Here is a 144179-nt window from a genome sequence, read left to right as displayed (position 1 = left end):
ACATAACTGCAGTTCCCCTCTCACTATGGCACTGCAGTCCCCATCCCCACACTCTCTTGTTGACTCACTCCCTCCAGCCCTGTGGTGGATGTCTTCTAAAGTGGGTCCAATTACCCTCACACAGCAGACCTATGCACACCTTGCTAACACCACATTCCCAGCCCTGTGTTCTCCTGTAGACTTGCTTCTTCCAATTCCAACATGCCCTCAACCAGACCCCATCCAAAGAGCTGCCAAAAGCCTAGGAGTGCGCAAGCAACCCTAACAGGCCAGGAGGACTCTAAAGTAACACCTTCCCTGGAGAGAGGGAAGATATCATACATCTCAGTCTGAATGAAGTCTCAGCAATAGGCTGAGGGAAGAATCTGGTCTGACTGCAGTCCCCACCCACCAATGAAAGTCTCTCAGGGGACAACAGAGGGAGAGTGCCCTGGAGTTCCATGCTTCTGCACCTCTGACAAATGTTTAGTTTGACCCATCTCAAGCCCAAGATGGCCACCGACTGGCCCACTAATAACACAGGGACTAAATCTTGCCCACATAAAGCAAAGAAAGCCTTTGCAGGTGACTGAAGGAGAAAGCAGCCTAGCCACAACAGTAGGGTGTATGCAACACACATAGGAGACACCATTAAAGCACCAGGCTGTAATCAAAGGGGACATTGCACTGTAGGACACTACAGGAACTCTTCTTCATAAGGCCACGACTTTTAAGAGCAGGAGATGTAGCTGACTTTCCTAACACATAGAAACAGACACAGAGAGTTAAAATGAGGAGACATAGGAATATGTCTCGAATGAAAGGACATGACAAAAATCATAGCAAGAGAGCTAAACAAAATAGAGATAAGAAATATACCTAATAGAAAATTGAAAGTAATGGTTATAAAGATATTCATTGGAATTGAGAAAAGAGTGGAGGACATCTGTGAGACCCTCAATAAAGAGATACAAAACATAAAAAAGAAGTAATCAGACATGGACACAATAAATGAAATTAAAAATACATTAGGTTGAAAAAATAGTAGACTAGAGGAAGCAGAAGAATGAATCAGTCATCTGGAAGATAGAATAATGAAAAGTAATCAAGTTGAAAAGAGAGAGAGGAAAAACCAATACAAAATAAAAATAGACTTTGGGAACTCAGCGACACCATCAAGTATAATAACAGTCACATTATAGAGACCCCAGAAGGAGAAGAGAGAAAAAATGGAACAGAAAGTTTATTTGAAAAAATAATAGCTGAAAACTTCTTGAACCTGGGGAAGGAAATAGAAATCCAGATCCAGGAAGAACAGTGTCCCCAACAGAATCAACCCAAAGAGGTCCACACCAAGACACATAATAATTAAAATGGCAAAAAGTAATCATAAAGAGAGAATTTGAAAAGCAGAAAGAGAAAGAAAACAGTCACATAAAAGGAAAACCCTATCTGGCTATCAACTGATTTTTCAGCAGACTTTGCAGGCCAGAAAGGAATGGCATGACATAGGCAGCATGCCGAAAGAAAAAAAAAATTGCAACCAAGACTATTCTATCCAGCAAGGCTATTCTTCAGAGCATAAGGAGAGATACAGTTTCTTAGAGAAACACAGATTAAAAGAATTCATCACCACTAAACCAGTCCTACAGGAAATGTTAAAGGGGACTCTGAGTGGAAAAGAAAGACCATAAGTAGGAGTAAGGAAAGTAGGAAGCACAAAAGCAGCAAAACTAAGTATATCTATAAAACTCAGTCAAGGAGGGGTGCCTGGGTGGCTTGGTCAGTTAAGTGTCCAACTCTTGATTTTACCACAGATCATTATCTCATGGTTTTGGGATCAAGCCCCATGTTGGGCTCTCCGTGACAGCGTGGAGCCTGCTTGAGATTCTCGTTCCCTCTTTCTCTGTTCCTCCCCCACTTACTCTTTCTCTTTCTCTCCCTCAAATAAATAAACTTTAAAAAAATCAGTCAAGGGATCACAAAACAAAAGGATGTAAAGTATGACATCATATATCTAAAACATGGAGGAGAGAAAAGTAAAGAATGGGTTCAAACTTAAGTGACCATCAACTTAATATAGACTGATGTATACATAAAATGTTATATATAAACTGAATGGTAACCACAAATCAAACCAATAAGTATAATACCTATCAATAATTACTTTGAATGTAGTGGACTAAATGCCTGAATTAGAAGACCTAGGGTGACAGAATGGATAAAAAAGCAAGACTCATCTATATGTTGCCTACAAGACACCATATCAGACCTAAAGACACATGCAGATTGAGAGTGAAGGGATTAGAAAAGCATTTATCAGAGGAGGAGCCAAGATGGCGGAACAGCATGGAAGCTTTTTGTGTGTCTCATGTCCATGAAATACAGCCAGACCAACACTAAACCATCCTACACACCTAGAAAACTGATTGGAGGATTAACACAACAATCTGCACAATCTGAACCACAGAATTCAACAGGTATGTGGCATGGAGAGCTGAACTTGGGGAGCAAGAAGCCACGAAAGGTAGGGAACCGCTTTTGAGGGAGGAGAGGACAGAGACTGGGAGGTGGGAAGAATATGGGGAAATCACCCCTCCCCAAAAGCAGCTGGAGAGAAAGTGGAAAATTGGAAACAGCTGCAGGGACTAAACTAAAAGGGGAGAAAGGAGAAAGGAGAGGGTTTAAATTCCATTAAGACTGTAAACAAGGGGAGTGCAAAAGCTGCAACTCTGCAGCTCGATACCTGGTGGTGCTCTGGTGGGAAGGGCGAATCCCCAGGAACAGAGTGGGGTCTGGGAGGTTCTCAGGCCACAAGGGGAAAAGTGGTTCCACTGCTGGAAGGACATTTGGTAGAAGCCACCTGGTCCCAGCAGACCCCAGAAGGCAGCCACATTCTCTGGTGCTGGGGCAAGGTCGTTAAGGGTGAAGCCTGGTGCCAGATGTGTGTTGTGATTTTCCATAATCCCGGAGACACTGCTGCTACACTGTCTCACGAACTTTTTTGGGACAGGCTGGCACCTGGCTGCAGTCTCGGGGTACCGGCAACAACAGGGTCCAGTGGGAGTACCTGGATACAGCTGATATTTGGCCATTGCTCATTCGGCCATTGCTCAGTGAGACCCTCCCACAGAGGGGCAGATGGAGTCAAAGCCACAGTCCTTTGGAAGTAAGGGGATAGGGAAAACAGCCACATCTGAGACAAAACTTGGGAGAGAGGTACTGCCTGGGGCCTGGTCACGGAGAGTGAAGAAGCGGGAGTAGATGAGAGCTGAAGACGGAGAACAGGTGCATGATTGCTGATCCGGGAGAACAGACTGGGTGGCTGGGTGGTGCCATTTTCACCGCTCCAGTGCATGTGCATACGCACCTATAAATCCTGCAACAATCCACCCCAGTAGGCTAGCAGCGCCATCTAGTGGAGAGCGGAGCGGTTACACTGGCCCCAACTGGGCCAACATTGCTCTTCAGGAACACAAGTCTCACTGCTGGCTTGGTTTATGGACTATAGAGAGCTACATAGACTGACTTCTAGGGGAAAATGAAACAATTTCAGTCCTACTTCAATCTGTTGGTAGGTTCATCTGTTCAATATTTTTTTTCTTTTTCCTTTTTCTCTTTTACAATTCTTTTCTTTTTCTTGAATACAGAAAGATAACTCATTTTTATTTTCAATTTTTATTAAAAATACCTTTCTTGAATTTTTATTACTATATTTTTTACTTTTCTGTAAATTTTTTCAAATTCTACTTTACTTCCATCATTTTATTTTAGTCTACTTCAGTGTACTCACCTTTTCAAATTTTCAAACAATTTCTTTTCCTTTATTTTTCTTTTTTCCTCTTTTTCATTTCTTTTCTTTTTCTTGAATGCAGAAAGAGAAAAAGGTCATTTCTACTTTCAATTTCTATTAAAAATATTTTTATTTAATTTTTATTACTATATTTTTTGCTGTTATGTAATTTTTTTTCAAATTCTATTCTACTTCCATCATTTTATTTTATTTTATTTTATTTATTTTTTTTTTTTAATTTTTTTTTTCAACGTTTATTTATTTTTGGGACAGAGAGAGACAGAGCATGAATGGAGGAGGGGCAGAGAGAGAGGGAGACACAGAATCGGAAACAGGCTCCAGGCTCCGAGCCATCAGCCCAGAGCCCGACGCGGGGCTCGAACTCACGGACCGCGAGATCGTGACCTGGCTGAAGTCGGACGCTTAACCGACTGCGCCACCCAGGCGCCCCCATCATTTTATTTTAGTCTACTACAGTGTATTCACTTTTTCAAATTTTCAAACGATTTTTTTCTTTTTTTCTTTTCTTTTTTCTTTTTTCTCTTTTTAGTTTTTTCCCTTTATTCTTAAATACAGAAAATGAAAAAAATTAATTTATTTTTAATTACTATTAAAATATTTTTCTTTAATTTTTTCTACTATATTCTTTACTTTTATGTATATTTTTTCAAATTCTATTTTACCCCCATCATCTTATTTTAGTCTACTTCAGTGTATTCATTTTTTCAAATTTTCAAATGATTTCCTTTTTTTTTCTCTCCCCCCCGCCTTTTTTTTCCTCTAATCTGTCAAACCACTTTCAACACCCAGACCAAAACACACCTAGGATCTAGCATCATCTATTTGATTTTTTATGTGTGTGTGTGTGTTTAATTTTTAATTTTAATATGTTTCTTAATTTTAATTTTTTTTAAATTTCAATTTTTCTACCTCATTAATTCCTTTTCTCCCTTCAAAATGACAAAACAAAGGAATTCACCCCAAAAGGAAGAGCACGAAGAAATGTCAGCCAGAGACTTAACCAGCACAGATACAAGCAAGATGTCTGAACCAGAATTTAGAATCACGATAATAAGAATACTAGCTGGAGTCGAAAACAGATTAGAATCCCTTTCGGCAGAAATAAAAGAAGTAAAAAATAACCAGAATGAAATTAAAAATGCTATAACTGAGCTGCAATCATGGATGGATGCAGCGGCAGCAAGGATGGACGAGGCAGAACAGAGAATCAGCAATATAGAGGACAAACTTATAGAGAATAACAAAGCAGAAAAAAAGAGGGAGATGAAGGCAAAAGAGCACAATTTAAGAATTAGAGAAATCAGTGACTCATTAAAAAGGAACAACATCAGAATCATAGGGGTCCCAGAAGAGGAAGAGAGAGAAAAACAGGTAGAAGGGTTATGTGAGAAAATCATAGCAGAAAATTTTCCTAACCTGGGGAAAGACACAGACATCAAAATCCAGGAAGCACAGAGGACCCCCATTAGATTCAACAAAAACCTACCATCAACAAGGCATATCATAGTCAAATTCACAAAATAATCAGGCAAGGAGAGAATCATGAAAGTAGCAAGGGAAAAAAAGTCCGTAACTTACAAGGGAAGACAGATCAGGTTTGCAGCAGACCTATCCACAGATACTTGGCAGGCCAGAAGGGAGTGGCAGGATATATTCAGTGTGCTGAATCAGAAAAATATGCAACCAAGAATTCTTTATCCAGCAAGGCTGTCATTCAAAATAGAAGGAGAGATAAAAAGTTTCCCAGAGAAACAAAAATTAAAAGAGTTTGTGACCACTACACCAGTCCTGCAAGAAATATTAAGGGGAACTTTCTGAGGGCAGAAATGATTTTATATACATATATATATATATATATATATATATATATATATATATATATACCAAAAGCAACAAAAGATTAGAAAGGACCAGAGAACATCACCAGAAACTCCAACTCTACAAGCATCATAATGGCAAAAATTCATATCTTTCAGTACTCACTCTAAACGTCAATGGACTCAATGCTCCAATCAAAAGACATAGGGTAACAGAATGGATAAAATAACAAGTCCATCTATATACTGCTTACAAGAGACCCACTTTAGACCTAAAGACACCTTCAGATTGAAAGTAAGGGGATGGAGAACCATCTATCATGCTAATGGTCAACAAAAGAAAGCCAGAGTATCCATACTTATATCAGACAATCTAGACTTTAAAATAAAGACTGTATCAAGGGATGCAGAAAGGCATTATATCATAATCAAGGGGTCTATGGACCAAGAAGACCTAACAATTGTAAACATTTATGTGCCAAATGTGGAGCACCCAAATATATAAATCAATTAATCACGAACATAAAGAAACTCATCGATAGTAATACCTTAATAGTAGGAGACCTCAACACCCCACTCACAACAATGGACAGATCATCTAATCAAAACATCAACAAGGAAACAATGGCTTTGAATGACACATTGGACCAGATGGACTTAACAGATACATTCAGAACATCTCATCCTAAAGCAGAATATACATTCTTCTCCAGTGCACATGGAATGTTCTCCAGAATAGACCATATACAGGGACACAAATCAGCCCTAGGTAAGTACAAAAAGATCGAGATCATACCGTGCATATTTTGAGACCAAAACACTATGAAACTCTACATCAACCACAAGAAAAAATTTGGAAATGTAACCAATACTTGGGGACTCAATAACATCCTACTAAGGAATTAATGGGCTAACCAAGTAGTTAAAGAGGAAATCAAAAAATATATGGAAGTCAATCAAGATGATAGGACCACAACCCAAAACCTCTGGGATGCAGCAAAGGCGGTCATAAGAGGAAAGTATATAGCAATCCAGGCCTTCCTAAAGAAGGAAGAAAGTTCTTAGATACACGACCTAACCTTACACCATAAGGAGCTGGAAAAAGAAAAGGAAATAAAACCCAAAACCAGCAGAAGACAGGAAATAATAAAGATTAGAGCAGAAATTAATGCTATCGAAACAAACAAAAAAAAAACCCAAAACCAAAAACCAAAAAACAAAACAAAAAACACTAGAACAGATCAATGAAACCAGAAGCCGATTCTTTGAAAGAATGAACAAAATTGATAAACCACTAGCCAGTTTGATCAAGAAGAAAAAGGAAAGGACACAAATAAATAAAATCAAGAATAAAAGAGGAGAGATCACAACCAACACAACAGAAATAAAAACAATAATAAGAGAATATTATGAGCAATTATATGCCAATAAAATGGGCAATCTGGAAGAAATGGACAAATTTCTAGAAACATATACACGACCAAAACCAAAACAGGAAGTTTAGAAAATTTGAACAGACCCATAACCAGTAAGGAAATAGAATTAGTAATCAAAAATCTGCCAAAAAACAAGAGTCCAGGGTCAGATGGCTTTCCAGGAGAATTCTACCAAACATTTAAGGAAGAGTTAACACCCATTCTTTTGAAACTGTTCCAAAAAATAGAAATGGAAGGAAAACTTCCAATTTTTTTCTATGAAGCCAAAATTACCTTGATTCCAAAACCAGAGACCCCAGTAAAAAGGAGAACCATAGACCAATTTCCCTGATGAACATGGATGCAAAAATCCTCAAAAAGATATTAGCCAACCGGATCTAACAATACGTTAAAAAAATTATTCACCACGACCAAGTGGGATTTATACCTGGGATGCAGGGCTGGTTCAATATCTGCAAAACATTTAACATGATTCATCACATCAATAAAAGAAAGGATAAGAACCATATGATCCTCTCAATAGATGCAGAGAAAGCATTTGACAAAATACAGCAACGTTTCTTGATAAAAACCTCAAGAAAGTAGGGATAGAAGGAGCATAACTCGAGATCATAAAAGCCATATATGAACTACCCGATGCTAATATCATCCTCAATGGGGAACAACTGAGAGCTTTCCCCCTAAGGTCAGGAACAAGACAGGGATGTCCACTCTCACCACTGTTATTCAACATAGTATTGGAAGTCTTAGCCTCTGCAATCAGACAACACAAAGAAATAAAAGGCATCCAAATTGTCCAGGAATAGGTCAAACTTTTACTCTTCGCAGATGACATGATACTCTATATGGAAAACCAAAAAGATTCCATCAAAAAACTGCTAGAACTGATCCATGAATTCAGCAAAGTTGCAGGATATAAAATCAATGCACAGAAATCGGTTGCATTCCTATATACCAACAATGAAGCGACAGAAAGAGAAATCAAGGAATCGATCCCATTTACAGTTGCACCAAAAGCCATAAAATACCTAGGAATATATCTAACCAAAGAGGTGAAAAATCTATACACTGAAAACTATAGAAAGCTTATGAAAGAAATTGAAGAAGACACAAAGAAATGGAAAAAGATTCCATGCTCCTGGATAGGAAGAACAAATATTGTTAAAATGTCGATACTACCCAAAGCAATCTACATACTCAATGCAATCCCTATCAAAGTAACACCAGCATTCTTCACAGAGCTAGAACAAATAATCCTAAAATTTGTATGGAATCAGAAATGACCCCGAATAGCCAAAGCGATCTTGAAAAAGAAAACTGAAGCAGGAGGCATCACAATCCCAGACTTCAAGCTATACTATAAAGTTGTAATCATCAAGACAGTATGGTACTGGCACAAGAACAGACATTCAGATCCATGGAACAGAATAGAGAGCCCACAAATGAACCCACAAACGTATGGCCAACTAGTCTTGACAAAGCAGGAAAGAATATCCAATGACATAAAGACAGTCTCTTCAGCAAGTGGTGCTGGGAAAACTGGACAGCAACATGCAGAAGAATGAACCTGGACCACTTTGTTACACCATACACAAAAATAAACTCAAAATGGATGAAAGACCTAAATGTAAGACAGGAAGCCATTAAAATCCTTGAGGAAAAAGCAGGCAAAAACCTCTTTGATATTGCTTGCAGCAACTTCATACTCAACACGTCTCCAGAGGTGAGGGAAAGAAAACCAAAAATGAACTACTGGGAACTTATCAAAATAAAAAGCTTCTGCACAGCAAAGGAACAATCAGCAAAACTAAAAGGCAACCGACAGAATGGGAGAAGATATTTGCAAATGACATATCAGATAAAGGGTTAGTATCCAAAATCAATAAAGAACTTATCAAACTCAACACCCAAAAAACAAAGAATCCAGTGAAGAAATGGGGAAAAGACATGAATAGACACTTCTTCAAGGAAGACATCCAGATGGCCAACCGACACATGAAAAAATGCTCAACATCACTCATCATCAGGGAAATACAAATCAAAACCACAATGAGATACTACCTTATACCTGTCAGAATGGCTAACATTAATAACCCAGGCAACAACAGACATTGGCAAGGATGTGGAGAAAGAGGATCTCTTTTGCATTGTTGGTGGCAATGCAAGCTGGTGCAGCCACTCTGGAAAACAGTATGGAGGTTCCTCAAAAAGCTAAAAATACAACTACCCTACGACCCAGCAATTGCACTACTAGGCATTTATCCACAGGATACAGGTATGCTGTTTCGAAGGGACACATGCATCCCCATGTTTATAGTAGCACTATCAACAATAGCCAAAGTATGGCAAGAGCCCAAATGTCCATCGATGGATGGATATATATATATATATATATATATATATATATATATACACACACATACATACATACACAATGGAGTATTACTCAGCAATCAAAAAGAATGAAATCCTGCCATTTGCAACTATGTGGATGAAACTATAGGGTATTATGCTAAGTGAAATTAGTCAGTGAGAAAAAGACAAAAATCATATGACTTCACTCATATGAGGACTTTAAGAGACAAAACAGATGAACATAAGGGAGGGGAAACAAAAATGATATAAAAACAGGGAGGAGTACAAAACAGAGGAGACTCCTAAATATGGAGAATAAACTGAGGGTTACTGGAGGGGTTGTGGGAGGGGGGTATGGGCTAAATGGGTAAGGGGCATTAATGAATCTACTCCTAAAATCATTGTTTCACTATATGCTAATTAATTTGGATATAAATTTTAAAAAATAAAAAAGAAAATTAAAAAAAAAGTATTTATCATGCAAATGGAAGTGAAAAGAAAGCTGAAGTAGCAATACTTACATCTGACAAAATGGACATTAAAACAAAGACTGACACAAGACACAAGAACACTACATAACCAGAGGGGAACAATCCAGAAATAAGATATAACAATTATAAATATTTATGTACCCAAAATGGAAGTACCCAAACACAAAAAGCAGCTATTTAACACACATAAAGGAAATAATTGATAATAATACAATAATATTAGGGGACTTTGATACGCACTTAAATCAATGGACAGACAACCCAAACATAACTGCAACAATGAAATAGAAATACCAACAGCATTTTTTTACAGAACTAGAAGAAATAGTACTAAAATTTGTATGTAACCATAAAAAACCCTGAATAGCCAAAGCAATCTTGAAAAAGAACAAAACTGGAGGTATCATAATTTCAGATTTCAAGATATGCTATAAAGCTGTAGTAATCAAAACAGTATGGTACTGGCACAAAAAAGACACTTAGATCAACAGAATAGAGAGCCCAGAAATAAACCCACATTTATATGATCAATTAATTCATGACAAAGGGAAAGAACATGCAAAGGGAAAAAGACAATCTCTTCAACAAACAAATGGAGCCTGTTTCCCTGGTGTTGGGAAAACTGGACAGCAACATACAAAATAGTGAAACTGAATCACTTTTTTACACCATACACAAAAATAAACTCATATGGATTAAAGACCTAAATGTGAGAACTGAAACCATAAAATCCTAAAAGAGAGCACAGGCAATAATTTTTCTGATATTGGTCATAGCAACATTTTTCTAGATATGTCTCTCAAGGCAAGGTAAACAAAAGCAAAAATAAACTATTGGGACTACATCAAAACATAAAGCTTCTGTACAGCAAAGGAAACAACAAATTATTCTAATAGACAACATACTGAGTGAGAGAAGATATTTATAAATGACATATATGATAAAGGATTAGTATCCAAAATATATAAAGAACTTATACAACTGAACACACAAAAAAACAAATAATCCAATTAAAAAATGGGCAGAAGACATGAATAGACATTTCTCCAAAGAAGACATCCACATGGTCAACAGACACATGAAAAGATGCTCAATATCACTCATCATCAGGGAAATTCAAATCAAAGCCACAATGAGATATCACCTCATACCTGTCAGAATGGCTAATATCAATAACACAAGAAACAACAGGTATTGGCGAGGATGTGGAGATTGTGTACTGTTGATATGAATGCATACTGGTACAGCCACTTTGGAAAATAGTATGAAAGTCCCTAAAAAATTTGAAAATAAAACAATATGATCCAGCAGTTCCACTTCTGGGTATGTATCTGAAGAAAACAAAACCACTAACTACTTCAAAAAGATACAGGTACTCCTGTTTTTTTATAGAATTATTTATAATACCCATAACATAGAAGCTGTCCAAATGTCTGATTGTTACTAGAGGAGGTGGGTAGAGGATGGGTGAAATAGGTGAAGGGAATTAAAAGTACACTAATTTTGATGAGCACTGAGTAATGTAAAGAATTGTTGTATTGCAATATTATACACATGAAACTAAGATAATACTGTATATTAAATATACTGGAATTTAAAAATAATAAAAAAGAATGACTTGGCATTTGAGTTTTTTCCCTCCTGCCTTGCTTAGAATTCAATTGTCAGCTCAAGCAATAAATATAGAAATTGAAAAAAAAAAAGGCAACCTACTGAATGAAAGAAAATATTTGTAAATCATATATCTGAGAAGGGGTTAATATGCAAAATATGTAAATAATTCATACAACTGGGGGCACCTGGGTAGCTCAGTCAATGGAGCATACAACTCCTGACTTTGGCTCAGATCATGATGATACCAGGGTCATGGGGTTGAGCCCTGCCTCGGGCTTCACACTGACTATGGAACATGCTTAAGATTATTTCTCTCTTTCCCTCTTTCCTTTGTCCCTCTCCCCTCTTGTGCACTCTCTCTCTCTCTCTCAAAACAAAAAACAAAAAACAAAAAAAACAAAACTCATACAATTCAATAGCAAAGGAATCAAATAATCCAAGTAACAAATGGGCAGAGTATACGAATAAACATTTTTCCAAAGAAGATATACAGATGGCTAATAGGCACATGAAAATGTGCTCAATGATACTAATCATCAGGACAATGTAAATCAAAACCACAATGACTTAACTCCACACCTGTTAGAATGGCTATTGTTATAAATATAAGAAATAGTAGGTCTTGACAGGGATGTTGCATAGGGAAACATTGTGCACCATTGGGGAAGTGTTAATTGGTGAAGCCACTATTGAAAACAATATAGAGTTCCACAAAAAATTAAAAATAGAGCCACCATATGATCAGCAATTCCACTTCTGGATGTTTATTTGAAGAAAAAAAAAAAATCACCACTTCAAAAAGATACAGGAACTCCCATGTCCACTGCCACATTATTTACAGTAGCCCAGATATAGAAGCAACCAAAATATCCACTGGTGAATAAATGGGTAAAGAGAAAGTGCTACATATATATAATATAAAGCCATAAAAAAGAAAGAATCTTTCCATTTGCACAATATGGATAGACCTTGAGGGCATTATGTTAAGTGAAATAAATCAGAGAAAAAAAAATACCGTATGTTCTCACTTGTATGTGGAATCAAACTGCCACCCACTCCCATACATACATACATACATACATACATACATACATAAATAGAACTCATAGATAGAACAGACTGGTGTTGCTGGAGACAGGAGTAGCGTGAGGCAGAATGGCCAAGAGAATCAAAAGGTACAAATTTTTAGTTATAAAATCACGGGGATGTAACATACAACATGGTGTAGTTAATAATACTGTTGACTGTATTTGAAAGTTGCTACAAGAGTAGATCTTAAAAGTCCTTCACGAGAAAAAATTTGTAACTCTGTGTGGTGATGGATATAAACCAGACTTATTGTGGTGATCACTTAACAAGTACAAATACAAATATTGAATCATTTTGTTGTGTATCTGAAACTACTGTAATGTTATAGGTTAGTTTTATCTTAAAAAAAAAAAAAAAAAAAACCCAGAGAGAATTAACGTGCTGTCTGGTTTGAGCTGCTTCACATTAGGGCTTCTTTATTATCACAATTTAGCCCATACTCTAATTCACGCCATTCATTTGTATGAATTATTTTTCAAATTATTGTAAAAGTTTTACTTATAAGTATTAGAAAAATACATTGTTCTCTACTCTTTGTTGCAAATTCATTTTGAGGCTATATATTTGTATTCCATTATGATTCTTTTATTTCGGGAACAGAATATATTATATTTAAAAAGGAAAAAAATATAAAAATGAGGCCACCTCTTTGGAAAGAAGAAAAATCTAGTAAGAACAAGGCACAAATTTATAACTTAGTTGTTTGTTTTGCCACTCTTAATTGCATCTACGTCCATCCTGCTTTCCTTTCTTCAGGGTTTAGGTAATTTATTAACCCTGACTTTTATCTTATTTCTTTTTCTCTCTTAGAAAAGCTTGATCAGGAATGATTCTTCTTTGGTCATCCTAGAAACATGCCTAAGTCTCAGCCTATCTAAAAATTGCCCTTCAGCTGCATGTCCCTTTTGAGCATTGTCCACTTCTCATATCAAAACATCCTCAAAGAGTCAGTCTTCACTTCCTTGCATTTGCATTCACTCCTTAATACCAGGTGTCTTCTGACCACAATTCACTGATGGTGCAGTTGCTAAGGTCACTTGTGACTTCCAGTTTCCAATGCCAGTGAAAATATTTTAATCCCGATTTGATTATACTACTTCACTGCAATGGAAATTGTGGATTAGCACTTTTTCTGAAAATTGCCTGTACTGTTTCTACTTATACCCATAATCTTTCTTTGACCACTTTGCCAGCTTGTCTTCCTCTGGGGACCCTAACATGGTGGTGAGTCGCAGGAATTGGCCAAGAATCACGGCTTTTCTCATTGCACTCACTCTTCCTGGGTGATTTCATCCATCCTCATATATATTTTTTGAAATAGGTAAAAGATGGTTTAAAAATTTATATCTAATGTCTTTTAAATTAAAATATCCAAACCTCTATGTGGCACATTCCTAGTGCCTTATGATGATATTTGCATATTACTTTAAAATACTATGTCATGGATACTCTGAAAGCCTAAACATACCGAATATTTTAGAGATCATCAGACTTTCATAAACAGAGCATATGAGTTTAATGAGCCCTATAAACTGTAAACTTTGGGATGGTGCTCTAAATTTAATCTCTAAAGTGTCTCAGGTAGTACAGATTCTTTGACACCACATATTAAAAAAAATAATAATTAGCTAAAACCTATCTCTGGAATGGTACTTCTCTTGCCTCAGGTGAAGCTTTTTATGAAAAGTATTTTTGGAGCAACAAAAAAGACAGAGCTGACACTTCATTATTCTTAAAGAACAGGTTGCATGACTGTGCTGTGCTGGTTTGCTCCTTAGTGGTAGATTGTGTTTTTCATGGAAGACTAAATGACCTCTAATGTGACCTTGTCACTCTCCCGTCTGGTTATAGGAGTTTGTTTCTTCACCCCCTTCAATATGGATAGGCCCAGTGGCAGCACTGGTGGCAGACTATGGCGGAAATGACTGTCAGTTATGAATACAGCCCTTAGTTGCTCTTCTTTTAGACTTCATGGTGTGGGAAGCCCACACCACATAAAGAGGATATGCACAGATGTTCTGGTCCTGGCTGAGCTCCCACCCAAAGCCAGCATTAAAACCAGCCCTGTGAAGAGCCATCTTGGATGTTCAATCTATCTGTCTCCAGAAACCCAGAAGACATGACTCCTGAGAGACTGGAAGAAAAAACCACCCAATTGAGATCATTCATACCTCAGAACAATGAGAGATTAATAGTAAAATTGTTTTTCAGCCCACTAAGTTTTAGAGACATTATGAGAATTGAGAGACTAAGATTAACGTCTATGTTTACATCAGAATTTGGTCTGAGACTTGTTTTCTTTATAAACTTGTGTTGAAGTAGTGGGGAAACTTAGCCCTTATCCACCTACCTCCAACTATTGTTGGCTATTGAGATATAACAAAAAGAACCGAAGTGTTACATGTGACCAAATAGACTTGGGGAGATAAGGCATTTTCATCAGTGCTAACAGAGCAAGAATTTCAAGGCTCAGAACCTAATTAGGCCTGTGCAATATAATTTGTGGAATAGCAGAATTATAGCTTCAAATGTTACCTTGAGTTATGGGGTGCTGACATGGCTGGGAGTAAAAACGTCAGTAAGCCCAGAGATCTAGAATTCTTCTGTTCTTATGCACAAAGTGTCCATATAGACTAAGACACTGCATTTACATTGCATCTCCTCGAGTTAAAAAGGAGACATTGAGGAATTGTATCAGCCATTTCAATCTTTACTTTTGCATTGCTTATTGGCTCCTTTAAGAGCAAGCCAAAGCAAAAGCAGTCTTGAATGTGTCCAAGTCAATATTCTCATTCATCCTTAAACTTTGCCCAGGTGGCCTAGTATAATATCTCCCCCTGAACACACCACAGGCATCTCAAACACATTGTATTCCAAACTGAGCATATCACATTTCCTCCTAAACCTACTGCCATTACTATCTTCTCTGTCTCAGTAGATATTAATCTCCATCCACCTGTTCACCCGATTTCTCCTTCTACCACCCTTGTGACATCCAAACAGTATCTGAGAATGGCTAATATAACTTTCTTAAGTTTTTAGGAATCTCTTCCTAATGTTTCAAGGTTGTGGTCTCAATCATGTCTCATTTAGATCTGATTTATCTCCCTGCCTCCACTATTGTCTACTTCAAACACTCCCTCTACTCAGCTAGCAGAGAAAGCTATCCATGATGTAAATCTGACCGTGTCATTTCTTTGTCAAATCTGTTATCCTGATAGCAGCATGGCCTCCTTACTCTCCCCTCTTGCTTCATTTCCCACCACTGCACTCAGAACACTAAAATCATCCTTTTGACACTGCCCTCTCACAAAACAGCAATATGTATCTTACTTACACATCACATACCAAACTCTTTCTTGCCTCAGTGCCTTTGCTTGTTCTGTTCTCTGCTCAACATACCTTGTCTCCATGGCTTTCTCCACCATCTTTGTTTTCATCCTGGTTAATTTCTCCTTATTCTTTAGAACAGTATCACCTGAAAAAGTCCTAATGCCTAGGCAATACCCCAGACCAATTACAATAGAATTTATGTGATGGCTCCCAGGAATGTATATTTTTAAAAGTTCCCCAGGTAATTTCTGTGGCAGCTAAGGCTGAGAAAAATGCTTTAGAGTCAGGATGCTTCTGTTTTCCCCAGATTGAAATGCTCTTTTACGATCTCATAATGTTCTGTAACATCTCTATTATTGCACATTTCACAATGCATTATAATGAGCTGTTTACAAGTTTGTCTCCCTAAAGAATATGAGCTCCTTTAGGGTAGGGACTGTATTTTTTTTCAGGTTTATATTTTCAGTATTTAGCTTAATGGCTGGTAGGTACTAAACAATCCATCACTCTTTATGAACGAATGAATGAGAAAGCAACTAATGTTAACAAACATTTTCAGAATAATATTCATATTAAAGGGAAAATCTCATCCTATTTTATTCCAGTACTCTCCATTTTTTTTTTCTTTTTGTTAAATCTCAAAGCACATAGGCATGACTAGGGTTAGAGTTCATAAAATTTGCTTTATAATTTGGAATGAAGGTATTCAGAAACCAATGCAAACACAGCAGATTTTGGGTCCCTTCAAAGAGGTCACTGACAAGCCCAAGAATACACAAGCTAGTTAGGTGGCAGTGAGGTAAAGTTTCTTCAAAGACAGAAATACAAAAGGGAAACGTTTAAGGTTTACTCAAGAAACTTGTAAGAAAAAAATCCCTTTTCTCCTACTTACTGTAGTTTGATGAGAAACTTCAGTAAGTTGGCTAGATATAATAGACCATAAACGTGTACTTTTGAGAATTGAAAACAATGTAAAGAAGACAATAGCAATTTAGAAAATAAAATTAATTAAAACCAGAATGACAAATATATCGATCTGAAAAAACACATTCTGAGGCCATTACAATTCACTAACCCATATCTGAGCATCTGCATTTCAAGTTTCTGTGAACTTGAACAAGAAAGTCCCTGATACCAAGAAACTTAGCCTAGTAATAATGGTAATGGGAAGAATAGCATATATAGCTATTTTGAGCATCTACTATGTGATAGGTTTTGTCCAAAGATCTTTATTCATATATGGCATCTAAGCTATGGTTAACTAATTATTTTCACTCTTTTAGATGAAGAAACTAAGGCTCAGGGAGATTAAGTCATTTGCCCAAGTTTGGTAGAACTAAATTTCTATTTTTGTTATTATTGTTGTTCTAACCCATTCTGCCTTCCTAATAGGTATATTAAAATGTACATCAGTGATAAGAATTAGAAAGTGATTTGTGCTTTAAGGAAACAGCTACAAGAATATATAGTGTCAAGTTTTACCTCTCACTGTGGGGCAGGGGTTGGGGGCCAAGGAGGGGATAAAAGTAGACACCAAGGGGAAGATATCTGCTTCACCTCCTACATGAGGAGTAGAATTTTGTTGTTGTTTAGTAACTGTACTCAAGTTTTTTTTTGTTTCTTTTGTAGTTTTATTATGAAATATATTTGAATTTACAGAAGAGTTACAAAGATAGTACAGAAAGTTCCCCGGTACACTTTACTCAATTTTCTGCCATGTTAACATCTTACAAATCCTTGAAACAATGATCAAAACTAGTAAGTTAATTGTCGTAGACTCTGGGTCTGGAGTTCTCTCTTGTCCAGCAAGAGAGCAGGACATAGGATTAAAATGGGAGAGAGGCTAATGTCCAGGAAGAGACAAGAGCCACAAATAAGTGTCCCTGTTCTGTTTTTATTAAGATCAGAAGTCTTACAAACATGATGGGCATGCACAAAGAGACAATGAAACCATGAACATTAACTCATGGGTGTGGGGAAAAGGAGTTTTGAAGATATGCTGTGTTAGGGGTTTGGGTTAATACAAAACAAAATCCTGACTGGAAGGAAGGTTGTTTACAACAGACATGAGGCTCCACATCTGTTTACCTAAACTGGCCCTGGGGACAAGAAAGACAGAGCATGCTTCCTCAGGGTCAACAAGGCACCTTTCTTTTGCTAATTAGCTCCACTCTGGGCAACTTTGCCCTGCTGCTGTCTAAAGTCCTGTTTTCCTGTTTTTGTCCTTCCTTCTTGTGAAAGCAACTTTCTGCTATTGTACTAAGTTGGGGGGTGTTTCTGCCCTGAATATCTAATCTTGTTTACCTCATTTTGATGTTTTTATCCTGAAGCTTTTCTATTCCTGTACATTTGTCCTATACAGGGGGTCTTTGCTGTTTACCTAATCTTGTTTACCCAAACTTGTGTGTGTTCATCCTGTGGCTTTCTAATTCTTTATGCCTTGTTAACCCATGGGTGCAAGCTTAGGGAATTCCTAAGCTTATTCCCCACAGTTAATACTGATACAATACTAATTACTAAACTACATACTTTATTCAGATTTTTCCCACTAATGTCCTCTTTCTGTTCCAGGCTCCAAGGAATAGAATTGTATCCGGAGAAGATGGAAGAGGAAAATATTCCAGGAAAAGAGAAGTCCCAGGAATAATGAAAACTAAGGGTACTTCTTCTAAGATGATCAGTAACATTTATTAAATCTAAATGACTATACTAGGAAGTGGAGAATTCCCCATTGCTGTTTTTCTTCCTGTCCATCAGCTTTGCCTGGCTGAACCTAAAGTGATAAATAAAGAGGAAAATAATTTGTGTTATTCCCTTGCTGCTCTGTTGTATTTTCCTTTTGCATCACCAGTAATAGAAAATTAGGCTGTGCACATTTCAGTGCTAATGCACTCTCAATGGCTTTTCTGTCTCGGTCTGACAGTTCTGGCTTCATCACAACATACCACAGATCTGAGAAAAATATGCCAGTCTATGCTGTGTTTCCCCAAATAACTTTTTCATTTTGCAGAGTAGAAAGAACCTACTCTACAAAAAAGGATAAACAAAGCTATTTAGTTCATCGTGGGTCTTCTAAAAGGCTTTCAAAAACAGGCATATTAAAAAAACAACTACAAGCTCCATAGAACAGTAATATCCTGGACATAAATTTAAAGAGTATGTCTCCATTGAAAACAACTATGACAGAAACAGTCACCTAAGTTTCTGGGAATATATGCATGATAGGACCTTTTAACTTTGCCAAGTTCTAGGTGAAGAACCAAAAAAGTACTTTCTCAGAGAAATAGCAAATATGTCTCCACATTGACTTCCTTTTTTCTTAATGGATTTGATGTATTTCAGCCATGTTTACCTATTTTTCCATCTCGCCCTGTAGATGGATCATTGATTTATATAATGAATCAAGAAAATTTTATTTTTTAAATAAAAGGGTACTGTCAACTTCCCTTCTTTGACTTTAAAATGTGTGATATACCTGACATGATCCAATGCAGAGGCAGGGCTGTAAGCTAGATGTGTCCACGTTATCATGGATAATGATTCAAGGTCACCAGACATCCCTACTTTCCATTCTTGGTGAAATTGCAAACTGGGACATTTTTAGTGACATTACTCATAACCACACTATGGTTGTTTAAATTGGAAGGAATGATAATGAGAGTAATTTGTGGGTAATTAAGCCTCTCTTTTCCACCTGTCAGTTATGCAAACTACAAGGACATGAACAGCATAGTCATGTATTGCTTCAATTAAAAATTTCATGAAGACTGAATAATGTGGGTAGTCCATTAGAATGTTAAAGAGGAAAGAGTTGAAATCTGTTATGCTTTCAAAAAGAGTTTTATTGAGATATAATTTACATATCATAGAATTCACCCTTTTTAAGTACATAATCCAATGAATATTAGTATGTTTATGGTATTATACAATCATATTCCAGAACCTAAATTTGGAACATTTCCATCACTCTAAAAAAACACTTTGTGCTCATTTAGTGACTCCATTTTGCCACCTTCAGCCTTTAGCAAACTACCAGTTTACTTTCTCTCTATATTTGCCTTTCTAGGACATTTTATATATATAGAATCATACATATTGATATTCTTGTGTGTCTGGCTTCTATTGCTGAGTGTTTTTTGAGTTTCATGCCTGTTGTAGCACACATCAAAACTTTGTTTCTTTTTATTTCTGAATAGTTTTCCATTCTATGAGTTACAGGATTTTGTTTATCTATTCACCAACTTGATGGATATCTGAGCTCTTTCCACTTTTTCTCTATTGTACATCATGCTGTTATGAATATTTATGTACACGTTTTTTTGTGTGGACATGTTTTTATTTCTTTTGGGTAGGCATCTAAGTGTGGATTTGCTAGGTTAGTTAAATGGCAAGTCTAACTTTTTGAGGAACCTATCAAGCTGTTTTCCAAAGTGGCTACCTCGTTTTACATTCTTAGTAGCAATGTGTGAGGATTTTAGTTTCTGTACATCTCTGGCAACACTTCTTGTTGTTTGGGTTTTTTGTTTTTTGTTTTTGTTTTTAATTTTTTAATGTTTTTATTTATTTTTGAGACAGAGAGAGACAGAGCATGAGCATGGGAGGAGCAGAGAGAGGGTGACACAGAATCCAAAGCAGGCTCCAGGCTCTGAGCTGTCAGCACAGAGCCCGACGCGGGGCTCGAACTCATGGACTGTGAGATCATGACCTGAGCTGAAGTCAGACGTTCAACCAGCTGAGCTACCCAGGCGCCCCTGTTTGGGTTTTTTGTATACTTATCCTATTGGGTGAGAAATGGTATCTCATTATAGTTTTGATATTCACTTCCCTAATGAGTAATCATGTTGAGCATCCTCTCATGTTCCTATTGGCTTATCAGGTATAGCTTCTTTGGCTCTGTGTCTATTCAAACCCTTTTTTTATTTTACAGTTGGGTTATTTGCTTATTCCACCTTCCTGTCTCCTTCTGGAGGAAAGCCCTATTTCAAATTTTAGGGCCATTATTTCTTTGCATCTAAAAAATTGTTTTCATAATGCATTGGACTTAAAAAAATTGTTTTATTAGGTAATCCTAAACAAAACATTGTTTGGCTTCTTCTTAAGTCTTAAAAAATGGATTTATATTGTGTATAGTCTTCATGAATAGAAACTTGAATATTCTCATAATTCGATTTTCATGTTGGGTAAAACCAATTGTTTTCCCAACAGTGGTACTAGAATAGTTAACACAGAAAATTATTCTTAAGTGAAAAAAATAGTATGAATGAGAACATGCAGCAGCTGATTCTTGTTTCTAGAAGATTTAACTGAGTTATTATAAGTGAGGTATAAGAGTGACAAAAAGATGCCCCCAGAATTTATGAACATCAACTATTGCACTAATTCTAATTGTTATTAGAATGTAGAGCTAGTTGCTTCTAAATTGTCCTATCCTCCTGGGAACTTTTGAGCTTGTGAGACTAATTTTTTCTAGTTTTCTTGTCTCTTTTTTTTCTCGGAATCTGATCATTGCATCTTTCATTTCTCTCACTGCTTTCAACATGCTGTTTCTTATCTAACAGATTTAAAAAACAGATAATCTAGATTTAGATTCAATATTTAGGCTCTGATTAAGAGCCTGGGGGATTCCTTTGAAGATGAGTTAAGAAGCTTTAGTGCATGGATTATGTGAAATATTTTCATTGCTGAGGTCTCTTTTTGTTTCCTTCTTTGTTCTTAGCTCTTTTTTTGACAGATTTCAGAGTATAGGTTTGAAGTTGAATTTGGTTTTGAATTCTTGCACTGCCATTTTATTGGCCATGAACAAATAACTCTATTTTCTTTATTCTCTAAATGGGGATAGGAATGTGTTTATCATAGCATGACACAAAATAAGAGGGTATCACTGTATGACATAAAAAGATATTTCTCAACACCTAGTATAAGCATCAGTAAATTTGTGGATAGTATCATTTTATAATATTAAAGAAGCTTATCAACAATATCAAACCCTCAAATTGTTCTTTGGTGACATTGGAGAGTAGGAAAAATAAATACAGTGTAGACAAGAAAGACTGTACTTCATAGATAAGATATGTAATGCTTGTTAGGACAAGAGAGGGAAGAATTGAGAACAACTATTAGATGGTGGGAGGTGGTGGTGGTAGGAATGGTGATAGGGAAGAAGTATTTCAGGAAAGCCAGATCAGGAAAACTCCCACTTCCTGGTGAGGACAAGTTGATCAGAAGGACTGTACCATCAAGAAGGTCCAGGAAGGGGGTTTAAGCATTACCTAGCTCAGAAATATCAAATTTTATCACCTTACCAAGATTATCTTTTACTACTTTCTGCCCCCCCCCCCCAGACTCCACTGAGTAAATCTGTTCACCAAGAGATCTGATGTGCTAGTGAATTAACTAATTCGTGTCGGTGAACAGAGTTTAGAGAGAAGAAGGATTTTTTTCCCTTTTCTCCTCTCCAGAGAATGAAGAAGGGGTGGGGTGGGGACTCAGAGACTACTCAGAGACTACGGAAAGCATGTGGACTCTTCTCTAGGTCTCATCTTGGCTAGGGTCCATGGCTCCACCTGAGATTTATTCAGAGAAGCCATTCTTCCTCCTTTTGTACTGAATCTGGCTTAGCCTAGGTACAGTAAAATCTACAGGGCATATGAGCTTGTCAGCAATTCAAGGATCTGTAGCACTGGAATGTCAAGGAGATAACCTCATGGGCTTGGCAGGCATCCTTAGAAGGTGTCTGCAACCAGGGTGGTGGTTTTTGCAATTACAGATGGATTTGCAGACCACAGACACCATACAGTTGACAGGAAGACAAGAATCTCACTCGCTCGTGGGCATTTGGGTAACTCCCCAGGTATTCTCAGAAGTAACTATGGGAGAGATGGTTAAGGAGGTAGCTGATAGCTATACGGATGAGGGTGATGAATCAGATAATTTTTGGCTTAAATGATAATGTAAAATCATTTAATTCCCCAGGGAGATGAAGTTCCAAGATTTTTGAGTCATTTAAATAATAATTCACAAATTAAAACAAAAATAACCAAATGTATTAATCTAGGACAAAATTATTTTAATTATATATTTTTTACTAAAAATTATATAATTATAATTAAAGTCTTTAGAATTGTAATGTATTAGTTAGCATATGCATTGTCATTCAGGCATAGGCCCCTGTATTTCATAGATCTTTTAATAACATTCTAGAATCTCTAGGGGTCTAAGGACTTTAAATTGGGAATGGTGATATAGGTCATCTCTTTCTATTCAGATGGATAAATGAGGAAGTGATAAAGCTCATATTAGAACTAAAGTTTCTTTTTCTAAGTTAGTGTTTTTTTTTTTTTTTTTTTTTAGTCTTGCACTTTGTTTTTTCTAATCCTTTTTTTAGAAGTTTATTTATTTTGGGAAAAAAAAGAGAGCATACATGAGGGAGGGGCAATGAGAGAGAGAGAGAGAGAGAGGGAGAGAGAGGAATCCCAAGCAAGCTCTGCACTGTCAGCACAGATCCTGACTTAGGCCTCTATCTCATAAATTGTGAGACCATGACCTGAGCCAAAACCAAGAGTCCAACACTCAACTGACTGAGCCACCCAGGTACCCCCTCTTCTAATATTTTAATACCCATAACCCATAGCCATATGTTTCAAGTAAGTAACTCAGCAAATGTATAGAGCAATTAGTGAATTGTACAACAGTCAGATATGTAGGTAGCCCATTTCATTCATCTCAGATGAGTATTTTGTTGCTGTGGATGGATCTAGGGGAGGGAGAGATGTGTCGGCTTATGGCAGAATGTCACCAAGATTAGTAATTGGGTAAAGCAAAAATCCAAGATTTACTTACTTAGTACTACTTAAGAAGCCAAGTACAGATCTTGGGAGAACAAAGAACCAACACGGTGTTGGAGCAGAGAGAGTAGAACCTATAGTAACTAGGCTAGAGAGAATATTTACAGGTTCAGTTGGTTGAGGGAGAGTGGAGTGGAACTGGCATCTGGGTCTACCAGTCTCAGAGGCTGGTCATCCAGGCCATTCCAGCAGAGGGCAGTCACAGCTTGGTTTTTCTCAGGCAGTTCCTGGTTTCATTCCTTGGCTTTTACTGCCAACTCTGAGCGAACTCTGGAGTCCTAGCTCATGATGGAGGATAGCTTCCCTTGTCTATAGAGAGGGAAAAAGATTCTTATTGAGGTCTCAAATTCCAGAGAGGACCTGGGTGGAAATGCAGCTACACTGTCTTGTGCAGGGCATAGAACTGAGAGTCAATCCATATAGATTTTCTTTTTGCTTGTCTGCTTCGAGTTTGATCAGCTCTCTATTGGGAATATGTCCATTCAGAATACAGTATGTTTTGGACAAAGGCCTGACCAAAGGTATGATTGCTTAACTAAAAGTTTCTTGCAATGGAGAAAAATACAGAGATGTTTGAAGGTGGAAATTTTAAGGAATTTAACAGATTTAAGAAATGTATGGGGTGGGGGGGAACCTACCTATTTACAAAAACACCCAGAAGGCATTTATTTAAATAACTATTTTGCTTATTATTCTTGATAATGAAGGGTAGCAGAAAATGCTATTTCAAAACATGTCACTTTTAGTATATTGGTTATTTTGAGCTGTAGACACTTGAAAAATAACAAATGCAGGGAAAGGCAGTCTCTGCACTCCCCTTATTTGCCTGAAGACAGATCCTCTAAAAGGAACTCGATTATCATACATCACCTCCCCAGGAGTCTCATCACATGAGAGGAGGCTAGAAGTCCATACCATTCCCAAACCAACTTTCTCACAAACTATCAGATCTCCCATCTGTTCTTCTAAGGGATCATTCATATTTCCTGTAAGTTATTTATATACTCTCCCCTAAAAAGTCTACTTCTCCCTTTTTCTTTTCTTATTAAGATGATATAAGCCTGAATTTTAGGTCACTTCAGAGAGTTACTCATTTTTTCCTGGGTTTCTCTCATGTACACATGAGGTAGATGTGTTAATAACTTTCTGTTTTTTTCTTGTTGATCTACTGCTAAAGGAGTCTCAGCTAAGAATTCAGAAACATAGAGGGAATATTATGTTTCCTTCCCTACAATAATTTATTTAAGTCTACACTCTACAACTTTGTTAATTAACTTTGTATTTAAAATAAGAAAATGAAATGTTACACTATTCTTAGCACTAACTGGGTTTTAGGTCATTATGAAGCATAAAATGTTTCAATTACTTCCTTTTTTTTTAAATTTGAATTTAGGATTCAGTGTGTATTTTAGCCAAATTATTCAATCTCCTTTTTCTGATTCTAAAGGGAAATTAATTCAAGAGACTCATCTCCCAATAAACTGCCAATCAGTTTATCATCAAGTCTTAACTATTGCATCTTATTCTTGCCATACTTACATGATGTATATAAAGTTACTAGTTACTGATTTTGCAACAGAGTAGAATAACTCTTTGGTTCCAAGTTGTAATATATCTCAAGGGTTCTACATCCAGTTACAATGTGTGTTCTCCAAACCACCAAGCAACAGGGATTCCAGCTGGGTGTTCTGTAACTCAACTCAATTCTGACACTATCCACCTGCAGATAGCATCAGATCCCACAGGTTTAGGGGCTCAGCCCTACAAGACTGCTCCCCCACCTTTCAGGCACCAATTGCAAGTCCAGGTTGCCACCTGTGCTTCTGACCAAGTGACTGTACATCAGAGGTTCCAAATACCCTCTCCTTGGATTTGATTAATTTAGTAGAGTGGCTCACAGAAACATTTTACTTACTATGCCAGTTTATTATAAAAAGATACAATTCAGGAACAACCAGATGCTAGAGATATATGGGGAAAAGAAAGGGGAAAGGGTGGAGAGATTTCATTCCTTTCCCAAGTGTACATCTCTCCTTAGAACTTCATGTGTTCACCAACCAGAAAGCTCTCTGAAGGGTCCTTTTGGGTTTTTATGAAGGCTTCATTACTTAGGGATGATTGATTAAATCATTGGCCATTGATTGATACAAATTCCAGACCCCCTTCCTTCTTGAGTGGTCAGGGAGTTGGTCTGAAAATTTCAACCCCCTAATTACATGATTGGTTCCCCTGGTAACCAGTCCCTACCCTAAACTGTTGAGTCCAAAAGTCCTTATTAACATAATAAAAGACACCCTACAGCTCTCATCACTTAGGAAATATTTGAGGGTTTTAGGAGCTCTGTGTCAGAAATAGGATGAGGGAAAAATACAGTTGACCCTTGTATAACACTGGGGGTTAGGGGTGTCCATCCCCTGCACAGTTAAAAATCTGCATACAACTTTTGACTCCCCAGAAAATTAACTACCAATGACCTACTATTGGCTAGAAGGTTTACTGATAATATAAACAGTCAATTGACATATATTTTGCATGTTATATGTATCATATACTGTATTCTTACAATAAAGTAGGCTGGAGAAAAGAAAATGCTATTAAAATTCATAAAAGAAAATACATTTACAGTACTGTATTTATTGGAAAAAAAAATCCATGTATAAGTGGATCCAAGCAGCTCAAACCCATGTTGTTTAAGGCTCAACTGTATATATTCCTTATTATAAATCATAATACCACAATAACCCAGTTAGAAATTTGAGTCCACAATCTGTGTCCTAACTCTGGCAATTCCTAACATTAACTTTGGTTTAAAGATTCCCATTGATGGATTTATTTGTCAGAAACAAGTTCATATACCTCCAGCTGGATATAAATATACAGTTTCTATTTTTTTTTTTTTTTAGAGGAAACATTTTGTTCATTCTTGTAAGAGGATGAATATGATTAAATTTCCTACCCTTGAGTAGGGGAGAAAGGCCATTATACTTCTAGGGACTGGGTCCTCCTTACCTTGGAGGTAGTGTGTGGCAGATTACAGATTATATTCAATCTGAGGCTTTTCTTACAAGGTGATTAACACTCATCTCAATGGGGTTTATGCTCCCTCCCCTTGAATCCAGGCAGGGCTATGATTACCTTGACTAATGGAATATCTCAGAAGGGATGCTATGCGATTTCTAATGCTAAGTTATAAAAAGGATGCAGTTTCTTTCTCTCTCTCCTGGAGGAATATAGGAGTTGTATGCTCAGGTATAGATGGTTGAGAGAGGAGTGGTATTGATAGCTAAAAATTCCAACACTTTGAGGTACCAATTTATACTGTAGGTATCGTATGGGCTCAAAGAAATTTGATATTAATCCTATTCATATTATGAGGGCAAAAACTCTCTGAAATCTACAGGTTAGTCAAATAGTGAAAGGAGGAGGTTTGCTTCTCCCTGTCCCTTTTAAGTTAAACTGAGAGAGTTTTCACTTAGAAGACTTTCCAATATTCCAAGAGTGGAAGTAGAGACTGAGAAAAAAAAAAAAAAAAAAAAAAAAAACAGGCCACAATAACCTTATCTTTCTCAGGGACTAAAACATTTGATACACAGGAGATAAGCTTCATGAGAGAGAATTGCCCAACCATTGACCATTTAGTTCAAGGTCAGAAAACAACTGTGATGTCTCCTAAGAATTTGAAAGGACATGCTAGAGAGGTTTTGATTAACGGCATACTTTTTTATTTATTCCTGTTGCTTCTTGGAAATTCATTTTGAGGGTTATTGACAGGCAAGACACAGAAAATGAGGAGTCCTGTCATCTGAACAGGCTGCTAACATGCACTGGTGTCTTTTATTACATGAGTACAGTCATTAAATTGCTTATGCCTTAAGTCGTCACGTACCAAATTCCTGATGGCTATATGTGGATAGGATGTATACTGAGGAGGTCCTCAATATATTGTAATTCCTAGGGGGAATACTGAGCACCTTGGTGTATATTATATTAGAGAACCCTAAAGCTGAGCACAATGAGAAGTAAACATTTCTGTTTCACACTAATTTTGTGCTGACCCACATGGCTTCTCTGCTCAAGAACATCATGTGATTCATTGTTTTTGTATTAATAACACTGAACACTGGTAATTTTGTAGTTTTGTAATCCTGCACTGACATCTGGCATTCTTTGTTATGCTTATGTTCCAGTGATTACAAACATAATAGGTGAGAGTGAAAGAAAACAATAGGCCCCACATATTTTACACAGTATATATATTATACTATTTTTCTTCTCAGCGTTCACACAATGATTTTTTGTGGTACTATCACTTGAAACTATTATGGCTCACCAATTAGTGTACATTAAAATTTACTAATATGGTGATATTGTATATCTAGTGACAAATAATTTGTGACATGTTAAAACAAGATACTCTAAGTACACAGTAGTGCAAATATACATTCTCACATTCTATACACTGTGTTTTCCTAATTCCATTTTTTATCTTCTTGACAGAATTCTATAAACAAGGGTCAGCAGTTCATCTTCTGAGCTCCTATAGTAACTGATAATTGCTTGTGTGTGTGTGTGTGTGTGTGTGTGTGTGTGTGTGTGTGTGTTTTGATACTGCTGTGTTTTATGGTTTACATATCTGGGAACCTCTGAAAGGTAAGGTCTATGGATCATTCATGTTTCTAACACCTACATGTCACATATGTGCTTGGTACAGATGCTTAATTTAGGTCTACCAAATGAAAGCATGGTTCTTTAGATGTCATTATGTTTAAATCTATTTACAGGCAGAGTTGGTATGCCCTGTAAAGTTCTCAGAAATAGATATACACTGTTTCTACTTTTACAAAATTGAGAATTTATCTGCCAGGTCATCTGTGTCTATGCTTATTTCTTCAGTATTTCTATTATTTTTCTCAGAGAGGAAGTATTAATACATTGTCGGTGGCTTCCTTTCCTTATTTATCCACAAACATGTTGACAGTTCCTGTTTTATTACAATGTAACTCCTTGGAAGATAAATCTAAAACCTTATTGAAATTAAATGATATCATGTGTAAATTCATAATTACTTTAAATATCTCAGTCCATACATTTGGCCATTAGTATGAGGATTAGTGTCTTTAGATGAGCATTTCACCTTAAGGGGGGAAAATGTTATACCAAGCTTTGGTTCTTTCATAAAGGAAGCTATAATTAAAAATGTATACCTTCCAATAATTTTATTAATTATCTTAAAACATGCTCAAGGCTTATTCATATATTTCATAGTTACATTTAGAAAGTTCAAAAAATGTAATAATTATTTATTAAAATACTTTTGAGGGTAGAAAACAATCTCATTTCTACAAATAACTTTTAGGAAGGTGGGTCCAATATGGTGGTATAGAAAGACGGAACTCACCTCCTCCCACAGACACTGAATCTACACCTGCATATACAGCAAATTTTCCTAAAAAAGAACCGAAGGCTGATTCAACAACTTCTGCACAACAAACAACAGAGGGCCCACATAGAAAGGAGGAGAAATGGAGTAATGACTGGAACCCCAACCCTAATGCTATGACCTGTGGCAGGGAGGAATATCACTGGGGGTCTACACACATACTTGTTTTCCCTAAGGAACACTGAAAACACAGCAGCCTAAAGGGCAACTAGATTATAAGTGAAGGAAATCCATTTATTAACCCTACAGTGTCTGCCAAATGGATGGAGAACTGTTGGAATTCTCTCTGGGTTTTGTTCAGTATCATTTTTATATTCTCCCTCCACCATGATAGCACACATGTCCTGGTCTGCCCTGCCCAAGCCCCCTTCAGCTCCAGTCCTCTTTCCAGGTCACCCCTGGAGTTGCCTTGGGACACTTCCAGTCCACACCTGCTCTGGACCCAGTTGTCTTACTAAGGCAGTGGTGATAGGTTCTAGGACCCCTCCAGACCACATCTTCTTTGACTCCAGCCACTTTGCCAGGGCAGCCCCAGTACAGCATGCCTGGGGGCCCCCTGACCTGTGCCCATTCCAGCTCCAGTTGGCTTGCCAAAGCTGCCAGACACATGCAGGCTACACAAGGCTGCTCCTTCAAGACTGGGAGAAGTAGCTGTTCTGCCTAATTCATGGAAACAAACACAGGAAGTCAACACAATGAGGAGACAAAGAATATGTGCCATGTGAAAGAATAAGATAAAATCCCAGAAAAAACACCATAATGAAATGGAGATAAGTGATTTACTTATCAGAGTAATAGTCATAAAGATGCTCACTGAACTTGGGAGAATAGGGGAGGAATATAGTGAGAACTTCAACAAAGGGATATAAAATATTACAAAGAACCACTCAGAGCTGAAGAATACAATAAATGAAAAGAAAAATACACTAGAGGGAATCAACAGCACATTAGAGGAATAAAAGAATAAATCCATGATCTGGAGACAGAACAGTAAAAATCACCCAATTAGAACAGCAATGAGAAAAATAATTAATAAAGTGAAGATAGTTTAAAGGACCTCTAGAACAACATTAAGTGCACTAAAATTCTCATTTAGAGGTCCCCAAAGGAGACTAGAGAGAGAAAGAAGAAAAAAACTTATTTGAACAAGTAATAGGCTGAAAACTTCCCTAAGTTGGAGAAGGAAACAGACATCCAGGTCCAGGAAGCACTGAGAGTCCCAAACAAGGTGAATCTAAAGAGATCTACATGGAGACATTTAAAATATTAAATGTCACAATTAAAATAACAAAGTGAAAGAGAGAATCTTAAAGGCAGCAAGGGAAAAATAAATAATCATATATAAGGGAAACTCTATAAAACTATCAGCTATTTTTTTCAACAGAAACTTTGCAGGCCAGAAGAGAGGGACATGATATATTTAAAGTAATGAAAGGGAGAAACTTACAACAAAGAATACTGTACTCAACAAAATTATCATTCAGAATTGGAGAGATAAAGGATTTCCCAGACAAGCAAAAGCTAAAGGAGTTTATCACCATTAAATCAGCTCTATAGGAAATATTAAAGGGACTTCTTTAAGCAGAAAAAGAAAAGGCCTTAACTAGAAATAAGAAAATATGTGGAAGAAAAAAAATCTCACTGGTAAAGGCAAATATATAGTAAAGGCAATGGGTCGGCCACTTAAGAAGCTAGTATGTAGGTTAAAAGTCAAACAATAATAAAATCAGCTATAATTAACATAAGTACTTAAGGGATACACAAAGTAAAAAAGATGTAAAATATGATGTCCATAACATAAAACATTGGTGGGGGAGTAAAAAGGTACTGCTTTTGGAATTCATTTGACCTTAAGTAACCATAAATATAGTGTTACATATATTATTATATTTATTTATATATATTAAATATTTTATATGTATTTATATCATATATAAGTAAATATATTAAATACATTATATATTTATATATTATATATATTTATATAGTGCTACATATATTATTATCATATTTAAAATATGATACTACATATATTATTATAATATATAATACCTTATTACATATTATATTGTTATATATTATTTTACTTTATTATACATTATTATATATTATATATGTTTAATTTCAATATATATGGATACATATATGAACCTCATGATAGCCACAGCCCCAAACCTACAACAGACACACATAAAATAAAGAAAAAGAAATCCAAACATAACACTAAAGCCAATCATCAAACCACAAGGGAAGTGACAGAGAAGAAATGAACAGAGAAGAACTATAAAAGCAACCGGAAACAATGAACAAAATGGCAATAAATACATACCTATAAATACCTACTTTAAGTGTAAATGAACTAAATGACCTATAAATAACTACTTTAAGTGTAAATGAACTGAATGCTCCAATCAAACGACATAGGATGACTAAATGGATAAAAAACAAAAACAAAAACAAAAAGCAACAACTCAAGCACACCACAAAACAAGACCAAGAGACTCACTTCAGATCTAAACACACACAGACTGAAAGTGAAGGGATGGGAAAAGACATTCCACGAAAATGGAAGTGAAAAGAAAGCTGGAATAGCAATATTCTTATCTGACAAAACAGACTTTACAACAGAGTCTGTAACAAAAGAGAATGGGCATTACATATTTATAAAGGAGTCAATACAATAAAAAGCTATAACATTTATAAATATTTATGCACCCAACATGAAAACACCTAAATATATACTAAAAAGTTAACAGATATAAAATGAGAAATTGACAGTAACACAATAATAGTAGGGGACTTTACAACCCTACTTATATCAATGGATTGGTCATCCAGACAGATAATCAACAAGAAAATATTGGCCTTAAATGACATATTAGACCAGATGAACTTAAGAGATACATACAGGACATGCTATCCAAAACTGCAGAATACAAATTCTTTTCAAATGCACATAAAACATTCTCCAGGACAGATCACACGTTAGGCCGCAAAACAAGTACCAATAAATTTAAGAAGATGGAGATTATATAAGGCATCTTTTCTGACCATAATGATATGAAACCAGAAATCAATTACCTAAAGAAAACTGGAAAAAACCCCCTCACAAATGTGGAGACTAAACAACATGCCACTAAACAACCAATAGTTCAAAAGTCAAAGAAATCAAAGAGGAAATAAAAAAAATACCATGAGACAAAAACAAAAACACAACTTTTCAAAATCTTTGGGATACGAGAAAAGCAGTTCTAAGAAGGAAGTTAATAGTGATACAGACCGACCTCAAAAATAACAAAAATCTAAAAAAATAATCCAGCTTTACACCTAAAGGAACTAGAAGAAGCAGCACAAAGCCCAAAGTTAGTAGAAGGAAGGAAATAATAAAGATCAGGGTCAAAATGAAATGATATAGAGACTAAATGAAATAAGAACTAAAAAAACCCCTAAAAACAAAAAACAAAAACAAAAACAAATAACCCTCAAAACAAAAGATTACTGAATTGAAAGCTAGTTCCTTGAAAAGATAATTGATGAATTAGATAAGAAACTGGTAAACCTTCAGCTAGACACATCAAGAAAAAGAGAGAGAGGGCCCAAATAAATAAGATTAGAATGAAAGAGAAGTTATAACTGACATCACAAAAATACAAAGGATGATAAGAGTCTACTACAAACAATTATATGTCAACAAATCAGAAAACCTAGGAGAAATGGAAAAATTGCTAGGAATATATAATCTTCTAAGACTGAATCATGAAGAAGTAGAAAATATGAATATTGATTATAAGTAGTGAAATTAAATCAGTAATTTAAAAACTCATCCCCAAAAAAGTCTAAGAGCAGACAGTTTCACAGTTGAATTATATCAAACATTAAGAGTTAGTGCATATCCTTCTCAAATTATTCCCCCCCCCCAAAAAAAAATGATGAGGAAGGAATGCTTCCAACGTCATTTTAGGACACCAGCACTACCTTGATACCAAAACCAGATGAAGGTACCACCAAAAAAGAAAATTACAGGCCAAAATCCCTAATGAACATACATGCAGAAATTCTCAATAAAAATTATCAAATTCTATTGAAAAACAAATTAAAAGGATCATTCACCATGACCAAATAGGATTTATTCCAGGGATGCAGGTACAGTTCAACACCTGCAAATCAATCAGTGTGGTACATCACATTAACCAAAGGATAAAGACATGGATCCCACTCTTGCCACTTTCATGCAACATAGTATTGGAAGTCCTGGCCACAGAAATTAGGCAAGAAAAATAAAGTGCATCTAAATTGAAAAGAAAGAAGTAAAACTGTTACTATTTGCAAAAACATGATACTATATATAGAAAACCCTAATGACTCCACCAGAAAAGTGTTAAAACTAATAAATGAATTCAGTAAAGTTACAGGATACAAAATTAACAAACAGAAATCTGTTGCATTTCTATACACTAATAAGGAACATTAAGAGAAGAGAAATCAAGAAAAAAATCCCATTACAACTGCATCAAAAAGCATAAAATACCTAGGAAAAAATTTAACTAAGGAGGTAAAAGACTTGTACTCTGAAAACTATGTTATTGGTGAGAGAAACTGAAATGACACAAATAAGTGGAAAGATATATCATGCCCATAGATTGGAAGAATTAATATTGTTAACATGTCCATACTACCCAAAGCAACCTACAGGTTCAATGAAATCCCCATCATAATACCAACTCTAGAGAAAAGAATCCTAAAATTTCTATGGGACCACAAAAGACCCTGAATAGCCAAAGCAATCTTGAGAAAAAAAACAAAGCTAGAGGTATCATGTTCCTTGATTTCAAATTATACTACAAAGCTATAGTAATCAAACTAGTATGGTACTGGTAGCAAAGCAGACACTTGGATGTGGAATAGAATAGAGAGCCTAGAAATAAACCCATGCATATAATGGTCAATTAATCTATGACAAAGGAGGCAACAATATACAGACGGGAGAAGACAGTCCCTTCAACAAATTGTAATGGGAAAACTGGATGCTACATGCAGAAGAATAAAACTGGACACTTACACCATACACAAAAATAAATTCAAAATGGTTAAGGACTTGAATGTAAGACATGAAACCATAAAACTTCTGGGAAAATAGGCAGTAAACTCTGACAATATAGCTTTAGCAATATTTTTCTGGATCAATCTCCTCAGGCAAGGGCAGCAAAAACAAAGATAAACAAATGGAATTGAATGGGGTTTAAAAGTGAAAAGCTTTTGCCTTGTGATAGAAACCATCGACAAAATTAAAAGGCAATCTATTGAATGGGAGAATATATTTGTAAATCCTATGTCCAGTAAGGGGTTAATATCCAAAATATATAAAGAACTCATGCAAATTAATATAAAAATCCAAACAACTCTATAAAAATTAAAAAAAAAAATAAAAAAACAAAATAATAAAAAAAGGCTTGAATAGACATTTTGCCAAAGGACACATACAGATGGCCAACAGGTATATGAAAAGGTGCTAAACTTCACTAATCATCTTGAAAATACAAATCAAAGCCACAATGAGATATCACCCCACATTGATCAGATTGACTTTTACCCAAAAGACAAAAAATAACAGGTGTTCGCTAGAATGTTAAGAAACATTGTACACTGTTGGTGGAAATGTAAATTGGTGCAACCACGATGGAGGTTCCCCCTCAAATTAAAAATGGAAATACCACATGATCTAGCAAGTCCACTTCCGGGTATTTATCTGAAGAAAATGAAAACACTAGTTCAAAGAGATATTTGCACCGTTACGTTCATTGCAGCATTATTTACAGTAGCCAACATGTGGAAGCCAACTAAGGGTCCAATGAGATAAAAGGATAAAGAAGATGTGGTGTACATATACAATAGACTATTACTCAGCCATAAAAAAGAGTGAAATCTTGTCACTTGTGACAACGTGACTGAGCCTACAGGGTATTATGCTAAGTGAAATAAGTCAGACGGAGGCAAATGCCGTATGATTTCACTTATATGTGGAATCTAAAAAAACAAAACAAACAAAAAAAGTAGAAACAGACTCATAAACAAAAAGAACAAACTGGTATTTGTCAGAGGCCAGAGGGTGGGGGATGGGCAAAATGGGTAAAGAGTAGTGGGGGGTACAGGCTTCCAGTTATGGAATATATAAGTTATGGGATAAAAGGTACAGCATAGGGGATATAGTCAATGGTATTGTAATAGTGTTATGAGGAGGTGGTAGCTACACTTGTGAGCATAGCATAACATTCACGATGTTGTACACCTGAAACAAATTGTGTGTCGTTGTGTGTCAACTATACATCAAAAAGAAATTAAAGTGATAAAAAAGGACATTGTATTCTGAGAAACTGGAAAATTCATCAAGAAGATACAGCAATTTGGGGTGCCTGGGTGGCTCATTTGGTTGAGTGCCTAACTTCGGCTCAGGTCATGATCTCACAGTTTGTGAGTTTGAGCCCCGCATTGGGCTCTGTGCCGACAGCTCAGAGCCTGGAACCTGCTTCACATTCTGTGTCTCCCTCTCTCTGCCCCTCCCCTGCTCTCACTTTGTTAGTCTCTCTCTCAAAAATAAATAAAAAATATTAAAAAAAAACTCACAAAGATATAGCAGTTGTAAATTTTAATTAAAAAAAAATTTAAAAACATTTATTTTTGAGAGATAAAGAGTGAGGCAGAGCACAAGTGGGGGGCGGGGACGGGGGGCAGAGAAGGAGACACAGAATCTGAAGCAGGCTCCAGGCTCTGAGCTGTCAGCACAGAGCCCAATGTGGGACTTGAACCCACGAACTGTGAGATCACTACCTGAGCTGAAGGTGAACGCTTAACCAACTGAGCCACCCAGGCACCCCACAATTGTAAATTTATATGTGTGTAGTAAAGCAGTCCAAAATATATGAAGAAAAATTATACAATTGATAGACAGTTCCATAATAATATTTAGAAACTTCAATATCCCACTTTCAATAATGAATAGAAAAACTAGAGCAAAGATCAATAAGGAAACATAGGACTCTGTAATAAAGTGGTAATTCTCACTTCCAGATAGGAGTACAGAAGTTTTGAACTTGAGAATATCAATTTCAAGCAAATCACAGGCTCAAAACAAAGCAAGCAATATTCATTGCCTATGACATATAATTCTGTTTATGTGTAAACATTTCCTCCATATGAATCTCATATTTTTCCTCTGTGAAGTGGTTTAATAACTGGTTACAGATATTGACAGATATAATGGCTAATTTGCAAGGTAGTATCTTTATAACAAACAATAAATTAAGTTAATAAGTATATTATTAATAAAATACTGGAGAAGGATGAAGCATTGCCAAGCATTTTGCAGAATAAAGAATATTGGCCAGCAAAACAAACAAACAAACAAACAAACAAACAAAAAAACTCCCTCCAAACAAGAAATAGCTTTTACTCAATTTGTGCAACAGTATTTCAGGTGACACATAAAACAATGTCTTAATACATCAAGATCTTTTTTTTTTTCTTTTCCCCTGAAAAGGGCAAGTAATTTTATAGTTTCCATAAGTAGTCTTATTTTTTTGCATCCTTGGCATACAACTAATTGTGGTTATCATGAACATGAGATTTGCATAGAAAATGGATATTTTGATAGCATAACTTGTTTTTTTCTTCCTTCTTCCCATCATACATACTATTTAGAGGAAATATATTTGAGAAAACTTCATTTTCTTCTAGAAGTAATTGTTTCCTTTTTTTTTTTTTTTTTTACTCCACCCTCAATTTGGGAAGATTTGTTACTTTATTTGTGATGCAGCAAAAAATACTCTAGTAGCTGGAGTTAATAAAACTTAGTAAGGGCTAATGGAAGAATGAGTCAGGTCATAATGAGAAAACCATTATGTTTTATTGAAGCAGTATCTGACATCCTGTCATTAGCATTTCATGTGCAGTAAAGCAGCTGGAGTGAACTAGTTAGGTAAGTAGACGATGACAGGCTTGAGTGGGCTTTGGCCATGGTGCCACCTCAACAAGCTATATGTAATTAGCCTTCTGCATTTCAACTTTCATTTGTAAAATGGGAAGGTTAATAACAATAATTCTTACATCATAGGGTTATTGTAAACAGCAATAGATAATGTATGTAAGAAACTTAGAATAATGACTGGTATATAGTAAACATTCAATATACCTTAGCTATTATTGTTAATAGTAACAGTCTCGAATACTAAGGTATAATCATTTATATATAAGTTTAATTGTGAACAAGGGGCAAATAATTTTACTGATCCCATTTTATGAATGGGGAGACTGAGGTATATAATTTCATTAAATGTTTATCCTAAGAGCCTTGAGATAAGAGCTTATGCCTGGAGACATAACAACCTAGTGCCTGTTTCATACGAGAAGGCTTCTCCTTTACCGAAGATGGCACCTGTATCATGTAGTAAAGAAAATCTTATATGCATGTAATCTACATTATTTACTCCAGGAAACGTTTTTCAAATTATAGAGCACTGTCCCTAACGGTAGGTGAGAACAATAAACTAATAATACTGGCAGCCAAAGGGGCATAGCTAGAAGAAGCCAGCCAAAAGAGAGAAATTTATCTGAAATCTCATGTTTTATCATTTAGAAATGGTGAATGTGTCTTTTGATTTTTCTTTCAATTGGATTTTGGTAGGAAACAGCTGGCACTTTCAACCTGGGTACTTGAGAAGAATTTTATAAAGAGATTGTGTATAAAGGTGCAGATAGGGTGACCACAAATTAAGAGTGTAGTACCACGGGATCTAGTGACAGGTTGGGGTCAAGCATATCACTCCTAGGCCTGAGGAGTCCAGGAAAGGAGGAGCAACCAGAACCCAGCCTAATGGAAACGTCTGCCTGGTAGGGGCTCTGGCTTTGTTGAACATGACACAGACGACACAAAGCACCCTAAGGCGGGCATCCGGGAAATAAACGTCTTACCCTTCCCCCTCTCTGCCACCCATCTCCAGCCCTCTGCTAGGGCTGAAAGCAGAGGGTAGCAGCATGGCCAGGGGGCCTGTGGGACCTGTCTGTACAAGTCAGCCTGCAAGAGCACAGAGCAAGATATGCAACGGTACAGGGTGGATAGACAAGAGCACATGGAAGATTCCAGCACATCTATATACATTTATATTTGATATTTGCTTCAATATTAAAGCGACTTAAGCACTTACCCATTAAAACTGCCATCTCATGTTTCAGGAAAAGTGATTCTTCAGGATGAAAAGTTTCGGGTCCTGGTTTGGGGAGCGGGAGCACAGAAATAAGTTCCTGACTGAAAAGTTGATCTTTGGCAATTTCAAACCCCCAACTCAGTGCTGTATTAGTTTTCTTTTGTTGTGTAACTAATGACCAGAAACTCAGCAAATTTAAGCAGTACATATTTGCTATCTCACAATTTCTGTGGTCAGAATTATGGGTGCAGCATTTCTGGATTCTCCAAAATCCAGGCGTTGGGTCTTGCCTGACAGAAATCAAGGTGTTGGTTAAGGGCTATGGTTCTCACCTGAGTTTGGGGCTCCTCTATCCGAGCACACTGGTAGTTGGCAGCATTTATTTCCTTGTGTTTGTAGAGCCAAGCTGCTGTTTCTCTTCAGGCTGTCAGCTGGAGACTTCTCTCAGCTCCTAGAGAGTGTCCACACCTCCTTGCTACGTGCCTTCTCCATTTGCAGTTGACAACATAGATTGTTTTCTTACAGGCCTGCTGGAGTGTATCTCTCTGACTTCTGGGACCAGCTGGAGAAAACTTTCCTTTTGATGGGCTCACGGGATTTGGTCTGGTACATGCAGATAATTTTTTTTTTAAGTTTATTCATTCATTTTGAGGGAGAGAGAGGGTGCACAAGTGAGCAGGGAAGGGACAGAGAGAGAGGGAGTGAGAGAATCCCAAGCAGGCTCTGCTCTGTGCTGTCAGTGGCTCGAACTCACAAACAGTGAGATCATGACCTGAGCCAAAAGAGTCTGACCCTTAGCCGACTGAGCCACCCAGGTGCCCCAATCTCTCTATTTTAAGGTCACCTGATTTGGGACCTGAATTACATTTACAAAATCATGTCATGGCAGTGATTGATTGAATGACTGGAGGAAGGTGTGTGTACATCAGAGGCAGAGAATCTTGAGGACCATCCTCGAATATTGTCTACCACAGTGGGCCTGAATAAACCAAAGTGGAGTCACCTGGGACTCTCCTCCCACAACCTCTGCAAGGTCTAAAATGCATGGTAATCTGGGGTCTATAGACTAGCAAGAGCTGCAAATGCGGATGCATTCAGGGACCAAACAGGTAGCATGGCTCAGCCACATGAATTTCCAGTATTTTCTATTCACACGAATCTTCATGTCAGGTGGCAAGGTCATCATCGACATCGTTTATTTCAGTCTGGGGGACACCCCCTTGATTCAGCAGAAACAGGCCACTCAAAATTGTAGATGCAATCCCAATTCAGATTTAAAATGTCCAGTCTCATGCAATAATCCTTATTTTGTTTATAATTGAAAGTCCTCTCTTATCAGCTCCACAGACTTACATGAAGAAGGAGGTTGTGATTTGGATTCTTGTTTCTTTCCACCCCTTAGAGATTCCCTTTTTTCCCCCCAAGTTTATTTATTTATTTTGAGAGACAGAGAGCATGAGTGGGGGCAGGGCAGAGAGGGAGGGAGGGAGGGGGTGAGAGAGAGAGAATCACAAGCAGGCTCTGCACTGTCAGCATGGAGCCCAGTGTGGGTGGGGCTCGAACCCATGATCACCACCTGAGCTGAAATCAAGGGTCAGGCACTTAACCAACTGAGACCCTCAGGTGCCCCTCCACCCCTTTGGGATTCTAATTCTGCCAAATAGTCTGGTTGAAGGCCAGGGAGAGAGAGGGAAACAGGACATCTGGAAAGGTTATAATCTTCCAAGTGTTGCATGCTCTGGTGCTCTGGGCAGGTGTTTACATCTAAACTGCTCTCATTGGCTTTCTGTAGATTCTTTTCTTTTAAAGTTTATTTATTTTTGAGAGAGAGAGAGAGAAGAGAGAGAGAGAGAGAGAGAGAGAGAGAGAGAGAGAGAGAGAGAGAGAATCCCAAGCAGTCTCTGTGCTGTCAGAGCTGAGCCCAACGAGGGGCTGGAACGAGGGGCTGGGCTTGAACTCAGGAGCTGTGAGATCATGACCTGAGCTAAAACCAGGAGTTGGTTGCTTAACCCACTGATCCACCCAGGTGGTCCTGTTTAGATTCTTTACAGAACCTTCCCCCTCCAGTCTCCCCTCCTCCTTTAAATGTGCATGGATGCTGCTCACATGTTTGTGTGCATGTGTTCAAGTGTATACTCCCTCCCTTCCTCCCTCCCTTACACACATCACCAGGGATCTCCAACTTACAGATCTCTTAGTATTGTCCTCCAACTCTTGGGCATAAAGCTCCTAATTCAGTCCCTGTGAATTTTGAAGGTTTCCTCCAACAGCATTCAGCTGTGGTGGAAAGAGATTAGTGAAGTTGAGCATAATTTTATACATTTATGATGCTTGCTGATAGAGTTTGACAAATTTCTCTGTTGTATTGCTCATCCATTGTAACTGATTTGTAGATGTTCTTCCGATTTTTCCAAATTCTAATATTTTGTCAGTTACATGACTTTTTTTTTTAATTAAAAAAATTTTTAATATTTATTTTTAAGAGAGAGACACAGAGCACAAGCAGGGGAGGGGCAGAGAGAGAGAGAGAGAGAGAGAGAGAGAGTCACAGAATCTGAAGCAGCTCTAGGGTATGAATTGTCAGCATAGAGCCTGATGCAGAGCTCAAACCCACAGCCAATGAGATCATGACTTGAGCCAAAGTCAGACGCTCAACCAACTGAGCCACCCAGGTGCCCCACATGACTTCTCTTTAAATCTTAGTTACTTAAGTTTTAAATTTTAGTGTAAAGTTACCGATTGTTTTCCTTTTTCTTCCTTTTTTGAATTGGTAATATTTTTATTAGCATTTAACTTTATATTTTAAAAATCATATTTGGGGCGCCTGGGTGGCTCAGTCGGTTGAACACCCGACTTCAGCTCAGCACATGATCTCGTGGTCTGTGAGTTCGAGCCCTGCTGACAGCTCGGAGCCTGGAGTCTGCTTCATATTCTGTGTCCCCCTCTCTCTCTGCCCCTCCCCACTCATGCTCTGTCTCTCTCTGTCTCAGAAATAAACAAACATTAAAAAAATTAAAAAAATAAAAATCATATTTGATATGAAAGTTAAACTGAATCAAAAATATTTTCCTAATTCTTAAAGGTCTGGCAACTCTGTTTGAACGTATTATCCTCATACTTTAAACAAAAAGGGAAATACGTTTAAAGTCACATAGGTATTTCATAGTAATATTTAAAATTATTTTTAGTACTTATCTAGTTTTTAAAAAAATGTTTATTAATTTGGGGGGGTGAGGGGCAGAGAGAGAGAGAAAGAGAGAGAGAATCTCAAGCAGACTCCATGCTGTCAGTACAGAGCCCTACACAGGGCTTGAACCCACGAATTGTGAAATCATGACCTGAGCTGAAATCAAGAGCTGGATACTCAACTGACAGAGCAACCCAGGCTCCCCACTATTTATCTGGCTTTGTGTGTGTGTGTACACACATATATATATACACACACACATAAATACATATATATATACATAAATACATATATATACACATAAAAGATGTAGGGAAATATATATATACACACACACACATACATATAAAGTTTGCTAAGTAGAAGAAAATGGCAAAATGCCAGCCTTTTTGTAATTGAGTGATAAAGTTCAAGCAAAGAAGAAAGCAAATCTCAAAGGAGTAGGGGAGATAAATGACATTTTGTTTTGCCTATGTTATTTGATCCACACAATTTTGTAAAGTATGTACTGTTATCCTCGACTCACAGATGAATGTGCTGAGTCTCAAAAAGACTAGATGACTTGGACCAAGGAATTAGGCTTTAAAGCTGAAATTTGAACCCAATTTTCCTTGGTTCTAAGACTGGGTATTTACTACCATATCCCTTTGAACATCCAATTTATAAGTCTCAAGTATCTACCATTGAAAAAAATTGACTGAAAACAGTGTGCATTTATATGCAAAACCTCCCAAGAGTGAAGATATATGTGCAAGTGCCCAGCGGAATGTTTGGCACATAGCTATTATCCTTCGTATTGACTTTGGGCAAAAAGAACATAGGTAACAGGAAAATACTTTCCAGGCCTTTAAGAAATCTTACCTTGCTTCTAAACACCTGTAATATCTTTGACAATGACATTCTGCTTAGTTTTTTTTTTAAATTTTATTTAAAAAAATTTTTTAATGCGTATTTATTTTTGAGATAGAGAGAGACAGAGTGTGAACTGGGGAGGGTCAGAGAGAGAGGGAGACACAGAATCTGAAGCAGGCTCCAGGCTCTGAGCTGTCAGCACAGAGCCCAACGTGGGCTTGAACTCACAGACCGTGAAATCATGACCTGAACTGAAGTCAGAAGCTCAACCGACAGATCCACCCAGGCGCCCCTGCTTAGTTTTTTTTTTTTTTTTTTAATGGCAGGCCAAGGTTCCTGTGCTGTTTGATTAAGAGGTGTCAAGTGGGAATTAAAAAAAAAAAAGATGTAGAGAAATAATCATCCTTGAGATGCCAGTACTCCCACCAGAAATCTTTCAAGCACTTTCAGCTTCTATCCTGACAATTTGAATTTCAACTATCTTAGTCCTCTATGCTATATTTAGAAAAACCGGCTGCAGAACATTAACATAGTTCTAAGGGTCTAAAGAGTTTAGAACTCTGTAAATTAGCTGACTGATAGTCTAGGGTGGTGTTGAGGAAAATTAAACAATGTTGGTATTCATGAGTTCATTAAGTATGGGTGGTAGACTGAACGTGATCCTATGTGGTTTACAAAGAAAGACTTCACAGGAAACAAGAAATATTTTGAGTCCACAATCAGTCCAGTGAAGCCAGATTAAGCTATGAAGGTTGCTCTTGTGTTTACTACTCAGCATTACAGATGTGGATGGGTGAGAACAGTGGCTGGAAATGTCATCTAAGGAGACAAGCGTCTGGTTAGTGGAACAGAAACAGCTACAGGCATAAGAGAAACTATCTCAGCCCCCTGAGGACCTTTGTGTGATCTAACTTTCCACAAATAGTATTTATATCTTTGGAAACACATGAAGTTTAACTTTTAATGGCAGCTCTATTTTAGGCCAAAATAGTGTGTACTTATATACACAGTAGTTGGAAGTTTTTTTTATTTAAAAAATTTTTAGTTTATTTTTTGAGAGAGAGAGAGAGAGAGAGAGAGAGTGAGCGAGCAGGGGAGGGGCAGAGAGAGAGGGAGAGAGAGAGAGAGTCCCAAGCAGGTTCTGCAGTGTCAGGGTAGAGCATGGTATGGGGCTTGAACTCATGAACTGTTGAGTTCACACCCTGAGACGAAATCAAGAGTCGGATGCTTAACCAACTGAGCCACCCAGGCACCCCAGAGTAGTTGGAAGTTTTGAAACAATCACTGTATAAAGTATATAGAAATTTTACTAAGTTATTTTTGAGAGTTGGGGTTCATAAATCTTACACCTCTCCCACTCTACAGTTTCTTGATGAAGACAGATTCAAGGAGGCACAAAGAAATCCAATGATAGTGTTAGTTTTATAATGATTAAGCTAGATTGGAGGACATGGCTGGACTTTCCATCTCCTTCTAGGAACTTAGACCGCAGGATCCCAACTTATTTACCCAGGAGTAGGCAGAGAGGCTGAAACTACACAGCACACACCTGGATGGCCCTGGGCAGGAGGCTGCTAAGCCTAGATGTGACATAATATAAGCTTGAATACAGGTGCTCTATGCCACCACAAGAGCTGATGCGCCCTGTACCTCCATGCCCTCCTGTATTTCCATGAATGTCAAGCTCTTATCACTTTCACCAAGCCAAGAGCAAAAGTATGCATGCACACACACACACACACACACACACACACACACACACACGCTATATCATCAAGAGCAGGAAAAAAATCACTGCTTCTCATCTGCAGGTGTTGTTGATTCTATGGGAATTCTATTTTAATCAAAGGAAAAAAAAAAACCCTTTCATTGTAAATACTTTCAGCTCCACTGTAGATTTCTAGCAGAAGTGTGTCACGTTGAAAATCAATTGATTCTAAACATCTAGGGCTAAAATAACACTTTTGACAGCAGTGCAAAAGCAACAACAACAACAACAAAAAGAACAAAGTAAATTTGAATCTCTATTATGTTTATTATGGAAAATGAAATGCAAAAAATCATACTTAAAATTTTTTGAGGGTAAAACAAAGTCATCCGTTGAATTTCCTTCCTTCCTTCATTCAAAAGTCAAATTCAAAATGAGAGCAGAAGTGTATATAATTCCAAAATCTTGATCTATCCTTATTTAAATCCTAATATTCCATCTTTTTTTCTAGGAAATAAAATTTTATTGGTAGGTCAATTTCTGGAGGAAGGGGACTTTCCTGAATAAACCATTTTATGACTTTCATATATAGACATCATGAAAAGATATAAATTTAGATTCTAATATTGATACATTCATAAATGGAATTTCACTTTGAGTACTACTGTTTTTTTCAGAGATTTAACATTACACTACACTTTTGGTCTTTCTCAGCTGAGTATTGACACACACAAATGATTTTCACATTGACAGCTATAATTTTTCTGGGTGGCATTTAAATTAATATACATCGTCCAAAATAATTACACGAATTTATCTTTTAAGCAACAGTAAATATTGACAAACATCAAGATTTCACATATTCTGCTCTTATAAACAAGTATGGTTTTAGTAGTTTAAAAACACAGCCAGCTATAGTTACAGTATTCTTATGATTGGTTAGCCTTTTATTTTTATCTAAGATACAAAGATGGCACATTAATTCTCCAAAACATAAATACATATTAAATATTATTAACTTTCTACTGAGAAATGGTTATATTTGCACTTTGCCACATGGAGTTCTCTATTAATGGAAACTCTTAGATGTCCATTTATATCTTCAACCTAATACCCAGGCAACATAATTTTTAGTGTCAAGGAATCAGGGTCAAATTACATTAGATTTCAGGAACCAGATCAGACTTTTTGATCTCTAATAGAGTATTTCCTTTTAGGAAAAATGAGAGAAACTCAAACATCAGTTCACTGATTAGAATTGTGGTAAGTTGACAAGTGTTGTCCAGTGTTGACATTTGCTGGCTAATGTCTCTCATCTTGTTATCTAGTCCACACAGTATTACCTGTTATCAATAATAGGAATTTACTTGAGTCCACTTGACGGAACTCCCAAATGCTCATATTCTATTATCCTGCCAACATCATCTGTAATTAAAAAAAACCAAAAACTTTTACTCTTTGACTTCTCTTTGGTGTTGCTAAACATCATTTTGCTCATCTCAAGAGAATGCGTACAATCATTTTCCTCTTCAAGGGATCATATACTTGAAACCTATGGATAGATCTCTAAAAAAAAGGTAGGGCTTTTATCAGCCTGTGCAAATAAACACACGAATAAATGTACAAATGGAGCCTACAAAACATAATTGATTTTCCCCAGTGTTTGTCATTTCCAGATGTAAAATTAGGTGCTTAAAGAACAGAATTAAACCTTTGAAGGTGCTCAGGTACCAGTCTATGACAATAACTAGATTTTCATAGTGAGGCAGGGCTTTCCTAAGCACCAAATCTGCTACCTGGGAGTGAGTATAACACCATTTAACGGGAGCATTTGATCCCATGTTAATGTATAGAAAACAGAACAGTCATGGAAAGATGCAGTTTTCAACTGTTTTAATTTGTGATTTATTTAAATATTAACAGTATGAATGAAATGCATTTATGTGTGTATATGTATGTGGGTAAGCTATTTACAGTTATGCCATGTATACATTTTTATGTGTAGAAAATGAAAATACTCATTGATTAGCCCTTTTGAGGCTTTTGAACAACTGTTTCGTTTTCCTGCTTTCGTACAACTCTTTGAGGATTTAGGTTAATTCATACAAGGTATGTACACAATCACACCCATAGCATGTACATCCTAGTCACACACTTACCACGGAGAGGATGTGTGAGGAATGTAAATCATGCCGGTGGTCAAAGAACTGACCTTACCTGTGACTAATGGCATGGTTAATTAACCTGGCAGATTTAGTAACATGCCAGTGTATTGCCAATGTATTCAGCCTTTGTGATAATTATGTTACCTACTCTCAGAAATGATAAAACACACACACACACACACACACACAACAGCCCTTTCTGACCTTCAGAAATGAAAGGACAAATTCTGTTACTGAATACACATGTACACTTCTGTTGGCTTTATTCATTTTCATACATGTGCCTACCCGATGACAGAACTTGGTTTTGAAATGGGACACGGCATGTTTTTTTTTCCTACACATAGAAAGAGAAAACCAACCACTCACAGACTATACACACTTACAAAATGTATTGACGTACCACAACCGGCTACAGTATTATGCACAACATATTGTTCACATGTTAGTACAGCAGAGATAAATACATTGAGGAATTTAGGAATTATTAGTATATTTCTTTCTTGAGTTTTCAGGTCAGGCCCTGTTGACCTTTCTCAGCCTCAGGAAAGCTATGTCCAGATGTCCTTAAAATAAAAATTAGTCTCTCCTCTCCTCTAGGGATTGAGGAGCATGACTGTAATACTGCAATCTTCTGATTTACCAACATCAGTTTAAGATGTGATGGAAAACATGAAAAATAATTTACTCAAAGATGTGGCCTAAAAGAAGCGTTAAGGAATCTCAGCTAAAATCATTAAGAGATCCTGATAAACGTGAGTAAGCTCCTTCTACCCATTCAACATAGTTTGCTTTGTACAGTCTTCACGTGATATTAAAGCAATGATATAAAACAGAAAAATCATTTATCCACTTAGAAGTTTTGCTAAAAAATAGGCAATCTAATTTTTTAAAGTAACAAAGAGTAATGCTAGTAGTAATGTTAAAAAGCAAGCCATAATTTTCACCCTGCATATCAGTGGATGACATCCCCGCCTCATAAGAGATCAAGAAAGAAGTTAGCATTTCTCTCCCACTTATTTCTCCTTAACACATGTAAATCACTAGGTTATTTCTCATCATAATTCTCACCATGCTGGTTGATGATTTGTATCATTTTATGAAATGTAAAATAGTGACTTATTTTTTTGCAGCCAATTGATTTTGAGCTTGAACTGAAAAAAGGGCTAGTATTTAGAAACGCCCATCTGGAATATCATTTTCTGTAAGGCATTATTTGAGGCCCTTTTTGATATGAGTACTCATGTTTTAGTTATTTTACATTTGGGAACACATTTTTTTCATAGCTAAGGCTGGTAATCCTCTAGGCAGCATTAACTGAATTGCTTTGCTACGTGCAAGTGTCCAGGAAGAGTAATTACTATATATTTAACCCCTCTGTTTCAACAAAGTTTCTGGTTGGATCTATCTTGAATTTTAAGCTAGCAAGACTTTTTGACTCCTTTTTTGTCTTGGCTAGCATTAAGACAGAGATGTTACCTTATCTCTACTAATGTCCACCGGCGCTGTATCTCTTTATAGAGCTCCTAAACACGTTTTTCTAGCAAGAAAGCAGAAATTATGCCTTTGCTTGTTTTATCCTGTGGGTTACAGTCAGTCTTCACGGAGCAAACCATATTACATAATGGTGTGCTCGTATAGATGCGCTTGCTGGTATAACTGCCTCTTTTTGGCACATTATTGCTTGGCTTTAATTTCATTTTCAACAGTCTTTATTCTCATGATGAGTATCTGAGATTTCTGGGTCTTAAAAAAATAACAAACTTGTGAATAACATCTTGTTGCACCATTCTGGCCTCCATAGTCATTTCACCAAGGCCCATGGTTATTTAAATGTTCTTTATAATTATCTTCACCTTGACTTAACTAATAGTCAACAGTAATTTTTCAGGATTTTTTGTTGTTTCTATCTACACATATATACAGATGTATCGGATTTACTTTGAGAGGTTATTTGGTTGTGGCAAGTGAGTAGTTTAGCTGGTGAGTGTTCACAGTTAAGAGTAGCTGTAATGACCTCTGGCAGATGTCACTGATTACTTGTGAGACAGAATTTTTCCACCTCAATCCATCTTCATTTATGTCCTTGGTCATCGCAAATAAAGTTTATCTTATTTCTGCAGCCAAGGAGATTTTTTTTTCCCAAGAGCAGGATAAATTTCATGGAAATGTTTCAGTATTTACAAGACTATTTTTTCCCCCTTTGCAAAAATGTCTAAAATTTTGTAGACATCCTTAAGCCTGTGTGTCTGCAAAGATGACATTTATAATTACTCATCCAGTTGCAGAATTCCATTAAGAAGGTATAGTTACAAGAATGGACAGGAGATTTAGCGTATCACCTGTTATCTGCCAGGTGGCAGCGGCTGACCCACATTTGGAGAGATTCAACCAAAAGGGCCACCCACACACAGCATCAAAGAACGTTGCTCACAGAAAACAAAATGCTCGAATATCAATATAAAATAGCAAACACTGAAGCAGACCTGGACAAGACTTCTGATTCACTGTGTAGACAAAACAGGGGTGGGGACAAGATGGTCAGCTCAATTATCCAAGATACTGCTGAGTTCAGCGTATTATCATCACAAAGGGAAATTCACAGGCTTCATTTCTCAAATACCGTTTAGGACAAAGCAGGAGAGAGTAAACAGTATCATCTCCATGGCAGCATCGTAGCCGATTAGTAAATCAGACAGGAAGAGGCCCACACAAGGCTACAAGTGCCCAAGTGTCAGTAAAAACACATATACATATATGCAAACCTTATCCTAATGTATTGTTTTTCTTTATACTGATTCTTAAAAAGTAGACAAGAGATGTGGTGAATTATCTGGTACTAGAAATGGACCACTTTTTTAACACTTGCACAATATGTAGGAGGAATAGAAGATAATTTCTCACATTTTGGCAGCAAAACAGTAACAGTGGATACAGCAAAGGCCAAACAATTTACATTAACAGCATACTCATATATATCCTCTGTAAACAAAGTGTAAAGTCACAGGATATTATATTCTTCATGTGGTATATACAGGTATTCTCAGAATGATGGGAACTCCTAGAAATGAGAGAAATAACATTAGAATAAGCTAGGAACAATAAAACCTCAGTACTCTCAGGATGCAACCAAAAGTCATTTCCTTCTTCTGTTTTCTACTTGAAAATGACAAGCTCCTATTAGAGATTTGGTCCCCAAATTCAGCCTCTAGGGTATATGTTACACATGCATATTCACTACAGTTTGTTTAAATTTTGAGATGTAAGCTATAACGTGAAGAATACTGGTATCCAAAGTACCAATTATCAGACAATTCTGAAGATTAAGAAGTCATCAAAAATCAAATTATATCGACATAGCTGAACTTGTCAAGGTAGGAAAACACACTAATATATTTTATAAATATTTCATTTTGGACGCAAACAAAAAGGATTCTCCAACCTAACAAAATGTTCAACTTATGCCATTGGTCCAAAACATAAACATAGAGCAGTTGGTCTGTGGCACCAAAGCCAGTAATCCAGAAGGACATAATTAGAAAAGCACTGAACATAAACATATGACAGCTCAAGCGGTGCCATTTTTCTTGTGGTCATTAAAATAGAAAAATCGACATTTAAATTAAAAATTCTAGTATTCACTGGGTAAGCCATAAAGCCTCTTAACATTGTAAATATTTCATTATCTTCCAGACACTGTGTTCTAATTCATCTCTCTTATACTACTTGCTTAAGAAATATTTTATATTTCCTCCATATATCTCAATGATTAAAAAACATTTTTTTAATTTTCTTTTTAATGTTTTATTTATTTTTGAGACAGAGAGAGACAGAGCATGAACGGGGGAGGGTCAGAGAGAGGGAGACACAGAATCTGAAACAGGCTCCCGGCTCTGAGCTGTCAGCACAGAGCCCGACGCGGGGCTCGAACTCACGGACCTCGAGATCATGACCTGAGCCGAAGTCGGACGCTTAACCGACTGAGCCACCCAGGCACCCCTGATTAAAAAACATTTAAAAGGAACAGAACATCTAAAAGAAATTAAGGCCAAAAACAATTTTCAACCTGCTTTGTCATGCAGCCAGGCTAAGAAATAGCCCAACAAATTCAAAGAATCTGCTATGAAAGCTGTTTTCCACTTCCATTTTGTTGAACCAACCTAAGGAGTCACGAATGACGTGCTGCATGTCAATGTTGTGTCACAGATCGAAGTGAGGGAAAATTTTCAGGTTGAGGTTTTATGGTGTGAGTACTTGGAGTGTGATAAAGCAAAAGCATGGCTTGTCTTCAGGAGGCTTCATTATTTACCCACTCGGTGGTCTTTTCATTACTGTTTTGAAAAGCTGTTGCTTCTTTAAGATTCAATACACAACTAAACGAGAAAAGTTTTATACTATTTTGTGACAAGCTCTAGAGTGTGGCAGAAGTAAAGGTGAAAAGTAAAAAAAAATAAATAAATAAAGATTAAGAAGGAAAGGCTAGTTCTAGTACCAAAGAAAACCAAAGTTACTAAATCAGATCTTAGGTTTTACTATGAGAGGCACACTGCAACGCTACATTTAGTTTTAAGTAACTTAATGTGATTTTCTTTTAATTTAATGTGCGACAAAGGTCTACAACTCTCTTAGGCCTCTGCCTCATTTTTAACTTGAGCTATTTACAATTTATAAGCTTACATTTATAAGTGTATAATTATACATTTCTAATTTCAGTATTTCTAATTCACGTGGTTACTCTAACCTCATAAGAATAAATATTACTACCAGATGCGAAATTCTTCCTTTCCCCCTATTTTAATGCAGGAACAGCCTGTTCTGGCCCCTACACAGCCGAGGATTACCTGGGGCCCACCCATCTGGAGCGGGCGCTGCTGACAGCTGCTGCTGTGTACACAGGGTGTTCTCTGTGTGTACACAGCACGTATGCCAACGTGTGAGGGAGACAGGCAGTGAGGAAGGGGTAGGAGGGACACGACACCCTGGCAAAAGCATCTCCAACAGAAGCCACACGAACACTGCTACAAACGGGTATTCGAGGCCAAAGAGAGAGTTTTAGACTACATCTCTGATCCTTAACAGTAATTTGATTGATAATCTGATGGCAATTTCTACTGTAGGTAGTATTCTTAATAGGGGCCAGTTGGTAAGAAATGGGAAAATGTGCCTAATTAAAAAATTCAAAGGGTGGCTCCAAATGTAACCACTGTGATTTTACCATTCTTAGGCTCTAAGAGTACCGGGGCTGCAGTCCATTTATGCAGTTGTCATCTACAGTCCTATTGCTTTCAAAGAAACCAGGGGCTATTTACTAATTTGGGTTGTGCTCCGTTTAGCATGTGGTGTTAAAGCTCAGGCACAAAAGATTTTTCCCTACATGCTCAGAATCTGCAAAAGAGAATTAACAAAAATAGAAGCCAAAACAGAGGTTTTGAGTTTGCTGCACAAACGCCATTTATGCGTCACCAGAGAGAGAGAATACATGGATAGATGCTCTTTTCTGGCTCATCGAGGGGAATGAGCTCAGAGAAGGCAACCAGGGAGCACCCCTTCCACGTTTAACAATCTGACTTTCTAAATGCAAGGTGGAGACGAGCAATCTCTCTACATGAATCTAGGAGGGGAAACTTTTCCAGGGCCCTGCCTCATCTCCCTTTTCCGCGCCCCTCCAACTCTCAAGCCACTACTGGTCATCCCAGCCCAGTGCCCTGCAAGACACTCACGGGTACAAATGAAAACCTCCTCTTCTGGAGGCAGGTGAGTGCTGAGCTCAAACAGGTGCCTATGGTTTCAAAATCTATAGCCCACTGGAAGCTCAAACCAGGTTTTAGTAAGGGCCTCTTTTTTTTTTTTTTTTTTTTTTTTACTGGGTTTGAAGGATGAGACACAATGGTATTTCTGTTAAAATCAGTAAGTTGACAGAGGCTACCTTTTTACTACAGATGAGAAATTTAAGCAACTAGATGATATTAGTCTACCTACAAAAACATGAGGAAGTTTGTGTTCTATTTGGTGTTCACTACATTTTCTATTAGAAGCTACTGCACAAGCAAGTCAAAAGGAAAACACAAACTGCATTATAGGAGTTGAAATTAGACCCATTGCTTTTGTTACTTCCTTTTTTTGACACAGAAAAGGTTTCAACACAGAAACCTTAACACACTCAGCAGAATGTTTTTGGAGAACACCTGTACTACATAAACTTTAGTATACTTAATAACTTGATGACTCTTTCCAAGAATTCAGTTGCATGTACTTCCTCTAAAGAAATAAGAATTTCATCTCGTCAGAATCATAGAGATGCCCCTTGCCTTCAGTGCAGGAAAATCTGTAGGTATAAATTCAAGTTTTATGTGGGCAGTATTCATATTCAAAAGCTCAGCTAATTTTCCTAACATAACTTTCTTACATTTATTGACGATATAACAAGGTTTACCAAAACAGTTATCTGCAGATGTTGACAAATATTAATTCATTTGGTGTTGTATGCATTTAAATGCTTTTCCTTAATGTCATCTGGCTGAAGAGCAAGTTGAATTTATTTCACAGTTTTACATTATAGTTCTTATCGTCTACTTAAATTCTGTGTGGTAATAGCATTCTTATTGCAATATGACTAGAAAGTATAACAGTATTTTTGCTAGTTTTAATATTAAGCAGGGATTTTAGTGGAAACACCACAGTGTGATATGTCGAGGCAGTAATACAAAGTGACACGTATTTAATGATAGTGCTAGTTCTATAAGTAACATCATATTAAAAAATCCAGTGAATGTTATTTCCTCTTAATTAGGGTCATTAACCTTCAGTGGAGCTTTCTTCTTTTCTTTTGTTCTTTCTTTCAAATTGAAATGATATTTTTATTTATGGAGCCCCAATCAAAGGACCCAACAATTCTTAATAGCAACTTCCAATAGTTGATTCTTGCTTGTCTTCCTGGTCTCTCCAAAAAAACCAAAAACAAAAACTAAGTAAGCTTTGACAAATAGAGACACTTAGGAATACCATAAATATACACAAGGGTTCCCACACACATTCTCTTTCAGTCTAGCACAGAAGAAGGGGCAGGACGAACACAGCAGTTGGGGCGTCGAAAGTTCTGCAGCATGGACTGTAAAACACTGTGCTGCCTTCCTTTGAGCTTTTTATTTGAAGAAGTATCTGAGGAAATGGATCTCCGGGTCTGGCTGTTTTGAGCTTTGATTAATTTCTCATGTTCCCTGATTTGTCTTTGTAGATGGTTCTGGATTGCGATACCCAGGGACTCTGGGTCCAGGGAGGCACCATACACTTCCCAGGTCATGCCCTGCTCATCCCACACGACGTCCCTGACACGCTTGGACTGTTTCAACTGCAGCTTGGAGTCGGCGCCCAGCTGCTTTTTCTTCTCTCCTGGGGTGAGTCCCACCTGGGCGGCAGCCGCGGTCACATTTAACTTTTGCTCCTTGAGGAACTCGCTGACTCGGCTGGCCCGCCGTGGGCTGGCTTTGACCAGGCGAGAAGGGGTCCTCTTGCCAGAACCTGGACTGGAGTCACCCATGGAATCGGATGGGAGGCTCAGGCTGGTGGCTGTCTTGGTCTGTCTATTTTCCTCCAGGGTACCCTCCTGGTTCTTCCTCACTGGGGAGGGCGTAGGACTAGCAGCTGACCCAGTGCCTCCACTTTCTTGAGATTTAGGATTGAGCAGCAGGGTTTTGGCCTCTGCCCTGGCCCTGGCATCAAGGATATCGGTGCCTCTACATTCTTGTTTTACTATCTGAGGAGATGCTGGCTGCTTCTCTCTTGCATCTCCTTTGTCAGTGGGATCCAGGCTCCCGGGCTGGTCGGCTTTGTTGGCAGGACCACAAGAGTCAGAGAGTTGGCAGTCTGGGTTTGTTTCGTGACCATCTGTGGTTTTCACTGCAAACTCAGATGGCTTGGTTTCAACTTTCCTCAATTCATGATTTGTTTCGGTTTGACTTCCCGCACTGAAAGAAATCTGGTCAGTGGGGCTGGCTTTCAGGGACCTAGAATTCACACCTGAAAGCTGTTTAGAGGTGGGCTCTTCCCTTGCTGGGGTCATTCCCGCAGACCCTGTATCTTCCTTACACAGATCCTGAGTATTACCGGATGCCACGGTGATGGATGAGATCTTAAGGACCTCCCTCGGTAAGCTCACCAGTTTGCATTCCCCTTGGAGAGCTGTGGAAACAGTGGCAGCTGCCTGGATGTGCACTTCTGGCATGATGCCGGGGCACGGACCTGACCCTTGGGGGGAGTGGATGTTGTCAGATAGCTCCAGCGTGTGGCTCCCACTGCCGCTGCCATTGCAAATGACACGCAGCTGCTCTTGTTCCAAACGCTCAGGAATTGGGGTTTCCTTTAAGAATGCAGCGAGGATGCTGGGGCTGGTGGAGACCGATCTGCTCTCCACACTTGCCACTGCCTGCACCCCAGCATCTTGCCGAGCCCTGTCGGGAGCTTCCGTGACCTCCCTTGCAGCTTCGTTGGTCATTGTACTTGCTTCTTTGAACCTTGACACCTGATCTGGAGGACGTGTGGAGACTTTGCTAGTGAGGTGGGGTGGTTGAGGTGTCACAGAAGTCACAGACTGGCTGTCTGAGGTGGTGGCTGAGGGCTGTTTGTTCCCTGAACATCCTTCTTTCGCGGGAGAGTCACAGGACCTTGTCTGGGAGTCGCATATGGCTCCTGGCCTTGCTCCTTTGGGTTGGCCTACAGGAGACGAGGAGTGACTGAACACCTTGGCTGCTGTATTTGCAGTCTGCAGCATTCCCTGGATTGTTTTTTGAGAAGAAAAATCACAGGGCACTTGGTCTTTGCTGTTGCTCTGGGTGCTTCCCACAGGGCAATGTGACTTTTCAGGTTTTTCAAGAATCTCCCCATCCGAGGTTCTCTGTGTTTTCAGCAGAGTATCTTCAGGTCCTGATAAGGGGCTGGCATTGAGCTGGTCACTTGGGGTCGCCTGGTGGGTGTGTTGGTTGGCTGGCATTGTAAATGCTTCATCTATGAGATCCTTTCCTGCTGCAGAACATGGGGCTGGTGCTGTGGGCTCACTGCTTCCTGGCAGCTGGGTATTGTCAGAACTGCATGGAGGAGACACTTTTTCCACCTCATTGAAGACACCAGGAGAAGACATGTCTGGCTGGGTGGTCTCATGCTCAAAGGCCTGCATCAGGACCTCAGCAGCTGCACTGGGGCTGAGGTCTGGCTCTGCAGGAGTGCTGGAAAGGCCATTGGTGTTCTCACACAAGACGGCTGGTGGAGACCGAGGGGAGGCAGGCTGCACTTCTCCTAGATCCTCTTCTTTTCCAGAAGCTGTGATCAAGGAAGTTTTAGCTGATCTCAAAGGGTCAGGTACAGTCCCCATGGAATTCTTCTTCAGGAAATCCTCAGAGCTCTCCCCGGAACAGTGTTCCACCTGGGAAGCAGTTTTAGCTCAGTGTAGGGACGGAGTCAGGGACGATTCCTCTGAAGGATCAATCTGTGAATCAAGGAAATAGTATGATTAACCCGGTACAGCATTTAGGGGTTGAAAATACAGCAAACTAATTTGTACAAGATCTTATAAGCACACTAAACCTTTTCCTCGCGTATTCGTTGCTATAAAACATAGATCTTGGGAAGAAAGACTTTGAAAAAAATATTTTAATTATACAAGTATTATTTGGTACATTAGTTTCTGCTTGCATCCCATTTCTGTCTGCAAATAGGTTTTTAATGTATTTACCTAAGCATTTGATAACTACCCAAAAGTCATTTGTGTAGTCTGATTTACCAGATATCCGAAAATCCTATAAAGCTACTGTAATCAAATCAGTAAGTATTGAAATAGGCCTAAACAGATACGTGAAATAGAATATCTAGAAATAGATCCACATATAAATGAAGATTTAATATATGACGAGAGGCATTTCAATTTAGTGGCAAAATGATGGATTATTTAATATAAGGAGCTGGCAAACTGTTTATGCATCTGGAAGAAAGTAAAGCTAGATCTTTATCTTATACCAACTCCAAAAATAAATCCTAGATGGATTTAGATAGATTAAAGGTTAGGGGCGCCTGGGTGGCGCAGTCGGTTAAGCGGCCGACTTCAGCCGGGTCACGATCTCGCGGTCCGTGAGTTCGAGCCCCGCGTCAGGCTCTGGGCTGATGTATCAGAGCCTGGAGCCTGTTTCCGATTCTGTGTCTCCCTCTCTCTCTGCCCCTCCCCCGTTCATGCTCTGTCTCTTTCTGTCCCAAAAATAAATAAACGTTGAAAAAAAAAAAAAAGAAAAAAAATAGACAGATTAAAGGTTAAAAATGTAAAATAAGTAATTAAATAAATAAAATCCTGTAAGAAAATCTAGGAACCATAAATATAATCTAGGGGCAGAGAGGGTAGGCTTCTCTTGGCAAGGGAGAAAACACACAAACTAAGAAAAACATAAGGGATTGAATAAAACCCAAAAGTTTTGTATGGCAAAAGATACCATAAACAAATACAATAGATTTGAAAAACAAATGTTTAAAATCCTAGAGGACAGGCAAAAATATCTATCATACAGCAGAAGCTCTTAAAAATTTTCAGGGACAGAAAATAGGTCTTTGGAAAAATGGACGCAGAACATGAAAATGCAGCCTGCAACATAGGAAACATGACAGTCAACAAGCTTTTGGAAAAATGATCAAATTCATCTGTAGTCAAAGAAAATGCAAATAAAGTAACAACGAGATTTTAGTTTACAATACTTCCACCTGCAAAAACTTTTTTTTTTAAAAAGAGCTGTAACATTATGGCCTGGGGAGACCTAGCGAAAGGAAGTATTTTGATTAATTGTAGGTGCATATTGTGTATTGTGACAGCTTTCTTAGAGAAGCAGTTTAGTTTTTAAAGCTAAAAATACACATGTCCTCAACTCTGTGATCCTAACTCTATCAACAGATGTAAAATACCAGCATATATAGATAGGGATACAAGTATGTTTACTGAAGTACTATTTGTAGGGGCAGAAAAACTGGATGTAAACTGACTTCCATCAAAAGGGGGAGTAGTAGAATAGATCAAGACATATCTCTACTGTAGAGCATAATGCAGCCATCAAAATAAACAGTTAACTGGGCTGTAACTTTTCAATTGGGAGGGATTTCTCCAAGGTATGGCTGAGTGAGAAAAGCAAGGTAGAGAAAAGAATATATACATTTTCCTTTTTGTGAAACAGTGACCTAAAACACACAGTGACCTAAACACACAATGACCTAAAACAGACTGTGTATGTGTACAGATGTTTGTATATCATTATATAAATTCTAAAAATATTTAGACTGAGACATATTAGGTCTTAAATGGAGGGAATGTAGAAGACAGTAAAAGAGAGATGGAGGTACTGAAAGGTGGGAAAAAATTTTTTTAAATCTGAATTTTATTTATATTTTTATTTGAGAGAGAGAGAGAGAGAGCGAGCAAGCATGGGAGGGAGGGGCAAAGGGAGAGCAAGAGAATCTTAAGCAGTCTCCATGCTCAGTGTGGAGTCTGACACAGGGCTCTACCCCATGACCCCTAGGATCATGACCTGAGCTGAAATCAAGAGATGGATGTTCAACAGACTGAGCCACCCAGGCGCCCCTTCCCATCCTTGGTCTTGACTGTTTTCTGCTAAAACCCTTTGTCCAGGTATATATTCCATTTCTTCCTTATTGGAGTTTTCAGTTGCAGTCACTTACTGGGCACCAAGCCTGTCTTCCCCTCTGCCCCTTTCTCATCTGCCTTTATTATGCCTTTCCTCCCACTCTCTGCCCTCCTCATCCTCAAAAAGCCTACCCATTCTTCAAGGCTACACTTAAATCTCATTTCCTTTCTGAAGGCCTCTAAAGCTTTCAAGTCATAAAGTCTTTCTCTCTTTTAAAAATCGTACAGCTGTGGTCATCTGGGTCCTTCTCATGTGCTGTTTTTGTACCTTTGTTACTCGTGTAAATGTCTTATTTCTCCAAAAGTACTTCAAGTTCCAGGAGGGAAGGGGACAAGCATATTGATTCTTTTCTGTTCACTCCACAGGAGACAGTGCAAAGTCTTGTGCATAAAAAGGTGTTAATTGATCCCAACTTCCCTCCCAAATGGCTGTTATTAAAGCCTTGCCAAACTTCAAAATAATAGGAAATGTTAACCCATGACATGGAATATTAATCAAAACACACAATTTAAAAGAGTGCTATTTTTAAAAGTAAAAAACAGGTTGTATCTTATTTATGAAACTTTATCTGTAATTCAGTGTTAGGCAATTAAAAACAAGTACATTGGACACCAGCTACAAAAGCGGGAAGGTTTCATAAAGCCAGGAGTATAGAACATCTCCTGTGTTATATAGCTGGAGCCAAGAAACCTGGTTTGCAAAGAGGACTGTGAAATATAAGCAGCTCAAAGTTCAGCAACTGAAGCTGAAAGACTTAGAAAAAGACGACATTTCATAAAGCTCTCAGAATTCGCTGTGTTTACTTCCATTTTCCACAGATACCTAGTTGATTATACTAGTTTAACTTTATTTTTTTTATTTTATTTTTTTTAATTTTTTTTCAACGTTTATTTACCTTTGGGACAGAGAGAGACAGAGCATGAGCGGGGGAGGGACAGAGAGAGAGGGAGACACAGAATCGGAAACAGGTTCCAGGCTCTGAGCCATCAGCCCAGAGCCCGATGCGGGGCTCGAACTCACGGACCGCGAGATCGTGACCTGGCTGAAGTCGGACGCTTAACCAACTGCGCCACCCAGGCGCCCCAATATACTAGTTTAACTTTAAAAGGTGTTTCCATTTGTTTACTTTGTTAATAGAGGCAAAATCCATCAATTCAAGAATCAAGAAGAAAGGGGCCCCTGGGAGGCTCAGCAGGTTGAGTCCGATTCTTGATTTTGCCTCAGGTCATGGTCTCCAGGTTCCTCAGACTGAGCCCCAAGTAGGACTCTGTGCTGACAGTGTGGAGTCTGCTTGGGATTCTCTCTCCCTCTTATTTGTGTTTTTTTCCCCTCTCTCTCAAAATAAATACACTTAAAAAAAAAAGAATCAAGAAGAAAAAACAGATTCTTGGCTCATACTTGTGATCTGAAACTCTTGATTCATGGATAGATAGGAAATCAAGACTTTTCTCAATCATATCTGCTAAAGTAATTGTTACAGCATCTCCATGTGTCCAGGAATATTTTCCGCTCCCCTCTCCAACTAGAAGCAGAAATCTATAGTCTCCAATAGGTTAGACAGATAGGGTATTTTAAAAGTGTAATTACTTGGTGGTTTAGAGTGGGGAGTGTATGTCTTTAAAATCAAGCTGAGTCCATTATGATAAGATTTAATAACCTCTACAAATGAAATTGCTAACAGGTAGTCCACAGACTGAATGAATCCCTGCAGGCGTGTGTGTGTGTGTGTGTGTGTGTGTGTGTGTGTGTGCGTGTGCATGCATATGTGTGTGCGTGTGTGTGTGTGTGAGAGAGAGAGAGAGAGAGAGAGAGAGAGAGAGAGAGAACTGCATGGTTTCCCCTTCTCTTCTCTCCCTTTCTTCCCCCTCCTCTCTTTCCTCCTTCCCCCTTCCTTTTCCTTTCTTTTTTTGTTTTATGAATTGAAGAGATCTTTCATAAAAAGCCAGATTTCCCTCTTTCTGTTAATTTTTAAAAACTCAGAAGGCATGCATTTCTAGGCAGCAACCACCAGGTAGTGATGATGAGGGCTGGCTACCTTGTTGAGCATGGACTTTCCACATGGCCCATTCCCCATGACCTTGCTTTCCTGGTTTGTTATTACTTACCTGGGCTTGTGTGGGCAGTCAAATTTGAGAACTTTGGTCTAAGAATACTGACAGAGTAGACTTCCCAACCTAATTTTTAGTCCTCTGAGAGCAGTTCAGCATTGTCTTTAAGAACATGGACCCTGGGGGGCGCCTGGGTGGCGCAGTCGGTTAAGCGTCCGACTTCAGCCAGGTCACGATCTCGCGGTCCGGGAGTTCGAGCCCCGCGTCAGGCTCTGGGCTGATGGCTCAGAGCCTGGAGCCTGTTTCCGATTCTGTGTCTCCCTCTCTCTCTGCCCCTCCCCTGTTCATGCTCTGTCTCTCTCTGTCCCAAAAATAAATAAATGTTGAAAAAAAATTAAAAAAAAAAAAAAAAAAAAAAAAAAAGAACATGGACCCTGGGCCAGAATTCCTGGATTATAGTATCAGTTCCACTAGCTAACTCTAACACTGTGTGCTTGGGCAAGTTAACTTAACCACTCAAGGAACCCATTTCATCTATAAATTGAGGATAATAATCATGGTACTGCCTCAGTGGGATGTTGTGAGGAATAGATTTAACATTTAGAACAAACAACATCTTGGCATATATTAAACATCTTATGAGTACTAGCTTCTTTTGAAAACCTTGATATTTAGGCTTTGATCTGTGTTAAAGAAAAAAACTATTCTGACACTTGTGAAAATGGTAAGGAAGACTTTACTTAGGACTATTGGGATATGTGTCAAGACTACTGCATAAAGAGAGAACGATCAAGTTCAACTCCAAATACAATTGCAGTAATAAGTGGGGATTTTTAACTAAAGAGCAGTTAAGGGGGGGCGTCAGTGGATAAAACATTACTAAGAGGAGAAATCAAAGGTACAGGGACTCTTGATGAATGCAGGCCAAGTGATCAGACACCAACTAGGGGATGGTGGGAGAGTGGGAAATTTAATCTGTTATTGAGGATATCAGATATTAAGGGTGGGAGGATTCTCTCTAAACTGGCTTAGCAGGATTCTTGCTAAAACTGGACTCTACAAGAACAGGCATAGAAGCACAAGACTGAGGCCTAGTCAATAAGAGGGCTCAGAGGAGCCTGACTAAGGTTGGTCAAAGAGAGAGTCTTTGTCATATGCACTGGTGAATATGGATTTTCTTATAATATTCTCTGCAGCAATATGAATTCTTTCTGAATTGGCCATAAATTGCACAGGAGCAAATGGTATCTCTGATTGTGTCTTTTAGTTTGATAGGAACTAGATTCTTAGTAGCAGGTGTCTTTGGTCCTTCTGCCCTTAAAATCATGAGCAAGGATTTAAGGCCTTATTGCAGCAATGCAGCAAGCCTGCAAGGTAAATATTATCCACCTTTTACAGGCAAGGAAACTGAGGTCCAGAGGTTAAGTAACCTACTCACGGCTGAATACCTATAATTCCTATTGAACTGAATTTTTATGGGTGCAAATGCCTGGGCTCTTTCTGTGAGCTTCCTTATTATCTGTAACTCTGGAAAGAAAATGCAAAGCAAGAGAAATCTATCTATCTATCTATCTATCTATCTATCTATCTATCTATCTAGAGGAGAGAGAGAGAGACTTCTTTTTGCAAGTGATCTGCAACCCATGGGCAGCCTGCATGGCATTAACACAGACTACCATGACATTCATAACTGGTCACTTTATGAAAAGCCTGCCTTGCCGAAGGCTGACACTGCCACCATTCATCCTGAAAATAGTGGGTTCCACTACTATGCCACGCTGCCTATTTTCATAACAGACACCCACGCTTAATAAGACAAGCAGCAGGGAACCTCAGCCCTTTGTGATTTGCTCCAGAGCTGCTCTGGTGGGAAGAGCATTAGACAGAAAGAACAGAGAGAGGCTTGGCAGTCCTGGACCGGCAGGATGCTAGTACATTGCAGGTCATGGCGATAATCTTGTGCACAGCAATTACCTTTGCCTACTTCAGAACTGCCGCATTGCTAGAACAAGGACTTCAGGATGTCATCGCATCTCTTTTAGTGACATTCTACGTAAGTGTTACAGGGACCTCAGTGATACCTCTGTCTGCAGATATCTGACAGCAGTTTTTAGCCTTCAGATGGATGATGCAAAGACCCTTGAAGAACAGTGAGGCAAGAGGTAAGAGACTATTAATCCTTAAGAAAAGGATAAAGAAAAAAAATGTCATCTGGCATCCTATTCAACCTGATTTTTTTTTGCTCCCTTTAATCGAGAAACTTTGCCTAGATATTTGCATTCTGAGCCCAGAAGATTGTGCCAGTGCACAGTTTTAAGGAGAGGTGATTCAATCCCAAGAAACACCCACAAGCTAGGAAAAGCAGTTCGTTCTTTCCTTAAAAATTCATACCTTCGCAGTAACAGCTGCCTCAAATGCACTTCAAAGATACTCGCTGAAAAATTGGTTCTTCCCTTCGAACTGCATCTAAAGCAAATCAGAATGGCTGAAGAGACAAGAAGGCTGTTTTGCTCAGTGCCACTGACAGTGCCCGGTAGACTTTTAACCCTAATGGTTACTTTAATAAAGGCACAGGAGAAACAAGCCGCATCCTTCTCCCCATTAAAGTCATTTGTTCCATGCTATTCTAGAAAAACAAATGCATGGTTTATTATCTCATTGATTTCCACTGTAAGTAGGGCCAGATAAAAATCTCTTAAGAAGTAAAAAAGGGCTTTAAGAAGCATGAAACCCCAAGCAGATCCCCATCTTTTGTCAAACACAAAATGTGAACAGGAGGCTTCTAAATTCACCACAGATAGAATCACACGGCTCAGCGAGCGCTTACGTTTTTACTTTCTGTATTCCAGACACAGTTCTGCAGGTGAACTTCCTTAATCCTCAGAATAACTCCATAAGGATGAACCTACTATGAGTTCCACTTTGCAGATCTGGAAGCTGCGGCAAGACCACACAAGCAATCAAGGTTAAAGACCCAATTTAAATCCAGACCCTCTGAGTACAGAGTCCATGTTGTTAACCAGTTTTACACAGGGGAGAAATAGGGCACTTTTCATGGAGGCAAGCTCAATGACCTGCGCAGGAAGCCTCATCAGACAATATAGGAAACAATGGAAAACTCAAAAAAACCACAAAAAACAAAAAACAAAAAACCCATATAGCCTTAAACCCCTCTCACTGATTCGGATGAACAGAGGTAAACTAGACTACACAAAAATTCCTGTTCTTCATAATGATTAATCCAATTTGGACATTTTAAGGGCCACAGACTTTTCTGGGAAGCTGATGAAAACTAGGGACCTTCTCTCTAGAAACACAAACTTGCACACACATGTGTTTGCAGATAACTTTAGGGGGTTCCTGCCTGGAAACCATTCCCAGACCATCCATTAATATCCTTTTATCTAAGAAAAAAAATTTTATGATAGGAAAAGATAGGATTCAGTAGGCAAAGAGGGAAAGGTTAAGACCTGAGGTCCCGGGGTGGGGCAAAACAGGTATTTGGGAACAATGCCGGGAGCTTCTGACCACAGCAAACCCCCTTGGAGTAAGGTTCCTCTTAAGACCATAGCAGACACCACCTACTCCCCCTCAGGTTCCCCTCAGTAATTTGACAAAAGACCTAACTAAAAATTAGTAGACCATAAAAACAACTTCAGTATGGCCATAGACCACCCCTCATACAATGGCATCGAGCCAATGAGGAACGGACAACCCAGCTCCCAGAGTGATCCAGCCAATAAGGGTAGGACCTTAGAAGGAGCAAGGGGGAAAGGAAGGTGGGGGGTGATCAGAATTTTACAGAACAAAGTCCTTTGCCTATTGTCGTGGGCATTCACTTTCTAATGTCCCCTCTCTATAAAGAGAGCTTTCATACTATTCTTACTTCTTACATTTTGATCTTATACTCTGATAAACTTTTGCCTGCTGCTCATTTTATTTTGTGTCCACCTCTTTTGTTCTTTGAAGTGCTAGACAACGAATCCGGGTATTGAGATAAAAACAACAAACAAACCAACCCCTGCAACATCGCCACAAAATTAAATTTACCTGCCTCACATTGTTGTTATAGCATTTAAAGGAAATAAGCTAAATACTTAGCATAGTTTTGGGAAGATAACAGATAATCATGAATTATTATTATTTAAAAAAATTATTTTGGCATCATTTACCCGAGGAGGCATGCATTATGCGATATATTTCAAAATGACTCTGTCTTAAGTGGTCCAGCAGAAATGTTTACTTTTTATATCCTCCCCAACCCATCTAAAGACTATGGGTCTTTAGCTAAAAATTTCCTCTTTTACCTAATTCAAAAATTAGCACAAAAATGAGGTCTATTCTTTTTAGGTCATGGGTGACACATGAACTTTTGGGTTCTTTCTCAGCAAAATCAAGACTCAGGTTTTAATGACCTTGAAAACTTAACCCCTCAAAAGCACCATTTTCCTACCTGTGGAGATAACTCATAGCTAAATATCAACGTTTCTATTTAAAAATGCTTAAAATAAGTTTTTTTTTTTTTTAATTTGAACTCTTCTGGGGAAACATGAATAAAATAATTGTTTTGTTACTTCCTCCCTTGTCTAATCAAGCTGGCTCTTCTCATTTACTCTGTTTGCCTGATGGATATTCTGATCTGAATGTTTTCCTCTTCTTTCGCAACTCGGCTCTGAAGGATTTCAATTGCGAGCGTATTTTAATTGCAAAGAGAATGTAACAGGATCTCTGGGCTAACTAATGGTTAAACAACACCCTATTAGCAATAAAATAAGAGCTCTGCATTTGCATTTTAAAATCCTGGGTGAGATATGATCTAAGCTGCCCGCATCCCAATTTTCTCAGGATATATTTAGCGCCACTCAGCCTTACAAACAAGTATTCTTGTCCTTGCTCGGTTCCTCCCTGACCTTGCTGATAGCCGGCCGCCTTTTCCCCTGGCTGCCGCACTTCCCCTCACACGCCAAGTCGAGCTCATTAAAACCAGGCCTCCGCTCCACCTGCTTTCCCTCCGGCAAAGGCGAGTGGGGGCCTAAACGGAGACCCTGGCTGCCCAGCTGCAGGCGGAAAGCTTTTAGTGATTTCTGCTTTTAGCTCACGTCAGACACGGGCCAGGAACCTCTCCTTGCACACTTGCTTCTATAATCATTTTGAACGATGGGAACGTGCCTGGTGGCAGTACCTGTGGTGAAGGAAACAGGAAAAAAGCCGTACGTGGAGCCGGTCAGTTGGGGCTGTTCTGCTCCTAGAGAGCAGGGAAACCCCGGAGAAGGCAAATTAGGAAGTAGATAGATTCCTCAGGGCCTGGCATCTGGACCTTGTGCACAGTGCTGCCTTTCTGCTGAAGGAATCATACACATTCTTGGGGGCGCCTGGGTGGCTCAGTCGCTTAAACGACCCCGGGACATCTGCTCAGGTCATGATCTCTAGCTTCCTAGGTTCAGCCCTGCATGGGCCTCTGTGCAGACAGCTCAGAGCCTGGAGCTTGCTTGGGATTCTGGGTTTCCCTCTCTCTCTGCCCGCCCCCTGCTGGTAAGCGCAGGCACAGGCACACACTTTCTCAAAAAAAAAAAAACCAAAAAAAAAAACCCCACGTAAAAAACAAAAAAGAAATAAACAATGGGTCACTCCTGCTTTACAGTCTGTAAAACACTGTTTCAGGTATCATGAGGTACTTAAAATTTTAATTTTGGCCTAAGGAGATTTTAATACATTTGAGGAGATAAGGACAATTCAGTCAGAAGTTAAAAATGAGCAAGATACTATATAATTAAGTGACTAATGCTGTGGTAATAAACCATACAGTGCTTCAAATCAGGGGAAAGGCCAATATTTTTTATTCAATTGACATTTCCTGGTAGTTTTTTTTTTTTTTTTTTGTAGGCTAGAAAATATCGCCTGTTAAGTCTAAAGAAAAAAAATGGACATTTAGAAATTAAGAGAAAGGTGAAGCAAGTAAGAGTAAAAAAGAATGGTCTTTGATTGAAAAGATAATAATCTCTTAAGTCAGACTGAGATAATTAGGAAGTACTGTTAAATTCATTCACTCATTTAATAAGCTGAGCGCCTTCTTTGTGACAGATATTCAGGATACAAATATAAATAAGATATAGTCATGGTTTTGAGGAGTTTAAGGTTCCTGAAAATCATTAATTTCAATACAATAGATGTAACAGAAACCAAAAATAAAAAACAAATGCATGATGGAAGCACATCATTTTATTTGGCATAGACCTTAGGTTAGAGAGAGTGAAGAATCCTAAGGTTTATAAGACGTATTTAATGTGACCGACAAGAAGTAGATCAGAGTTTCTTACCTTGGCACCACTGACGTTTTTAGACCAGGTAACTTTGTGGGGGAGGGAAAGGGGGGTGGACTGTCTTGTGCACTGTAAGATATTTCACAGCATCTCTGGCCTCTACCCACAAGATGTCAGCAACATCAGGGGTGCCTGGGTGGTGCAGTCGGTTAAGCGTCCGACTTCAGCCAGGTCACGATCTCGCGGTCCGTGAGTTCGAGTCCCGCATCAGGCTCTGGGCTGATGGCTCGGAGCCTGGAGCCTGTTTCCGATTCTGTGTCTCCCTCTCTCTCTGCCCCTCCCCCGTTCATGCTCTGTCTCTCTCTGTCCCAAAAATAAATAAAAAAACGTTGAAAAAAAAAATGTCAGCAACATCATCACCCTCCATTTGTGACAAACATGTCTCCAGACATTGCCAATGGCTCCTGGGAGGCAAAACTGTTGCCAGGTGAGAACCACTGATCTAGGAGATGAGCATATTCACCTTTGATAGTAGGGAACATCTTTAGGATGAATACCTGTGAATTGATGGAAGAGACTTTGGACTTACTCCAGCTAGGTAGGAATTAATGATATAGTTTTCTGTTCTCCTGTTAGAGATAGTGCTCTTCATATTCTGCTTGTGAAAATGCAAATTGGTACAACGTCTATAGAGAACACTTTGCCAATACTTGTCAAAAATATAAGGTCACATACACCTTGACTCAGCAATTCCATGTTAGGCACTAACCTTATGAGTAAAATAAATAAGTGTACTCATTGATATATGTGCAAGGTTATTCACAGCATGAAATAAAAGATTAGAAACAATCTAAATGTCCACTAGAAGGGAGAGGGTCAGTTATAAAACTTATGGTACTTTCATATAATGGTGTACTAAGCACCCATATTTAATAAGGAGAAAATCTTTATGTATTGATATGAAACAATCTCCAAAATATATTAAGTAAAACAACAATTAAACAACAAAAAGTCAGCAATAATTTATAAAGTCTTTAGATGCAAAGCAGTATGTTTAACATGCATTTGTATTAAGAGGGGAAAAGACTTTTGCTTGTATATACATACACTATCTCTGCAACAATAAATAAGAAATTACTATCAGAGGAGGGGAACTGGGTGTTTGGGGGATTGGATGGATGGAAGACTTTTCACTCTATAGCCTTTTTGTACTTTTTGAATTTTAAACTCTGTAAATGTATTATCTATTCACAAGTAATCAAGAAATTAAAAGCTGGTGCTCCTCAACTAGGCAAAACTGAACATTCACATGTGCCGAAGCTTTTCTATCAGTGATGATGGATTTATGCTGATTTATCCTTCTACACTCTTTCCATCTGCTCTTTGCTATGCAAGAGGTTAGCCTGGCCATGAAATTAGATAAAGGAAACCATAATTTCCTTATCCATGTTGGTTATCTACAAGCTCCAAGCTAGGCAATGTAATCATTTTTCAAAGTCAGCAGCTGAAAAATGCTTTCTAAAGTGATGTCTGTTGGGCCACTAAAAAAAAAGTTTACTTAAGTTTCTTTTCCCAGACTCTCTGACTCCTGTTTATCAGCTGATTTCTCTCCCCCTCCCCTTTCCTATTCCTGGTGGCTCTACCAGCTGGTCCTCATATTATATACATCCCTCCAACAATAAATCCAAGGATGGCCAAAGCCAAATCTATGAAACTGGGTCAAACATCGATGAAAATGGTTAATTAATTTTGTCTATATGATGAGAATTAGCTAAATGTAAAGATATAAAATTTAGAATACATATTTTAATTGCCAATTATCAAAGCCGCCTCTTCAGGCTTTCCTGAATTAATCGTATTTCACAGCAGTGCATTATCACACTACCGTACCTGCTCTTGATTCATCGATTCCAAAAACTTACCCTCCACTTGCCGCTAATGTTATCTTCCTAAAACAAACATATAGGTATGACACTTCTCTGTGCCAAACAATTTAATGGTTCTCCATTACCTGTAAAATAAGATACACTCTCCTTAGCACAGTTTAAAAAATGTGCTTCATTATCTCATTCGTTTCCCTGTCAAGACTGGTGTCCTGTCTTCATTATCATTTGCTACACCTGTATGTCACTTTTCTTACAAGCCTCAAAGAAGGTTTATCTTCATTTTTACAGATGAGAAAACTGACACTCAGAAAAATGCAGGATGCCCAAGGTTCATGCTCAATAAGTGGAAGAGCTAGAATTCAAAACCAAGTGAGTCTGATTCCCAAATTCTCCTGCCACTCAGAGCACGAGAATGGGAGGTACAGATGAACTCATTATGTATGCAGATAAAAGACAGCTAGTGAGTACATCTGAAAAGCATTTTTGAAAGGTAATTCCTCCCTAAGACCGTCCCTGATAACATTAACCAAAAGCCACTGTGCAGTCTCTCATCTCCTGCCCCAGCTTGTTTTTTGTTTTACCGACCTCAGGGCACTTGGAACATTTTGCCTCATTCTTGATTCTCCAGGCAGAGGACACAGCCCGGGCAAAGGCAGGAGCTTGTGGGGAAGAGTGAAGAGTTCAGCTTCACAGCTGGAGCTGAGTAGGAGGGGAGGTTAGAGAAGTAAGGTGATCACACAGGGCTTCTTGAGGTCTTTGTGCAGGAGTGAGGTCCCTCTAGACGAGGCTACTGTTAAATTGCAAGTCTTCTGACTTCTACTCTCTGTCACTTCAAATGTTCTATTATGATTACTTGTTTTTCCATAGCACTAATCACCTTTTAGTGATTAAAAGGTGATCACCTTTTAGTGATTAAAATACTGCAACATTTACCCACTTATTATGAGTATTAGATATTGATTATCTTCCCCTGCTGGAATGCAGGCTCTAAGAGGGCAGCTTTTATCTACTTTTACTCATTTATATACCCCAAGTGCCTAGTGAAATGAATGGCCTATAAAAAGCTCACAGCAAACATGTGTTGAATGAATGAATGTTGCCTTTTGCATTTTAGCCTACTTTCATCATATGCCATGGTTTCTATGATTTTCATTTAGTTTTTACTGGCATTTGAAGATCGATTTTTCCTTGAGGACATACATATATAGCCAAGGTAACCATATATTCTGGATGTTTTGGGGAGGAGTATATTTTAAAGATACTGAGTTATATTTCCACCATAAATATTCCATACATGCCTCAATTTTCATTTAAGATGTGGTCCTAACAGAAAGGGACACACACACACACACACACACACACACACACACACACACACACACGTATATGTCTTTTGTTCTTTTTTCCTATTGGCTAATTTAGACAACAGATTCTATTCCTCCAAAGACATCTGCTATGTATGGAGATGGGCAACTTCTAATTCCATCCCTAGAAGGGGTTCATCTTATCCGGCGGCTTGTAAATAACTGATTGCAATGTCTCTTTTTGCTTAAAATACTTAGGAGAACTTGTAATATATAAATAAATTTATAGAAAAATACCGAGCATTAAACAAAATTGTTTCAGATATGTCTTTCCAACCTAGGAAATTCTTCTCTCTGCTCTTACTATCTTTTTTGGAACATTTAAAACATTTTAAAACTTTGTGATGAATTCATCAAGGTAATAGTGGCTAGGAACATACACTAACACTAAAATCCCAGATTACTATGATTTGGTACGAGTCTAAACATTAAAATGTTGTTTGATTTCCAATAACATTTCAGCTGATGTTTATTTACTATACTTTCGTTGAACCAAACTTCCTTCCTTCCTTCCTTCCTTTTTTCTCTCCTCTTCTTCCCCCTCCCACCTTTTTTTAGTTGGTATAAGCCTAATATGATTTATTTGCCAATACTTTATAATAAATTGTAAAGCATGAACATAAATTGATACGCTGCTTTTCATTACTTATATTGTAACCATTTTATATACTTTGCAGCTAAAATTATAAGATATGAAAAGTTTTCAGAAGTTTCCTAGGTGAAGCTGACAAGTCCACAGAGTTGAGAACCACCAAATTATATAAAACCATCTTCAGATAAATTAATAAAACACCATATTTGCTTATTTCTGTGGCAGAGATTAAAAATAATGGTCAACATTTGCAAGGGTGGGGTGAGAATGGCATTCTCGGTCATGTTATAGGTGCACAAATTGATGAAGAAAACTACAAATATCTATACCTTTTGAGCCAATAATTCTACTTCTGGGAACTGAGCCTAAGAAAGCAAACAAAATAACTGGTAAGGGTTTATGACCAGTGGGTTTCATCATAGGGTTGTAAGCTCTCTACATTACCTCCACCTAGCTGATGAGCTTTCCACTCCCAGTGTAAGATTTACTGATGGAACCCATGACTCATGGAACCTTGGCAGCTGGTAAGCCTGCCTGGTTTGCTCCTGTTACTCACGCAGTATGAAAACCAAGAGTCAGTGGCTCCTTCTGAACTTGTTCACGCCAGTTGTCTTTGTTCTTGTCACTGCATAATTTAACTATATTACATAAAAAAAGATGAAACTTGAGTGCAAACGTGTTTTTGTTTCTTTGAAACTAAGTTGAATGCTTTGATAAGCCCTGACGAAGGTGGGTCCCTAAAAAATGTAGTTATTGAATGAGAAGTGTGTGAGACAGCTGTCAAAGAGGAAAATAATTATAAACACTTAACATTCTTATTCTTAATTAGGGATGCTTTGCTTCAGTGTAACAAAAGTGAAGTAGGAAAATATTGAGAGTCCATGATGAATTTATGTAAGAAAGAGGATGCAAAACTTCAACCAGGGGTTCCATTCTCAAAGAAAACATCTGCCCTGTATCACAAGGCTAGTGAACAATGCAAATTCAAATGTTTTCAGTTGGAAGAAAAATCTTAAGAATATATGTATCATTTTATAATTCCTTGTTTTCTCTAACTTTTTATCAATTGATTCAACAAATTATGATGCTATAGGCTGCAAGAAATATACATCTAATATAATATGTAGGAAATATATATGTAGAAAAAATATTAGAAGGAAATGTACTAAAATATACAGGGTCGATATATGGTGGGATTATGGGTGATTTTAAAAATTTTATTCTTTATTCTTTTTTATTTTTTTATTTTTATTATTTTTTTTCAAGTTCTCTTTTGAGTGGTTTTTATTCTTTTTTCAATATATGAAGTTTATTGTCAAGTTGGTTTCCACACAACACCCAGTGCTCTTCCCAAAAGGTGCCCTCCTATTCTTTCTTATTTTTAAAACCTTGTAAATGTAGGCTTATTTTAACAATGTAAAGTGTAGCAAAAAAATGTGAGGAAGATTAAGAATGGGGAAACAAGATTCCTACCAAATTGAACCCCAAAGCTCCAAGGTTTCCCATTTTATAATTCATGTTAAATATCTGCGTTTCCCCATGCTAAGCATATTTATAGTGCAGAAAGTGGGAAGGGTGTTTCTCTATGAAGCTGCACTTCTACATCTTGTTTTATCTCAATGCTCTGTCTCAGTTTTCAGATATTACACCAGTTCTTTGCCTAAATCAGCTCTGCACATGAGTCCCAAGTACATGATTAGACTCCACCAGGTATGTGGGAAGAAATCTGGGGTTAAGCTTGCCCAGCTGAGGTAGTCCTATATGGTGCTGCTTTAGAGTACTTAACCAGCTTTAGAAGGTCAACAATCACCCTGACCTAGAAGCACATGATGGCTCTGATTCAAGAGCATTAACATGCCTTTTCTGGGAGTTGCTTATCATTGCTTCTCATTGGTCCTTGACATTCTTTTCTATCTGGGCCCCAGTCAGTCTCTGGCATCTGGTTTAAGCCATTTAAATGCCACAGTCATTTCTTTTCTACTTCTGGCTTTAAGAAGTATTATCTTCTCTTTCTGCTTTTTTAATGTCTATAAGTGCTAGAAGCTTTGACCTTGAATGACTGGGAATATTTCAGCTGTACAGGGGGAAGGAATTCAGAGAAACTCACAAAGAGAAAGGTGAAGATATAGGGAGAATATACTATTCACTCAGGGAAGGGTGGGTTGTCCTGGAAGTTTACACATAGTGTACTCATAAGCAGGGGTATCACTGAAAATGTTTATCAGCTAGTACACACCTGGATGTGCTTGACTTTATCAGTTTGGATGCTACTTGTAAAACAACTGATTCTGGTATGTAGTTACATAAAAGTGGCTACTGGGAACCAAAAGCTGAGATGGTAGACTGGCTGAGAAAGGAAAGTCTTAATGGCGTTGTTAACAAATTTGGGCTTTCTGGTAGGCAGTAGGAAGCTACTACCTGATTTCCAACAAGCCAGTGAAACAATTAGGAAGTTTATAAAGGAAGCAGGTTTTAATCTGTACTGACTAGCAGGGAAGAATCCACAGGTAGGTAGATCAGTTATGAGGCTACTGCTACATAGCAGGTAAGGAGGAATCCATCGATGTTGTCAGTATAAAGAATATAAAGAAAAAAGGGACATGAAAACTATGGCTGAGGTGGTTCTGGAGCGTCTAATGTGCTCCAATGTAGGGAGCAAGGCTGGGGGAAAAAATCAAGGACGATTCCAAGATTTCAAATCAGAGTGATTTTTGGGGGGAGGCTGTCAAGATGACTCAAGAACAAGAATGGGAAACAAAGCTGGACTAGATTCCTAGTGGGTGTCTGTGCTGAGGGTGGGGCAATGGCATGGATGAGGAGCTGTAGCTACTCCTGCCACTGCCATCTCTCTCTCTCTGTGTCCAACTCACTCCCAATAAACATATAATCCAATAAAAATAGTGCACTTAATATCCAGCCTCCATTTCTAATTACGTTGGTCCTGCAACTCTCTTTTATATAAAAATTCTGGAACCATTACTAAGGTGTATGAGTAGTGAACGATGGAAATTGTAGGCTTACAGCCAGAGTGTGCGGGAGCTGGCTCACATGGCTGGTTGTGTTCATCTCTTCCCTACTCTGTGATCAGGAACATCATGTAGGTAGCCTGAAATTGGCCATGGTGGTGGGAATATTTACACCACAGAAATAGGCAAACTCTGCAAATATGGATGTTTTTCTCCCAGAGAACCTGTTGTTGAATATTTATACCTCTCTTGAGAAACTGGCTATGAAAATTTTAAAGAAGTGAAATTTTATAAAAGCTCTTGAATGATTGTGAAGCAACATTTAACAATATCAGTTGGAAGGAGAAGGAAGAGCAGCACGTACGATTTTGAGGTACACTTGTTACACATGGCTATCAAGGTTCACTACAGGTGGGATGGCAAGATTTTTTTCCACCCCGGGGGATCTCTAAACATTTCTAAGTTACTCGTTGGTTCCTTGAGGGACAAACTTCTGATTTTTCAAACAGTATGAAATACTGCTTAAAGTACTGTGGCACAAATTATGTTTTTCAAAATGACCACTGTGGGTGGTTCCTGCTTTCATGCTCCCTGGTGCAACGGTCCTGCTGGATTTCCTCTACAAATTTGGTTAACAATTCAACTGAGTGATAATAAATTTTTTCATCAGGCTAGCATGCTGAATGTGTGAAACAGTTTTTAAAGAGCAAATCCCCTCAATACTGTAGGCCACTAAACTTTTTCAGGGCACCTTTCTGGAACTATGTCTGTGTTCAAATGTCAACCCCACCCCAATACAACCTCATTTGCCGGATCTTCTCCTCCCTTTTCCAAAATGCCACTGTAGTTTGTATTCACTCTTTTTATAATGAATCATTTCTAAGGCTTAATCCCTCAACTGTGAAATTTATTACAGAAATTGTTAACTAGAGCAGGCAGGATACAAGAAGTGATTATGCCTGAATGACATTTTGGTTGGATTAAGGTTAAGATACCCATTATTGAGAGATATAGTCTCCTATACAGAGCAAAATACATCTCTTCAAGCCTACTCATGTATTGGAAAAAACTATAGATTGTGCAACAGAGATTCCCATGTTATTCTCATGGCAATTATTAGGCTCTACAAAAGAATCCAGTCTCTTGCTATGTGGTTTGAAACATAATTGGTGCTCAAAAATGCTTCTGGAAAGAAAGGAATATTGTTTCGGTAGCAGTAGGGCTCCACTGCAGTAAACTTTAAATAAATATTTGAGGCACTAAAGGAATAAAGGTCCCTTTTGCTTGAAATATTATTTTAGAATTGTCAGATAAATTTAATCAATAGCATGTGAATCTTGAGCATTTATTCATTCTCTTAGTCATCTTGAGTATCTTTATTTCTCACTTGGGGAAAAGTATTTAGCAAGATTTGTTGACTGATTATCATTTTAAAATTACCAAAACAGTGACATTAAAGAGTATTAAAAAAGTGAAGAAAGGGAGGTGGTCAATTTATTCACCATAAAAAAGGGTAAGGGAGTGGGACTGTAACCGGTTAGGGAGGATGATGGAGAAAAAAACAACCTGGAGCCCGGGCCTGAGTGTTGGTGGGAAGGCTGCAAAAGTTGTTTTTAATGGAAGTTTGCAGGAAGTGGGTGGAGAAGAGAAGGCAGTAAAGTCACAAAATGGAAATTGCTGGTGTTGGGTACTGAGATGGGTCATACTGTACCATACCACAGACATCTTATGTATATGGTGTTCATGATATGAGCTATTATGGTGGTCATGGTAATGATAGCACTTACTATTTTAAGATTTATAAGAATGAGATTCTCTTTTCACATTTGCAATTATTTTTGGGGTATTCAACTCAAACTTCCATTTTCTCTGATTTTGTTTGGTACTTTTCTGATGGCATGTTTGTAATTATTTTAAAATAAGTGTGGTTAGGGGCGCCTGGGTGGCTCAGTCGGTTAGGCGGCCGACTTCAGCTCAGGTCGTGATCTCGTGGTCCGAGAGTTTGAGCCCCACATCGGGCTCTGTGCTGACAGCTCAGAGCCCGGAGCCTGTTTCAGATTCTGTGTCTCCCTCTCTCTCTCTGACCCTCCCCCGTTCATGCTCTGTCTCTCTCTGTCTCAAAAATAAATAAACGTTAAAAAAAAATAAAAAAAAAAATAAGTGTGGTTAGTGGGAATTTTGCTTCAATGGAATATTTAGTGTATCACTTTTTTTTTTTTTCCTGTAAATATATCAGCTATACCAGTGGATTTCAAGCTTTTCGGACACATTCCGGTGTATAAAAAATTACATCACAACTCAGGACATATCCATTCATATCACAACCCATTCATATCCAACTGTTTAGTCTACTAAAATAAAATGTTACTAAAAACAATACTTATCTTTTGATATTTTCTGTTCAATTCCATTACATTTAAAAATGCTAACTAAAACCTACCAAATGGTACCCATAGTGAGGAACAGACTGAAAAACAGGGAGATTAACTCAGAGATCCATAGAAAAGATAACCAGGTGGTTAACTTGGGCCTCTGGTACCTAGCACAGAATCTAACATGTAGAGCTTTAGAAATGCTGAAAACAAGAAAGAGGGAGGGAATCACATCTTTTTGGTAGGTCATTTATTTTTCTCAATTTAAAAAAGATTTGGTAAATCCATTACATGGCAATTTTACTCAGTTTATTTCATCTACAAATTTAGTAAATTTGTTCCCAAGTTTTAAATTCAAGTTAATGGATAATCTCAATTTTAACATTAATCCAACAATCACTACACATTGAGCTTTAAATCTCCAGAAGGTTACGGACAGCATGGGAGTTATAGATGTGGCTATAGGAGCTGTAGCTCTCTGGCAAGCACCATGTCCTGGTGACTGCCACATTTCAGTAAGAGACCAGGCAAACTGTGCGTATGTGTGTTTGTGTGTGCATGGGTGCTCGTACATGCATGTGCACTGTGTGGTGAGCACTCATACTTGGGGCTATCGGGGCAACTCATCTAAGAGTGAAACAGTGCCTTCGTCTAAGAAGAGAGCTTGAATACAAGATAGGGTTGGCCCTCTGATTTGAAATTAGAACAGAAGCTGGATATCTAATTTCAAATTTTTACCAGTGATGTCTACGTTGTACTATTAAAGGTAGTATAATCAATAATAAAATAATAACATCCTGCTTACAGCCAGCAGCCACTTAATGCTAGATGGAATTAGCACATTCTTTGACCTTTGGTTGTATTTGAGTATCTTGGAATCAGTAGAAAAAAGGAAGCAAAAGAGAGATAAGAGACTAAGGGACAACTTTCCTCTTCCTTCTTCAGAACAGATTCTGTGACAGTTGGAGCAGATTTGCTCTGGCAGTTTTCTGCCCCAGCTAACATGATAATAATTGCCTCCACTTTTGGAGGAGGAGCAAAATGTAGCCCTCCTTCTTCTCCACTCATTTCCTACCAGCTCTGCAAAGAGCTGCAGAAAACATGTGCAAACCCTTCCTTGGTTGTTATTTATTCCTTCCTTAATGAAATAGACCTTTGTTTGCCTCCTTGTCCACGTCACCAGTAATGACGAACTGTAACATCGTCACTCTAATGCAATATGGGATCCTAATCAGACTGGTTAATATTTGCCGATACATTTCATAAAGAAGAAAGAAAAACAAAACCCCGATCTGCCTAACTGATCTTAACAGTGGGCCAGTTTTATGTAGAGCTCTCAGTTCTATAATGAATAATGTCTACAGTTAACCTAGGCCAGGCAGACAATTTCAAGGGAAAGTTCTGGCAGCCATACCTGCCTCAACAGAATTGATTCCAGGAAATTCTTGCTTAAATTAGTAGAACAGGATATAAAGTGTGCCCTGTTTTGACGCTTAAAACTATCTTTTCCCTTGGCCACATAGAAAATAATAGAGGATATTTTTTGATACTGTCAATGAATTTTGAAAACACCAACCATTGTTTCACAAATATTTACTGGTCACCTACTATGCACCAGGTATGATCATGTAGAATTGTATTTTATACAACTTTTACTCTTATTTATTCTATGAATTGTCTATACTCTGATCTTTAGAACCCTTTGGAGTATTTATTTTATTTCTTTTATTGTAGCTTTTGCTAATTGTATTCTAATCCATATTTTAATGCAATCTTTCTTAATTATAGATCCCCTTCATTAATTAGTATTGCACTAGCCATGGTGGCCCATCAGAAGAGGGCTAGAAGTGAGTAGACAGATAAGGAGAAATTAATTATTATTTAATTAACTAAACATATAGGGTCCTTTATAGAGCAGTACTCATAAACTTAGTTGAGAAATATGACTAATTCAACCCTCAGCAAAATGAGGGGAAGGTTCGGAGATTTCCCATATGCCCCTGCCCCACACATGCACAGCCTCCCCCACTATTTTAAAAAAAAAAGAAAAATTTAAGGCTTATTTGTTTTTCAAAGACAGAGAGAGACAGAGCGTGAGCAGGGAAAGGGCAGAGAGAGAAGGAAACACAGAATCTCAAGCAGGCTCCAGGCTCTGATCTGTCAGCACAGAGCCTGACGTGGGGCCTGAACTCATAGACGGGGAGATCATGACCTGAGCTGAAGTTGGATGCCTAACTGACTGAGCCACCCTGGTGCCCCACAGCCTCCCCCACTATTAACATTACCCACCAGATTGGTACATCTGTTACAGCTGATGAAGGTAAGTTGACGCATCGAAATTACTCAATGACAATAGTTTACATAAGGGTTCATTCTTGGTGTTGTACATTCTATGGGTTTGGACAAATGTATAAAGACATATATCCATCATTATGGTATCATAATACAAATATCAAAATACAGGGTATTTTCACTGCCCTAAAGATCTGTGCTCCATCTCTTCATCTCCCTCTTTACCTCTCCTCTGCCCCACCAACTCCTAGAAAACAACTGATCTTTTTACTTTTTCCATTATTTTGTTTTTCCCAAAATGTCAGATGGTCAAAATCACACAGTAGGTGTCCTCTTCAAATTGGCTTCTTTCACTTAGTAGTATGCATTTAAAATTCATCTGACTTTCATGCGATTTCATTTCTTCTTAGCACTGAATAACACTCTATTGTCTAGATATACCAGGGTTTATTTATCCATCTACCTGTTGAAAGGTGTTTTGGTTTCTTCCAAGTTTTGGTAATCATGAATAAAATTTCTATAAACATCCATGTGCAGGTTTTCGTGTGGATACAAATTTTCAACACCTTTGGGGAAATACCAAGCAGTGCAACTGCTAGATTGTATGGTAAAAATATGCCAAATTGTCTTTCAAAGTGGCTGTACCATTTTGCATTACCAACAATGAATAAGGTCTCATTGCTCCATATCCTTGTCAGCATATAGTGTTGTCATTGTTTTGGGTTTTAGCCATTCTAATTAGTATATGGTGGTATCTCATTTTTGTTTTAATTTGCATTTTCCTGATGACATACAATGGGGAGCATCTTCTCATAGCTTTTTTGCTCTCTGTATATCTTTGGTGAAGTGTCTGTTCAGCTATTTGGCCAATTTTTTTTTTTTTTTTAATCTGGTTGTTTGTTTCCTTATTGTTGAGTTTTTAAGAATTCTTTGTATATTTTGAACAACAGTATTTTATCAAATGCATCTTTCTAAATATATTTTGCCAGTCTGTAGCTTGTCTTCTAGTTCCTTTGACATTGTGTTTTGCATAGCAGAAGTTTTTAATTTTAATGAGGTTCAGCTTATCAATTTTTTCATAGATGATGCCTTTGGTGTTGTATCTAAAATGTCATTGTTATACCCAACGTCGCCTAGGTTTTCTTCTAGGAATTTTGTAGCTTTGCATTTAACATTTAGGTCTATGCCCTATTTTAAGTTAATTTTTGTAAAGGGTGAAAGGTCTGTGTATAATTTATTTTCTTGTCTCCTTCTCCTTCCTTTGCGCATGGATGTCCAGCTGTTCCAGAATCATTTGTTGAAAAGACTATCTTTGCTCTACTGTATTTCCTTTGTTCTTTTGTCAAAGATCAGCTGACTATAATTATGTGGGCCTATTTCTAGACTCTGACAACATAACAATTTTTCATTGATCTGTCTATTCAGTCACCAATATCAGACTATCTTAAATTTGGGTAGAGTTAGTCCTCCAAATTTGTTCTCCCTCAATACTGTGTTGGTTATTCTAGGTCTTTTACCTCTGCATATAAACTTTAGAATCAGTTTGTCAATATCCACACAATAACTTGCTGAGATTTTGATTGGGATTACATTGTATCTATAGATCAGATTGAGAACTGACATCTTGACAATGTTAAGTCTTCCTATCCATGAATACGGACTATCTCTCCTTTTATTTGGTTCTTGGATTTTGCTCATCAATTTTTTAGTTTTCTACATATAGATATTTTACATATTTTGTTAGATTTCACTTAAGTATTTCACTAAGTTATTTCACTTATTTGGGGTGCTAATGTAAATGGCAGTTATTTTCTTTTAAAAAGATAGACATCTATAGCCAAATTATAGAAAGAACCCAAATGTCCATAGACTGATGAATGGATAAAGAAGATATATATATATATATATACACACACACACAATAGAATATTACTTGAAGACCAAAAGGAATGAAATCTTGCCATTTTCAACAACATGGATGGAATTAGAATGTATTATGCTAAGCGAGATGTCAGAGAAAGACAAACATTATAGGGCTTTATTCATATGTGGAATTTAAGAAACACAACAGATGAACATAGGGGAAGGGAAGGAAAAATAAGATAAAAACAAAGAGGGAGGCAAACCATAAGAGACTCTGAAATACAAAGAACAAACTGAGGGTTCCTGGAGGGGAGGTGGGTGGGGTGCTGGGCATTAAGGAGGGTACTTGCTGGGATGAGCACTGGGTGTGATATGTAGTGATGAATCACTAAATTCTATTCCTGAAACCGTTACTACACTATATGTTAACTAACTTGGATTTAAATTAAAAAAAAAAAAAAAAAAAAAGGCTAGACATCTGTCTTATGTTCCTTTACAGAAATCACACTAATCTGCTATACATGTAGTATATCCTCTCTTCACCCACCCCAAAGCCTTTAAAAATAAAAGCAAAGAAATATAAATGTATTAAAAGATAATGTGAGTGCACTGCAAAGTGTAAAGAAATGAGGAAAAAGTTACAGATTATTATTGTCAGGCATATTGACATCGTGCAGTGTTCCCAGCTTCTTCTCTATTATTCCCATGATGGGAGTTCAAAGGCAGAAGTGTCATTTCTCCTACCCTCATTTGTAAATTGGGCATGTTGGCTGGGCAGCGCTCTGCCTACTGAATATCCAGAAGATGGGCTCCTGAAGCTCTAAATGGAACTCATAATTAATATTCCCATGGCAGGGAGAATATGGTTATGAAATGACAGCTCATAAGGCTATGTGTCCAATAAGCTTGTTTAGATGGACCTAAATATAAAAATTTTCCATTATAACAATTTTTAATGTCTTTTTTTTTCTGTTCAACAATTCATTCTAATACATGAGTTTCTCACACATCTTGGGATGGACCCTCAGCTCAAACAAAGAATATTTCTCCTAGAGCCATTAAATTTAATGGGAGTATTGGGGCCTCGGGGGCCCCTGGAGGAATTGGTACTGGACTCTTTCTTGCTTCAGAACCACTGTGCTTTGCTTGTGCTGAGCCAGATGTCACTCCCTATGGCTGCCTGCCCATTCTTACTCCTCTCATCAGATCTACAGCTTATCTTTGCTCCCTTTATCATGAAACCTTGTAGAGTTAGTCAACAGTACTGACCTTTAGATTACTTGTCTGCAAGAAGGAGATTGTCATGTCTGTCCTGTCCACCGACTCTGGGACCACCTGACATGGACATCTGAGTCATTCCAAATGCCTTCTTCCATCATCTGCCCTTGGGTGTCTGAGGCCCTAGGATATATTATCTTGTCACCTGATGCCCATTATTTGACTCATAAGGCCCAGCCTTCATCACTGGATTCCACCCAGTGTCATGCTGTGATCATTGGTAACCTTGATGTGGATGAATCCAAAAGACTTTCTTTCTGCTTTTATCTTAGTTGACTTCTTAGCCATATTCAACACATGCCTGGTTTCCTTTTTGAAATACATGCCTTTCTTGGCTTCCATGACCCACAATCTATTTGTTTTCTTCTTTCTGCCTTGCCCATCTTGGGTAGCTTTTTGTCCTCAGCTCAGAATGCCAGAGTTGAACAGATTTATTCCCCTACCTCTTTCAGTACCTCCTTCCCCCCTGGGTGATCATAACTAATCCTACAGCTTTATAGCCCACCTTATCAGTTACCTATTGCTGCAATATTGCTATGTAATTCAGTGTCAGGTAGCAGTGAGTAATTTCAGAGTGAGAAAATTGAGCCTCCATGAAAAAAATTAACTTCTAGATGACATAAGTTACATGAGCCTCTAAACCTGATTCCTAGGTTATTGCATTTTCCACTGTATTAAGAACTTAGAAAGACAGGAACCATTATAGCCACCTCATTTCTATCAGGAGCCATTGCAGAACAATCACGTTTCAAAATAATTTTTAAAAACTCTCCCATATTTTAGTTCTCCAAGATTCTGTACAAATATGCCTTTAATGTCTCTTGTTAATGTTCCTTATTTAATTCTTAAATGAGAACTTTCGTCCATTTGCCACAACTATAATATATTCAAATTCTCCTTCTCTCTTCAAATTATTGTAAATGGCCAATCCCTATGAAATGATTCATTATATCTACATTTTCAAGTTCGGTATAATAAAATGGTACTCATTTGGAATAAAGGAGGTATCCATTAGGATTCCTGGGTGGCACATAGCAACAAATGATCTAGGATAATTTATAGAGAAGAGGACTTTGTTGGAGTAATAATAACAAACACCTATAGCATTTACTCTGATTAGGCACTGTTCTAAGCATTGGGCTAATTAATTCCTGGGAAACCCTATATGTAGGCACTTTACAGACGTAGAAACTGAGGCACAGAGAAATTAAGTAAGTTGTCCCAGATCACACAGTTAGGATGTTGCCAAACCTGGATTTGAATCCAAGCTCTGTGGCTCCAGAGTCTTAGACACTACAGCATATCTAAGATTATGGGGAAGTCATAAAATGAAAGGGAAGGCTACAAAGGTAGGTTCAGAAGTGGTTAGAAACCAGGGTATCCCTAATCAGGGATAAATGAACTCTAATCACCCCTCAAACACCTGTCTCAGTTAAAGGCTCCAGATTCAAAGTCCTGGGAGACAGGCCCAATTAGTCCTTACATAGGAGAGGGCAGGGCACCTTAACTGAAGTTCTACTAAGGCTGCATGCAAAGGGAAAAAATCAATTCCCTAAGAGGAAATGGAAGAGTTGTTATAAAAGGAAGGGAATTTGGAAAGAGTGGGCAGCAAAACAATGCCCACTATATGGAGCATGAAGGAAATATTTTTATTCATATTAACAAAATGTTCACAGTGACATTTGTGTGAGAGATCTCTCAACTGCTTTAAGAACATGTACTCAGTAGACAACTTTAGTTGGAAGAGATATCTGTACCCCTTTCCTGCTACTAACTCCACTCCAAGCCCTCTCTGTAGAGTCCATGTTTTCCCACTTGAGTTGGATCACAGCATGCTCAAATATGTATCATCATTGAAACACTCTTCCCTGACCCCATATAGCTATTGATTCCTATCTAATTCTTACACAGCTGTGCTTCCCTCATAGTCTAACTTCCTAAAAAGACAGTCTACAGTCCCTACATCTCCCTTTCTGCACAGTTACTCCCCAATCTACTATCATCTACTTTCCTCTGTCATTCCTGCATTCTACTAACACTGCCCTTGCTAAAGTCACCAATGACTGGATTTTGCCAAAACAAATAACCGCCCTCCCTTCTTATCTTGACTTCTCTGCATGCAGCATTTTGCATTCTGAGCACTCTGTCCTTCTAGAAGCTCTCTTATCTGTGATATGCTCACTTGGTTTTCCTCTTTTCTCTACAGAAGTCCTTCTTAATACCACTCTTTGGCTCTTTTTTCCTCAGTTCCTTTCAAAATGTTGGCATTTCTAGAAGTTCTGCTCTTCTCACTTTATACATTCAACCTGGGGAACCAATTACTTATATATTCATCAATCTCAAATGCATCCCCAGCCAGAACTGTACCAGTCTCCAAAAGAGCAGCTCTCCTCTGAGAAGTGTTACTGATGCCTCTAATTAGATATGGACCAAAACTCATCCACTCTTACCTCTAAATACGTTCCTCCCTCTTAATTATCGCAGCCAGTGTTACCTCCATTTCTCACTTGAGCCAGATACTTCAAAACCACTCTTGCTTCTCTCTTCTCCTTTCTCACATCTCACTAACCAGTGAGATTTGTCTTGTAGACAATTCTTTTTTAATATCTCCTCTGTCTACCACCTCTTCTCTAGTTTCCCTAGCGCTGGTATAATGTAGGCACTTACCATTTCTTGCCAGAATTATTTCAAGGACTTCCTGTATAATCTCTCTGCTTCCAATCTGTACCTTCTTCAGTTTTCCACACTGCTGCCACAGAGATTTTTCTAAAATGCAAATATGATCATGTAGCTTCCAGAATTAAAATCCTTCAATGACAGCCACACGCTTCATGAGAAAATTCAAATTCCTGAGCTTAGCACACAGGTTCCTTGTGATGAGACTCCTGTTACCTCTTCAGACACATAGCTTGGTAGGATCCCCAGAGTGTTTCAGTCCAGCCATTAAGAAGGATCTGTGGTTACCCAAACATGTCAAGTCTCTTCACCTTCATCCATAGTGCTTTGTGTTTCTTGAATGCCCTCTATACTGGGGTGCATACTGTCTCCTAAAATTTAGGTCTACCTGGAACCTGTGAATGTGACCTAACCTATAAATAGGGTCATTGTAGATATAATCATGTGAAAGTGAGGTCATACTGGGTTAGGGTGGGCCCTAAGTCCAATATACTGGTATCATAAGAAGGACATTTGGACATAGACATACACACACAGGGGAGAAGGTCCTGTGAAGACACAAGCAGAGATTAGAGTGGCACATCTAAAAACAAGGAATACTGAGGATTGCTGAAAACCATCAGAAGCAAGGAGAAGGATGTGGAAGTTTCTTCCCCAAAGCCACTGGAAAAAACCAACCCTGCTGACATGTTGGTTTCAGACTTCCTGTTTTGTGAGCCACACAGTTTATGGTATTTTATAATGGTGGCTCTCGGAAACTAATATACCCTTCCTACTCTTTTCCCTTGCTAACGTGAATTCAGCTTAGCATCTCTCTGGCAAGCCTTCCTGGTGCTTCCCCACCCTCCAGCCTTGGATGCCCTTCTTCTGTTTTCCCATTGTATCTGTATGTATCTCTTATTAAAATGCAGTGCTATGCTGTCATCAGTAGATTTCTGTTCTTTGTGTTTTCTTTGTCGGGTGATAAGCTCTAAGACTGTTGAGAGGGTGCCTACCTGACAGTGTCAGGATCCTGCATGTGCAGTTAACATTCAGTGAATGTTAGCATACCTCAAAAGACGTGTGATTTTATTTCTTTCAAATGGAATATCACAAGCCATCAGGTAGAGAGGAGATAAGTAAATGGGAAAAATAAGATCTCACATTAGGCCAACAATGTGCGATGTGCTGACAATGAAATTACTTTAAAATAAAAGAAGAGTTGTCTGGATTACTGAGGTTAATTTTATTCACTAGTGCTGATGAGAATTGTGTGCACGCTGTCCCAAATTATGAATTGTTTGCTTTGCATTTTTTTACTAGAAGTTCTGACTACCAGCTCATAATGAAAAATGTATTATATGAGTATCGAAGTAATAGAAATATCCTTCACAAACAATAAAATAAATGGAAGTCAGGGAAGTTTACATTATGCCTGACCATTGGGCAGCTGTGATCTCTCACTTGCTCTGGTGGCGTTCATTCTTTATTGGGTAAACTTCCACAGGTTTGTTGGAGCTCATTAGGGAAGGATCAATCCAAAGTGTGTAGGATGTTAGCCTGAAACTCACTTGTCAGAAGTGTTGGCACTTTATTCACTAAAAATAACCTCTTCATGGCCTGAAGTGGCTTAGTGGGCTGTACCCTCTTCATTATTATGGGAATTATAAAACAGTCTCAGTGTTTATGTTAAAGATCTCACCAACATGTGGAAATCTGCCTAATTAAGCTATAAAAAAATGAACTTGTTTCCTTTTAAGAATTCATTAATTGTTTGCCATACATACAATTATATTCTCCTCAGATGGTAACACAGGCCATTGTTTCTAAAAGTGGTAACAATAGTAGCCACATCCACTCAGGCCTCAGAAGACCACCTGTTATTAAAATTAACAAAAGTTGCCAAGGGCTTTAGTATTTTGACTGCAGAAGATCTTGCCTAATTGAAGGCTATGAGATGAGATTAAAACAGGGCCTTTACAATGATTATTTTTCTTATTCACTCAACTGTTACGCAGCTAAGCAAAAGGCCTGAAGCACCATGAAACAAACATGTTACAATTTGTGGCTATGTAAAATTGTTTAACACAGACAGGTGCTGGGCCTGTGGTAGGTACAAGAGAGCCACAAAGATGAGCAAGACTCAATCCCTGCCTTCAGAGGCTGGCGTCTGCTGAAGACAAAGGCAATTTCAGTGCCAGAAATTTCAACAGTAACGTAAGAGGAGGCTGACTCATTCCATCTTATGTAGTCAGGGAAGGCTTCCTGGGGAAGCTGTGATCTGCTGCAGTGCTGAGAAGGAAAATTCATCAGAAACAAGGTAAATAATCACACAGATCGTGGGACACACAAGATGGGCTTTGGGAACAGCTCCGAGTTTAATGAAGAGTGAGGAGGGAGGAGAAATAGTAAGGTGTCAGGCCCCAAACGTGGAGATAATATTATCTATATAACTAACTCCTTAATTCACTCATTAAACATTGAGTAGTTGGTATGTTCCAGGCACTGAGGCTATAATGGTCAATATACCAGTCTTCCCCTTCAGGAAGTTCTTTTTTTAGGTTTAATTTTGAGAGAGAAACAGAGAGAGAGAGACAGAGAGAGAGAGAGAGAGAGAGAGAGAATCCCAAGCAGGCTCTATATTGGCAGCACAGAGCCTCATGCTGGGCTCAAACTCACACACCAGGAGATCATGACCTGAGACCAAAGCAAGAGTTGGACGCTTAACCGACTGAGTCAACCAGGCGCGCCGCCCCTCCGCCCCAGGAAGTTCTTATCCAGTCAGGGAGGCAGAAACCTAAAGGACTGATTGGAAACAAGTTAGTGAGCCTCTTGAAAGAGGGAGGTACAGGTGTCATGAAAGCTCAGTGTCAGTGCATCTGACAGAGGAGCCACCCAAGGCCTCTGAGTGTAAGCGACAGTAAAGCGGCCTTGAAAATCCAGCAGGAGTTTGCCAGTGAGAAGGACAGAGCATTTCAGGTGCACATGAACAACAACGTGTGAGCAGCTGTGCAGAAGCAAGAGACAGCCTGTTGGGAGGAGTGGTTGAGGGTGGGGTGGGGTTGGAACAATAAGTGAGCACCGCTAAAGCTCCAGATGCAAGGCTGACAGCATAAAGCAGCCATCTGTCAAGCGATGGAGCTAAGGGCAGCAACTGAGTGAGGCTGTGCCGGGCCGAGTATGTCTTTTCCCCAGGTCATGGGCAGTCACTGAGGGCTTGATGGGGCAGGTGTGTGGAAGCCTGAGAAAGAAGGACCTATGGGAAGGCTACTGCAGGAGGTACTGTGAGAACCAGGGCAGTGATCATAGGAATAGACAGGAAGGGATGAATCTAGAAATACTGAAGAGATCAAATCACCTGTGCACCGTGATTGACTGAATGTAAAGGATGAGACAGAGGGAATATCCAAGGCTTCAAGATGAGGCAGGAAGGGAACAGAATGCTGTGATCAGTGTAACAATAGAGGTATTTACACAGTACCCAACATAAGTCAGTGAGGGAAGGGACCCAGACCACCTTGAGGGGAGTTCTGGAAAGCTGTGCTAAGCAAAATGACCCCTGAGCTGAGATCTGAAGGATGTGGAGTAATACATCAGAAGGAAAGGGTGGAGGAAAGGAGGCCACCCAAGGCAAGGGAAACAGCACAAACAGAGGCAGGAGACTGAAAACAATACATCAGAGAATGATCAGCAGTGCAGAATTCCTATGTCCCTTACCTTCTGGAAACATTTCTGTGTGTGACAGGCTATATATTGACAGGTGGTTAAAGTGTGCTTCTAGGATCAGATGGTTTGGATTCACACCTGGCTTGCCACTTACCAGCTGCGTGGCCTTGGGGAAATTACTTAACTCCTCAGTGCCTACCGCATGTAACACTTGCAACACAGAGATGAAAACAGCATCTACTTCATAGGGTTGCTGTAGGCACTCAGAAGAAAGCTTGGCACCCAGTGTTGGCTAGCAGGCAGCGGTAGCATTGGTGATAGTGGTAGTAGAAAACTTGGCTTTTCTTACTAACACAAACTTACCACCAGCTCCACCTTGCAAGTCTACTGCCCCTGCTATACCCCTCTTCTCATCCCATCCATAGCTCATTCCATAGCTATGGAATAATCAAAGGTCCATAACTTGAAATTTTAATTCTGAAAGAAAAAATGTGTTGGAAACCTCGGGCTGCATTGTGAAAATCGCAATTCTCTACTCTGTCATACAATTCACTTCTTTCTATCTTTCTTAAATATAACTATCTCCTTTCTCTATAGACATTCCTAAAACAAGCTACTCAAGATTCACCTGTATGCAAACCAAAATTGATGCTGCTGGGGAAGAGACAGGTGAAGGAAATCAGTGTATCCAAGAAGAACAACAGAGGACTGGGTGTTTGGGCGGAGACCATTATGGACAAGAAGCTTGTTAGACTTTTCACTCTTTACCTAAATCCGTAACTCTGCTGTCCCAACCGCTTAATTTATTCCCAATGGAAAAAGAAGTAATACACTAGTTTTTCAGTTAAATTCATCATTTTCTGCTTGACTTCATCAGTTGCTCATATTCTCCCTCTTTCCCTTTTTCTTTTTCAGACCATAATTTTCCCCTTAACTTTTAGACGTTTCCTTTTTCTAGAGGTTGCTAGACTACACTTATTTCTTCTTAGATAGAAGGAATGTTTTCCTTATGCATATAGACATAAAAATTAAGGGAACACAATGCTTGAGAAGTTGTCATATTCTCTGAATGTTTTAGGAGGAAGTAGAAGTTAGGTGAAGCACTAATTTGCAAAATATAAAAGTGTTCACTTCAGAAGCCAACTTGCCTCAACGAAAGTATGGTTTTTGCTGATATTGTTAAAGTTGTACAGATGATAATGTCAGGTGGGTGATGCTCAGTATAACCACTGAATAATAATAATAATCCCCCAAATCTTGTACTCAACTTTATTTCTTATCCTCTGTCCGGGGCCTGCTTCAGAACAGCTGTGATATTTCCCTTTCAGCCAAATTTACCTTTCAGTGTTGCTTTATTATATTCTGTTTTAATCACATTGGATATACCTTGTTTTCATCTGAGAATCCACATTCATATTCAGAAAGCTTACTTTAAAAATGTTATAGTTTTCTCGTCTTTCGTCTTTGTGTTTTTAAAATGTGACTCCAATTCAGGAGTGCCTGGCTGGCTCCATTGGGTTAGCATCCAACTTTTGCTTTTGCCTTAGGTCATGATCTCACGGTTTGTGGCATTGAGCCCTGTGTCGTGTTATGTGCTGACAACGCAGAGCCTGCTTGGGATTCTCTTTCTCCCTCTCTCTCTGCCCCTCCCCCAGTGGTGTTTTTTCTCCCACAAAATAAATAACTTAAAAAAATTTTTTTAATATTTATTTGTTTTTGAGAGGCAGAGAGAGACAGAGTGTAAGTGGGGGAGGGGCAAAGAGAGAGGGAGACAGAATCCGAAGCGGGCTTCAGGCTCTGAGCTCGAACTCATGAACTGTGACATCACGACCTGAGCCAAAGTCGGACGCTTAACCAATGAGCTACCAGGCGCCCAAAATAAATAACTTTTAAAAAATGTGATTCCGGGGCGCCTGGGTGGCGCAGTCGGTTAAGCGTCCGACTTCAGCCAGGTCACGATCTCGCGGTCCGTGAGTTCGAGCCCCGCGTCGGGCTCTGGGCTGATGGCTCAGAGCCTGGAGCCTGTTTCTGATTCTGTGTCTCCCTCTCTCTCTGCCCTCCCCCGTTCATGCTCTGTCTCTCTCTGTCCCCAAAAAAATAAATAAAAACGTTGAAAAAAAAAAATGTGATTCCAATTTCAATTTATCTCCACCCTCTATGTACATCGCTTCTTATACATTAATTTCTTATTTTTCATGTATTTTTTTTGTCATTACTTTTAGAAGCTTCTTGACTTTCAGGATGATTAGAAAACAAAAATCTCAAAGAAGAAAAGTCACTAAGCACTCACAGGAAAACTATGTGCTTTCTCTCATGATATGACATAACATAAATACCTTAAATACAATAAAGACACTTAAACAATTTTTAACTTTACAAGGATTTGGAAGGCAGTAGCACACGAATACTTACAAAGCAAATTATTTTTTTTAAGTTTATTTTGAGAGAGAGACTGCACATTCAAGTGAGTGGGGAAGGGGAAGGGAGAGAGACAGAGAGACAGAGAGACAGAGAGAGAGAGAGGAGGGAGAGAGAGTCCCAAGCAGGCTCTGTGCTATCATCATAGAGTCTGATGCCGGGCTCAAACCCACAGAATTGTGAGATCATAACCTGAGCCGAAATCAAGGGCTGGACGCTCACCTGACTGAGCCACCCAGGGGTCCCAAAGCAAATTATTTCTAAAATCTACTACTCCAGCCTCAAATTCTTAAAGAATTCAATACTGAATTCAATGGAAAATTGAACTGAATTCAATAAACATGTACTGAGGATTGCCATGTATTGGACATTGAGCTAAGCTTTGTGGGGCTATGCAAAGATATGTAAAAATTTATAAAAGCTGGCTGATGTGTTTCAAAATTGAACATTTTAGAGAAGATATACCCCTAAAAACAACTTGTACGAATCATGTAGAGGAAAAGTGCTGTGGGAATGCAGGAGAGCAAACGTTCAATTACCACTAGGGTGAACTTAAAATAATTTTTGGAGGTGGTAAAGATTTTTTAAAACTATACACATACACTTTATTTCCTTAAGCCATGGACGTTTGGAGTTTATTATATCATTAGAAGTTAGGCTACTGTGGTTACTACATCCAAACTGATCAAATTGGACCACGTACTGTTTCCCAGTTTGGAGTAAAATTTGAGTTGGGTTTTAAAAGCTGAGCATTTGGGGCAGAGGAGGAGAGCCCAGGCAAAGATTCACAGACAGCAACTCATAGACTTACTATTGTCCATCATGGTCCATTGTACCTGGAGCTTAAGAATGTATGAAGGAGGAGAGCTGGGAAGGGGTGTAGATGGGGTTCGGATTGAGATACTTGCTGGGAGATATGGCTCTAGGCCCAAGCCTATTATGAATAGACTTCAATGCCAGGTTAAGAAATTGAATTTTGGGGCGCCTGGGTGGCGCAGTCAGTTAAACGTCCGACTTCAGCCAGGTCACGATCTCGTGGTCCGTGAGTTCGAGCCCCGCGTCAGGTTCTGGGCTGATGGCTCAGAGCCTGGAGCCTGTTTCCGATTCTGTGTCTCCCTCTCTCTCTGCCCCTCCCCTGTTCATGCTCTGTCTCTCTCTGTCCCAAATATAAAAAAAAAAAAAAAAAAAAAAAGTTAAAAAAAATTTTTTTAAAAAAGAAATTGAATTTTATTTCAGAAATTATTTCCAAGTTCTATGCCTTGAAATGAGTGAAAAATGAATGATTCCATCAGCTAAAATGTGAAATGAAAGAGAAAAAAGAAATGTTTGTGTTTTGAACTGTTTTTGAATTGTAGGAAAATCATAATGAAGCCTGAAGGTAAGAAAGATGTGGTAGGCATATTTCATGATAATTTTGGTAATTGCTGCAAACATGGAAGAAAGTTTGCTCTGGTTTCAGTATTGGGCCAGCAAATATATCAATTGATGACAAGAAAACAGTTTTATCAATTTCCTTGGGAGATCCCACACTTTTGATTAATGATTTGAGCATGCAGAATAAAGGGCCATCGAATTTCAGAGCCACACGGGTCTTTAATGGTCACAGAACCCTTCTCCGTGCCTTGGATGGGTTTCCCCAGAGTAACTGCGGTGGTCCCGGAGACTTTTCTGCTTTTTCACTGTGTGTCCTTAACTGAATACATTTTCTTTTTTTAATTTTTTTTAAACGTTTATTTATTTTTGGGACAGAGGGAGACAGAGCATGAACGGGGGAGGGGCAGAGAGAGAGGGAGACACAGAATCTGAAACAGGCTCCAGGCTCTGAGCTGTCAGCACAGAGCCTGACGCGGGGCTGGAACTCATGGACGGCGAGATTACCACCTGGGCCGAAGTCGGCCGCTTAACAGACTGAGCCACCCAGGCGCCCCAACTGAAGACATTTTCAAGGTGGCTGATTTGAGGTGAGACACAAGGTATGATCCTGGAAGGGAGGTATTTCCCCCCCTCCCCTTTAAAAAACCGACTGGTTCTGGGGCATCTGGGTGGCTCAGTCAGTTAAGCATCCGACTCTCGGTTTCAGCTCAGGTCATGATCTCAAAATTCCTGAGTTCAAGCCCCACACTGGGCTCTGCGCTGACAGTGCAGAGCCTGCCTGGGGTTCTCTCTCTCCCTGTCTCTCTGTCCCTCCCTGCTGCTCTCTCTGTCTCTGCCAAAATAAATAAATAAACTTAAAAAAAAAAAAAAAAAGGCAAACTGGTTCTTATGTGAATCAAAGCATAAATTCTCAGCCTCTTAGATAAAAAGTTAAAAAATAATCACAATACAAATACGTTTGATAATTGTATAATGTTGTCTTGGGCACTACTTATTCCTAAGATGATGTAAAAGTGTGTATATCAGAGTAGTGCTCTTTCCCCCCTTCCTTAATGATTTTCTGGGTCAATTACGTTTTCAGTGCCACCCTTAAGACTGAAAGTTAGCATTAATTTCATAAAAATGATATATTCCACATTAGGGCAGAAGGAAGCAGATGAGCAAGTTCTTACTCTGTGTAAACTGGTATTATTCAACATTGGCCTGGAGAGGAGAATTTTGTGTTTCCATGCAGGGCTCCCTGATGAGAGTTACTGAAAAACAATGTGCTCTTGTCAGAACAGTGTGGAGCTCTTCTAAAACTGGGATGGAGCTACGTTTTACCCTTTAAAGGTCAGGAGATATTATTATGCAGCAAATTGAGCCTATGATTTATCTTTTAGAAAGGCAGCATCACACACATACAAAACCCACAAGGTTTGGGTTACATTTTAAAAAAATTCTAGAAGATATTGAAAATAAGAATTAATTTCCAATAACAATGCTAATAATAGCTCCAATTTTTAAGCCTAAGATATTAGATTAAGTATTATCTCTTATTTACTCTCCACAACACACCAGCAAGGAAGGTATCATTTTCTCAATTTTAAAATGAGGAAACTCAATTTTATTCCTCATCCCCCTTGAACTCCAGCTTTGTTTTCACCACTGATCCCCTCTGCCTCACACTCTGAGACTTTCCTTTCTACTTTTGGACAGTGTTTTTGCAGTCTTTGATCAAACTTATTCCTTTTCTGACCCCTAAATCTGAGTTTATCAGGAATTTTCCTCCTCTGTCCTCTTCTTTCCTGTCCTTGGAAATCTCTTTCACACTTGGGATATCTAATGGTGCTGATCTAGTAGCTGTAAGTCCTGGCATCAGCCTCTCCCCATGTTCCCATCCTCCTCCACTTTCATACCTGCAGGCCAGATATCTGATGTGCATGTCATGGCCGGTATCCCAAACAACGCCCAACCCGGGATTCGACATCATTGTGTCAAAATGAACTTCTCCTTCCGACATCTCTATTTCTTTTAATGGCAACAGTGTTCTCCCGGTCAGGTCTGGCTTAAAATCCTGGAGTCATCTGGACAGCTCCGACTCCCTCACCCCCTTTGTTTATGCAGTCCCAATTCTTGTCACATCTCTGGCCAGAAATATTTGCAACTTTCCTTCCAATAACTGGGACTCAAATAACATACCTCTCACCTTCTACAGCTTTTAAAAATACACAGAGACTTATGTGATTTGTCCCACAGTTTCGAAGCAGAGTTAGGACTTGATCCCAGGATTTCTGACTCCTGTTTTTTCCAAGGGGGGAATATTGCAACAACTGTGTCTCCAGGCCCTGCTTGAGCTGGTCCAGGTGCCTCAGGCACGGTCTCTCTACTTGGTTCCAACACAGCTTATATAAAGCACTAATAGTCACTGCCTCATAATCACTGACAAATGACCTCATTTTAAAACACAGATCTGATCACCTCATGCTCAGCTCAAAATCCTTCAGTGCCTTCCTCTACTGAAAAATGTTCTCATTACTTAACCTGGCACCGTAGACATCCTCCGGTGTGATTTCCACACAATTTTGGAATACTGCTTCCCACAACCCCCTCTATTCTCCAGCCAAATGGAACTACTCTCAGTGTCTCAAACATGCTTGAAGCATTTGCCTGCATTCCTCTGCTCAGGCTATGGCCTCTTGGAATGGGCTCCCTGCCTTTGAAAATGCTGTCTTTTCTTTCTTTCATTCATTAATTCCAAAACATTGATGTATCAACAACAGTGTATCAGGGTCTGTGCTAGACATGGGAGGAAGCTAGTGAATAAGATAGAAAGGATCCATTTCTCAGGGACATTAGGATCTACTGAGTTCTTAAATTTCGGGACAGATGCCACACTCTTTGCAAAATGTCTTTCCTGATACCCGTGGCAGAAAGTGATGACTTCTCCCAACAGCCATAGCACAGGGAGAAAACCTGTTGCAGGATTTATCATAATCTGATTGAATTACAGTTATTGAGTCTTATCTCTCACCCTAGGTTGTAAGCTTTATTTTTGATGGAGACTCTAAGTAGCTCAATATTTAGCCCTCATAGCACATAGTACAGAGCTCCACATAGAAGACCTCAATAAATGATATTGGAATAAACAATGTCTCTCAGAGTCTGTGACTACGAGATTGGGCAGGGAGAGCAGCACACTCCATTCACACACAGTCAGGAGAGGACAGTAAGCTCACACTCCTCTCACACACCCCCACCAGATGGTTAACATAACATTATTTTGGTCAACAGAATTGTCAGCTGATATCCAGGGCCCCATGATACTTGCCTTTATCCATTTAAAGAGAGTTTTGAGACCAAAACTAACCCAAGATTTCTGGTCATCAGAGCGCAGATCTGTTCAGTCTGCACATTTTTCTGTGTCAATAAGCAGGAAATAGGATTAGCATCTTCCCCATATGGTCTGTTTTTCCGACTCCAGAACCAGAAGGCTGCTAAACTCTGGACCATGATTCTAGGCTGAATTTGTTTCATGAAAATTAAAAATAATCATGTACAGTTATATTTACTCTTCTGGGGTACAGTTCTAGGAATTTTACAAATGCATGGTTGTATGACTGCCGCCACAATCAAGATATAGAACAGTCTCATCATCCCCCTAGAGACATACCCCTTGACTATTCCTTTGTAGTCAAACCCTCCTCCGCTCTTAACCACTCATCTGTTCTCCACTCCTGTAGTTTTGCCTTTTCCAGGATGTCCTATAAATATAAAAGTACATAGTTGTTTCGGTCTGGTTTCTTTAATTAGCGTCACATACTTGCAATTCATCTGTGTTGTTGTGTGTTATTAATAGTTTGTTCCTTTTTATGGAAGAGTGGTATTCCATTGCAAAAGTGTGCCACTGTTTATTTATTCACTCCCTGAGGGACATTTCGGTTATGTTCTGGTTTTGGTGATTGTGAATAAAGCCACTACAAAATACGTTCTTGGGTTACCATAGGTTTTCGTATTGCTTAGGTAAATGGGAGTGAAATTGCCAGGTCACATGGTAAGTGAATGTTCAATTTTATAAGAAACTGCCAAAATGCTTTCCACAGAATGAGTCAGAGGTCTAGTTGCTTCACATCCTTACCAACGCTTGGTTTTCTCAAGACTTGTTTTTTTCTTTTTTTTTCTTTGCCCTTCTAGGTCTATATAGCGTGAGATAGGATTTTAAGATTTCATCTTTTAGAACCATAATATTTCCACTTCCACACTAAGGCCACACTCAATATGTCCTCCTCCCCCTTCACTTGGATCTTTGTATTATCCCTCCCACTAGATTAAGGATTCCTTTGTGGGTAAGGAACAAGTCTTAGCCATTTTCGTATATATGATGTGCTGCCAACTCACCCCAAGGGTGGGGATTTGCAACAACAGGAAATAACACATGCTACTTAAATAAATGCTCCTATATGATCAGATTTGATCAACACATAATGACACAACTAATGTATCCAAAACATAATATCGTTTGCCCAATTTTATCAATTGTTTTATGCCATAGGAATTTTAATAAAATTGTGCACTTTCCTCCCTTCTCACAGATACTGTATATCCCCCAAAACTTTCATTTGTTTTGGAGGATATTTGTCTAAATTATGGATTTCAGTTTTCCTGCTTTATCAAAGGGCAAATTAGAAAATATGGTTAGGATGGTGAAATATTTGAGTAACAGATTTCTTGTGCCAACATGAAAAACGAGATTTTTCTTACTAGTACTTTAGTAAGAGATTATGACCTATTTATTTTACAAATTTATCACTTACTTGCATTTTTTTAAAAAAAATGAGCTATAATTGACATATATCATTATAATCATTTCAGATGTACAACATAATGATTCGATATTTTGTATATAATGTGAAAATGATCACAACAGTGTCTAGTTAACGTCCATCGCCATACTGTTACAATTTCTTTCTTGTGATGAGAACTTTTAAGATACTTACTCTCTCACCAACTTTCAAATATTCAACACAGTATTATTCACTATAGTCACCATGCTGTACATTATACCCCTGGAGCCAATTTCTTTCATAACTACAAGTTTGTGTGTGTGTGTGTGTGTGTGTGTGTGTGTAATCACATTTGCTTTATCCATTCATCCATTAATGACACTTAAGTTTCTTACCTTGACTATTGTGAATAACGCTGTAGTGACCATGGCAGTGCAAATATCTTTTCAAGTGTTTTCATTTCCTTCAGATAAATACTCAGAAGTGGAATTGCTGGGTCATATGGTACTTCTATTTTTAATTTAAAGTTTTGAGGAAGCTCCATAGTGTTTTCCACAGGGACTGCACCAGTTTACATTCTCACCAATGCTGCACAAGGGTTTCCTTTTCTCTGCATCCTTACCAATGTTTGTTATTGCTTGTCTTTTTTGATAATAGCCATTCTAACAGGTGTGAGGTCATCTCATTGTGGTTTGTATTTCCCTAATGATTAGTCATGACTAGCACCTGTCAGTCATCTGTATCTCTTCTTTGGAAAAATGTCTTTTCAGACCCTCTGCCCATTTTTTTAAAAATGGGTTTTTGTTTTGTCTTTGTTTTTGTCACTTACTTGCACTTCAATGTGCTTTTTAGGTGAGAGGAAAAATTGGAATTACAGGGGGAAACTGTAATCATCATTTATGAAGTGAGTTGGGGCAAAAAAAAGAGGTTGAGAGTCACTGATAAAGACTCAATTTCAAAAGTGAATGTGTCTTTGAAGTGCCACGAGCCAACCTCCCAGTCATTGCCAGAATCCTGACTATAACATCTGGTTGAATAGTTGCACCATTAGAAAGCTCACCGCTTCATATGGCACCAGTGCATACATCCTTGCGTGCAAGAGTCTCAAAACAAAATAAATACAAAACATTGGGAAAGCAGCTTCTTTCTAACCAGCTTCTGTTTTTCTGTAACTTTGTATCATATTAACTTTCCGTAGCACCTACAGAAATCTAAACATGGAGTGTGGAATCTATTGTGGCAGAAAGATGTTCACCTTGCATCATCCAGCCAAGAGCAGAGTTAATCTCATTAACTTTTATAATGCAAGATGATTTATATTTTGAAGAGATGAACTCAGAGGCGTAAACGACATGAATCTTGGAACCTGTTTTTATATATCACTCTTTCTGCAACTTTAGTTTTTGAATGGAAGTAAACCAACAACTTACGGTTGTACATAGAGAAGAAAATTTGTATAAGTCTATAGAAGAAAATGTCTTAAGTATAATCTATGCGTAGACTGGACTCTGAGCCCTTTAATGGAAAGCATTCTTGCAGAACTCAAAAACAAGGGGCTTTCTAACCTTAGACATTTCTCTTTCTATTGGCTAGTTTCCGGGGTGGTTTTGTACGAAGCTTAGCTCAGATGGAAATCCATTCCCGGAATTCCCTTCCCTAAATACTTCTTCAGTATAGTTGGCTACAAGGGAAACCTCTGTGATATTTGGTGGCAGAAGTGGGGCATTAGCATTATTCGGCTTGGAAGAGCCCTGTGGTGCAACAGCAGCTGGGCGGCTGGGCGCTGATCTCCTGGCTCACCTCAGTGACCTCAGGCAGCAGCCAGGCCGCAGGTCCGCACCTCCCACCAGACCCTCTCTCTCAGCCTCTGCCCAAGGTCTGTCAACAGCTCTGCAGTGAGAAGGGTGAGCCCCTTTCACGGTTCTCCCAGGTGGCTGTGGTTGGAGGAGACAGGAGTCCAGCGGGGATTCTGTTTTGTCTTTCTGTGTTCCAGTTTGTCTTGCGGGTTCCAGATTGTCCCTGCTCCACTTCACATCCAGCTTTTCTTTCCACTGCTGGCTCTGTTAGCCTACGATCACCGCAGGCCCAATATCAGATGCAGAACAACTGCTTCCCATAGACCTTTTTATAAGCTCCCATGATTATGTAAGGTCTAACACTTATGATAAATCCATTATTCTACATCCACCGTACCGTTACTGCTTTCCTAACTGATATCGCTTCCATAAATTGTTTCTATTCAGAATATGCACTTGGTTACAAATGGTCTTTTTGTGCCTGACTTAAAAAAAAAAAATTATGATACAGGCACCTGAGTGGCTCAGTCGGTTAAGCGGTTAAGCGTCTGACTTCAGCTTGAGTCATGATCTCATGATCTCACGGTTCGTGAGTTTGAGCCCCACGTCAGGCTCTGGGCTGACAGCTCAGAGCCTGGAGCCTGCTTCAGATTCTGTGTCTCCCTCTGTCTGCCCCTCCACTGGTTGCACTCTGTCTCTCGCATTGTCTCAAAAATAAATAAACATTAAAAAAAAAATTATGATGGGGTGCCTGGGTGGTTTAGTTGGTTGAGGGTATGACTCTTGATTTCAGCTCAGATCATGATCCCAGGTTCGTGGGATGGAGCCCCATGTTGGCTCTGCACTGAGCCTGGAGCCTGTTTAAGACTCTCTCTCTCTCTCTCTCTCTCTTTCCCCTTCCGCCCCTCCTCCCGGTTCTCATGCATGGTCTCTCAAAACAACACCACCACCAACAACAAAAAAAACCCCACCTGAGCCAACTAGTTGTTTCTTCAAAATACGTTTTAATGTGACACTTGGAAAGTTGGATCTACTCATAGTAAAACATAAACTACAAATTTGGAAACGATTTCAAGTAATCCATTTTTATCACACTGTATGTGTATTGAGAGCCGATAAATACTGTTCCAAGTGTTTCAAACTCTTTAATATTTCTTAATAGTAAGATTTTATGGTCTTTAAAGGTGGAGAAGCCTCTTTTCATCTTTACATCGTTACATATTAGCACATAGATAAGACCTTATTAAACACTGGCTGAACTACGTAAAGAGCAAATTTCAGCTTCCTGTTTTTTTACAAAAAAGAAAAGAGCAGCAGTGTGTGAGCAAGCGACCACAACCAACTGCATCCTCTGATGCTTGTCTCACTATTATATAGAAACTCCAGCAGGAAACCACAGCTATATCCTTTTCATCAGTATAGAAAAATCTTATGAATTGTTGGCAAGCATAAAACAGCTCTATTGACATTACATAGATAGTGGTGACAATTTATACTCACCACATCCAGGTGCTTTACAACATTTTCACAATGTTTCTCAAGGACAAATTCCAGAGAAAAGTAGGCATAACAATAGTTATACCTTAACCACTTGCCAGGGGGTAAACTATATAGAAAAACAATAAATGCCACTGAAACTCAACTCCTCCCTTGAAGTAACTGATTTAAAAAAAAAAAAAACTGATAAGTGCTAAAATTTTGCATTTCACTCAAATTTGTAAAAGTTTCTAACTGACCAAAGATGCATTAGCCTGTACTCAAAAATCAGTACTGGGGCTCCTGGGTGGCTTAGTTAGTTAAGTGTCATGATCAGCTCAGGTCATGATCTCACGGTTTGGGAGTTCAAGCCCTGTGTTGGTCTCTGGGCTGACAGCTCAGAGCCTGTAGCCTGCATTGGATTCTGTGTCTCCCTCTATCTCTGCCTCTCCCCTGTTCACACTCTCTCTGTCTCTCTCTCTCTCTTTCTCAAAAATAAACTTTAAAAAAAATTGTGACCATACTAATTTTTCCCTTTGTATTCAAAATAGCCCAAGCATTGGACCTTTCTAACTATGAAATGTACAAACCCCTTTTGTCCACTCTCATGTATAATCCTATTTAGGATTTGGATAACACATGTTTTAAATTTGTAATATGAGCCTTGACAATGTGTTTTATCAATGAAGGGACTTTCTAACGAAGATCTCTTAATCATTTAGGAAATACAAAGAAAAAAATATGGCAGAAGTCCAGGGCTTTCAATGACTTTCATTTTAATGGGAACCACAGACATGTAGACTGATTTACACAGAAGTCAGAGAGTACAGACCTGTAGCTTTCTTGCGTGTCTACAACAAAACCTACTATGGAAATTCTCCACAGTATGTTTGTTCCATGAATACATGTGTGAACAACTGAATGCATAAATTATTGGTGGCAATGGAGAGGGGGGAGATAAGAAGGGCATCTCCAAGTTCCAGAAAAGGCTGAAGAGACCCCAAATCCAGAAAAAAAGAGGCCCAAGAGAGAAGAAAAAAATGAAAGACCGTTTTAAAAACCTGGACATTAAAACTAGAATTGTTCTTAGGAATTTCTGGACCAAACTGTTCATTTCTAGAAAGAACCTGAGGTCCCTTGGGCAATGACATGACTTCAAGTACCATTTTCACAGATTGTGACATGTGTGTGTCACTTTCATGATTTTTACCTTATGGTGCTTCTTATCTAAACTATTTTTTACTTAATGCTTTTTATTCAATTGACTTTAATTGGTGCACTAGCTGAAAATATTAACCTAGTCTTAAGAAATGCTCTCTCTGCAAAGTAACAGTTTTGATGTGCTAGTAATGTATTTTACATATAGCAGCATATGGTGTATTTTGTATATGGTATATTTAAAAAATATTAAATATAAACTTATTTTAAAATAAATTTAAAAATATACCATATGCTAAATACATTATAGGCTATATTTTTAAAATATACTTTAAATTTATTCTTAGTGTATTTCAAATTTTTTTTAATGTCTATTTATTTTTGAGAGAGAGAGAGATAGACTGTGAATGAGGAGGGGTAGAGAGAGAGAGGGAAACACAGAATCTGAAGCAGGCTGCAGGCTCCATGCTGTCAGCACAGAGCCCGATGCGGGGCTCAAACCCACAAGCCGCAAGATCATGACCTGAGCCAAAGTCAGACGCTTAACTGACTGAGCCACCCAGGCACCCCAATACATTTCTGAAATAAAACAAATTCGTAACTATTAAAATAAAAAGTAAACCTGTATACCATCTAAGATCATCTTACAGGTCACTGATTAAAATCTTCTGCATTTTGAAAACTAGTGCACTTTGCCATGCCATCCCCTGGAACAAAGCATTTGGATTCTGAAACAACATGAAGTGTTGTTTGTGGTAAACACATTCCAGATTGATGACAAGAGTCCAGTAATAAGACCAATGCCTGCAGGTGACTTCTGCCTATTTTTTTTTAACTAGAAAAAAATCAATTGCTTATTAAGGAACAAAAAAATAAATTAAGGCAGAAGTTATGGCTTTAAAAACAATTAGTGGATTTTCGTCTTTAAAATGGATAGGGATAATATATATTCATCTACCTGTCAACTATCATTAATTTATTAGGAATATGGTTTTAAGAAGGAGCTTGTCTCAAATGAGCCTTCTGTACATAGACTGTCTTTTTTTCAGCCTTTAATTTGAACTAGAACACTTAGCTGCCAGCTAAAATGAGGAATTGCTCAACTTTCATAAGTAAATGAGTATCTATGATTAAAACATCAATCACGGAAACACTAGTTCTATAAATAGTGTCTAAGTCCAAAGTCCACAGGTAGGGCTAAACACAGACACATGCTTTGTTTTTCTCCTTCTATGTGTGTGTGTGCGCACGTGTGTATGCACGTGACTATCTGATAGGTATTTAGTTTTTCTCTTGAGAAACAAAGAAATGTTGTTTGCTGAACATATGTGTCACCTGGATATTTTGATAAACATTTTTATTTTTCAATTTAACCGCCTATACAATGATTTATAAAGTTTTAACCTAAAATGTTTGTTTGTCCTTGAACTCACTCTGTTTGCTTAAAAAAAAAAGTCTTATCTCTGATTTATAAGCTTTCAGTTTGGTTTTTCAGCAACACAAAATGAAATTTGAGATAGGAGAAATCAGGCTATAAAATCCAACCTATTCCTCTGCTTTTGACCCAGTGGTAATAATAGTAATGTTAATACATTACAGTGTGGTATAGTAGTGAAGTGAAGCTTGTGACTTTTGAAGTTAGACAACTCTGAATCTACACACAGTTGAGTCAGATACTATCTGAGGGACCTTTGGCAAGTTTTTAATCTGTTTCCTCATCTCTAAAATGGGGGAAGTAAAAGTACAAATCTCATAGATTTGTTTAAATGAGAAATGGGTTTAGCAGGATGTCACTAGCAGAAAAGGCCAAAGAATGAAGTTCTGAAAGAATCTGAGTTCATTAACTGGACAGATTTGTAGTCTACTCATCACCTGTTTCCTTACAGTGGAAAGCAAATGGATGAAGAGAAATGTACTAGGGTTCTCTTATGCCCTAGAACCAAGATAGCAAAAGTGCCCTGAGTGGTTCCCTTAGGCTCTTGATCCTCATTTACCTCAACTAAATTCCTCTTCCCCACGTGTTTGGTTGGTTTTTCATTCTTTTTCACTTACCATCCTTAGTTCTGAAATCTAGGTACTGCCTCTTCTCTTATTTCCCCTGTGCTGCTACCTTCTGGGCAGCAAAGCAAGAAAGTTCTCTTCTCAGCAGGAGTGAAGACACAAAAACGGAATCACTCACCAGGCAATCCAGAGATGTGATTTACCACTTAAACTCTAGGGTCTTAACCCTGAAGAGGAAGACCAGGGAAGAGTGATAGGCACCATGTTAGGAAAAAAGGATAGCATGCAGGCAGGGGGTATTTCACCCAACAACTATGAAAACCCCAAGTGTTCTCAGTACTCCGAAATGGGTATATTACCCAATAATGCTCTGATTCAAGATCATCTTCCAAGGGTGAAGGTGATCCTTGCGAATCTAATAATCCCAAATGGCGGCCTTTCACTTGTCTTAAAATACACTAGCATATTACAAACCATTTATAAGCAATGGTAAAGTACCAATGACAGCAAATGATTTATTAAAAGACTAATTTAGAGCAGTTTTCTGTAATGTCAGTTATGTTGATCTCGATGATAAAGTGATTTTTATAATAATGTTACTCTCATTTATCTCACTTGCATTTGTAGATGTTTTCTTGAATAGAAAAAAATGAGGGGCGATGAAGTTACATTGAGGTTCTGGTATTTTCATGGGGAGGAAATTTCCTACAGTGTATAAACTAGCTGCCCACAGAAACCTGGAAGATTTCTTAATCTTACACCTTCCCTATCTTGGTCACATTTGCTCCCCTCTGTTTCTTAGTTGTTTTTAACAAGATGAAGTTGAAAATACATATGTCTACCATTTCATTTTTGACGACATTAAGGAAGTGTAGTGTGGGAAAGGCTTCCTCCAGTTTTCAAGCTGGCCTGGCTGGAAGAAAGGAACCCAGGTGTGGTGAGCAGGTGGCGAAGCTCTGAAGGGGAACGGAAATTAAGTGAATTGCTAGGGCCTAGAGGAAGGAAGAGAGAGGTCTGTTTGGGACAGAGAAAGAAGCCTGGTTGTTAGGCTGCAGGGGAATTCCCAGGGAACCTCACCAGGAAAAGAACCCACTCTAATGCTGCTGAGCATATTTATTAGTATGTTTATGTAGGCCAGGAGTCTGGGAATTATTTGAGAGTTCAGATTATGTTTTATTCATTTTTGAATCCCTAGCACATAGCACAGGGCCTAACATATATATCAAGTACTCGATACAAATTTATTAAATGATCCAAGCATCTATCTTCCTCAAATCAGAGCTTCAGCTGGTCCCCTTTCACATTCTATACTTCATCTCCTAAATAAAATCCTATTTCCAGTTTGAGGAATGCTTTTATTTCATTTGCAAAGCAGAAGTAGCTGACATATCCCCAATCCATCAAGCTCACATTATTAACTTTTATCATCCCTCTCTGAGAGTTAGACTCACTACTCAAAAGTAGTGAGGGATGATCTTTAAAAACTCATCATTACAATTTTAGACATCCAAATAACCGCCAGGGAAATAGAACAGTTCTTCATAAGAGCATGAAAGTTTTAGTGTAACTAAGTTTATGTTATTTCAAATCACTAAGAAAAAAATTACCTTGACCCCTAAAGAATTTTAACACCTATGGTCTCTTACATGTTATCAATACACTTTAGGTGTTATGAAGACGCGGACATCATTCTACATGGAAATGCACTCTGTCCAAAGAAAGCACAGAGTCAATGTAGCCCCGTGTCCTCTGTTGGCTTCCACTGATACTATTCTCAGCCCCGTCTTCTTAGAGTGAAGATGGTGAAGCACCGACACTTTGGGATTAATAATTTGATGTGAGGATGTTTTTAGAAGCGAGGTGGGAGGCACAGTGTGGGGGTGGTACGCAGCAAAGTGTGCACGAGGAAGGAAAGTGGCAGCGGTAGTTGAGAAAGAAAGTGATTTCAGAGAGCTATTAATTAAGAGCTTTCTCTATTTTCGAGATCTGCCTGAGGTTTTCATCCTATTGTCTCAGAAGGGCATATGTCTTTACTTCTAATGTGAATGATCAACTGTGACACAGTCAGCTCAGCTCATTGTCAGCCCTAGTAACAGACGAGTTCCACACAATCCAGTGGCCACACTGTGTAGTGATCTCAGGGATGAGTTAAAAGCACAGCCAACTGCCATTGTTAGATGCACATTTCTCAGCTGTACAGACACAGACACAAACTGGGATAAGAGTTGATACTACTTCTGACAGTTGGTTCTCAATTGCCAAGCCTACGAAATAGACCTCACCGTTACCTGAAAGACTGAGATATGCTTTGGGCTTTCAGGAGGCTAGGCAAGTTTGGCATATAGCTAAAGAGTCGTATGTAACATAAAGATATGGTTTATTTAAACACACATAAAGCAATCTGATGTAAAATGGTAGTTATTGGTTAAAGAAGAAATGAACTGTTCTACGGACGGTTGATTTTGTTTGCTTGCTGCCAAAAGTGGTACGGTAAAAAATAAGCAAACTGAAAAATTCACTCTTCTCTTGCTAACAGACCACGTCAACCCAGTTTGTATTCATTAACCTTTTGCAGCATCCGCATGTTTTGATGATGGAAACTTTTTAGACTCTCGTGATAGTTTACGGGAGTCAACGACATTGACCACAATGATCTCTCTACTTTGTAGAGTCACATCAGTTTCATGAGTACAGTCACAGCACTGGAGGGCCCAGGGATACTTAGAAAACATCACAAACTCAATCCCTATTAACTGAAGTTGTTGAGCACAAGTGGCTTCTACGAAGCCTCAGTGTCAGAGAGACAGTAGGGAGTAGTGGAGACTATAATGAAATAAAGATGTAGCACATACTGTTACTTAGCTTCTACCCAGAGAGTATGTATCAGTGTCTCATTTTTTATAATATATCTCTTAAGTTTTAAATATTGCCTTAATGAAAAATAAATACCTGCGAGTCAAATAAAACATGATCTTCCTGCTGGGCCCACAAACTGTGCCAGTTTTTAATTTCTGACCTGGTATATATATACATCTTCAAACCTGAGGTCTGGCCACGTTAAGTGAAATGTATTGGGTCTCTCAGATGCTCACGGCAAAGGATTCTTCTGCTCTGAGTATCTATACGTGTAGACACAAAATCATCCCCATGTGAAAGGAGATTGCATAGGCATTTTCACTTAATGAGAGCTCAGCCCCTAACCCTGACATTGACAGATTTCTGTTCGGTGACTGCTTTCGGAACATGTTCAACATGAAAACAAGACCAAATCTCCACACTCATTTGTCAGAAGCAATTTCTACTCATTCAAGGATGCAAGGGAAAATGCATATCCATTTATTAACCTTCGCACTGATTAAAATCCTCATTAGCATTAAAATTCTAGTTGCTTCATTTTTACCTGCATTTTTCAAGGAGAAATAATTTATAGTATTCAAAGAAAGCCGTGCTTAGAAAAAAAATATTACCAAGTGTAAATTAAAAATTCATGCTCTGTATAGGAAAGTAGTTAGAGACAGGGCATAAGAATCACGGAGGGTTTACTGAAATAATTGATCTCTAAACCATGTTTTGAGGGGATTGAGAAGCTAATTTAGGATGAAGGATTGAGCATTCCAAAATGATGTAATGGCAAAGGCAATGACCAAAGTCTAACAAAGTGGACTCCATGATAAATCAATTATATCTTGCATTTTGAACAATTAAAAAAAATTAATGTTTATTTTTGAGAGAGAGAGCGGGGTAGGGGCAGAGAGAGAGGGGAACAGAGGATCTGAAGCAGGTTCTGTGCTGACAGCAGAGAACCTGATTGTGGGGCTTGAACTCATGAACTGTGAGATCATGACCTGAGCCGAAGTTGGACGCTTAATTGACTGAGCCACCCAGGTGCCCCTTGAACAACAATTTTTGAGAAGTGTATCAGGAGAAAGCAAATTCATATCAGACCAGAAAAGAAGAAAGATGATTAAAAATGTCTATATTATATTCAGCAGCCCTGTCCTACACAGACACAATTTGGAGTAAAAATCTGGAGCTGATGCAAAATTCTGAATCCCGATGATATCTGCTATAGTGTACTTCTTAAGGCAGACACATAGGCACAGACTATAACATTTTAGAAAAAAAATTGTCAACAAGAATTGAAACAAAAAAAGATGCTCTGATTACTCAGAAAATATAGTGAACACAAATGTTTAGCTCCCTCAAGCATTTAATTTACCCGAAGTTGTACATTATAAAGAAAGAGTCTCCCATAGACACAATACGATTGTTTTAATTTTAGACTATTTAGAAATCAATATGCTGAAAAAACAATCAAGAGTCTATCCCCATAAAACATCTTGATTACTCCCCCTGAACTAGATCTTCCACTTTACTGGACCATTTGCAATTCAGGCTTAAAAAAGGATCCTCTGCAACTCCTTTTCTCCAGAAAATTAGTAGATGGAAATGTGATCTTTTAAGGAGCACTGGAGCTCTCTGTCCAGCTGTCTGTTACTGAATTAGCAAGAGTGCTGAGGTCCCTGGAGGTGCCTGTGACTGTGAACTGTTACTCTCTAGCCTTGAGTATTTTCAAGGTTTGCTTGGTTCTGCAAGTGTCACAAGCTGTGACTACTGACTAAAGCAGTAGGGTTGGCTTGGGTATCCACCGGGTTTAAGACCCAAGAATTAACATGTTTAAGTGGAATCTGGTGTGTAAGTAAGTCCAAGAAGGCTCCCTGCCTCAGGTTGCACAGCTGATGCCCACAATTTTTCTGCCACATCAGACCTCTGGGAGAGAGATCACTGCGTTGTCACTTAGAAAGGCTCACAGCATTGACTCTTAATTTTGGAGGAAGGGCTGCAGGAATAATTAGATTCCCTTCCCCCCACCACTCTGGAGCCATTCATATCCTCTCTTCAGACCCCACTCCTTCCCCCCTCAGCAGAAAATCGGTAGAGAATTAGAAAGAAGAGGTCTAGGTTTTAGCCCCAGCTCTAACAATCGTGAGGACACATTATTCACTCATCTGGGGCTCACCTGTTATCTTTTTTTCTCCCCTGTAAGTAAAGGCAAGACTGAACAGTGGTGTTCAAGCCTGGCTATTGGAATCATTTTAGGACCATCATAAAATATAGATTTCCAAGCCCTACATTTAGATTCGGATTCAGATTCAATAGGTCACAGCATTTAGCCTTCCAGCTAAGGGTCCGTTATTATTACCTGGTAATAATAATTCAGGCCCCCAATTATGCTGCCAGCTTTAAAATAAAGCCGACGATCTAATTATAGACATGAAAAATCAGAAAGCTGTTATTGTGCTGGCAACTCCAATAAGCCCAAATAAAAAGCTGTGAAAATTTTTCTCACTGGCATTCAAGACAGTAAGTAATCTAAATTGTAAGCTCATATACATTTTCCTCCATGAAATTCAATAAAGTCTTTTCAATTCAAATGCAGCCTCTAAGTGTTTTTGTTATTCCGGACTTGACTCTTATGCAACAAAGCTAGCTTATCACTAATCTAAAGATTCTGATGAAGGAAGATGAAAAAGGAGTCCAGGACATCTTTATAGAAAAGTGAATCTCCATATTTGACTGAACTCCAAATCAACTAATTTGGGTACCCGAGTCTCTGTTTTAACTGGCACTGTTCTTCTGGTTGAAGGTATAACTGTTTTCAAAAGGGTATTAATATCATAATGTTGTTCTATTCCATAGGAAAGGTAGCAAGAGCTGAAAGAAGCCCACCAAACATTTTAAAAAACACAAGTGAAGACATTCTCCTCTGATTTTATCTCCTAACAGCTCGGGTTGCAGCAAAACACACTGATGTTAATTTCTGAAAATGCATGCAAACATACTCAAACATTTTACTAAAATGCCGAACGAGTCATAGAGCAACTGAAAAATAAAATCTGGCAGGTTCTGCCCTTCCTTTTGGGGTTATAAGTACCAAGTGGTCTGATTCATCTTCAAGAAGCTGTTGGTTTCTAACACGGGGGTTTATACCTACGAGGCACACAGGAAAGGAGACTTGTAGGAGAGAATAGAAAGGTTTGCTGGATTTGTGACAGTCACTTGATCACCCTTGCCCCTCTGTGCCAATGATGGCACTTGTGTTCTGGGAAACGAAATGCTCATGCTACAATGTGGTATATCGCGTAATTTCAATAGTTCATTGGATTCAACTGAAACAAGGCCTAGCCAGTAAATTATTGCAAATGAGAGTTTTTTAAAGGCAGGAAACGACAGATTTATGATGTTATGGCCATGCTGACTAGATTTTCTTAATGGAGTAGCATTAGGAAAAGAAATCTTATATACAAAATAACAACTCTTGGCTAATATTTTAGTCTAACCAGAAATCCTGCGGTGATTCTCTCCCCCCACCTCGATACTCATTTTCTTTTCTAAATGTTTCTTAAATAAAGCTCACACTACCCTGCCTCATTCTTTACTTCTTCCTTCTATATCACCACTCCTGCCACACTGCCCACCCAGATCCATTCATCTTTCATAAACTAGCTCACATTCCACCTTCTCCTTGAAGCCTTTCTAGATCAATGCAGTCCCCAAGGATCTCCTTCTCATCCGACTTTAGCGTCATGAATTAATGGTAAGTCATAATGTCTTGCCTTTCTCAAGGCAGTTCTGCCTTTCAGAATATTGTGTAAATGCTTGTGTATCAGATTTCCTGTTGACTCTTGGGGTCTGACAAACGGGAAGCATCTCTTCTTTGTGTCACTTAAAGCACTGGCTTTTGGACTTTTTGGAACATGATGCATAATAAGATATACAATCTACATCATAGTCGGATGTGTATATATACATATAAACATATATTTAATCAAAAAGTTCCATGAACTATACTTACTTACCCTTCTATTCGGTTTTACTCTACTTCATTTTTTGAAAATAAAAATGGATCAGACCCAGTAAACTGACTTCACGATGGGTTGTGACCAGTTCTAGAAGGGCACTTATTGATTGCCATGGGGTTGTTATATACATTCCCCTCACTTAAGACATAATTTAAGAATTGTGTGAGACCTTTTGGCTCTCTTTAGTACATGTTTCTGAGTTACTTTTTTTTTTTCATCCACTTTTTCAAACCATCATACTTTTGCCTTTTGGGTCATTGGGGACAATTAATCCCTGGCATATACAGTACTTTCCATCTTTTTGCCCTGAGCACTGTTGTCATAAAAATAAGATCCCCTGCCTCCTATAAAACTCCAATCTCCGTTCTCTCATTCCCTTTTATTCTCACAATAGGCAAAGTAGGGGGTAGACATTTCATGGATGAAGAAATTGAGACATAGAGGATTATGACTTTTTCAAGGGTACGTCTCCTTTTTAATCAGGTTATTACAAATTAGCGAATAGGGGGGCATCTGGGTGGCTCAGTCGGTTAAGCGTCTCACTTCGGCTCAGGTCATGATCTCGTGGTTTGTGAGTTCGAGCCCTGCGTCGGGCTCTGTGCTGACACCTTGGAGCCCGGAACCTGCTTCAGATTCTATGTCCCCCTCTTTCTCTCTGCTCCTCCCCCGCTCACGCCCTGTCTCTCAATAATAAATAAACGTTAAAAAAAAATTAGTGAATAGTGTTTCTAGATATTTGAAGGGTATAACATTGGGTGATGTGAACAACATAGAGCCTCCCTGGATATGCACGTACCTAACTTACCCAGGTCAAACAGTTTACAGTCATGACCAGATGAGTTAGTGGCCCTGCCAGACTTCAGTGTGAGGGTGGGTCTGCTTCCTTTTACACTCATCTTTCCGTCTCCATCTTCTCTCAGTTTTTCACCCACCCAGAGCTACCTGTTATTCCTGGGCCTCTTCATGTTTTGGCCCCTGTACCAGGACTACTCCTCTCTCTCCTCTTTACCAAACTAGTTCCTCTTGTTCTTCAGGTCTCTGCACACAGTCCTCGTCCTCTCTACCTCCACGACCTGACTTCCGCAGCATGGTCTACAGGCCCTGTCAGAGCACTGAACCAGGTGGTACTCACTCCCTGCCCAGTTCTGCCAGCAGAGGCTGTGTCTCGCTCAGTCTTCTATTCCACAGACGAGGACCATGGTGAGTTCTAGATAAACAAGGTTGATTGCATGAATGAATCAATGAATGAGTGCACAGAGGGCAGAAACTGCTAGCACTGAAAGAACTCACGCGTGAGCTGGGGCTGGAACTGTGTGTCCTGACTCCCAATCTTTTATGATTTTGGATTCCATGATGGACATTTTAATGCTTCCCCATAAGCTGTAGGTTTTTTGACTGGGAATTCATACAGTGAAGGAGACCTATATCTCATAAGTATATTTGAGGCACAGTCAAGAAAATGTTGCAGGGACAAATAATTAAGGCAAGTGTATTGAGGCAATTAAAAAATACCCAAATTTCAAAATGGCTTGTTGGACCTCACCCCGACCTCCAGTTGAGACTGATCCGATTCAGGTCATGTTTCAGGCCTCCACTTCCCATATGAAGCCATGCTTTTTTTTTTTTTTTCCCTCATCATTTTCATAAAAGTCTAGTTAATGATTAGGTGAAGCCTCACCACACCACAACACACTGTACGTGGCTCAGCGTGAGTTCCTCTGCTCTGTTTCCAAAATAAATCCCAGTGATATAACATCTAGACTTGCAATGGCGATTACTACTCTTTTTTCCTGTTTGTGAATCAACAACCCATTTCCTCCCCCCTCCCCCAACACATAAAAACTTAAAAAGTGCTCTTGGTGATTCTATTTAAAGAACATTCTCTAATACAAACTCCTGTCATTCGCAGATAGCAACAGAGCAGATTTTCTTCTTTATGCTGTGACTCATGTGTCTTTATTCCCAGGCTCAGGGCAGGCCAATGGTGAACACAATGGAAAAGAAAGAATAGTTTATAACTGGAAAATAAGCACATTCAAGAGAAGTACACTCAAAGCGTTATCAAAGTAAAATATGCAGCAGCACCAACAAGAGCAAACAAAAGCCCACGCAAGAGATGTGTAAATATTTCATGAGACTAAGCCTTAATCAACTCTCTCCCCAAATCTTGCTGGGGTTGTAAACACTTCAGTTTCTTTCAGTCCCATCATGACCCAGATTCCCCGCAAAAATAAAATGAAGACACGGACTGATGGTTCTTTCACAAATGTGTTGTGAAAAATATTGCGATGGAGCATATCCAGGTTTGCTTTAACAGGAAGATCCCCTTAATAAAAGGTGCTTGCTTCTCGGTGACTCCCCTCCTCCAACCCTTGCCTTTTCCCCACCGCCTCTGCTGCTTTCTGGACATTCACATCATCTTAACCTTGAACTGCCTACGCTCCAAGCAGAGATTTCTCCCACTGCTTCTCCAGGAGGCCCTTCAAACCCGACGGCTGCCTGCTGCCTTCCCACCACCCAAAATTCACTTCCCAGGGTCCAAGAACCCCTCTTCCCCTGCACCTCCTCTTTTATTGTCCACTGTCGTGTCTGAAATTTTGCATCTATCTTTTAGATCTGCCTGGATAGCGTGAAAATCTGTTGTGTGTATATCGGCTGGCAGTGTTCTTCAGATTTTTCCCTAAGATCCATCTCTGCAGAACCTTTATAGCCTCTAGTCTCTACCCTGACTTAATGTGGTTCCAAAGTTCACCTCTACATACCGAACAGGTCTCTACAATGATTTCCCTTTATCAACCTCTGCCTCCCCTCCTTCTCTCTCCACCTCTCTCAAGATAAACTATATATGCAAGTGTGTATGTGGATAAACGCACACATACATGTATATACACACACATATGAAATATATGAAAACTACAGTGTTTTGACTCTAAAGAAAATAGACATGGGAAAATGAGAAAAATACAAGTATAGTATTGCCAAACACACACACACACACACACACACACACACACACACACACACACACCCCCTATTTGGATATTCACAGTGTGCAGACCTGATGGATTATAATCCCCACGCCTCCCAGCCCAAGAACGAGAACAGCAGGCTTCGTCTCCCATTTACCTTCAAAGCCAGAGCCTAAGGGAGCAATGACCTTGCAGAGAAATTCATCACCTGCGAGAAAGACGGCCCCTCCTGGAGCGCAGGACGGGATGGGGACAAGAGCAACAGGCAAACGATCAGCGGGCAAAATGTGGGACCGAATCCATACCCCCGGCGGTACCGAGCACACCACAAAGCTCCGGTCTCCCGGGCTGGACGCCGGGCAGAGGTGGCGCAGGGGGGCGTCTCCTCCCGCGGCCGCCGGTCGCCTACCTGCTCTCGCTGGGCTCTCCCCGGCGCCGCGGGGCCGCTGCCTGCGCTGTGGCGGGGGTTTCCCGTCGCATATCCCAAGCGGCGGCTCTCGGCGCCACACGGATAGCTCCGGCGGGCTCCGGAGCGGCGGTCCTTTTTCGCCCCGTTCCGGGAGCTAGCTGGGTGCTCGCAGGAACTGAAATTACTATGCAAAGAGCAGAGGCGGCGCGCAGGAGCCGGGCGGAGACCGCGGGGGCCGCCCCCACCGCGGGGCTGCAGCCGCCGCCGCCCGGCACGGAGCCAAATTGGAGGTGGGAGTTCACGTGCCCGACTGCTCCTCCGTCAGGCCCGGGATGCGCCCACCTGTCCACGGAGGGCAGCGCCGCCGGGCCGGAGCATCCGGGGAAGGGGCTGCAGCTTCGCAGGCAGCGGCGGCGGTGGCGGCGGCAGCAGGGCGCCGAGCTCCGCCCCCGCCGCACCCCAGCCCAGCCTTCCAGGTCCCCCGGGAAGGGTTTGCAGCGGCTACTTGCCGCGCGGCAGGGGGGTGGGGGGGTGGGTAGCGGGGCAGGGGCTGGAGGGTCAGCGTTCTGCTGCAAGGTGACCAGCGGCAGGTGGAAAGTTAAGGAGACTAAGGTAGAGGACTAGGGCCCAGAGCGACTGGGCAGGAATTCTGGCCCTTGCTCCTTCCCACAGGTCACCAGACTCCATGTATGTGTCTAGACTCTAGCAGACGGTTTCTAATAAAGCCACGTGCAGCGAAAATCTGAGAACAAGGAACTCCCCGACGTTTCACATGTGTTGCAAAACGGACAGTATCCTGCGTATTTGGAGATGGCATTGCTGACGGTTTTCTTGTCCTTCTTCCCTCTCCCCCACCCCCACTGATGGGCGTGGATGGCTTTGAAAATCGTCCCTGCCAAGTGGCTCCAGTAGTACTATATGGATGTGTAGTATGGTTAACAGCTAGAGATGCTGCAAATGATACGAGGAAAATAACTGTTATTAACTGAATATTGTTGGCAGGCACTATGTAAAAGGCCTTATATGTGCCTTCTCTGATTTCCACAGCAACTCAGGGGGGTGGGTATTGTTCTCCACTGTATAGGCAAGAAAACAGGCTTCCGTGATTTAGACACTTTGGTTGAGGCCACACTTTAGTAACCTGCACAACCGGGATTCAACCCACTCCAAAATACGTCCTCTGAACTAGTACACAGGACTCACCCAAGGATCTTGTTGTAATGAAGATTCTGATTATGTAGGTCTTATGTGGGCATTGCTAAGAAGCTCACAGTGATGTCCATGCTGTTGGCCAAGGAACCAAACTTTCTAACCTACTAGACCAGGGATTTGAATTAAATTATTTCACTCTAGCTCTAGTTGGTTGATAACAACTTTTTTAAAATTCTTTTTTATTTTTGAGACAGAGCGCGACAGAGCACAAGCAGGGGAGGGGCAGAGAGAGAGAGGGAGACACAGAATCCGCAACAGGCACCAGGCTCTGAGCTGTCAGCACAGAGCCCGACACAGGGCTCGAACCCAAGGACCGTGAAATCATGACCTGAGCTGAAGTCAGATGCCTAAACGACTGAGCCACCCAGGCGCCCCATAGCAACTCTCTGAAGGTGGGTTAAGAAGGACTCTATGGTTGTGTCTTGGCTCCTGGTCAGAGAATACTGTAATCAGTTCATCATGTTCAATTTGGTTGTGGAGAGATGGTTGTGACAATGTGCTGGGTGGCTGTCCCCTTCCAAAACAACAGGGGTGGCTATGGTATAATATTGAAGGCGTTGGTGCACCAAGGACAGATATCTTCATTCCAGTTCTCACCCTCATTAAGAAAAGCTTAAAGTTTTACACCTGACGTATGTAACACAAAATACTTTACAAAGTGTGCACATAAATAATTTTATCTGTCTTTATAACAACACTGTAAGGCAAGAATAATTTCATGTTACAGGAAAGAAAACTGAGGTGGACTGAGTTTCCTGAGGTTAACAATTAATATGCAGGCAGTAGTGGCTAGACTGTGACAGATCTCTAATTCAAGGTTGTTTTTACTATACCACGTGGGTAGTTCCTACTGATGCTGTAACAAATTACCACAAATTCAGTAGCTTGATATAACACAAATATATTAGCTTACAGTTCTGGAAATTGAAAGTCTGAAAATAGGTCTTACAGGGCTAAAATCAAAGGACCAGCAGGGCTATGCATTCCTTCTGGAGTCTCTGAGGGGATAATCTTTTCCTTCCTTATTGGTCCCAGCTTCTGGAGACAGCCTATATTCCCTGGCTTGTGACCATTGTGATTACCTTGGGTACACCCAGATAATCCAGAAAAATCTGTCCATTTCTAGATCCTTAACTTAATCACATCCATGAAGGGCCTTTTATCATGTAAGGTAACATATTCATAGGTCCCAGAGATTAGGATGTAGATATTTTTGGAGGATTATTATTATGCCTACTGAAACCTTGATTGGTACTTATCTTAACAGTTTCTACCATACCTTATTGGTCTGAATGACACTGAGGTAATACTTAGGGGAAGTCCTAACCGCTGTTAAAGGCCCTCTTTAACAATACAGAATTTTTCAAAATTCTGCTTCTCAAATATCTGCTTCTAGGATAAATAATGCAATTCAAAACTCAGACAAAATCGAGTGTAACTTCAATTCCAAACCAAGTGATGGTTTTTGAAGTGATGAGAAACAGTAAACCATTATGTCAAACAAAATCAATAAAAATTATTGAACACCTTTTATGCTCAAGACGTTTATAGAAAAACTCTGATATAGAGAAGTTTATCATTTTATTGGGGCACAGAATTTCTGAAAAGTGAAATAATAAAGGATTTAAACAGAAGAAATAATAGGAGAAGCAACATGAGATGGTATATGATTAATTGCCAAGTGAATTAGATAAATCTGGAAGTTAGACTTATACTGGAGAGTAGATACAAAACTGGAAAGGTAGGTTGGAAAGGTCGTGTTGCTTAGGATCTTAAATGTCAAACTAAGGAGTTTAGACTTCCCCTGCAATAATAACACTGATAGTAACACCTTATGTTCACATAGAATAATTTACCAAGCACTTTTTACATATTTTCAGTCACTTGACTTCCTCCCATAAGCCCCCAGAAAAGCAGGCCTGTGCATGCGCATGCAACACACAAGGAAGGAAATGCAAGTCTCTTATCAAAGTGGTGTTCTTGACCATTCTATGTAAAATTGCAGCTCCCCTTCCCACTTACATGCTGCCGTTCTTTTATCTTCCTTACCCCTGCTCTATGTTTTTCCATTGGGCCCACTACTGCATCTTGATAGAGTATATATTTGTTTATTGATATCTACTGTTTATGAGGGCAGGGACTTCATCTCTAGTTCACTGCTATATCCTTATCGCCTAAAATAGTGTCCAACACTTATTAAGTGCTCAGGAAATATTGTCGGATGGATCATTATCTCCAATTTAGAAATCAGGAACGAAAATCCCAGATGTTTAAGTGACCTTCATGATGTCCAACAGCTAAAAGTGCCTTTACCAAGACTGAAGCCCAATGTCTGGCCCGATGCTTTTTTTTTGATAGACTATTCCCTTTCTGAGTGAAAGCTGTTAGTCATGTTTAAACAGGAGCAGCAATGTATTTTAAAAAGACAAGAATTTGAGAGTAGAATCCTCTCTAAATGTCACATCTTTCCTAAAAGCTTCATCCATCTAGCTGGATTGGCAAGAAACATTGGCAGGACAGAGTTACCAACAGTGAATTCTGGAGGGCTGCCGTCAATTCCATGTTAGTTAGCACTACTAATACTGTAAGTTGTTTTGTAAGTGTTCTGTTAATTCATGTGCACATGTCTTGACACTCTGGATTATAGGCTTTTGGTCTCAGGGACTATAACTTCTATTTCTTTTATTTATTTATTAGACAATCTTTTTTTAATGTTTATTTTTGATAGAGAGACAGAGCACGTGTGGGGGGAGGGAAAGAGAGAGAGGGAGACACAGAATATGAAGTAGGCTCCAGGCTCTGAGCTGTCAGCAAAGAGACCAATGTGGGGCTCAAACCCATGAACCATGAGATCATGACCTGAGCTGAAATCAGACACTTAACCGACTGAGCCACCCAGGCACCCTTATTTCTTTTATATCCCTGCATTCTGCCCAGTACTGGGTTCTAAATAGACTTACCACTGCATGGTTACAAGAATGCTGCCATCACTACAAAAATTATTTTATTACAGGGCACCTGGGTGGCTCAGTATCTTAAGCATCCAACTCTTCATCTTGGCTCAGGTCATGATCTCACAGGTTTGTCAGACTGAGACCCACATCAAGCTCTGTGCTGACAGTGTGGAACCTGCTTGGGATCCTCTGTCTTCCTCTCCCTCTGCCCCTCCCCTGCTCGTGTGCATGCATGTACTCTCTCTCTAAAAATAACTAAACTAAAAAAAAAAATTCTGTCATTACAAACCACATTCAAAACAATGTAGGGGATCTGAATATGCCACTGCAAAATATGCCATTTTGTCATTAAGGATTGTTTTGAGCTGGAGGCAAATAGGAGTCAACAGATGCATAAGAAAGCCTTCTTGGAGCTTTCCTTATCTGACTAAAAGAAAACTTCTGAGAAATGAGGACTGCTATAAGCCCCTTTCCTGGGAAGTCTTGTGGCCATGAAAAAGATGGAGAGCCAGCCCCAAGATGGGTCTGCGAACCAATCTTACTAAAATAACCCTTGGCTTTCATTAGGTTCCCCTCATACATTTACCTTGCCACAGTTTGCTGCCCCTAAAAGCCTATACCCCTTTTTCCTTTGTCTGGTCATTTCTCTACAAAATGATTGCTCTTTATTAAGATAAACCCACCCATTTGAGTCATACATCACTGAGTTTCTACTGGATCTATGCACAATGCACAGGTAAATAAATACGGTTTCTTTTTCCTGTCTTAATTTGTCTTTGTCTGTCTATAGGGCTTCAGCTGGAGAAGTTAGGAGGATAGAAGGAAAAGATTTTTTTTTCCTCTTCTACAACAGGAAGAAAAGAATTCCTGTGGAAAAGGGAACCTCCATTTTTTTTCATGGAAGAAAAACATTTTCCAAAACCCACTCTCCTAGTCCCAAATAGTTGGCCAGAATTCAGTCACCAAATCACCCAGGAAGACTCTGAAAATGAGCCCCTAGCAAGGAGGAATGGACCTGCCTTGATTTTTCTAGGCTAGACATCCTGGTGCCCCAATCAAAATTGAGGTTCTGTTAGTAGGGGAGAAGGAAGGTCGGCCCTATGGTCATCCCTTAGCAATATCTTTCACCGACACTGAAAGTGACTGTGACTCACATTCAGGTCTGTTTGGAGGTTCCCTGCCTGCATCTGGATTTCTGGAAAACCATAGCAAGCCGTATAAGTTAGGTTCCTACTTATTTTCCTCCCTCCCTCCCCCCTCTCCTCCTTCCGTCCCTCCCTACCCAACTTCCCGTTCCCCCTCTTCTGATGCTAAGTAGCCTTCTGCAGCATCATCTTTTGCCTACTTAGTATTCCACTGTATATTTAATCAATGTCCTATTGCCAAATGTTTAGATTATCTCTATCTGGAATATTCTTAAGCTAGGCTTGTTCAATTGATTGCATAAGAGACACTCGGATCACTGCTTGTCCTACTGACATCATCTCTTGCTGCTCCCTAAACTCACATTTTCTATTTCTGTAATAGTTTTTATCACACTAGTAGATTGTTCTGCGACACCAAGACTTTGCTTTGATTGTGCCCTCCACCCACCCTCCCCTGGAAGTGCCCTTTCCTCATAGCCGCTTATCAAATTCCTATTCACCTATCAAAATTTGAGTTAGCTTTCGCTTTCTTCAGGAACACTTGCCAAAACCACCCATTCTTCTATTTAATTACTTCCTCCTCTGTGATACATCTGTATGAAGTATCCATCCTCGTTGTAGTTAATAAAACACTGTACTACAATTCATGTTTTTTCTCCTGAATACACTCAGAGTTTCATGAGAACCAAGTCTTGGTATTATACCGTTTTTTATCAAACGTAGCACACCACCTGTTGATTGTTAACATTTGTGGAATTTAAGGCCAACAGTTTTTTAAAGAACTGACTCTGCTCCAGCTGTTGTGCTAGGCATTTTGAAAATCAACTACTCTAATTAAAGTGAGAGAAGATGGAGCAATCATTTCATCACAAAAGATTTCTAGCTAACTTTAAGATGAAGGAAGAGTCCTAAATGGCTTCAGGCTCTGAAAACTGGGGTTGTGTCTACACTGTTGTCACGGGTATGCAATGTGGAAGGATTTGGTTCTTCATCTGGCCATTTTAGCCACGTACACTTGCGGATAGCCACCTTCTATTTAAAACCTGCATGTCATACATGTGAAAGTCTATTTCATACAGGACTGTGTTCCAGTGATTATTTTTGCTAGGTGCTTTTGGGCTATAAGGAACAAAAATCATGCTCAGTTCACCTCAGCTACTGAAAACTTGTTTAAAGTGCACCAGGAAATAAGGATGCAGGGAACCATCTATGCAAGACACCTGCTGTTTCCGTCTTCTTGACTTCCATTCACCCCTTGCTAATGACTACATCTCAATTTTCCATTGAAGAGCTACATAACTCAGTCCATGTGAGTAGGTGGGGCTGACCCTGACCAAGGGGTAAATAGTATGTCTTACTTAGAGCAGTAGGAGAACCACCTGTTCCTGGTCACAGTCATTGGTTCATGGGTGGGTACAAGACCCAAACTATTACTAGAACTCTTGGGAAAGATGGGTCTCTTGACTAGGTATAATGTAAAACTGGAACTGTTAATGGAGGCCATTTGTGGACAGTTTGTATGAGGGAGACATGAAGACAAAGGAAAGGAAAGGAAAGCAGAGCTGGGAGATGGAGAGAAAGTGAGGAGTTCTTTTTCTGGTGATATAATTTAAACCATTACATTCAGCCATGCTTGAATTCAAGCTCCACCACTGAATTTTACATTGGTTAATTATTTTCAAGTTCGGATTGCCTCCCACAACTGAAGAGTTCTTATAGGCTCTTGTAATAGCTGCATGGAAAACGGTATATATTGCTCAGGATACAGCAGCAGACCCTGTGATCAACAGTGATGCTTCTGGTACAGTGTGAAGCTCTCTGGTGACTTGGTCACATTGTCCCTTTAGAAGCAGCCATCTGCTGTTGCTTCTCCTTCTGAAGACTCTGAAGAACTTTCTAAATGCTTCTTTCCTGCTTCTCTGCCTACACAACTATTATCTGAACCCTTTTTTTTCCTCTGCACAAATTGCATTCAAACTTCCCAGGAAAGAGAATTTGATTGACTGCTTGATACATTCCACTGACTGCTTGATATAGTCCCTTAAATGTAGGGAGTGCTTTCTTACAAGTTGTTCCCTCTGGCATGATTTACTGCCCCATATCTACCTCCTTCATTTGGCTAATACTTACTTAATTTTCATGTCTCCGGTAAAGCCACTTCTCCTGGAAAGGTTATTTGAGTCCCCAGGATTGAGTTAAGTACTTCTACTTTGTGTTCATAAAACACCTTCCTGTTCATCACTTGATATTTCATTGCCTATTTACTTGTGTGCCTCTCCACTTACCACTCTTAGACTGTAATTTCTTTCTGAACAGGAATTTTTTCTTGGTTTATGTTGAGCACCTGGCACAGTTCCTAGCACATGGTAGATACAAAAAACAATATTGGCTAAGTATTGAAAAAATATTTGCCATTGAGATTATGGTCTATCCTAAGTCTCTATTAAAAATCTCATTGACCAAACTAGCAATGGGTCTCCAGAGTTGGTTCTCTTAACTTATCTAGGGTGTAACATCAGGAAAAGGAATTCGAATATAACTAATGAAACGAAAGCAGTAGAGTGCCAACAGTTCATATGTACATTTAATTTACATCAACATAAATACATAGTATTGGGGAGAGGTAGTGAGAGAAATACAGAAATAACAATGCATATAGTATGCATTTGGCATGACATTTCACCATTTTGCATTTGACCTGGGAGCTGTTCCCTCATGGTAGCTCTCAGAACAGGGTCATTATCACCGGGGATGATTCTGGTGTTTGAAGGTACTTTTTTTCATATGACCGCTAAACACAATGATGCCTAAACATCAATTAACCATTTCATTTGGTATTAGACCAAAGGCTCAGAAATCTGTTCTAATGCTGGAAGAAGGGAACCAAAGGAGGAGTTAGTACTTTCTTCTAATGAAAAAAAAAAAGATAATTGATAGACAGGTAAGCTAGTGTTGAATATATATTTTGACTGGAGAGGTTTGAAGTCTTTGCCTTTTCTTGCTCCATGTTGCTACAGAACTCAGGCTTTTCACTACATACCCTCCAGCTCTCTAGTCCTGAAGCCAGCTCTGACCAAGACAGGCAATAGACTCACATCCTGTAGCTGGTGACATGTGGAAATAATCTCATTGAATTTCCACATTTGACATGGAATGACTAAGGTGGACCATGAGCACCATATCTGCAATGATGATCAACCTTCCTCTCTGTTCTCTATCATGTTCTCTTCGTTCATATGGTCCTACTTCTGCCTGGTTTTTTTAGTAAAGCTGCATTTGCTGGCACTCCAGCATGCTTGTTTGAGATGCTGACCCTTCTTAGCTCTTGCCAGCCCTTTTTATCCAATGGCAGTGGGATGATGGTACTTAGGTGCAATTTTTTTCTGGTAATTGGGTGGAGTCCAGCTCTAAATTAGATAGATCTCCTGGAAAGAGAATGCAACTAGCATGTAGTTTTAAATATAACCACCATCCTCGGTCAGTAGAGCATCTGACTTTGATTTTGGCCCAGGTCATGATCCCACAGTCATGCAATGGACTCGCACTGAGCATGGAGCCTGATTAAGATTTTCTCTCTCTCTCTCTCTCTACCACTCTCCCCCACTCATGCATTCTATCTCTCTCTTTCTCTCTCAAATAAAAAAAAATTCAAATAGAACCACCATCTAGAGACTGCCTTGCCTCATTCACTCCTAAGTCTGTTCTACCTTCCCTCCACTTTAAAGATGTGAGGTCTATGTAATAAAATTTGCCCATTCTTTCAGACACTATTACTTTTTTTCTGAGTCAGGCCCATAAACCAAGGTAGTTTCCCTAGTCCAAATTCCCAGCCTTCTCCATCTGCTGAGATCACCAACATCCTCCATAAAAACACAAAACACAAAAAATTATTTAACAGTGCTCATCAACTGATGAATGGATACATAAAATATGGCATATTGTACAATGTAATATTACTTGTCAATAAAAAAAATTATATATGTTCTAGTTAAAAAACAAAGGATCTGAATAGACATTTCTCCCAAGAAGATATACAAATGGTCAATAAGTACATGAAAAAATGTTCAATATCATTAGTCAGAAGGAGAATGCAAATCAAAACCACAATGAGATACTACCTCATACCCATTAGAATGTCAACTATCATACAACAGAAAATAAATGCTGGCAAAGATGTGGAGAAATTGGAATGCTCATAAATGCAAAAGGGAATTAGATATGGTACAGCTCCTTTGGGAAACAGTTTGGTAGGTCCCCAAAAGGTTAAACATGGAGTTACCACATGACCCAGCAATTGTACCCTAAGTATATCCCAAGAGAAATGAAAACATACGCCCACAAAAGAATATGTACACAAATGTTCATAACAGCATTATTCATAGCAGCTAAAAAGTAGAAAAACCCAAATATCCATCAACTGTAGTACAAACAGCCATAAAATAGAATTTTATTTGGAAATAAAAAAGTATTGAGGGGCGCCTGGGTGGCGCAGTCGGTTAAGCGTCCGACTTCAGCCAGGTCACGATCTCGCGGTCCGGGAGTTCGAGCCCCGCGTCGGGCTCTGGGCTGATGGCTCAGAGCCTGGAGCCTGTTTCCGATTCTGTGTCTCCCTCTCTCTCTGCCCCTCCCCCGTTCATGCTCTGTCTCTCTCTGTCCCAAAAATAAATAAACGTTGAAAAAAAAAAAAAAGTATTGATACATGATACAGCATGGAAAAACTCTGAAAACATGTAAAGTGAAAGAAGTCACGAAAGATCACATTTTGTAGGATCCCATTGATAGAAAATGTCCAGAATACAAAAATCTATAGAAATGGAAAGTAGATTAGTGATTGCCTAATTAGGGCTGTAAAGCAGGGAAAAGGAGAGAATGTGGAGTGACTGCTAATAGGTATGGGGTTTCTTTTTGGGATGATGAAAATGTTCTAAGATTAGATAGGGGTGATGGTTGCATGACACTGTGAATATATTTAAAAACATTGTACAATTTAAAATAGTGAATTGGGGCGCCTGGGTGGCTTGGTCGGTTAAGCGTCCAACTTCGGCTCAGGTCATGATCTCACGGTCCGTGAGTTCAGGCCCCGCGTCGGGCTCTGTGCTGACAGCTCAGAGCCTGGAGCCTGTTTCAGATTCTGTGTCTCCCTCTCTCTCTGCCCCTCCCCTGTTCATGCTCTGTCTCTCTCTGTCTCAAAAATAAATAAACGTTAAAAAAAAATAAAAAATAAATAAAATAGTGAATTGTATGCTATGTGAATTTTATCTTTTTTTTTTTTTTTTTTTTGAGAACTGGAGAGAGAGCAGAGGAGAGGGGCGGAGGGAGAGAGAGAATATTAAGCAGGCTTCGTGCTGAGGCTCAATCTCTGGCTACAAAATCATGACCTGAGCTGAAATCAAGACTCAGGTATACTTAACAGACTGAGCCACTCAGGCACCCCATTAATTATGTCTTAATAAAGCTGTTTAAAATATTTTAACAGATAGTTTAAGTCCGATTGAATATTTTTTAAAGTTCTCAACTTCTGTTATTCTAAGAATGAGCTCACGAGTAACCTTTTCATGTCTGTTTCCTTAATGCATTATCCTGATCAATGATACTGTCAACCTGTGCAAATATGTCAACCTGTGCAAATAAATTGATACTTTGGTTTGCATATCCATCTCTTGTGAGACTTTTTTAGCCCAGATAATTTCCCCAGAGTTTGATCACACTTAGGGTGAACAGATAGAATGGATTTTAGCAAACTGCAAAGCTAAACACCTGGCCTGTGCTAGCCTCATACAGGTACTACATCCCCAAGAGACTCTGCCTAAAATAGCCAACCAGACAGCCAGCTAGCTGGCCTCTTGCTCTTTCTTTTTGACAGGTCTAACCTACAATATATTGGATGGAATGTTCTTTTTCAATGAGGAACTGTAAAGATTCCTGATGGAAATGTGCAGTATCATATCACAAAAGAAAAATAGAGCAGAAATAAATTTAAAAAATAAGATATGGTTCCTGATTTTGTTTTCTGCAATGGATATGAAGCCGTCGCAAAAATAAACAGTGATTTGGCGTTTTGCATCACCACTGCATCAGTCGTTAATAAGGACTGAATTAATGAATGAATAAACTCACGTTATCATATTGTTTGTGGATTGATGAATATATTCAGTTTTCCCAGACTGGTTAAGTTGATGTAGTTATGAAATTGCACAACTCAAGGAATAAAATTGTATTCTATGTAAATGGTGTCTTCTGGATTTGTGCAAAACAGAAAATCTGATTTATCTAACAGCTCTTCCAGAATGGTAGTGAAACCTGGAAAATCAAAGGAAAAATGGGTCTTCCTATCCTATCTTTCCCCTTACCTCACCTAAAGGTAGAATTGTACTAGGTGTCCCACTTTACTTCCTGAAACTTGAAGCCACCAAAGCACTCCTTATTGTCAAGTCAATCAGTTTGATGCCTATTAAGATCACAGAGAAATTTAGGTTATATTTAGTTCTTATGGATTTATAGACTCATATTCATTGATAATTATATTAACATTATAATATTCAGTTGGCTTGTTTTTCTATGGCTGATATTCACCATGATGTGGTACATTAGATATTACTGATTTTTAGGTAAGGATCCAAATAGAAACGGGTGAAATGCATTTTACAGATTTACATCCTGTTTGGCTGCTATATCTTATATCCTAAATTGACTCTTTTGCATGGGTGAAGACAGAACCAAACATCTAATCAGTCCATAAAGTGCAAATAATATGGTGGAACAGAATTTCTAAAAGACATGATTCCCTTTCCTGGGAGACATGGTTATTGACCATGGTAAACATATGCATACATATACATATACATACATATACATACATATGTAAGTGTATACATACATATACATGTACATGTATACATACACATACATATACACATATATGTACATGTATACATGTATACATATATATGCATATGTACATATATATGCACATATACATATATACATACACATATATACACACATACATATATATATATACACACACATACATATATATACAGTGTTATTATATATTTATATATAATGTGTGTCTAAATATGAATATATGTGTGTATATATCAGAAAATATATGAATTTACAGAGGGGATCCATAAAGCCTAGATATATCAATAGTATGTTTTAATTTTTTATAGATTGAAAGCACCTCTGATGAGATAATATTCTTCTAAGTATTATCAGATTTTCTGGAAACAATTTTTTTTATTTTAGAGAGAGAGAGAGAGAGAGAGAGAGAAGGGGCAGAGAGAGAGGAGGAGAGAGAATCTTAAGCAGTCTCCATGCTCAGTGCAAAGCCCTAGGCGGGGCTTGATCCCACCACCCTGAGATCATGACCTGAGCCAAAATCGAGTCAGATGCTCAACCGACTGAGCCACCCAGGCACTGGTGGAAACTTTTTATACATAAGAAATACGAATGCAAAAAGACTTCTTTAGTTAAGAAGACTATTAGATTTTCCTAATCACCAAATGGGTTATTGCTTCTATTTGTAATTTCCTGGATGACTTATCTCCCTAATTATTCATTTACTATAAGGAATCTCTATGTTTCTCTCTATATAAGACAGTTCTAGAAGTTATGTCAGAAAGCATATTGGGGCACTTGGGTGGCTCAGTCAGTTAAGTGTCTGACTTCGGCTCAGGTCATGATCTCATGCTTTGTGGATTTGAGCCCTGTATTGGGCTCTGCACTGACAGTGTGGAGCCTGCTTGGGATTCTCTCTCTCTGCCCCTTCCTAACTTACGCCTCTCTCTCTCTCTCTCTCTCTCTCTCTCTCTCTCTCAAAATAAATAAATAAACAACAAAAAAAGCATACTAGGGGGTGCCTGGGTGGCTCAGGCTCAGGTCATGATCTCAGGAACCATGGAATTGAGCCCAAAGTTGGGCTTTGTGCAGACAGCACAGAGCCTGCTTGGGAGTGTCTCTCTCCCTCCCTCACTGCCCCTCCCCCGCTCTCTCTCTTTCTTTCTCTCAAAATAAATAAATAGGCGTTAAAAAAAAAAAAGAACGCATATTAGTATGAAATGGATCTTTTTCCCTATAGCAGTAATGCTACCATTAGGTCTGATTTTTCTGGTCATGAATTCAACAACAAAATGATTCAGAGTTAAAAACAAACAAATACTAAAATCTCTACAATCATTTAAAATAAGATTATGTTCTAAATTCAATAAAATTACATAAATAGGATATGTACATTATTCAGGAGATCTCAATGTACTACCATGTACATATATAGCAACATATTATAACTATATTAGATTACTGTATCATAATGACACTGAAAACAAGCCAGTTCTAACAACCATTGCACTAATTATACATGATTCAAGGAATAGTTTTGCTTGCATTCTTACAATTCAGAAGGAGTTGGGAGGAATAATGTTTCGCCAAATTCTTACTAGCACTGCTTAGGGAAGTTTGAGTGGATTTTTTTATTTTTTTCTCTTGAAAAGTTTTCCTGAAGCAAGAAGTCTTCAAAATCATTAAACTGTTCTGACAAGCAGATATTTGTTAAGATTCTACCATATGCCAGACACTATGCTAAGCAATGAGGACACACAGTTGAATAATACACAGCCCTGCCCAGGAGGAATTCATAGTTCTGGGAAGGAGACAGATGCATAAGTAGTTGATTTCCATATAGGCACGAGCGACACATGAGACACTATGAAACACGGGGAAACTGCAGTTTTGAGAAAGAGTTCTTTGTAATGAGTCTTAAATTCAAGATGTAAAGGAGGTAGTGGGATGATGAAGAGGGATGTATAAGAGACATTTAAGAGTATCCTGTGCTGTGCTCCAAACAGGTCACTAGAAAACAGTCACTGTGGTATTTACCTATTTGAAGTCCTTATTAAGAAACATAGTTCAGTCAATAAAATGCTTACTTAGTGTTATATTATGTATTGGACAATGTTCTAGATGCTCCAAATACAGGGATGAATAAAACAGACAAATGTCTCTGACTTCAGGAGCTTACGCTCTGCTGAGGGAAACAGATAAAAACTGAATAAACAAATATATGTTATGTCAGATAGTGATGAATGTCATAAAGGGGAAGAGAAGAGTTAAGAGACTGGAGTGACAGGGTGCTATTTTAGATGGGTGGAGGTGATCAGAGAAATCCTCTCAAGAGGTGGTTTTGAGCAGAGTGAAGTTAGGGGGCAAGCTGTGTGTGTCTGGTGAATAGCGAGATAGCTTTTCAGATAATAAAGGCTCTGAGGCAGGACCTTGACTTGGTATATTTAAAGGTCAGCAAGAAGACTAAAATGGCTGGAATACATGAAATGAGGGAAAGAAGAACAGGAAATGAGTTGGTGGGAGTGGCCAGAGGCCAGCTTACGTAGAGTCTTTATTCTTACCAAATCTGTTTTTTCTACTTCCTAGTTCCATAGCTCCTGTATGATTTTCTCTCTTCTATTGATCTTATGGAGGACTACAAGGCCCTGGGAAGTCCTGGATCTCTGACTAACCACACAGAGGACTAACCACTGATTAGGAACATTTACTTTGGATTTTTTTTTTTTTTTTTTTTAATGTAAGCACAAGATTCAGTAAACTACGCTAAACCACCAAGATTTGGGAGTTTCTTACAGTAATCATTGACTCTCACTAATAAAGCTTTGTGGTTGGTGGGGTTTGAAAAAAAGGCATCTAGTGAATTTGATATTTGAGTTCATTTTCTTTTCTTTATTCTTTACCTTACATCCACCACCCCTCAAGTTAGGAAAACTTTAAAGAAGCAAAGTGGCCATAGAAGATCAGTGCGAAGGCTTTTCTTTTTAAGACAGGTGGAATAGTCACCCTTCCTTGTCATAGTGATGTTGAGGGATGTAGACATGAACTTCAAGGCTTGTAGGAATCATCAGTTTTAGCCTCCTCCCTGAAACAGCGGGGAATTTCCAAATTCTTTCTCTGCCCAGTTCCAAGAGGAATAGCCAGAACAATCAGAAGTATAGAGAAAAACATTTATTAAATAGGATTGAAGTTTAGACCACCTCATTTATAAAAGAACAATAGGTTACATGAGAAGAGGAATGTATATTGGAGAATTTGGCTCAATAATTTACCTTAAAATTTAGATGATTCTTCTGCATCTGCATCTTTTAGGTATAAACATGTGGCTAAGACACAGTTATTTTTATAGTTCCCAACAGCATATTTTAGATAATTTTTTTTTCTCCCTATAGGAACATTCCTCTAGGTTTTAAACTCTCCTATAGTTCTGAAGTATCATGGTACCACTATGGCATTCATTGTTTCACTGTTTTATAATTGAGCATATACTCTGCTTCTGGCACTATTCTAAGTGTCAGGAATATAAAACTTTTGCTCTCATGGAGCTCGGGAAAAAAATGAAATTTGACTGCAGTATAACTTAGTTTGGTTTTACTTCTTGTATTAGTTTCTATAGTTGCTATATTAAGAAATTACCACAAATTTAGTAGCTGAAAACCGCACAAATTTAATCTTACGTTCTGGAGGTTAGAAGTCTAAAAGGAGACTAATGGGGCTAAAATCAAGGTATTGGCAAGGCCAGTTCCTCTGGGGGCCCTAGGGGAGAATCTGTTCCTTGTCTCTTCCAGTCTCTAGAGCTTGCTGACATTCCTTGCCTGGCAGCCAAATCACCCCAATTTCTATTTCTATCATCATAGTAACTTCTCTGTCTGACCTCTCCAAGTCCCTTTTATTTATTAAAAATAAATAAATAAATAAATAAATAAATAAATAAATAAATAAATAATGTTTATTTTTTGAAAGAGAGAGAGAGAGACAGAGTGTGAGCAGGGAGGGGCAGAGAGAGAGGGAGACACAGAATCCAAAGCAGGCTCCAGGCTCTGAGCTGTCAGCACAGAGCCCGACGTGGGGCTCAAACCCACAAGCTATGAGATCATGACCTGAGCTGAAGTCAGACGCTTAACTGACTGAACCACCCAGGTGCCCCTCCCCAAATCCCTTTTAGAAGGATCCTTGTGATTTTATTTGGCCTACCAGGATAATCTCACTGTCACAGATCATTAATTTAATCACATCAGCATAGTCCCTTTGCCACGCAAGGTAACATATTCACAGGTTTCTAGGAATTAGGATGTGGATATCTTCAGGAGGGGGCACACTTTTGAGCGTACCATACTTTTCAGTATCTAAAACCAAAGAACTTATTTCCCTTGTCAAGGTGAGCTTGGAACTTTTTCTGTTTGTCCTTCTCAGTCTAGCTCACTGAACCACGAGTGTGTTTTGTGAACTAATAGGATTCGAATGAGGCACTTTATTGAGCCTGTGTACATGGCTTGCTTAATTCAGGACATAGTACTTCCCTAAAGCTGTGACTCCATGGCATGCTTTTATCTGTTGTATGATAGACTGTGAACTCCTTGAGAGCAGAGCTCCTATTTTATCCATTTCCTTATCTGTTTTACCCAGTATCACACCTCAGACACAGTAAGTGCTTAGGAAATACTTGTTGTATTAAATTAAATAGTTTTGAATGCCAAACTCATTGTCTTGTCCCATGAAACCCACATCTTCTTCTATTTCTTTTTCTATTAATTATATCACCCTCTAAACATACTTCCAAGTTTGAAACTGTGATCATTTATATCAGGGGTCAACAAACTATGACCCTTAGGCCAAACCCAGCTACCACCTGGGTCTGAAATTCAACTGGAACATTGCAGAGTTGAGTAGTTGTGACAGAGACTGTATGGACTGCAAAGGCTAAATTATTTACTATTTTGCCCTTTACAAAAAAATGTTCTCTAACTGTTGATTTAGGTGAAAATGCCCAACAAGTTATCTTCTGGGATGGGGAAGATTTCTATCCACATTACTTCCTTAAATACGACTCCTTCTCACTGATTCCTCCCCAGCTCATCCTTAATCCCCACTTATACCAACTGCCACCTTACTGTTGAACTCTTCATAAGGCAGGAATAATAGATGTGACCTCTGGGGGGCAGGAATCATAGCTGGCTTGCTTCCTTAACTGTACTCAGTAACTGTTGCTTTGTGAAGGGTGTTCTTCTCCAAGCATCTGACCAAAGATTATTGTTTGTGATCTTTTCTAGGACTTCTTCTGGGTATTTCATGTACATACTGAAGTTATTCAGAAGATACCTAACTTGCGTCTTACTGCGGCTCCTGCACAAGTAGATGCTTCAGGGCTCATTAAAGGAGAGTCTTCATAATGGGCAAAATGCCCAGAAAATGGCATTGTGGAAAACAGAAAGTTATGCCAAGGGGTAAGGATAAAATACTTACGGATTTTCTATTGTGCTTTTAGTTATTTTAAAAGTGTATTGCCTGGCAACAAAATAATCAATAATGAGAGAAGGAAAATCTGTGTAGCATGGAGTGGTACCTTATGTTTCATCCTTTATCTAAAATATATATAAACCGCTAAGATGAAAGTGAGTATAGCACAACCTTGCTGGGTAATGGTCAGAAAGAGATGTCTTAGTTTGGACTGGTTGAGCGCATTACTAACCACAGAGGTTAAGATGGATGAGAACTAAGGGTTTATAATGTTTCTCTTTTTGGTGCCTCCCTGGATTCTAGCTGGAAGAGTCTCCTCATCCTCTATTTTGTCATTGGAAGAAGACATAAATCTGACGAACCTATTTCCTTAGATATTCTACTGTCCTGGTGACAGAGAAACCTAAGCTTTCACAGGACTTTCTTGAGGGGAAAGACATCTCTTTGATGTTAAATTTCAGACCTTTATTCATGCATGTAAACCTTGAGCCATGTGGGACACATTTCTGTTACCCGATGGCCAGGAAATAGCATTAAAAACTCAGGTGCATCAAGAAAAAGGAATTCCTCCTAAACCTGAGCTGATTACCACACAAAGAGGTGAGTAGACAACAGAAGTTACTTCAGACTAGGAATGGGCTGTAGGTTTGACCCTTGGAAGGAGGTATTCGTTTTCCCCTTTTTATTGGTATTTTTTTTTCTGATTGCAGCAACATAGATTAATTTTGTCATTTATGAGATATTTGAATGCCAAAAAACCCAAAGACCACAAATAGTCACATATGAGCCTAGTAATGGGTATTTAAAAATTCTGAAGTCTAGAAATTTTCCAGTTAACAAAAATTCAATCAAAATAGAGTATACATGCATCACACAGAGATACTTACAGACATGCATGTGTCTGCCCGCATCTATCTATCTATCTATCTATCTATCTATCTATCTATCTATTGATCATCTACCTACCTATGTATTGTTCTAAAGAAAATGGCAATTTTTCAGAATATTTGTTGCTAAAAATGCATGTTTTTAAAATATAATTACAATAGTAATGAGGTCTGTAAAGGATAAGGTGAATAGCAATGATATTTCCTCCTTTATATGTTGCTTCACGGTTGAGTCCTGGGTAACAGCAATAATACGTTTTTTACTTACAGGTTACAATGTATATACTCATCAGCTTTTTTCCATTATAGTCCATTATACCCTTTGAGAATAAATATGCCACTCCCACCAGGGTAAAGATGAGAGTTTAATTCATCATAATAGGAAAAAGATACTGGATTCAGAATACTATTCTTACACAACTTTAATACATAAGACAACTCAGAACAAACCTGGACAAGATTTACCTTCCATGTTTTAACATTAAGCGTGGGTCAGTTTTTATTGCTGGAATCAACCACAAAGAGTCAACATAATTATGTAATATTTTACAAAAGTTAAGAAATAGTAACAAATCTCTGATGTTCTGAGTCTCTGTCTATACCTTGTTCTAACCTAGAAATGATTCCTCTGACAGCTCATGTTTAAATCTTATTAGGTATACACTTAAAATTATGCCAAAACTCCACCCCTGCCAACCACACTATCACCCTCATCACCTCCTACATTCTTTCTCTCTTACTTAGTATTTCTAAAACCTTTCTAATCTTATTGTTTCCTTCTCCCACTCTATCCCATAGTTAGTACTTATTTTTGCTCCACTTCTTGGATTTGAATATTATTCTGATTAAGAAGTGTCAAGATTCAATCTCCAAATTTTCCTTTGCTCAAACATCTCCTTAAGCCCACTCAAATGCTTATCTCACCAAGGTCCCCAAATGCCCTGCTGAGTTTGAGCATCTAGTACTGTGGATTTCACCACTTTTCCTATTGACAATGTAGACTATAGGTTAAGTACAAAGCACAACTGAAAACAACAGTCTCATTTTGGCCTTCCTCAAATCTTCTTTATTATTTTTTTTAATGTTTATATATTTTTGAGGGCCAGAAAGACAAGGGAGGGCAGAGAAAGAGGGAGACACAGAATCTGAAGCAGGCTCCAGGCTCCAAGCTGTCAGCACAGAGCCCGACACGATGCTCAAACCCACGAACCTTGAGATCATGATCTGAGCTGAAGTCCAACACTTAACCAACTGAGCCACCCAGGTGCCCCTCTCCAATTCTTCTTCGTTATTGAGACTCTAACAATGGGAAGTGAGCAAGTCATCTTCACTGCCAGAGCAGGGGCAGTCTCTCTGGGGTTGGGCATTATTTCTGAACCTTCTGTTCAGGTGTAATATAGTCAGAGGATAGGGATTGTGAAGCGGAGTAGGATTGGAGGAGAAGAGGAATCTGCAAAGAACACCTGGATCTGTAGGGTTGCAAGTGGAAGCAAGCTCTGTCCTGAACTGACCTGTTAAACTACCTGTTAACTGTTCACTGACCTGTTAGGCAAATTCTAGGCTTCTCAAACCCATGTTCTGTAAAGGGAACCTCATGAAATCTCTCTTTTAAGTTTGTCATGAGACTGGGCATAATGCATTTAAAGCACATAGCACAGCCCCTCACACATAAGTGGCACTCATGTAATGACAGTTTTGTTATCAGTTTTTACTTCGGAGAGATCAGGGCTTATCAAGGAAATGAGAAAGAGTTAAAATTTTCAGAGGCATTGTGGCAAACACATACTTAGACTGGAGTATCAAGTGAATGTGAGAGGGAGTTTCAAGGGCTCTGCTGTGACAAGATTTGTTTTCAGCACACAGTTGGAAAGCTACCACCATCACACCCACTCAGTGCTCTTCTTACCATCGTCTCCAAATGCCCTGACACGTCTGAGAGTCTGCTAATATGGATTTCACGGTTTTTTCTATTGAAAATGTAGACTTCAGGTGTCTTAGTTTGGGCTGCTATGATAAAAATACCATAGACTACATTTGTTTCTCACAGTTCCGAAGACTTGGAAATCCAAGATCAAGGTGCCAGCAGATTCGAGGACTGGTGAGGGCTTATTTCCTGGTTCACAGACAGCTTTCTTTCTGCTGTATCCTCACATGGTGAAGAAGGTAAGAAAGCTCTGTGGGTCCCTTGTATAATGGCATTTGTCCATTTGTGAGATGTCCTCATGACCCAATTGCCTTCCAAAGGCACCATCTCTTAATACCATTACATTGATACTGACATAGGAATTTTGGAGGAAACAGACATTCAGTCCATTACAAATAGGTTAAGTAACAAATACAACTAAAGCAATGGTTTTTTTCTCTTGATCCATTAAGCACTGCTTGCTCCTTCCCTAGGACATGTTTTCTTTTTTAGCTAAAAAGTGACATATTAGAACATGCGTCAGTGGCACCTGCTAACCTCTATTTTTTATTGGAGTATCTACAATGTAATCATGACGCTCAACCCCAAATTAAGGCATAAAATGGCTCTGTTCCTTGATGTACAACAAGAAGGGAGAAGTAAAAGGTAGGTTAGTGTATTTTCTTTGAAAGGCCAATTATATGGCCACTGTTATTAGCTCAAGGAATTTAGGAATATCTTGAGAATCTTCATTCTGAAATAGTTTTACTCACTTCATTTGGAGGAACGACTCATCTAAGAGAGACAAAGAGGTGAAAGAGCCATCAAGTCCCCAGAAGTTGGCCTTACTTTGCCAGGTCCCACTGCAGAGAGTTTGTTCACTTCTGAGATGGAGGGAGTGGGGGAGCGACACCACTCAGTTCTGCTTTTCTTCTGACAATGCATATGACCTCAGACAAATCAAAATCTGTCTGGGTCTCATATTTTTCATCTAGAAAATATGGAAGCAGGATTACATGACTACATTCCTTATAGCCCTAATAGGATATCAACATCAATATTTGAATCACTGTTCTGACCCTTCACATCCTCCAGGGACTCTGGGTGCAGGAAATGAAAACTGCACAGGAAACTAGGAGTCCTGTTGTCTTAACGGCTAGTGGAGTGATAATGGTCACCACTCTCTGGGCTTCAACTTTCTTTTCTGAAATGGGGTTCAGTGGAGAGCAAAGCAGACATCTTTCTCACCCACAGAGCAGGGCTGAGAGGTGAAGGAAGACAGCACAGAGCAGATGATGTCAAGATTCTTTCCACCTCTTAAATTCTCTGAGTTATCTTAGACATTTGTTTACCATTACTCAAGCAAAGCAAATAGAGACGATTTCGTGGAAACTATATTCCTGGTTTTTGTTCTGTGTTAGTTTTTTTTTTTTTTTTTTTTTTTTTTTTTTAAGACTGACTAGTAGGGAGCCTGGATGGCTCAGTCAGTTAAGTGTCTGACTTCAGCTCAGGTCATGAACTTGTTGTTCCTGAGTTCAAGCCCCACATCTGGCTCTGTGCTGACAGCTCGGAGCCTGGAGCCTGCCTTGGATTCTGTCTCCCTCTCTCTCTGCCCTCCCCTGCTGGCGCTGTCTCTGTCTCTCTCAAAAATAAATAAACAAACAAATAAATAAAATAAACATTAAAAAAACCCGCGTGACTAGTAAGAAGAACACAATTCCTAAAAATATTTTAAAAGTCCAGTTTCCTGGGGCGCTTGGGTGGCTCAGTTGGTTAAGCGTCCGACTTCGACTTCGGCTCAGGTCATGAAATCGTGGTTTGTGAGTTTGAGCCCTGTATTGGGCTCTGTGCTAACAACTCAGAGCCTGGAGCCTGCTTTGGATTCTATGTCTCCCTCTCTCTGCCCCTCCCCTGCTCATGCTCTGTGTCTCTCTGTCTCTCAATAATAAATAAACATTAAAAAAATTAAAAAAAAAAAGAGTCCAGTTTCCTGAGAATATAGAAGGATTTCTTATAAACCCAGGAATCAAAATGATTTATAGACAATCAGGATTTAGCCACAAAATTATTTGTTTTGTTCAACTGTATTGAGTGCATGAGTTTAATGAGTAACACTTACTTAATATTACTTCAAATTCCTGCCCTTATTTGTTAAGAAAAACAAAGGACAGAAAAACCCGCATGGGGTAACTATATATTATTAATCTTATGGATTGCTATTTCTGAGAATTATGAAGAAAAATTAATCCTAATGATTAAAGAAAGGCAGTGCACTTCTCTTTACAATGGGGTAATTTGTATGGTTGCAATTAACTGTCCTTCCCAGTGCAGAAAACCCTGGAGGTTAGAAAGGACATGCCATTGTTTTCTGTTTAGTAGATGTAGATTGGTAAATCAGAAATCAGACTATCTTATGTTCACATTGCAATTAAGCAGCAAGGAAGATAAACAAAACTAAATATAGCTTTAGAGAAAAAACACTTTCCAGTTGTCTTTAAAATTTCCCAAGCTCAGACTACTGTATGAAATATGAACTAGAATGTTTTCTTCCAAATTGGGTATCAAGAGGTCAACTAGTCCCCGTTTCGTAGATTATCTGAGATCAGCTCAATTGAGTCATTAGTGGATAAAGATATTGTAGCTACATATGAGTAAATAAACCAAAGACTACATGGATAAAAGCTCTAGGCTATGACTTTTTAAAATATGGTTTTAATTCATTATGCATTCCTTATGCATATAGTAAGCACTGGCCCTAACGAATTCTTGCTGCAATTACTATTGTTAATTTCTTTGTTGTTTTGTTCTTGGCCCATCAACATCTAAGTCCAAATAGCTAGAAGTGTCTTTAGGTAGGATTCTAGTACTTTTTAAAAGTTAAACGAGTAATTCAGGGCCCCTTGGTGGCTCAGTAGGTAAGTCCAACTCTGTTTTAGCTCAGTCGTGATCTCATGGTTTCATGAGTTAGAGCCCCTTATTGGGCTCTGTGCTGACAGAGCTTGCTTGGGATTCTCTCTCTCTCTCTCTCTCTCTCTCTCTGCCCCTCCCCTGCTCACACTGTCTCTGTCTCTCTCAAAATAAATAAATACACTTAAAAAAATTTAAAAGTTAAATGAAGAATTCAAAATTCTTAGGATTTTTCAAATATAGCATATTGTTTCATATGACATAACCATTCACTTTAAGAGTATAATTGTAGCACATCACAAAAAAGAAAGAAAATAAAATTAGGATTTACCTAAGAGAGAAAGCTGGCTGGGATGCTTTAGTAATAAATGCTATTTTCTTTGAATGAAGAAAATATTTCTGAAGATCTTCATTTTATAAATTCGGTGTCTTTTTCTCAAGTACTTTCTTCAGAGATTTATGACTAAATAACTCTCTGATGAATTCTCTTCAGAAGACATCTGAAGCCAGGTAACCTGAAAGTGGAAAATCATCCTGCCACAAGTACGTAGGCCTTCTCCTCATTGTATCAAATCCCCACAAATGGGTCGAAAGCTGGGATCCTGCCTGACTTGCCCTGGCAGCATAAAACCATTATTAACAGAGCCTTGAATGATGGACCTTGAGAGGGCCTCTAATGCGTCATCCTGAACGCAAGGACATCGTTGGAAAAAAAGGACATGATATCATTTAGAATATTCTAAGTTTCTGTAAATATAAACTAGTGTGTGTGGTAACCCATATATTTCGGCTAGGGAGTTTTGGGGGGCACTGAGGGCTTGTATAAAAATTCCAGTCATTGTTCCTTGATTTTCTCTGCCCCCTCCACAGAATTCTCAGTGGGACCCTGACTCTTTCCTTTCTTTCCACTTTCCCTTCAAGGGTTCTGGGGACTTCAAGTTCTTTTCCCGTGGCTGCTCTAACTTTGCTGCTACAGAAGCCCAGATCTTTCTAGGCCTGTCAGTGTTACTGTCCCTGTGGTTCTCATTCAACACTCTCATTGCTTTCTCTTCCTGTCACTAGTTTCCCTCGCTCTCAGAAACTTTGCCATTGGAGAGAAGTTTCTTCATCATGGATTACTGCTTTCTAGGCCCCTAAGGCTCAGCTTGTCTGCTTTTTCCTTGCAAATGCTGAATTAGGAATTTTGAACATGATTGCCAGAGCCCAAGGGTAGCACGGCAAATGTGCTCCTTGGTAACGATTGCTCAGTGACACAAAATGAGGCACATATTTTATCAGCCTAGTATCTCTGCCTTCTCTTATGCTATATTTCTCTCCTCCTCTCCTCCCTCTTTGTGTGGGGGTGCTAACATACTTAACCTGAGGATTAGGCCCACAGTTTCCTCCCCTGATGCCCAGGAGGTCCTCCTAATAGAGCTTTCGGTAGTATGGTCTGATTCCCCAGAGTCTCTAAAGCAAATGGAGTGATCAGAATCCATATTAGTTTTCTATTACTACTGTAACAAATTATCACGAATGTAGCAACTTAATTAAGCACAAATTTATTACCTAATAGCTCATAGGTCAGGAGTCTGGTATGGATCTTACCAGGCAAAAATCAAGGTGCCAGCAGGCTAGATTTCTTCTTGGATGCTGTAGGGAAGAACACCTTTTCTATTCGGACTGTTGGCAGAACACAGTTCCTTTAATTGTAGGACTGAGTTTCTTCTTTTGCTGCCTGCTGGGGATCATTTCTAACTCCTAGGGGGACACAACATTCTTTGGCTCATAGCCTGTTTCCTCCATCCTCCAAGTTGATAATGGCAGATGACTCTTCCTCATGCTTAGAATCTTTCCTCAATCTTCTCCCACTCCATTTCTTAACGTCTTTGCCTCCCTCTTCTGCTTTTAAGGACTTATGCGATTAGATTGGGCCATCTAATCTGGAGGTCTTTATCCTTAACCACATGTGCAAAGATGTTTCTTTTTTTTCCATGTAAAATAACATATTCCCAGGTTCTAGGGATGAGCATGGGTGCATCTTTGATGGGGGGTGGGGGGTCATTATTCTGCCTGCCACAGAATCTGCTCAGTGATTCTTCATGTTTTGGTATTTCCAAAACCATGGCTTGCATCTAACAGAAAGTTGCAGACTAAGATTATGCTCTGTATTAGAAGACTTTTATTGGATCAAGAAATTGAGATATGGCGAGAAAATATATTCATTAGGTTATTAAATGGAGAAGTCCAAATGGCTTCAGACACAGATGGATCCAGGAATTTTCTTCATCATGTGATACATCATTCCTTTGCTCTAGTTCCAAATTCAGGCAGGTTGTTTTTTTGTGTCTAAGCTTTTGCCCTATTATTCTAGCAACCCCAGTCAAAAGGAAGGTTCCTCAAGACTGCCAATTAAAGTTTGGGAGATAATTTTAGTTCACTCTGTTTGGAACCAGTTATGTTGTAGTCAGGATAATGCAGTGCTTTGATTGGCTAAGCATGGGGTAAGCCCACCTTAATCACAGGGACTGAGTGGATGGAGGTGCCATTGCTCAAAGGGGGTGTGAATGCTGGACAGGCAAAAACAACAGGTGTCTACCATTCTTCCTCAGAACTCTGGGGAATTACTAAGTAGAGCTTAATATCTAAAGATTAAACTAGAAGTTGCAAGAGAAAGAGGAAACAGAAGCAGGTGGTCTTTGTATAATATACATAATATTTACATGAGTAAATCAAAGTGACTTACCTAAATATTGCACATTTATGTGCACCCTTCCATTATGATATGTGATTTTATGCACATTACTTAATCTTGTTTCTCATATGTAAAATAAAGTAATAGTCCCTCTTGTTCGGAGTTTGTGCAGGGACCATAGATATTGCATGTGAAGACTCCACCACAGTGTCTGGCATATAGCTGATGTTCAATGAAGGGCAGATATCACTATCGTCATCATCCTTTTAATAAATCTCAACTTTTGTCACTGTCAGAGGCACAGTTTAAGTTACAGCACTTCTACGTTTAAGTCTTCCTGGAGGGCGAGTAAGCTACTTGTAATGCTCCACTTTAAATGTCAGACTTTAAATGAAACTTTGATCAATTTGTTCTGAAGCCATTAGACCTTCTTATTAATTCAGCTCTGAGGAAAACCCCAATAGTTTTAAATGTACTGATGCTGGCTGAAGTTAATTTTCATTGAACATAAACCAAAGGCAAAGTGAGGTCAGACTAGCGATGTTGCCAACATGAAATTTGCACTCTTCTAAGATTTCTTTCACTGCTGCTCTCCATTAAATCCATTAAAGTTTCATTTTATTAGCCAAGACGGATATGATCCTGAACCTGTATGGCTCTCTTCTCGATCTTCTTTTTCTTAGAGAGGGACATCTCCTACTGATAAATAGGATTGTCTGTAAGCTTTTTAAGGGTAGGGAATGTTTCTTATTCACTGTTTTATCTGTCCAGTAGCCCTGTGCTGAGCCCACAATTAGCTGCTAAGAATTTCTAGGATATTTGTTTAGAAATAAGGAGGGGGAATATGCATGTATGTGTTCATATGTGGTTTGATTACCAAGTTGGGGTAAGTGTAAGTGAATTGGGGTGGCAGAAAAATGAGGGAAAGATTAGAGAATGATAAAAAGGAAAAGGACTTTAAACTAACCATTAGAAATCAACTTGGGGTACATGGCCAGTATCAAGGATGCTGCGAACTTTCTGACATGCTCTGTAAAATTTCAAGCGTATGCTTGTATGTGTTTTCTAGCAGAGGATTTTCATAAGCATGTAAGCTATCCAAGAAGGTTTTTTTTTTTTTTTTTTTAAATTCAGTGTTACCAGGCAGAGTGCAAGGATCTTATGTCATAGAATAAGACTTATTCATATAACACAGAATAAGATACTTCAAATGATTTTGTATTGTTATTCAGATTTTTTTAAAAAAAGCTAAACTCAATGTTCCTTCAGGCTTATTGGGATGACCTTGTACATGCTATCATCAAGAAATGTGATTCGGTCTAGAGTTTGCACTTTGCCAGTCAAATCCTTAGTTCAATGTTCTAAATCTGAGAGTTCATGTGACTTTATTGTCCAGGACTAGCCTTGTTAGTAAGGAAGATGGAGAAGCATGCTACCTACATGTGATGTATGGGCAGCTGGTGAATACAGGTGTTGAGAATGTGGAAACTGGGTCTGACCTAGCAAAGCCAGAATCCAATGGCGGGTGGGGGGAGGAGGGGGGGTGGGGGCAGGGGAAGAGAGTGAGAGAATCAACCTGATCCTACATGCTGCACCTCAGAGGAGGAGTTTGCTGGTGAGGGACATTCCATATGTAAATGAGGAGGGGTGGGTAAGTAAAAAGAAACATTCCAAGGGGCAGGTAATAATAGATAACATTTAGTGCAGGTTTATTACTTGTCGTATACAGTTGTAAACATGTTCTATGTATTTTCTCCTTTAATCCTTCAAAAGCTTTATCAGGTAGGTTCTAGATTACCCCTATATTTTGCAGTCCAGAAACTGAGGCCAGAGAAATGAAGTGACTTGCTCAAGGTCTCACAGCTAGTAAGCAGCAGGGGAGAGTTTGAACCCAGGCAGAGGGGCTCCATTACCCACCCTCATCACCACTACATAATATACCTCCTTATCCACCTTGTCCTATCCTAGCTCTTTCCTTTGGCCAGCAAAAAAGTGGTCAAACACCAAAAGCTTCAGCCCTCTTGTGCCTCATGTCCATGAAAATAGCACTGAAAATATAGGGGGACCTTCTTTCTCTCTTGTACTTGAGATCTTAAGAAGTTTGCTGCTTCCTCAACCCCTCACCCCTTGGTCACATCGGGAACTTAGTTTACCTGGGTCTCCAGGTGAGCGTAGGATTAAAGCTTCACTCTGCTCCAGGTCCTATTGGAAATGGCCTCTCTGCTGTTTCCTCTTCTGCCTTTGTTCTTTGCTTCTCTTGGAAGAGAGCCCTGTCCTGGACTCCCGCCCATTAGCTGGGACCCTAAAACTCTCACCCTCTCTTCACTTAGCTTTTTAAAGCTTCCTTCCCCTAGGAGGCGATAACTGCTGACAGGATTACTTGTGTAGCCTTGAAACAAATCCTCCCAAGACCTTACTGCATTGCTGGCTGGAAGTCTCTGCAAATGTTCCCAGTTAGATTGCCTGGGCTCAAGTCCCAGCTGTGTAACATTAGGCAAAGTAATTATGTTCCTGAACCCTCAGTTTCCTCATGTGTAAAATGAGGCTAATAAAATATCCCCTCATCGACATTGCCATGAGCATTAAATAAGATGCATGTAAAGTTCCTGACACAAATTGAGCACTCAAAGAAATAATTATTTATGTCTTTCCACTAGAACAGACCTTAAGAAGTTCAGCTTTATGGCTTAAGGTGTTGATTCTTCCCCCAAAGGGTTTAGCTTCTCTGTTCTTTTTTTTTTTTTTTTCCCAGACCCTGCTCTAAGTAAATATGGGCCCCTCCTCCGCAGTGTGCTTTGTGGCTAGGTTTACACAAGTTATGGCAGTCATGGTTCTGAAACCTAGGGACCTGGGTCCAGATAGGACCAATGGGAGTCAAGGTAGCTCAGTGTTCACAAGAGACCCACAAAGATTAGGGGAGGAAGGAGGACGGGGTAGGAAGTGTGTGGATTCAAGGGCTACAGACATCATAGTGTTTCTTTCCAATGAACCTTTTAATGGGTTCATTTAATGGGTCACACTGAGGGCACAATTTAATTCACGTTCCACTAGAGAATGGAACTGAGAATCTTCATACATTTCCTGGTGTTTTACATGTTGTTTTCAGGACCAGGAAAAGGGTTGGGCTCACTGGGGGATCTTACAGTATACAATGAGTATTAGTTTTCTATTATTGCTATAACAAATTGCCACAAATTTAGTGGCTTCAAACAGCACAAGTTTATTATTTTACAGTTCAGGAGGTAAGAAGTGCAAAATGAGTCTGCAGGGCTGCGTTCCTTCAGGAAGCTCTATGTGAAAATCTATTTCCTTGCCATTTCCAGCTGTGTTTTCTGGCTTGTGGCTTCTTCCTCCATCTTCAAAGTTAAAACTGTAGCATTTTCAAATCTCTGCCTCTCTCTCTCTCTCTCTCTCTCTCTCTCCCCCCCCCCCTCCCTCCGTGGTCACATCTCTTACTTGTCTTTTGCCTCCTTCTTTCACTTATAAGGACCTTGTGATCATATCCTACTACTTGATAACCCAGGATAATTTCCCCATCTGAAGATTCTTAACTTAATCACATCTGCAGAGTCCCTTTTACCATTTTAACTGACATATTCACAAGTCCTGGGGATTAGGATGTGGGCTCCTTTGGGAGGCCATTCTTCCCTGTTTTGTGAAACAGGAGAAACTCATGCAGGGGAAACACAGCAGGCCCTGACAGCTAGCCTGGCCTGGTAGGTTTTTTTCCAGTATGAATCTTCATGGTTGCCATGGCACATATAGACAGCATGGTCCTACTACCTGTGCTTAAATTATAACTCTCTACTAGGTAAGGAGGCTTCATGTTACACAAAAGCTTGCAAAATACAAGATTTAGGATGTTTAAAATATGTGCTCATCCTCAAATGCTGACAACTCTTTTTGGCTATAAAGTGAAGTGTTGATATTTTATATAAAACACAGTCCTACACAGCACACATTTTTTTAACAAATAGAAGAAAACCCATCCCAAATATAGGCTCGGCAATTTACTTCAAAGATAAAAATATTAAATTCCAGAGAAATATTGAATTCCCAGAGAAATCAAGAGAAATCACTGAAAAGGGATAATTCTTACATAGGAATTATCACTAGTCCCTGGGATCCATACTCCGTGCTTAAGACAGAACCTAGCAGGGGTATAGGTCCTATTGCAACATCAGTTTTTAGGACATTTTCCCCCTTAAAATGGCTCATCTGTGCCCAGAAGGGTTTGGTAAATATGAGAGAAAGATTTGATACAGATGGTGGATATGTGTGAAACTATTTTTTAAAACTTCCATGAATATCATGGTCATCTATGAGCATGAAGGGCACCCTCCACTCAGAATTCAGTCAGGGATTGTATTCGTTTTGCTGGTGCTGTGATAACAAATAACTACAGACTGGGTGGCTTAAGGAATGAAAATTAATTTTCTCACTGTTCTTCTGGAGGCTGGAAGTCCAAGATCAAAGTTTAAGTAGGGTTGGTATTTTCTGAGGTCTTTCTCCTTGGCTCACAGACAGCTGACTTCTCACCGTGTCCTCACATGATCCTCCCTCTATGTTGTCTGTGGCCTAATCTCCTCATTTTATAAGGATACCAGCCGTATTGGATTAGGGCCCACTCACCTGCCCTCATTTTAACTTAATTACCTCTTTGATAGCTTTATCTCCAGGGGGCACCTGGGTGGCTCAGTCAAATATCTGACTCTTGATTTCAGCTCAGGTCATGATCTCAAGGTTGGTGAGATCGAGCCCCACACTGTAGCCTGCTTGGGACTCTCTCTCTCTCTCTCTCTCTCTCTCTCTCTCTCTCTCTCTCTCTCTCTCCCCCTTCCCGGTCATTCTCTCTCTCTCAAGAAAAATAAAATGAAATAAAATAAACTTAAAAAAATAAATAAAAGTCTTATCTCCAAATACAGTCACATTCTGAGGTTGGTGGTTAAGAGTTCAACATATGAATTTTGGAGGAATACAAATTAGCTCGTAATAGGGACTGACTGAATTTATTACTTTGCATTATTTTTTGGTGGGGTAATTTGTTCCAGCTGTGTCCATCATTCTTCCTGGTGAGAGAAGGGTGAACTTCGAAGGGTCCTTGCCAGTCACCAGGTGGTGTTCTCAACCTGGAACAATCACAAGTCAGCATCACATTCAAACCAAGAAACAATAAACCCTTTCTTGGTACGTGTCTCTGTCAAACTCACTCAAAACCTTGGGGATTTAGAGGTTACCACAGAAAGTTATTTAAAGCCATCCAAGCTGTTATCTGTTCCTTATTTTAGCATTTCATATTAACTCACAATCCTTTTAGGACAGAGGGTTAAATTCTTTACCTCTTCTCTGTTTCTGTCATTTTCTTCTCATACGTCCTGGGGCTTATATTTAAAAACACTGCTTAGAAATGCAGAAATGAAATTTTATTTTCTGTGACTGAACTCAACTTGCCCATGAATATCCCAATCTTGTCAGGAACTGGGGAGTACTTGAAGCTGCCCTTTCTTGTTTTCTTGGTCACTTTCAGTTGAAATTTTCCTCTTTTCGAGGGTAAGTCAGTGTTGCTTCTCCCCTCCCTACCCCCAGGATGGGATCTAGATTCCCGGGGAAGGCCACTGGTCCTTGTTCTGACACCCTCCTGTCTCCCCTGGTGTTGCCCTAGGTTTTGGATTTACTGTACAGTTCACGAAGCTTAAACTCCAGGACTTCTCATTGGCAGAGTTCTTCTGAGCCCTTGGAAGGGG

At 39.0% G+C, this 144179-nt stretch overlaps 1 protein-coding gene across 2 annotated transcripts; it reads right to left on the bottom strand.

Moving 5' to 3' along the window:
• Positions 1 to 44463: 44463 nt before the first annotated feature.
• GPRIN3 (GPRIN family member 3) lies at positions 44464 to 112596 on the bottom strand. Of its 2 annotated transcripts, none has more exons than XM_086704586.1 (2): positions 112457 to 112596; positions 44464 to 55799 (listed from the first exon to the last, which is right to left on the bottom strand). In XM_086704586.1, exon 2 carries the CDS (start codon positions 55683 to 55685, stop codon positions 53361 to 53363), a length of 2325 nt encoding a protein of 774 aa, XP_086560712.1. In that variant the 5' UTR covers positions 55686 to 55799; positions 112457 to 112596; the 3' UTR covers positions 44464 to 53360. The 2 variants fall into 2 exon arrangements, with proteins under 2 accessions (XP_086560712.1, XP_086560713.1); XM_086704587.1 differs by having other exon boundaries at positions 112205 to 112496.
• Between the last annotated feature and the right edge of the window lie 31583 nt (positions 112597 to 144179).

This window comes from Puma concolor, chromosome B1 (genome assembly GCF_028749965.1).
Source record: "Puma concolor isolate L17-30 chromosome B1, mPumCon1.1.hap2, whole genome shotgun sequence".
Classification (NCBI taxonomy): domain Eukaryota; kingdom Metazoa; phylum Chordata; class Mammalia; order Carnivora; family Felidae; genus Puma; species Puma concolor.
Note: the sequence above shows the minus strand (reverse complement) of the source record. Positions and strands in the feature narration are given on the sequence as shown.

Bases quoted from the DNA above. Each gene is read 5' to 3' on its own strand.
- GPRIN3 (XM_086704586.1), bottom strand. From the start codon at position 55,685: ATGGGGACTGTACCTGACCCTTTGAGATCAGCTAAAACTTCCTTGATC.